Source organism: Rhinoderma darwinii, chromosome 5 (assembly GCF_050947455.1).
Source record: "Rhinoderma darwinii isolate aRhiDar2 chromosome 5, aRhiDar2.hap1, whole genome shotgun sequence".
Lineage (NCBI taxonomy): Eukaryota > Metazoa > Chordata > Amphibia > Anura > Rhinodermatidae > Rhinoderma > Rhinoderma darwinii.
In genome coordinates, this window is record NC_134691.1 from 317,662,266 (window position 1) to 317,775,785 (window position 113,520).

The 113,520-nt window shown below is 39.8% G+C and overlaps 1 protein-coding gene across 1 annotated transcript; it reads right to left on the bottom strand.

Annotated features, from left to right (window-relative positions):
- Positions 1 to 35,452: 35,452 nt before the first annotated feature.
- Positions 35,453 to 113,239, bottom strand: GAD2 (glutamate decarboxylase 2). Its single transcript, XM_075827527.1, has 17 exons — positions 112,877 to 113,239; positions 112,685 to 112,767; positions 112,260 to 112,319; positions 111,997 to 112,146; positions 111,081 to 111,314; positions 101,807 to 101,897; positions 78,799 to 78,911; positions 71,867 to 71,982; positions 66,558 to 66,637; positions 64,051 to 64,105; positions 63,181 to 63,297; positions 58,837 to 58,901; positions 54,058 to 54,136; positions 51,127 to 51,276; positions 43,229 to 43,336; positions 41,445 to 41,534; positions 35,453 to 40,179 (listed from the first exon to the last, which is right to left on the bottom strand). Exons 2-17 carry the CDS (start codon positions 112,758 to 112,760, stop codon positions 40,006 to 40,008), a joined length of 1,758 nt encoding a protein of 585 aa, XP_075683642.1. The 5' UTR covers positions 112,761 to 112,767; positions 112,877 to 113,239; the 3' UTR covers positions 35,453 to 40,005.
- Positions 113,240 to 113,520: the final 281 nt, after the last annotated feature.

Genomic DNA, 113,520 nt, shown 5'->3' on the forward strand with positions numbered 1-113,520 from the left:
ATTTATTCTATCTACTTAGAAATGGAAAGGGGCTTCCACCCAACATTTTGCACAGTGGCCTCCTCCAATTTTGCTCCAACCCTGAACTACCCAACATTAGTACAAGGTTTTGCAGAATTTGAGCAAAAACAGGCAATTCTTCCAAAATCAGAACTTGAAAATGTACAATGAGGGTAATGGTGTGGGATTGAAAAAGTGACATCACAGTGATCACCATTGTGGTGTTCAGATTGGTTGTCACTTACTTTTCTTGTCGATTTTTTTTTGGGGGACTAATTAGCCAAAAACTACAGACAACCAAAATTTCTATAATTAAACTGGAAAACCAAAAATTAATGCGAAAAATTATAAAAACCATATGTCTATAGGTGAAATACTAATCTGAAACACATTAGCTACATTTACCGTGAACTGTACAATGATGGCAATTACAACCACAATACCCTACACAAGCTCCTCCGGCTTCAAAAAACCACAGATGCATCTAATTTTTTATTACAAACACTTGAAAAAAGTTCCCTATTTTTATGGATTGTCCATGAAGTTATAGAAAGTTGGCAATCGTGAGTAATAAAGAGAACAGACTATTACAGTAGAATGATAAAAGAAGACGTAATTGTCTGCTCTGCTAAAAAGCATCATGGTCTCAATAAGGTCCATTAAAAAAACATTAAAGGGGTTTCCCATCGGAGACATTTATGACATATCCATAGGATATGTCATAAATGTCAGATAGATGCGGGTCCCACCCCCTAAGCCCCGTCCTACTGCTCTGTGTTGTGACTGAAGGGTGTGATTTCCGACCATGAATTACGAAAACATCGTAGAACTGAATGGTAGTTACGGAAACAGCATAGATCACATGCTATACTGCTTTTGTAACTGCCATTCTCTACTATGGAAACAGCGTAGCACAGCGAGCTACACTGTTTCTGTAATTCATTGTCGGAAATCACACGCTTCAGCCACAACACAGAACAGTAAAACAGGGGTTAGGGGCCCCATTCTAGAGATAGGTGCGGGTCCCAGGGGTGGGACCCGCATCTATCTAACATTTATGACATATCCTGAGGATATCAAAAAAATAAAGTATTTGAAGCAGCACAGGCTTGAGAAAGACCCTCCACTTGTCACGGGTCGAAACTTTGCCATTTTTTACTGGATGTTTGACCAATAAAAGAACATATTGATTGAAATTTGGGAGACGTGTGCTGCTGTTCAACCATGCTTTTTCTGAGGATATCCTGTGGATATGTCATAAATGGCCCTGATGGGAAAACCCCTTTATGTGGTATTTTTTCCTCTAAAATACTACTAATTCCATTGTGGTACATAGATAATGATTACAAAATCTCCAAATAGTAGTGCAGAGGCAAAGCCTACTGGGTGTCACAAACTGTAGTGGTAGTTAAATGTGCTTATATAGTAGAATATATCCCCCTGGCACCCAGATTTCCAAGCCATGCCCTTGGACAGACTTCTGATCGACAAATTTAGCAGACTGCAGTGTTATCAGGTACAGATGTAGCCGTTTTTATCTTGAATTTTAACTCATTAAATACACAGTGGCAAGAAACTTTAACTTTTTTCAATGACTTTTCAATAGCCTTTGGTGTGTGATATCACGCTGCAGCAAGTTGCTACATCTGTACTCCTTGTTGAACTATCTCAGGCCCATGCACACGACCGTATTTTCATCCATCCGTAAATACTGTCCATAAATACGGATCCGTAGTCATCCGTAACTCATCCGTTTATACGAATCCATAAAAAAAAGAGGGAGGCTGCAAATGATATCACCAACATTTTGCATAGCAACATTTCCGGAAATATGGACGGTTTACGGATGCACATCCGTAGCCGTCCGTATTTACGGAAGTCCCCTTAGGCTTCTATGGGAGAGTCTGTGCCATAATGACATAATTACAGACAAGAATAGGACAGGTTCTATAATTTTTCAGCACGGACACCCATCAGTAAAAATACTGAAAGCTGTCCGTGGCCAATAGAAATGAATGGGTCCGTAAGTATGGTCCGTAATTACGGTCCATAATTACAGATGAAATATACGGTCGTGTGCATGGGGCCTCAATGTGTGATGTCACAGATGTTACATCAAATAACTAAAACAAATTAGGCTGGGTTTACACACAAAAATAGGCAAGTGTTAATGAAGACAAAGGCCAATGATAAACAATAAAGTTACACAGACACATTGCGTTCTGCCATAGTGGGCCACCATGAGGCTTCATATTCTCCTCTAGAAGCAATATGTATTTCGGCATGCAATGCTTAATACCTTTGTGTGCCTCTGTGTAAAAACGAACTAATTTTTATGGGTGCACTGTATTTGTGATCCAAATGTGATCCAAATGTCAAATACGGTCATCTGAATTGGAAATTAGATATTGATAATGCATATGCACCGACATTTCACCCACAAACAGTAGGACATTTTAAGACCCCAAAGTAGCCAGAAACGCCCCTTTTCATACAAATTAGCATACCTTCCCCAGTTTGAGGTCACATTTGGGACTGTTCACAAATATTGTAATATGTCTTAACTAGAGATGAGCAAATTGATTCTACACTAATCAAATTTTTTTTTACAAATTTCTCAAAATTTCCAGTTTTTTCAAAGCCAAAACTTTTGGGATTGGCCACGCACGAAATGCTCAAAATGACGGCTGCCATTTTAGAGATCAAAAGAACTGAGAAGGATCACATGACCTCGGGCAGCGACCTGGCGGGCTTCCCCATAATGCCTTTCTAGCAGCCCTTTACCACAGTCAATCATGTGGGGTATAGGTGTGAGTCACTGATGACTCAGTGGATGACAGGTATATGAGTCATAGCCACTATAAACAGCCCAACCAGGAAATGCTGCTGCTTTGTGGGTATACAGAAAGGAGAGACAGGACATTAGACAGAGAGTGAGAGACAGTAAAGCATAGAATACAGATAGATAGTGGATTAATGTTAGTTTTCATAGTGAGGAGAAGAGATTAGATAGTTAGATTTATAATAATGTGATAGAGAGATAGATCAGAGAGAGATAGGAGCCGGCAACGCCTTGGCTGGGGATTCCACTCCTCTTCCACTATCTATAGGGGGATGTGTATGGCACTATCTACAAAGGGGTGTGTGTGGCACTATCTACAAAGGGGTGTGTGTGGCACTATCTACAAAGAGGGGTATGGCACTATCTATAAATGGGTGTGTGACATTATCTAGAGAGGGTACTGTGGCATTATCTACAGAGGGCACCATGGCATTATCTGGGGTGGGGGCACTCTCCACAGAGGGCACTGTGGCATTATCTAATGTAGTATTATTATAGTAATGTAGTATTGTTATAGTAATGTTGTATTGTTATGGTAATGTAGTATTATAGTAATGTAGTATTATAGTAATGTAGTAGTGTTATAGTAATGTAGTATTATAGTAATGTAGTATTATAGTAATGTAATATTATAGTCATGTAGTATTATAGTAATGTAATATTATAGTCATGTAGTATTATTATAGTAATGTAGTATTGTTATGGTAATGTAGTATTATAGTAATGTAGTATTGTTAGGGTATGTGCACACACACTAATTACGTCCGTAATATATACGGACGTATTTCGGCCGCAAGTTCCGGACCGAACTCAGTGCAGGGAGCCGGGCTCCTAGCATCATAGTTATGTACGACGCTAGGAGTCCCTGCCTCGCTGCCGAACAACTGTCCCGTACTGTAATCATGTTTTCAGTACAGGACAGTAGTTCCACGGAGAGGCAGGGACTCCTAGCATCGTACATAAGTATGATGCTTGGAGCCCGGCTCCCTGCACTGTGTTCGGTCCACTACTTGCGGCTGAAATACGTCCGTAAATTACGGACGTAATTAGTGTGTGTGCACATACCCTTATAGTAATGTAGTATTGTTATAGTAATGTAGTATTATAGTAATGTAGTATTATAGTAATGTAGTAGTGTTATAGTAATGTAGTATTATAGTAATGTAGTATTATAGTCATGTAGTATTATAGTAATGTTATATTATAGTCATGTAGTATTATTATATTAATGTAGTATTGTTATTGTAATGTAGTATTATTATCGTAATGTAGTAGTATTATAGTAATGTAGTATTATAGTAATGTAGTAGTGTTATAGTAATGTAGTAATATAGTAATGTAGTATTGTTATAGTAATGTAGTATTATAGTAATGTAATATTGTTATTATAGTAATGTAGTATTATAGTAATGTAGTATTATAGTAATGTAGTATTGTTATTATAGTAATGTAGTATTATAGTAATGTAGTATTATAGTAATGTAGTATTGTTATTATAGTAATGTAGTATTATTATTGTAATGTAGTATTATAGTAATGTAGTATTGTTATTATAGTAATGTAGTATTGTTATAGTAATGTAGTATTATAGTCATGTAGTATTATAGTAATGTTATATTATAGTCATGTAGTATTATTATAGTAATGTAGTATTGTTATTGTAATGTAGTATTATTATCGTAATGTAGTAGTATTATAGTAATGTAGTATTATTATAGTAATGTAGTAGTGTTATAGTAATGTAGTAATATAGTAATGTAGTATTGTTATAGTAATGTAGTATTGTTATTCTAGTAATGTAGTATTATTATAGTAATGTAGTATTATAGTAATGTAGTATTGTTATTATAGTAATGTAGTATTGTTATAGTAATGTAGTATTATAGTAATGTAGTATTGTTATTATAGTAATGTAGTATTATTATAGTAATGTAGTATTGTTATTGTAATGTAGTATTATTATCGTAATGTAGTAGTATTATAGTAATGTAGTAATATAGTAATGTAGTATTGTTATAGTAATGTAGTATTATAGTAATGTAGTAATATAGTAATGTAGTATTGTTATAGTAATGTAGTATTATAGTCATGTAGTATTATAGTAATGTTATATTATAGTCATGTAGTATTATTATATTAATGTAGTATTGTTATTGTAATGTAGTATTATTATCGTAATGTAGTAGTATTATAGTAATGTAGTAATATAGTAATGTAGTATTATAGTAATGTAGTATTATAGTAATGTAGTATTGTTATTATAGTAATGTAGTATTATTATAGTAATGTAGTATTATAGTAATGTAGTATTGTTATTATAGTAATGTAGTATTATTATAGTAATGTAGTATTGTTATAGTAATGTAGTATTATAGTAATGTTATTATAGTAATGTAGTATTGTTATAGTAATGTAGTATTGTTATTATAGTAATGTCGTATTATAGTAATGTAGTATTGTTATTATAGTAATGTAGTATTGTTATAGTAATGTAGTATTATAGTAATGTTATTATAGTAATGTAGTATTGTTATTATAGTAATGTAGTATTATAGTAATGTAGTATTGTTATTATAGTAATGTCGTATTATAGTAATGTAGTATTGTTATTATAGTAATGTAGTATTGTTATAGTAATGTAGTATTATAGTAATGTTATTATAGTAATGTAGTATTGTTATTATAGTAATGTAGTATTGTTATTATAGTAATGTAGTGTTGTGATTATAGTAATGTAGTATTGTTATAGTAATGTAGTATTATAGTAATGTTATTATAGTAATGTAGTATTGTTATTATAGTAATGTAGTATTATAGTAATGTAGTATTGTTATTATAGTAATGTAGTATTGTTATAGTAATGTAGTATTATAGTAATGTTATTATAGTAATGTAGTATTGTTATAGTAATGTAGTATTGTTATTATAGTAATGTAGTATTGTTATTATAGTAATGTCGTATTATTATAGTAATATAGTGTTATAGTAGTTCAAATAATGAATTGATTAAGAATAATTTTGTATTGTCTCAAATTTGAAAGGAATGCGGCCCGTCAACTTCACATTTTTCTATGTGCGACCCAGTAACCTGGCCGAGTTTGATACCCCTGGTATAGATGGAGGGTGGACCCTCAGAATCACTTTCTCTGGTGTACCCAAGGAACCTTAGTCCGATGCTAGGATAGACCAATAAAATATAATAATTCTGTTGCATGATATTAGTTACATCTATAATGAATGAAAACATTGAAATCATAAAATTATAGTTCCGAAATGACCTGTAAGGTGCAGGTCTTCCTGAATCCACCGTGAGATCAGAACTGTAAGGGTATATTCAAATGTGGCAGTTTTGTTGCAGAAATTTCTACAGCAGAAATCTGTTCCATGAAGCCTAATGGATTTTTTTTTCTGCAGCATGTGTTTAGGATTTTTTTGAAAAACCATTCAGATAATTTAGACGGTTTTTGCAGTTGCAACAAATCGGCCACATGTGGTCTCCTTATCTTTCCTCAAATCTCAACATATCCTGAGATGCGTGGCGTTAAATGACCAGCTTTGAAAAAAAGACATGATTTCCCGATTCTTTATTACGAGATGTCTATGATATATGTGTCTATGTGTGGCCACCCAGTGGTTGTGATGTGAGTTGCAGCCTGTCAAGGGTTTTGCTAGCATGTCGTGACATCGTATTGAATTGGTTTCACAAGATATTGGAGTCCTTAACCAAAATCAAGCACAGGTAAGGATGGAAACATCTGTACCCTAAGGGCTCATGCACACAGATGTATTATTATTGCTCCATGCAACTTCCGTGTTTTACGCACCTGTAATACAGCACCCATAGTGTGCCTCCGATTTCATATGGAGGCATATGGAATTTTTTCAGTTTTTTTCCTGCTGTACACTGCTCACACTACCATGCCACTATCCACCTGGGAGAGGACGACTTGGTACTTGTTTAAAGTAGAGAAATATCACAGCACAGAACCGCCAAAGCGGTGCACGCCTCTTCAGAACCCGGTCCAAGGTCCACAATATCGGACAGAAAAACGGACAAGGAGGCAGCACTTCCAAAACGAAGAAAAACCTTTAATCACCCATGCAAAGTTTCAATCCCTCAGGACCTTTCTCAAGCAAGTTTCTCATGCTTGAGAAAGGTCCTGAGGGATTGAAACGTTGCATGGGTGATTAAAGGTTTTTCTTCGTTTTGGAAGTGCTGCCTCCTTGTCCGTTTTTCTATTTGGTACTTGTTTGACACACTCCATCTAATATCTACCCCCCCCTCTTATTTCCATAATCCTTGGGTTAATTCCTCACACTCTTGTTTGTAGTATCTTTGGAGAGGAGATCCCTGCACAGGATCTCACAACCCTAAAAAATAAGAGATGCAGTCGACTCAGTCCTGACCCCCTCTCTCCAAGTGTCCCAAAGAAATCACATAGTCTCTCTATGGTAGATGCAGCCTTAAAGAGAGTGGGCAGCAATCCAGGAGCAGGACAAGGTGATGACTGGGCCGATGAACTGCAAATCTGACTGGGCCGATGAACTGCATATAAGGATATGTATGTATCACTTTATGGAGAAGTGGAACAAACAGAGTGTTTGCCCATGGTCAAGGAAAGCCTAGCTTTGTCCTTGCCTCATGGTTACAAATCAAAATCCATCTTTTATTTTTCTAGGGCATGTAACAAAATGAAAAAAGTGATCTGATTGGTAGTTATGAGGCCTTGTGTCACTATGATATCAATGAGCTACAGGATCAGGGAGTGTTGTCATCGGGAAACAGACAGAGAATTTGTTTCCATTGGCAGTCTGTAACCTCAAGGGTTGATGCCCCCCTCAGAGGTCGCCTTGACGTGGCAGGTGAGTTCACACAATTTGATCAAAATGTGCGCTAAAAACCTCACTATTGTAAGTAGATTTAGCAGTAATGCATATTTATTTATATTTAGTGGCTTAGGTGGCATTAGTGTTTGCAGTGTGCTGTCACCAATGTTTGTGTGCAGTAGAAATTTGCAGTCACAGGCGTTCTTGCACCTGTATACATGTTCTGTTTCTGTTTGCTGGAATGTGCTGTTCAAACTTTTGTGTTGTTTATGTGATTCATATATGTGGGGTTAGTGACTGCCTCCATTTTTTGATCTTGCACTCCTCCCATTCTTCCCTGGGTAATTTTAATTAGTTGAATGCTGGTTCCTACCATCCCCAGATATATGTAGGCTTAGTCCCAGTTCTGGGTGAATTGCGTGCAGCGTAGGTTCCCACCTCAGAGGTTGACTTGTTGTGGCAAGTGGGCTCACACAATTTGATCAAAATGTGCGCTAAGAACCTCCCTATTGTAAGTAGACTTAGCAGTGATGCCTATTTATTTATATTTAGCGGCTTAGGTGGCATTAGTGTTCACAGCGTGCTGTCCCCATTTTTTGTGTGCTGCTTAAGGGTTGATAGCTAGGCTCAAAAATATGTCTCCTTTCAATTCCTGGAAATATGTGCAGTTTGGATGTATACTAATAGCACATAATGAGGGCTCAGCATATACAAATCATTAAAGGTTATTTTCTGAATAATGTCATTTCCTTCAAGTTTTTAAACAATTATAACATAATTTAGGGGGATTTTGTTTTTTTAATCATTAATATGAAAACATTAAGTTGATAATTGATACTGGAAGTTACCATCTGGCTGCTGTTCCTGCGCTTCAGGCTGTCCTATCATAAATGACTTGGTCATATTGCTTATTTTCTTTAATAAATAGCAATTAAAACAAGATGCAGGCTCCCCGTGATTTATTAAAATGGGAAAATCACATTGCATGAAAGCAAACGCAACCTGTTGAGTGAAAGGAACGGATAATCACATCTGATTTTCATTGTTTCCGCACGTACTTATCCAGAATGCCAGACTCTCCAGAGAGAATTTACAGATTTAAAGCAGGTATTTTCTGTGAGGCGTAACAAATGTTTTGAGTCAAACATCACAAAAGCAGCCATTTAAACCATATGTAAAGTCAAGTAATGAAAAGTAACATAAGAGGCAGCAATCACACGATAAAGATGTGTATTTTATAATTTCTTTCGTATTTTCTTTCGGAAACCTCAAGTCACGTATTTGCAGCAGTAAACTATGAGCGATACTGACTTATTGACTAATGGTGGGCTGACCCTGGCCATAATAAACATTGAGATCTTATTGACATCTAGCGGTTCATGGGCGGTTTTGCCACTGCAGTTATTTACAGCCAAATGTTTCCTGTATGTGAATGGAAACTTACTAATTCCTCATGTACAGCTATGGAATAGTGACCACTGTGAGTTTGAGGGTCTGTTGCTGCAGTATACAATCATAACCTGGAACTAAAAGGGGCTATACATGTCAAATAACTGTGGTCCAAACACTCGTTCAGCCTATAGCTATTTCAACGGAATCCACCATAAACATTCACATTTGGCTTGGAATAGATCATTGGCTGATCCCACCGAAATTGCCAAGTTCGACTAAGTTTGTTAAATGTGTATGGACACCTCAAGGTCTCATATACACTATTGTATTACTATCTATACAACCTCCATGATGTAAGGAGCTGTAATAAGATACCCATAGACTTCTACGTGGAGCTATTCTCTTCTACAATAATTACTTTTAGGGATGAATATGTCTGTAATATGGCGCTATATGAAGGCACCATACAGTGGAAACATGGAGTTCTTATGGCTCTGTAGTAAGGAACCGCAAAGCTTCCGTATACAGGCTCCGTACATACAGCTCTCACATGTGCATGAGACCTTGAAGTAGTGGAGGTGTCAATTTGAGATGTAAGCCTCTCCTATAGTCGTGCTGCCATGAGTAAAAGTGGGTGAATTAAGAAAAAGTTGGCAAGTCTTATCTATTTCTCTCTTGGTGGCCGCAATAAGTCCTATATTATTATTAAAATTATGAGAAAACATCTTGATATCTTCCAGTGAAGCTCAATGTAATAGCTCAGACATAGAATTATTGCCCCCAAATACACCATTCATACATCAGACAATACTTCTGTCCCTCTATAAAGAGGTTAAAGGTGTTTCTAAGTTTTGAAGACAGAGTTATATGAGGAGATTTCCAAGTACGTTGAGGCAGACAGAAAAATGTCCCCGATTATACGGACTGTGCCAACTTCCTGCATGAAAGACATGATACACTTTTACAAGAGGTGTTTTTTAGGATAGTGATAGTATTCCTTAGAAGAACAAAAATCTGCAAGTAGATGTTCACTTATCGATTATTATGTACTGTCTGAACGATAGTAATTATCCCTAAATCAGGGACTGGATAGTAAGGACAATAGTGAAGGACAAAGGACAGTAGTAAAAGTCATCAGACCAGGAACTGGTAGAATCTTTACTGCTGTAAGGCTTCGTTCACATTTGCGCCAGGATTCCGCTCTGGTGTTCCGTCGGAGCTTCCCGTCAGGACGTAACCCTGACTGAAACAAACGGAAGCCATAGGTTTCCGTTTGTCTCAGTTGAGCAAGGTTTCCGTCGTTTTGACGTAATGAATACTGTAGACGACTATCTGTGTCCCCACACAAGGCCCCCCTGCCACACCAGGCACTGGTTCCGAAACCACTGGGGCTGCGATCGTTACGCCACTGCTTGCTGCACTACAACTCCTTGAAGTACAACTCCTGGAAATACTACTCATAAAAATGCTATGAACTTTGCATTACTACTGACTACTACTGACTATTTGGGGACTGACTACTACTGACTATAATTTACCCACAGCTTTCTACGTCTTTGTGCTTCTTGTTGCCTCGGCCATTGGATTCTAGACTCGAGAACCAGCGTTGTTACATTGGTAAATCAAAGTTGTAGCTAGCCTTTGCTTATCTCAGGGAAAATATCCAGATAGCTGCCCTGTGTCTAAGTACTATGGCTGAGGCTGAGTGACTTGTTGGTGCCCCCAGCACCAAGCATTTAGGGCACCTGCCCCACTAGCCACTTCCTATCCATGGTAAAATTCCTTCAATCCTTCATTAAATATTTGAGAATATTTCATAAATCCGGCACCTATCAGGTCTTATAGATGTCGGGTTAAACTAATTTCAATTGTAATAATTAACCCCTAATGAAAGCAGGCAGACCACATAATATATTAGATACAACACATATGCCTGCAACATGCGGCAACGTTTAGCGTCTGCTATGAGTTTCATTTAATGAAATACAAATAGACAATAAAAAGGAGAAGTTACGGGAATCGCGGACACATTCGTACTGATTGTCTGTAATGAATATTTATAACCATTGAGCTCATCGACATGTCAAAATAATTTTCTCATTGCATCTTTGTCTGTGCGAAACATCCAACAACTTTTAGTACATAATTGAAGACATGGCTCAGAGTGTAGGCATGTGCTTCACAGACTGTTTATTTCATCCAAATCTGTTAAGTATCTGCGGCCAAGTGCAACAAACTCGTCTGTTTTACACCAAATATTTGCTGCCAGGAGTTTATTTTTCTAAACATGGCCCAGATAAAACCTAATAGAAAGATTGAAATGCGTAGGGTTGTATTAAAAAAGATGGCTATCAATATGTCTACACATGTTTATTATTACTACTATGGTTACATGATTTCTTTATGTCAGCGAAACAATAATGCAATATTAAGTGACACAGGCAAAGGAGAAAATTCAGAACGAGGGTCCTTCAAGTTAATGTTCTTTAATATGAATGTGTTCTGGGACTACACAGGTTGATAAGGGAGCAACATGAAATTAACATTTTTGGATGGAGGTACGAATTAAGCATTGTGAATGGTGTACATGTGCAAGAGGCATTGTTCAGGGGCATAGCTATAGGGTTTGCAGAGGTAGCAGTTAGCTGCACCCAGGGCCGGCCTTAGGTTGGATGGCGCCCTGTGCGGGATTCTCTAGTGCTGCCCTCCACAAACCAAAAATTAACCACACATATAGACATGTACATACTGGAACATAAATACTGTACATTCATAGAGGGGTATGTTTAGATAAACAGGCACACACACACACACACATATATATATATATATATATATATATATATATACATACATATACACACATTCTGGAATATATACTGTACATACATACATAGACAGGCATACACATGCTCTATACACACGCACACACACACACACACACACACACACGCACATAAATACACTGACAGAAACATATGCAAATACATAAAAGTCACATATTTACAAGCACAAAGACACATTCACATACATACCCACATATACACAGTGCAGATAATGTAGTAGACGTTACCTACAGTCTTATGTAATACCAAGGATAACACAGTGATAACTCTCTGAGTACAGATAATATAGTAGATGTTACCTGCAGTCCTATGTAACACCACAGATAACACAGTGATAACTCTCTGAGTACAGATAATGTCATAGATGTTACCTGCAGTCCTATGTAACACTGCCGATAACACACAGTGATAACTCTCTGAGAACAGATAATGTAGTAGATGTTATCTGCAGTCCTATGTAACATCATAGATAACACACAGTGATAACTCTCTAAATACAGATAATGTAGTAGATGTTACCTGCAGTCCTATGTAACACCACAGATAACACAGTGATAACTTGGAGTACAGATAATGTAGTAGACGTTACCTGCAGTCCTATGTAACATCATAGATAACACAGTGATAACTCTCTGAGAACAGATAATGTGGTAGATCTTACCTGAAGTCCTATGTAACACCACAGATAACACAGTGATAACTCTCTGACTACAGATAATGTAGTAGATGTTACCTGCAGTCTTATGTAACACCACAGATATCACAGTGATAACTCTCTGACTACAGATAATGTAGTAGATGTTACCTGCAGTCTTATGTAACACCACAGATAACAGTGATAACTCTGAGTACAGATAATGTAACATAGAGACATATTTATACATACACACACAAATACTGGAACATATACACACAAAAACACAGAGACATATAGAAACACATAGACACTTACCATCTCTCCTTGCTGACAGTATCACAGGTTTCTTGCAGGATGGGCTGTGGGCGGAGCTTCCTCCTCTGCTCTTGCTCCTCGGCTCTTGTTTCCTCCATATGTTTAAAGAGGAGCAGAGGACAGAGCAGAGGCAGAGCCTAATGGTGCCCCCTACATGCTGGGAGGGTGAAGTGCCCTGTGCACTCGCACAGGTCGCACACCCCTAAGGCCGGGCATAGTCGCACCCATGCCCTGGTGCCTGGGCATAAAGTCCCATCTGACACATAAGAAGACACCAATATTATGGCAAATTGTAGGTGAGGACCCTGTTGAGGTCCCAGGAGCTTTAAATTATGCCTCTGGGATTATTTGAAAGAAGGGCCCCTGCTCACAGTACACAACATGGCAATGGCTAATAAGCCTGCAACTCTCACTACAACCACTGGGTGGCCACACATAGACACATAAGACATCTCGTGACAGTGTATCGGAAAATTATGTTTGTTTTTACAGCTGGCCATCTCGCGCCACACATCTCAGGATATGTTGAGATAGGAGGAAAGGTAAGGAGGACACATCTGTAGGTGTAGCGGAAATTATAATTCCATGAGCAAATTAAATGGAGAAATATAACAAATATTTTCTGAAGCCACACTAAAATGACATTCAGGTGAGTCACCATAAGGAATAAGAAACTGTAGGTTAGACAGCTGCCAAGTCTGATAGTATGGGCAATTACAGAGATTCTCTGTAGTAGGCCACAATTAGAAGAAACAAACATGCAATCGGAAATCTTTTAGATAAGGATGAGAAGCAGCTTTGAGTTGGTGATAATAGTAGCTTTATTCTTAAATTGCAATAGAGGAAAACCGATTATTACTTCCCAGCACTAGATAAAGTTTCACAGCAGGAAATAATCTCCAGCCCTTCTTTAGACTCCATGCTTAAAAACGTTGCATATTTTATATCCATAAACAAGAAAAGCTCCACAAACTGATAGTAGAGATTAATCAAAAAGGAATTAGTAAAGTTGTTCTGCAATTTTCTAAACTCAGAGTTGAAATTTTAAGAAAAAGCATTAAACTCTTTTTGAATACAAAAAAGTTTAAGGCGTTTTCTTTAAAGGGGCCACAATCATTTATATCTTTTATAGGAAGCCAATTAAGGCCTCATGCACACGACCGTATTTTTTCCCTCCCGTAAATACTGGCGTAAATACGGGTCCGGTGTCACACGTATTCGACTCGTTTCGCACCAGTATTTACGGACCCGTGCCCGTAAATACGGTTCCGGTGTCACCAGTATTCCACCCGTATTTACGGGCACGTTTTCGATGCAAAATTGCACTGCACTAATCGGCAGCCCCTTCTCTCTATCAGTGCAGGATAGAGAGAAGGGGCAGCCCTTTCCGCGGTAAAAGTAAAAGAAATTCATACTTACCCAATGGTCCCCAGTTATAAGTGGTGTACCCCAGGGTTCAGTGCTGGGACCACTATTATTCAACTTATTTATTAATGATATAGAGGATGGGATTAATAGCACTATTTCTATTTTTGCAGATGACACCAAGCTATGTAATATAGTTCAGACTATGGAAGATGTTCATGAATTGCAGGCAGATTTAAACAAACTAAGTGTTTGGGCGTCCACTTGGCAAATGAAGTTTAATGTAGATAAATGTAAAGTTATGCATCTGGGTACGAAAAACCTGCAAGCATCATATGTCCTAGGGGGAGCTACACTGGGGGAGTCAATTGTTGAGAAGGATCTGGGTGTACTTGTAAATCATAAACTAAATTTCAGCATGCAGTGTCAATCAGCTGCTTCAAAAGCCAGCAAGATATTGTCGTGTATCAAAAGAGGCATGGACTCGCGGGACAGGGATGTAATATTACCACTTTACAAAGCATTAGTGAGGCCTCATCTAGAATATGCAGTTCAGTTCTGGGCTCCAGTTCATAGAAAGGATGCCCTGGAGTTGGAAAAAATAAAAAGAAGAGCAACGAAGCTAATAAGGGGCATGGAGAATCTAAGTTATGAGGAAAGATTAAAAGAACTAAACCTATTTAGCCTTGAGAAAAGACGACTAAGGGGGGACATGATTAACTTATATAAATATATGAATGGCGCATACAAAAAATATGGTGAAATCCTGTTCCATGTAAAACCCCCTCAAAAAACAAGGGGGCACTCCCTCCGTCTGGAGAAAAAAAGGTTCAACCTGCAGAGGCGACAAGCCTTCTTTACAGTGAGAACTGTGAATCTATGGAATAGCCTACCGCAGGAGCTGGTCGCAGCAGGGACAGTAGATGGCTTTAAAAAAGGCTTAGATAATTTCCTAGAACAAAAAAATATTAACTGCTATGTGTAGATATTTTTACTTCCCCTTTCCCATCCCACTTCCCCCTTCCCAACCCTTGGTTGAACTTGATGGACATGTGTCTTTTTTCAACCGTACAAACTATGTAACTATGTAACTATGTAACCCGGCCGTTGCCTTGGTGACGCGTCCCTCTTGACATCCAGCCCGACATCCCTGGATGACGCGGCAGTCCATGTGACCGCTGCAGCATGTGATTGGCCTGTGATTGGCTGCAGCGGTCACATGGGCTGAAACGTCATCCAGGGATGTCGGGACGGATGTCGAGAGGGACGCGTCACCAAGGCAACGGCCGGGAGACAGGACTGGAGGAAGAAGCAGGAAGTTCTCGGTAAGTATGAACGTCTTTTTTTTTTTTACAGGTTGCTCTATATTCTGATCGGAATTCACTGTCCAGGGTGCTGAAAGAGTACTGCAGATCAGTTAACTCTTTCAGCACCCTGGACAGTGACTATTTACTGACGTCGCCTAGCAACGGTGCCGTAATGACGGGTGCACACATGTAGCCAACCGTCATTACGGGAGCTCCATAGACTTCTATGGGCTGTCCGTGCCGTTATTACGGCCTGAAATAGGACATGTTCTATCTTTTTCAACGGCACGGGCACCTTCCCGTAAGAAAACGGGAAGGTACCCGTGGCCAATAGAAGTCTATGAGCCCGTTATTACGGGTCGTAATTACGACCCGTAATAACGGGTGTTTTTACGGTCGTGTGCATGAGGCCTAAGGTTGTGTTTACATCAGCGTTGGTTTCGATTGAGGGATTCCGTCGGACCTTTCCGTCGGAGGAACTCCTCAACGGAAATCAAACAGAAACCATAGGTTCAGTTTGATTGATTTCAATAGTAATGCTTCCGTTGCTTATGGTTTCCGTTTGTCACCGTTGTGTAACAATGTTTCCGTTTCTTTTTTACGGAATCAGTAGCGCAGTCGACTGTGGCATTGTGAAACCAAACTTTAAGACACATGGCGCAGAGAGGAGACTGAGATAATCATATTCTTTCATGTGCGGAACTCACTTGAATGTGGCCATGACGGAATGGGTTCCTATTTCAAATTTTGCTATGGGACTCCATAGTTATTTGTTACACCCCTGGCTATTTGACATTGGGAACAATTATAAAATCCATAATTCAAAAATGCAGGTATACCTAGACGTCCATTGCATATCTTACATTTTTACCACCCATAATTGCATGTTTGCATTTTGTTTCTTTTAGAACATTATTACGTCTTATTAACTGATGTATATTAAGATATAACTAGACTTTTCTTTTCCTGAGATCAGAGATTGTTTGCTGTAGGTTATCAGAATACCCTGGCAGTGACTTGTTCGCGCCGCCCTGGCACCCAGAACTTATGCCCCACCACCCTACAACTGCTTCCTCTGTGTTTGGGCACATTTAGTATTAGTATGTAATTCAATATGCTATAATTTGATACTGAAAAATTCCACTCAAACACTCTTCCCATCCCAAGTATAGAGCAGAACACATTCCCATTGACAAACTTAAAAAAGAGTCAATTTGGTGTAACAGATCCGATATATGAATTCTAACTTTTAGTGCTTTACTAGTAATGGGGAGCTTGTTACCTCCCCCTTGTAGACAGTGCCCCCAAACAAAAACAAAAATTGTACTCACCTAGGCCCCGTTCCCATGAAGAACTGAGCTGCTCCATGACGGGGTCCTGTAGCCTAGTACAGGGTTTCCCAACCTTTTCAGACTCGCGGCAGCACTGGAAAAATAAAATTTGCTCAGGGCCCCCCCTACCAAAATTTTTCGAGAAAGACAGAAAACGGCTAAGAACAAGCACTACACTCGTAGGGTCTGTTCAAACACGTTTTTTGTAAGGCAAAAAAAATCCTTCAGCAACTGTCAGCGTTGTGTGACCTTTTTTTTGTGTTTTTTCTTAAGCTGTTGAAGCGAATGCAAAAGACGCAGGAAAAAAAGCTCCAAACGAGCGCCGCAGGTATTTTCTGCCTCCTATTAATTTCAATTGGAGGTCAGAGGCGGAAACCACTTGAAGACCATTAGCCCCCCACCCACAGTAAAATGACCATCAGCCCGCCACTCACAGTAAAATGACCATCAGCCCCCCACTCACAGTAAAATGACCATCAGCCCACCACTCACAGATTTCCCCTGTAGGTAGCGCCACACAGCCCCTTGTACGTAGCGCCTCACAGCCCATTGTGGGTAGCGCCACACAGCCCCCTTATGGGTACCACCACACAGCCCCTTGTAGGTAGCACCACACAGCCCCCTAGTAGGTAGCGCCAGAAAGCCCCCTTGTAGGTAGCGCCAGACAGCCCCCTTGTAGGTAGCACCACACAGCCCCCTTGTATATAGCGCCACACAGCTCCCTTGTAGATAGCGCTACACAGCCCCCTGTAAAGAGCGCCACACAACCCACTGTAGAGTGCGCCACACAGCCCCCTGTAGGGAGTGCCACACAGCACCCTGTAGGGAGTGCCACACAGCCCCCTGTAGGGAGTGCCACACAGCCCCCTGTAGGGAGTGCCACACAGCCCCCTGGTAGGGAGTGCCACACAGCCCACAGCCCCCTGGTTGGTAGTGCCCCACAGCCCCCTCATTGGTAGTGCCCCACAGCCCCTGGTTGGTAGTACCCCACAGCCCCCTGGTTGGTAATGCCCCACAGCCCACAGCCCCCTGGTTGGTAGTGCCACACATCCCCCTGTTTGGAAGTGCCACACAGCCCCCTGGTTGGTAGTGCCACACAGCCCCCTGGTAGGTAGTGCCACACTGCCCCCTGGTAGGTAGTACTACACTGCCCACAGCCCCCTGGTTGGTAGTGCCCCACAGCCCACAGTCCCCTGGTTGGTAGTGCCACACAGCCAACAGCCCCCTGGTTGGTAGTGCCACACAGCCCACAGCCCCCTGGTTGGTAGTGCCACACAGCCCACAGCCCCCTGTTTGGTAGTGCCACACAGCCTACAGCCCCCTGGTTGGTAGTGCCACACAGCCCACAGCCCCCTGGTTGGTAGTGCCACACAGCCCCCTTGTTGGTAGTGCCACACAGCCTACAGCCCCCTGGTTGGTAGTGCCACACAGCCCACAGCCCCCTGGTTGGTAGTGCCACACTGCCAACAGCCCCCTTGTAGTGCAAGGACTACGAAATGACCCTGATAGCTGGCGGGTAATAGACATTCAAAAAAGGACAACTGTGCAGGAGCTCACAAAATACCCAGCTTTCCCAGCTATCAACTAAATGTGTGGAAATAAGCTAAGATATACATTTTATTTAGTCTAGCTAAAGGATTAATCCTTTTAGCTAGATTCAATAAAAGTTATATCTTACTTTATTTCCACACATTTATTTGATAGCCGGGAAAGCTGGGTATTTTGTGTGCTCCTGCACAGTTGTCCTTTCTTGTAGGTAGTGCCACGCAGCCCACAGCCCACTTGTAGATAGAACCCCCCCCAAGCCCTTCCAGTATAGATAGCGCCACTGAAGCTCCCTGAAGGAGCGGAATCCACATGTGGCCGGGGATTCCGCTCCTGGAGCGTTGCTTGATGTCTGTCCATATATGGACAGTGACATCAGGGGAAACTCCTGAAGCGGAATCCCCGTCCACAGTGTTGCTGACGCTATGACCGTCGATTCCACTCCAGGAGAAGCTCCTGTCGTCTGTGTCCATGACGTCATTGGCTTCTCCTGGAGTGGAATCCCCGGTCATAGCGTCTGCAACGCTGTGACCGTGGATTCCGCTTCAGGAGTTTCCCCTGATGTCACTGTCCATATATGGACAGAGACATCAAGCAGCGCTCCAGGAGTGGAATCCCCGGCCAAAGGGGATTCCGCTCCTTCAGGGAGCTACAGTGGCGCTAGTAGATAGCAGAGCAGGGAGATACCTCCCTGCTCTGCTATAGTGCCGTTGCTACCGCTATAGCAGCCGCAGCGGCTGCTAGCGGCAACACCGCCCTCATGCCCGGTGTCACCGCTAGCAGCCGCTATGGCTGCTACAGCGGTAGCGTCGGCCACTAAGTTAAGAAGCGCTCGGGTGGAAAGGCGACTGCAGTTAGTGTGTGTATCCCCGCTGGTAGTTGCAACGGCGCAGGGATACACACACCCGCTGGCGCCCCTCTTGCTGTGTGGTGGCTGGCACCCAGTGCAACCGCACCAGTCGAACGTATCCAAGGCCGGCCATGGCTGAGAGTCAAGGAGGGAAGGGAACTAACAGATAAGGAAAGCAGAAGGAAAAGGAACAAATGCATACTAGACATAAAGCTACTGTCTATTAGCTGTGACAGAGAAGGGGCTGGCTTATTTAATGAAATGAGCCAGACAGCCAGCCCCTTCATCACGTCACCGACACACAGAGAGGAGGGGGAGCTCCCTGCATCCTGAGGCTGTGTTGGCACATCACAGCTAAGGAGAGAAGCTCCACTTTCAGGATCACATGACAGGGCAGGGAAATCTGGTCATTCTTGCAGTTTCGAAAGTGAAAGTATATCATTAATTGTTTCCATTTTACATTTATTAACCAATTAGGAACATTTTCTGTCGTCGGAAAACCCCCTTAATGGCTTCTGCATCCATTGCAGTGGCGCTAGGTTATATCTTCCATTTTTATACTTCGTTTTTGTGGATTGTTTAACTAGGATAGTTAATTTTTTTTATAAGCCCCTTAAAGTATATGGAGGTAAAATGTAAGACAACTATCCTCTAAAAGACAATAGCATTTAAATAGCATTTAAGTATTAATAGAACATCTTCCTAGGTTAGTAATCCTTTCCCTTAGTTTTATCTAGGGCAAGGATGAGTCAGTGTAGCTACATCTTAAAATAAGTAGGAGAAAATCTGTCATGTACAATGTTCATAATAAGAATTAAGACTGGGAAAAACTTCAGCAAATCTCCACAAAGTTACACAGCTTCATCAACAACTACGAACAAAGTGCAGACAGAACCGAATCTGACAGACATCTGGCTAGCAAAGACTAAGTTAGTTACAAAAAATTGCATACACAGTGCTGCAAAAGTATTAACAATATGCCGTTAGCTCCCTCTAGTGGTGGCTGCAGGCAGCCACGATGTAATCTTTTAAATCCTGGTGCTCAGAAAATTTTAGCAATACATATATATTAAGAATTAATCAGCACAGAATTTTGAATGTATTTAGATAAAGAAAAATGGTGTTCATGTATGGAAATTCCCCAAATGCTAGTTGGCAGAATAATAATTCAGCTTATATCTATTTCTAGAACTCCAATTAAAATGCCCCTCTGGCTCGGCACAATGACATGTTGAGTCAGTTGAAAGAGGCATTCGATTTTTAATGGATGTACAAATGTCATATCTACTGTATCACCAGCTTGAGCCAACATCCAGATATAGAGGATATGTTACGTTGCACACTTTTAGTGGGAAATCTGCACCAAAAATATGCAACAAAGTGCAATACAATGTATGTATATGGGGTTGTACAAAATTATTTTAGAGCATGAAGTGGATTTTCACACCCGTTGCATGTAATATGTTACATGATTTCTTTAGTATACAAAGGGTGGAATCCACAGCAAATCTGCATGAAAATCTGAATATACATACTGAACAAAAAGCCTGTAACCTAGCAACTGCGGCTGTTCACACTAACATTTTGATACATACAATATGCCTGATTTATATCTTAAAGGTGCAGAAATCTAAGCTTGAAATGTCATGCAAATTAAAACTACAGAGAGAAAAAAAATATATAAATTCCTATTAATTTACTGTCAGGTTTTCTGACATCATCAAGGGCACACTTAGGTTGGAATTTCCTAGTACACGAGCCATTCAGAAGAAAACATTGAACTAAATGATACATTTTCTGCTGCCACCACTAGGGGGATCTCACTGCATACTGATTTATTATTGAGTTTTTATGGTTGCTGTATAAATCCGTAGGCAGTGAGCTCCCTCTAGTGGTAGCTCAAGGCAGAAATAATTTTATCATTTAACTGGAACTAGATAGCTGTGTGAAGGTAAGCATAGGATTTGAAGTTCTGTATCTGAAAAACTGAGGAGAATTACTGGACCTATTTTGATTCATTTAACAAAGGGTAAACTTTACAGTCCTAGACTGCCATAATTAATCCCTTAACCCCTTCAAGACACAGCCTGTTTTGGCCTTCAGGACACAGCCAATTTTTTCAAATCTGACATGTTTCACTTTATGTGGTAATAACTTCGGAATGCTTTTACCTATCCAAGCGATTCTGAGATTGTTTTCTCGTGACACATTGGACTTTATGTTACTGGCAAAATTTGCTCGATACATTAAGTATTTAATTGTGAAAAACACCAAAATGTAGTGAAAAATTGCAAAAATTAGCATTTTTCTAAATTTATATTTATCTGCTTGTAAGACAGATAGTAATACCGCACAAAATTGTTGCTAATTAACATTTCCCATATGTCTACTTTAGATTGGCATCGTTTTTTGAACATCCTTTTATTTTTCTATGACATCACAAGGCTTAGAACTTTAGCAGCAATTTCTCACATTTTCAAGAAAGTTTCAAAAGGCTATTTTTACAGGGGCCAGTTCAGTTGTGAAGTGGATTTTAGGGCGTTATATATTAGAAACCCTCGATAACTCACCCCATTTGAAAAACTTCACCCCTCAAAGTATTCAAAACAGCATTTAGAAAGTTTCTTAACCCTTTAGATGTTTCACAGGAATTAAGGCAAAGTAGATGTGAAATGTTCACATTTCTTTTTTTTTTTTGCAGAAATTCATTTTTCATCTATTTTTTTTTGTAACACAGAAAGTTTTACCAGAGAAATGCAGCTCAATATCTATTGCCCAGATTCTGCCGTTTTTAGAAATACCCCACATGTGGCCCTAGTGCACTTATTGACTGCAGCACAGGCCTCAGAAGCAAAGGAGCACCTAGAGGATTTTGGGGCCTCCTTTTTATTAGAAAATATTTTAGGCTCCATGTCGGGTTTGAAAGGCTCTTGCGGCACCAAAACAGTGGAAATCCCCCAAAAGTGACCCCATTTTGGAAACTATACCCCTTGAGGAAATTATCTAGGGTTATAGTGAGCATTTTGACCCCGCAGGTTTTTTGCAGAAATTATTGGAAGTAGGCCGTGAAAATGAAAATCTACATTCTTTCAAAGAAAATGTAGGTTTAGCTTATTTTTTCTAATTTCCACAAGGACTAAAAGGAGAAAATGCACACTACATTTGTAAAGCAATTTCTCCCGAGTAAAACAATACCCCACATGTGGTCATAAATGGCTGTTTGGACACACGGCGGAGCTTAGAAGGGAAAGAGCGCCATTTGGCTTTTGGAGCTCAAATTTAGCAGGAATGGTTTGCGGAGACCACGTCGCATTTGCAAAGCCCCTGAGGGGACAAAACAATGAAAACACCAAAAAAGTGACTCCATTTAGGAGACTACACCCCTTGAAGAATCCATCTAGGGGTGTAGTGAGCATTTTGAACCCACAGGGGGTTCATAGATTTTATTAGAATTGGGCAGTGAAGATAAAAAAAAACCTTTTTTTCCAATAAGACGTAGCTTTAGCTCAACATTTTTCATTTTCTCAACAAATAAAGGAATAAAAGAACCCCAACATTTGTAAAGCAACTTCTCTGGAGTACGCCAATACCCCATTAGTGGTCATAAACTGCTGTTTGGGCACACGGCAAGGATCAGAAGAGAAGGAGTGCCGTTTGGCTTTTGGAGCACAGATTTTGCTGGATTGGTTTCTTGACACCATGTCACTTTTGCAAAGCTCCTAAGGTGTCAGTACAGTGGAAACTCCCCAAAAGTGATTCCATTCACAAAACTACACCCCTTGAGGAATTAATCTAGGGGTGTAGTGAGCATTTTGACCCCACAGGTGTTTCATAGATTTTATTAGAATTGGGCAGTGAAAATAAAAAAAATCCGTTTTCTTCAATAAGACGTAGTTTTAGCTGAAAATGTTTCATATTCTCAACAAATAAATGAAAAAAAGCACCACAACACTTGTAAAGCAACTTCTCCTGTGTACGGCAATACCACGTATGTGGTAATAAACTGCTGTTTAGGCACAGAGTAGGGCTCAGAAGGGAAGGAGCACCATTTGGCTTTTGGAGTACAGATTTTGCTGGATTGGTTTCTGGTCGCTATGTCGCATTTGCAAAGTCCCTGTGGCACCAAAACAGTGGAAACCCCCCAGAAGTGACCGCATTTTGGAAACTACACCCCTCAAGGTATTCACCTAGGGGTGTAGTGAGCATATTAACCCCACAGGTGATTGGCAGAAATTGGTTTGCACACGATGTTGCAGAGTGAAAATGGTTTTTCAATAGATATGCCAATATGTGGCGCCCAGCTTGCGCCACTGGAGACACACACCCCAAAAATTGTTAAAAGGGTTCTCCCGGGTATGGCGATGCCATATATGTGGAAGTAAACTGCTGTTTGGGCACACTGTAGGGTTCAGAAGGGAGGTAGCGCCATTTGGCTTTTGGAGCGTAGATTTTGCTTGTAGTAGTTTTGTTTTGAGTCTTACTGGTGTTTCCGTTTATAATGTGGGGGTACATGTAAGCCGGGCGGAGTATATAAGGGGCATAGTCAGGTGGTATAGTGGGGTAAAAAAAAACAATAAAATAATCCATAGATGTGTGTTACGCTGTGACACAATCCTTCCTGCACAGGCCGGTGTCGCACTGATAAATGGTGTCATTTCTTATCCCCCTTTTGGTCCACACTCCGCACCTTTGCAGTTTGGGGGATTTTGCAGGAAAGTGTTGTCCTGGTATAATACGGGCACCCTCGCTTCCAGCAGATATGTTTGGGCCCTCCCCTTCCTGGTTCCCTAATTTTAGGGGCCTTGATAATTCGCCACTTGAAACAGAGGAAACGTTCCCCTCGGGCCGGCACAACTGCATATTTTTATTTCCTGGCTTATTGGTGCCTTGACTAATTTTATTTTTTCATAGACGTAGTGGTATGACGGCTGGTTTGTTGTGGGACGAGCTGTAGTTTTTATTGGTACCATTTTGGGGCACATGCGACTTTTTGATCACTTGTTATCGTTTTTTTTTTTGGGAGGCAAGGTGACCAAAAAACAACAATTCTGGCATATTTTTTTAGTTATTTTTATACAGCGTTCACCATGCATTATAAATTACATGTTACCTTTATTCTGCAGGTCAATCCGATTCCGGTAATACCTCATTTATAGCACTTTTTTATGTTTTACAACTTTTTGCACAATAAAATTACTTTTGTAAAGAGAATGGATTTTTTCTGTCGCCATGTTGTGAGAGCCATAACGGTTTTACATTTTTCATCGATGGAGCTGTATGAGGGCTTGTTTTTAGCGAGACGAGTTATAGTTTTTATAGGTACCATTTTTAGGTACATGCGACTTTTTGATCACTTTTTATTTCAATTCTTGGAAGACAAAGTGACCAAAAAATAGCAATTATGTCAGTATTTTTTAGTTTTTTTTTTACGGCGTTCACTGTGCGGCATAAATAACATAATATTTTTATAGTTCAGGTCGTTACGGTCGCAGCGATACCAAATATGTATGGCTTTATTATTTTTTTCAATAATAAATGACTTGATAAGGGAAAAAGGGCGATTGTGTTTTGTGTTATTATTTGAAACTTTTATTGTATTTTTTACAACTTTTATTTTTACTTTTTTTACACTTTTTTTTACACTTTTCTTTAGTCCCACTAGGGGACTTGAAGGTCCAACTGTTTTTTGATGTTCTAATACATTGCACTACCTATGTAGTGCAGTGTATTAGAACTGTCAGTTGTTCACTGACAGCAAGCCGATCAGGCTCCGCCTCCGGGCGGGGCCTAATCGGCTAACGTAATGGCAGATAGGAAGCCATTGTTAGGCATCCTGTTGCCATAGTAGCAGTCGCCAGCCTTGCCATCGCATGGCAGGGCTGCCGATTGCATACAAACCACTTTGATGCAGCGATTGCATTGAATCGCTGCATTGAAGGGGTTAATGCCAGGAATCGGAGCCGGCTACGGTTCCTGGCGTTAGATCGGGGTGTCCGCTGTAACATACAGTGGACACCCACTGCTGATGACGCCGGCTCAGCTTCTGAGCCGGCGCCATCTTGCCGATGGTACCGGAAGCCTCCTGGGGCGGGCCCCGCCGACGACGGGACATAGGAGGATTCCGTTACAGGCTGATCGGGAGGTAAGCATTAGCCCTCCGATCGCATTTGCAGCCACCTGCAACCCAGCGATCACGTTGCTGGGGCGCCGGTGGCTATAAACTCCTCACATGCTGCGATCTCTATTGAACGCAGCATGTGAGGGGTTAATCGGTCGGATCGGAGGCTAGCTCCGGTCCTGGCCGATACCTCAGGGTGCCAGCTGTAACATACAGCTGTCACCCGGCGGTGATGTCGCTGGCTCAGCTCCTGAGCCAGCTTCATCTCCATGACGTACAGTTACGTGGAGATGCGGGAAAAGGCCATCTCCCGTCACGTAACTGTACGTGAAATGGCGGGAAGGGGTTAACCATCTTAACTCACCAGGAAAAACCCACAACCATCCTAGATCACCAGGTATAATGGATATCAATATTAACCTTTCCCTCACTCTGTCAAGGGCACCAATGCGCTTGGAAACGCATGGATGAATATGCTTCTTCAATACAGGACAAATCATTTCCAGTCTTGGTCCATTACAATTACACGAATGATACTCCAAAAATCTCTACATCTAGAACAAAATAGAATGAATGCACAAGTCTGTCCCATAATCTCACCAGCACACCAGTGTTACGCGCCAAAGGATGGTGCAGGTCCGTTGAAAAATTTGGTGCAACCATTGTGAGTCGTACAGCTACACCCCTTTGATTCATCGTATTTCATTTAATTGAAGGTGTATATTTTGCAATATATGACGCACCACATTTGTAGTGCTGATTACACCAATTCCTTTTCTGCCGCATTTCATTGAATAAATGTCCACCAGGGTATATGACGCACTTGATTCTCTTCTCCTTGTAAGGTTGTTTATTAATTTTATTAGTAGTAATTTTCTATAAGTGCATTTATATAGTTTACTGATCCTTAATTTTTGTATATATTACTTTAGAATGCAGAATTCATTACACACACACACACACACACACACACACACACACACACACACACACACACACACACACACACACACACACACACACACACACTTAGATTTGAGAGATAAGCTAAATTCCAGAAAGTTTAACTATACCTAAAATCAGCATTTATCTGTGAGATTGTAAGGATTATTTTTATCTTACCGCCATCTTGTGGCTAAAAGAGAATCTTTCCTGTAGCCTATTAGAAAATGTATAACAATGTGAAGGTCATAAACAAAAGTGGATTATTATTTATCCCTTAAAAAGTTTTAATCAAACTTTTAATATGAGACATATCAAAAGTGTGGATCGGTGGGGGTCCGGGTGCTGTGACCCCCACCACTGCTGAAACGAAGGTGAGCAGCTGGGCACTTTGCACCTTCAGCTGCTATCGGTGCTCCTCGTCAGCCTGAAGACGGCTCTCAAAGACGTTCTAGGTGAGCCGTCTTTTGCCTGACACCTTTGTTTTAGTGAACTTGGAGGTCTCAGCACCCGGACCCCCACCAATCCAAACATAGATATGTCTCTATGAGATATCAAAAGTTTGATGAAATTATAGTTACTCTGGACGTGGCCTAGTTTGGGCCTTAAGGACGAAACAATTTTTGTTGTATTTTCATCTCCACATTTTGGGGCATATACATACCTCTCAAACGTCCCGGATTCAGCAGGACAGTCCCGGATTCCGGACGGTGTCCCGCTGCCGTAGGCAGCCGGTGGTATGTCCCGGTTTCAACTGTATCTGCGTCCTCATGACGCAGAGACAGTTGAATCCAATGCTGACAAGGAACAAGGAACCGCCAGCTCTCTGCTTTTCAACTATGGAGTCCCGGGCCCGAGCAGCGCAAGCTCTCTAGCCGGGGACTCCTGTCTTGGAAAAGCCCTGGATGTCACTGTCCATATATGGATAGTGACGTCAGGGGCTCTTCCTGAAGCAGAATCCCCGGCCAGAGCATTGCCGATGCTCTGGCCAGGGATTCCCCTCCTGGAGAAGCCCCTCGCGTCACTATCCATATATGGACAGTGATGTCAGGGGCTCTTCCTGAAGCAGAATCCCTGGCTAGAGCGTTGCCGACGCTCTGGCTAGGGATTCCGCTCCTGGAGAAGCCCCTGGCGTCACTATCCATTCTATGGGAGTATGATACTGTGTGGGCTGAAGCGGGTGTGTATGGACAGGGATTAAAAAGGGTTAAAAGCATCGGTTGTCCCTTTTTGCGATACTTGAAAGGTGGGAGGTATGCATTTATACTGTAATGTACTAAATAAACTTTTCTAAAAAAAAATGTTGTAGGAGGATGGAAAACAAAGACAGCAATTTTGCCTTTTTTTATGGCTTAATTTTATGGCATTTACCGTGCGATATGGGTATACAAAACATGATAACTCTGTTCTGTAAGTCATTATGATTACGACGATACCAAATTTATACTGTTTTTCTATTTTTGTTACTTTTGTACAATAAAAAGTCTTTTGTTTTACAATATAATTTGTTTTGTCCTACCACCGTAGGCCTTTTTTTTTTGTTGTGAGATGACTTGTAGTTTTCATTGGTAGCTTTTTAGGGTACATATGACTTTGAACACTTATTATTCCTGTTTTTGGGAGACGGGATGAACAATACACAGATATTCTGGAATTGTTTTTTCGTTTTATTTTTTTACGGTGTTCACATTGTGGGACAAATAACATGTTAATTTTTTCGTTAGGGCTGTTAATGCTGTTTATGCGTTGCGTAGAAAAATATTTTCTTATTTTTTTTTACTTACGATTTTCTATTTGTTTTTCTGTAAACTTTATTTGACTTTCTTTAACATCTGTGACTCAGATAATACAATGGAAATTACTTTGTATTCCAAAGGAATACACTGGATGTCGTTTCACTGGATGCGGCATGGTCAGAAGAGACCAGGCCTGCATCGTTGGCGGAGAGGATGGCACAGGAACGGGGACAGGTAAGTGTGGCACTAACTACATTTCTACAGGGGGGCTGTGTGGCGCATTGCACAAGAGGGTCGGTGCTATCTACAGGGGGGGGCTGTTTGCCGCTATTTACAAGGATGGGGTGTGTGGCACTAATTACAGGGGGGGCTGTATGGCACTATCTATAGGGGGAGTGGCGCTATCTATAGGGTTGTGTGTGGCACTATTTACAGAGGGGCTGTATGGCACTATCTATAGGGTTTTTGCTGCTATTTATAGGGGTTGTGTGTGGCACTATTTACAGGGGTGCTGTATGGCACTATCTTCAGGGGGTATGTGTGGCACTATCTACAGGGGGGCTGTGTATGTTGCTATCTACAGGGGGTGTGTGGGGCTCTATCTACAGTCTACAGGGGGCTGTGTGCCACTATCTACAGGGAGTCTGTGTGGGGCTATCTACAGGGCGGCTGCGTGGCGCTTTTTATACGGGGGCTGTGTGTGATGCCATCTACAGGGGTGCGTGGTACTTTCTACAGGGGGGCGTATGGCGCTATCTACAGGGGTGTGTGATGCTTTCTACAGTGGCTGTGTGTGGCGCTATCTACAGGGGGGCTGTGTGGCACTATCTATAGTGGGACTGTGTGTGATGCTATTGACAGGGATTCGTGTGTGGCGCTATCTACAGGGGGTGTGGCGCTATCTACAGGAGGCTATGTGTGGCGCTATCTAGAGGGGCTGTGTGTGGAGCTATCTACAGGGGTTCTGTGTGGTGCTTTACTTTACAGTGTTTGACACAATTATATTCAGGGGCACAGTGTTTGGTACTATTTTATTCACGGACGCAGTGTATGGTGCTGTTATATTTAGGGGCACAGTGTGTAGCACCATGAGAATTTTATCTTCGTTTATAGGTGTGGAAATGTTGTAAAAGTGAGGAGCCAAAGATATCTGAGTGGCAAATTCAGTAGAAATAGGTCATGGCCGGGAGAATTTGTTGTGAAGTCTAGACCGGATGGAGTACAAAAGAGGAAAAAAAACTTCTAGAATCTGAGAAGATGTCGCCTGTCACTGGATTTATAAGAATCTATCACCTCCCCTGACATGTTTATTATAGGAAATCCTTGTATTTCAAAAAAGTCCCGTGCAGTCCAGGACTGATAGACAAATGAGTGTTACAATTGCCCTTGTCAGGAGGATGTGTTCCTGCACAGTGTAATACTGTCAGCCAGTGGTGTAACTACCGCTATAGCAGCCGTAGCGGCTGCTACGGGGCCCGCGGCATGAGGGGGCTCGTGTCGCCCGCCGGCACGGGCCCCCACCATGGCCGGAGGCTCCGCTAGCAGCCGCTATGGCTGCTACAGCGGGACGCCACTGAACACTACGGCAGAGCGGGGAGGTATCTCCCCGCTCTGCCATTAAACAAAAGACATGTATCCCCTATCCACAGGATCTCAACAGGATAGGGGATACATGTGTGATCGCTGGCATTGATAGGGAGAACGGGGGACTGAAAGTCCCCTGAAGTTCTCCATCACAAACCTCGGACTTTCGGGGTCTGTGTCGGCAGCTCTGTAGAAAAGAATGGAGCGCCGGTCGCGCTTGTGCGCATGCGTGACCAGCGCTCCTTTCATTTTTATTGAGCTGCGCAGACGCCGGAAGTCAGAGGTTAGTCATGGAGAACTTCAGGGGACTTTAGGTCCCCCGTTCTCCCTATCGCTGCCAGCGATCACACATGTATCCCCTATCCTGTGGATAGGGGATACATGTCTTTTCACACTGTAGGTCGCATTTGTATGGCGTTCCCTACAGGGGGGAGCTGTATAGCGTTCCCTACAGGGGGGCTGTATAGCGTTCCCTACAGGGGGGCTGTATGGCGTTCCCTACAGGGGGGAGCTGTATGGCGTTCCCTACAGGGGGGGCTGTATGGCATTCCCTACAGGGGGGGCTGTATGGCATTCTCTACAGGGGGGGCTGTAAGGCGTTCCCTACAGGGGGGGGCTGTATGGCGTTCCCTACAGGGGGGGCTGTATGGCGTTCCCTACAGGGGGGAGCTGTATGGCGTTCCCTACAGGGGGGGCTGCATGGCGTTCCCTACAGACCCCCCTGTAGGGAACGCCATACAGACCCCCTGTAGATAACGCCACACAGTCCCCCCTGTAGATAACGCCATACAGTCCCCCCTGTAGATAATGCCATACAGTCCCCCCTGTAAAGAACGCCATACAGCCCCCCTGTAGATAGCACCATACAGCCCCCCTGTGGATAGCGCCATACAGCCCCCCTGTAGATAGCGCCATAGAGCCCCCTGTAGATAACGCCATACAGCCCCCCTGTAGATAGCGCCATAGAGCCCCCTGTAGATAACGCCATACAGTCCCCCCTGTAGATAACGCCATACAGCCCCCTCTGTAGAGAATGCAATACAGCCCCCCTGTAGATAGCGCCATACAGCCCCCCTGTAGATAGCGCCATACAGCCCCCTCTGTAGAGAATGCAATACAGCCCCCCTGTAGATAGCGCCATACAGCCCCCCTGTAGATAGCGCCATACAGCCCCCCTGTAGATAGCGCCATACAGCCCCCCCTGTAGATAGCATCATACAGCCCCCTCTGTAGATAACGCCATACAGTCCCCCTGTGGATAGCGCCATACAGCCCCCCTGTAGATAACGCCATACAGCCCCCCTGTAGATAACGCCATACAGCCCCCCTGTGGATAGCGCCATACAGACCCCCTGTAGATAGCGCCATACAGCCCCCCTGTGGATAGCGCCATACAGCCCCCTGTAGATTACGCCATACAGCCCCCCTGTAGATAACGCCACACAGCCCCCCTGTAGATAACGCCATACAGCCCCCTCTGTAGAGAATGCAATACAGCCCCCCTGTAGATAGCACCATACAGCCCCCTGTAGATAGCGCCATACAGCCCCCCTGTGGATAATGCCATACAGCCCCCCTGTAGATTACGCCATACAGCCCCCCTGTAGATAACGCCACACAGCCCCCTGTATATAGCGCCATACAGCCCCCCTGTAGATAGCGCCATACAGCCCCCTCTGTAGATAACGCCATACAGCCCCCTCTGTAGATAACGCCATACAGTCCCCCTGTCGATAGCGCCATACAGCCCCCCTGTAGATAACGCCATACAGCCCTCCTGTAGATAACGCCATACAGCCCCCCTGTGGATAGCGCCATACAGCCCCCCTGTAGAGTACGCCATACAGCCCCCCTGTAGATAGCGCCATACAGCCCCCCTGTGGATAGCGCCATACAGCCCCCCTGTAGATAACGCCATACAGTCCCCCCTGTAGATAACGCCATACAGCCCCCTCTGTAGAGAATGCAATACAGCCCCCCTGTAGATAGCGCCATACAGCCCCCCTGTAGATAGCGCCATACAGCCCCCCTGTGGATAGCGCCATACAGCCCCCCTGTAGATTATGCCATACAGCCCCCTGTAGATAACGCCACACAGCCCCCCTGTAGATATCGCCATACAGCCCCCCTGTAGATAGCGCCATACAGCCCCCCCTGTAGATAGCGTCATACAGCCCCCTCTGTAGATAACGCCATACAGTCCCCCTGTGGATAGCGCCATACAGCCCCCCTGTAGATAACGCCATACAGCCCCCCTGTAGATAACGCCATACAGCCCCCCTGTGGATAGCGCCATACAGACCCCCTGTAGATAACGCCATACAGCCCCCCTGTAGATAACGCCATACAGCCCCCCTGTAGATAGCGCCATACAGCCCCCTCTGTAGAGAATGCCATACAGCCCCAGGTAACATCCATTTGTTAAAGCTTGCACAAAAAGGTAGTGTCAACAATAGTTACGGCGCGGCAGGGAGGCGATGGAGAAGGAGGCCCAAGTTTGGGTAACAGCCCAGGGCCTATTGTCTACTTAATCCGCCACTGCCTATTAGGCTCTGGGACATAGCAGACCTGGGGACCATTGTTAGGCATCCTGCTGCTATGGCAACCCATCACCCCACAAAGTCACGTTGCGTAATGCATAGATGGGCCACTTAGGTGCTGCGGTTAGTATTGACTGCAGCATTTGAGGGGTTATATGGCCAGGATCAGAGTCAACTCTGATCCGGGCCATTGCAGTAGGGTGTTAGAGGTATGTTACAAAGCTCCCGAGTCCGTGCCATCCCCATGATGTAATAAACCACTAAATATTATCACAACTGGTGATACTAATTTCTGGTCCTATTTAAATCGCCACCTGCACAGGGCCCCATGATGTTAAATGGTCAGTGCCCAATGTATGTCTTGGCTGAGTTTTTTGCCCAATTTTGATTACTGTTAACTTTTCACAACTCTTCTCCGAAGACAGTAGATAGACCGTCCATCAGGGCTTCTTCAGTTTCTGTGACTTTCCCATGAAGATGGTGAGCTGGGAAGTGGAACCCCTGTTTGGTCGGGCCCCTAATAGTAACACCACCTGTACTGACCTGATGGTGGCCCAACATATACCTCCAATGGTTAATAAAGTTGATTGTTTGGTGCAATGTATTTAAGCCCCAGAAAATGGCAGCATTCAGCAAGACAGATATAATAATAATAATAACAATAATAATAAAAATAATAATAATAATAATATAAATAGCAATAATAATAATAATAATAATAATAATAACAAATTGTATTAATAATAATAGTAATAATAATATTCACATCTACATTCTCCATTCTTATTCCCAAATTCCCTATTACTGTTCTATATGTTGTTCGACACTGATAGTTTAATTTGAACTTTGTACAAAAAAATAATTATATTATATATATATATATATATATATATATATATATATATAAAAGAAAAAAAAAGAATAATCACATCTGTACATCTTTATTAGATTTAAAATAGACAACATTGATAAAATACAATACTTTAATAAAACACATATATTTATTTGGTAGACAGAAGAAGCTGTCCTCCCCTCATAGAGACAACAGCATCTTCTTTTATACACAACAACTTCAAAATTAACAAAGACCCGTAAGAACACTCTTAAGACATTGAGAAAGAACATAGGGAAGAGCATGTATGACAATTACAATCACCATTGGCCTGACTCCCATACATCATTTAAGTGCGGTTTTCCTAACCATAAAATAAGAGGGGATATTTGGTCTACTTTGGTCATTGAATGGCAGTGATTCGATCACGGATACATATTAAAAATCATTAGCTAATATTAAGGGTAAAGGGCGTGTTTCTATTGATTGTGCTATTGTCAGTGATTTCTCATAAGAAAAGTATATTGGTCCAAAAATCTGTAATAAGCCGTTTTCACAAATAACTACACTGAATAATACAAGAGTACTAAAAATAAAACTCATCTCAATAATATATTGTACAAAGCTTATACAGCAACACAGATTGAACTGCAACACTATACACAACCTCAATCTGAGGTGACGAGACAGTAATATTAAATATAGGAAAGGCAACACAGTTACAGACAAATTTGTTTCTTTTTCTTAATTCACATCTGCGTGATATAAGACCAACGCCACATATGTGTGCAGAAGCAGAACCGCACATTGCACTCTATTTTTAAGGTATTGTATAATAATTGAACATTTATGGGATATGTTTTCTGGAGTTAAAATTCATAAAGAATGTGAAAGTGTCTTCAGAAATGAATGGTGGGAAATAGTGATGACGATGATGATTAGGATTAGTGATATAGTTTTAAATATAAAAACTCAAATTTGACTCATAGGTAGTTAGAGTTATATGTTATATACACTATATGGACACTATATGGACAAAGTATTGGGACATTACACATTACACCTACAGGAGCTTTCATGACATCCCATTCTAAATCCATAGGCATTAATATGGAGTTGGTCCTCCCTTTATAGATAAAACAGCTTCCACTCTTCTGGGAAGGTTTTCTACAAGATTTTGGATTGTGTCTGTGGGAATTTTTGCCCATTCATCCAGAAAATAATTTGTGAGGTCAGACAACTGATGTTGGAGGAGAGGGCTCGTAATCTCCATTCTAGTTCATCACAAATTTGTTTGATGGGGTTGAGGTCAGGACTGTGTGCGGCCAGTGAAGTTCTTCCACACCAAACTCACCTAACCAACCAACCAACCATGTCTTTATGGACCTAGTGTACTGAGGCACAGTCATGCTGGAACAGAAAATGCCGAACCCCAAACTGTTCCGACAAAGTTGTAAGCAAAGAATTGTCAAAAATGTCTTGGTATGCTGAAGTATTAAGATTTTCCTTCACTGGGACTAAGGGGTCTAGCCCGACCCCTGAAAAACAACCCGAAAGCTTTATCCCTCCACCACCAAACTTTACAGCTGGCACAATGCAGTCAGGCAGGTAACGTACTCCTGGCATTCACCAAACCCAGACTTATCCATCAGACTGCCAGATAGAGAAGCGTCACTCCACAGAACACACTTCCACTGCTCCAGAGTCCTGTGGCGGTGGCTTTATACCACTCCACCCGACGCTTGGCATTGTGCTTGGTGATGTAAGGCTGGCATGCAGCTGCTGTTAATGATAGAGGAGGTTTATACTCTGCAGTTATTGAGTCAGCAGAGTGTTATTGACTTTTATGCACTATGCGCCTCAGCACTCGGTGAACCCGCTCTGTAACTTTACATGGTCTGCCAATTTGTGGCTGAGTTGCTGTGGTTACTAAACGCTTCCACTTTGCAATAATATCACTCACAGTTCATGGTGGAATATCTAGGAGGGAAGAACTTTCACTAACTGACTTATTGCAATGGTGGCGTCCTATTACAGGACCACGCTGGAATTCAGTGACCACTTAAGGCCAGGACTACACCTAGACTTTTTGTAGCACTACTGATTGATTTTAACTTTTGAGCTACAGCTGCAGTTGCATGCAATCTTTTGGACTGCAGCTGTCACTCAAGAGTTCAAATCCATCAGTAGTGCTACAAAAAGTCTCAGCAGAGTCCTGGACTTACAACGACCCATTCTCTCACAAATGTTTGTAAAGGTGCCTACATGGCCAGTACTGGATTTTATACACCTGTGGTAATGGGACTGAATTCAATGATTAAGAGTTGTGTCCGAATACTTTTGTCCATATAGTGTGTGTGTATATATATATATATATATATATATATATATATATATATATATAAATACTCACACAATAAAAGGAGGTATGATATTAATAATATTAATAATATACATTAATACTAATAGTAGTATGTAATTATATAAAACAATGATATATTTTACTAGAAGTATTATTATTATTATTATTATCATAGAATTATTAGGTTGTCCTACTTTTCAGTTAACTTTTTTTATGGGGATGAGTAAGTGCTCTAAATAGTATATATGTCTATATATACCTATATCTCTCTCTCTCTCTCTCTCTATATATATATAGAGAGAGAGATATATAGATATATATATATAGATATAGATATATATGTAAAAATATATGTAAAAAAATCTTCTTTTATGTTATTTGTATTATTATTATTATTATTATTATGCATTAATTATAATAATAATTCTGGAACTTCACTAAAGCTCCGTAATATGACGTTCGGCAGAAGAAGAACCACTGTATGGCTCCATATGAAATTAAAGCCATATAGAGTTACAGTATGACCACAGGGAAGTCTAGGGATCCGGTATTACTGCTAGGTACAGCTCGGAGGTTTATGGAGTCATAGTACGGTCATGTGCATAAAGCCTAATACTGTTTAAATTACTGTTACTTTTAAATAATAATTACTCCTAATAGCCTTTTTCGATATTGTAGGAATATGGTCCAAGTATTCATCAATAAATGTGATTAACATAAGCTTATCTTAGTATTTTTATATGTAATCAATCCCTCTTTGCTGCAGCGCATAGAGACTACATTCAACAAAGAGAAGTTACCATCATCACCCAACAGTGGTTCTATACCAAGAGAAAAGAAAGAGGAAAATGAATAGCAATCAGCTGAAATTAGTTGAATTCACAAGATTAGTCTGTCTTTTGTTGATCATGAAAAGGAGATTGATGTGGGGGGAGGGGAGAGGTGCTTTGAAACTAGAATGGATTATACCACCTAGAGATTGTATTCATTTGAACATAAATAATATGTTGGAAAACATAGGTGTTTATGCATGCTAGTGGATAAAAAAATAAAAAATAAATAAATAAATAAATATATATATATATATATATATATATATATATATATAAAATAACTTATCACTACAGATTGCATATCTTTCAAACATATTTTTCCTTATTGTGCAACATTTATAGAGAACAATGTGAGATGATACAAAGAAAGCAACGTACCTGCTTCCTATCGGAGCAATGATTTCAATATTTTCTTTCCTATTAATATTATAATTCTACTTATTTCACTATTTCACTATATCACTATAAAACATATAGAAGGAATTAAATAATTTCATATAAGACATTTATAAGACATAGTTATCAGAAAAAAGTCATAGGTCAAGTATTGGAAACAGTGCATAATGATTGTGCGTCTTATGAGGCTACAAGGATAATTTATACAGAAAGTGCATGTTACTACATGGGCTCACCCAGGACTGCTTACAACAGACATCACTGGACCGAAAGCCATGCATCAATTTAATAATCCTATTAATACAGCTGACATCATCACAAAAACGTAAAAGGATAAAGCTGCTTAGTAACTTGGTTTTCCTGGCTCTCCAGGCAATAAGCCACAGTAAACTATTACTTACTTCCACAAGCTTGGTCATCCCAAAGTGTCTACAAAGATTTTCACTTAAAGTGAATGTCCACTACTTAACCCCATGTAATTATTAGGTCCAACATTCTGTTCTGATCAATTTCATAATATATCTTTATTGTGGTCGGAGTTGTGTTTTTCTGATACAGAGCGCTAAATCTCCTGCATGGACATAGAGTTAACTGAACAAATACTGGATGTCTGTAGTCACCACTAGTTGGAGCTTCGGAGCCTACCACATACTGTTTTATTATTGAGTGAAATGTATTAAGAGTATGCAGTATGCAATTCAGCTCCATCTAGTGGTGGCTGCAGGCAGACAGAATTTTATCATTTGACTCTATGTCTATCCAAGGGATTTGGAGCTCTGTATAAGAAAGATTGAGCTCCGGATGCTGTAAAGATATATTAAGAAATAAATACGTACGTTTTTTTAAATCTAGTTAGATTTTCAAAAACAAATAGAGTTTAAGGGGGATATAGAGAGCAAAGGACTTATGCTATGCTATGTAATTTTAATTTAGCTTAGCCTATCGTGAATCTTATGGACTTAGATGTTTTTCTCATCTACAATTATGGATCTGTAGGAAATGCTCATATTGACCCTATGGACAGGCATATTGGTTTCAACAATTGAATATTGGAACATGTATATGGGGAACTAAGGAATGTACTGATCTTTCTTTTAATGCCTATAGAAAATCTTAGATATTTTTTATAAACTTTTTGTATATTTATTTTCTTTTTTACTGTTCCTGCCTCTTGGAAAAAATTAACATATCTGATTATGGAGGAACTCTTCCACATATTTCTTAAGGGGCTTAAAATAATTCTCCAGGATTGCATAAATATAGCTAAAATAACTAAGCATTAAAAATTGTCTAATTTCATAATATAGTTTCATATATGATTTGGTTCCTCAGCACTGATCTTGGTTATTGTGGCTGTGGGGAAACAGGAAAATGTCTACATAAAAATATAGATCCCTATGTACATGATGTAATGCTAAGTCAACGGGCGGAGGGAGTTCCTACACCTTGACCTACTATTACATTGTAGTTATGCCCATGTGATCACTGATAGAAGTGTGGCTGTAACACAGAGCTGCACTCCCACTGCAACGGCCAAGTTTGGAGAAAACTCTGATCCCAGTAGTTACCCCTTCTTATCGGAGGAGGAGGGGGATGTCCTTTTAAACGGTGATCACTAACTTAGGCGATGGCATTCCAATGGTGATAGACTGGGATCTGACAAAGGCTTCGAGGGCTGTCTCTTATAAAAACCTGTTAGTTCTTAAAAATAGTATATCTTAGCAGGTGCCTGTGCTATATTGCTATGAATAAATAAAATAACCGTGACATATCTCCATAAATGTAACATAAATTTGGGAATCCTCAGATGGAAAAAAAAAAATGTGCGTAGTCCTAAAGACTAAAATTGGGTAGGTCCTTAAGGGGTTAATGGGTGAGATATAAATAAGCAAACAAATTATAACCTCGGCAGCCGCTGTCCCTGTAATCACCACTCGGGAAGCAACTGAGTCAGATACTATATTAGCAAATAGGAACAGGACTATTTGTATTTACTGCGGAGAACCCCTTTAAAGGGGTTGTCTGGGATAAGATATAAGAGTTGGTACAGCTCAACTCTATTCAAGTGAAAGAAACCAAGCAGCAATACCCAACACAGCCCATGGACAAGAGTGGTGCTGTTTCTGGAAAAAATGCAGACTCTTTTTTTCTAATACCAGATAACTACTATACGAACAGGACCAGTCACCTCTCCTGACATGTTTATTTTAGTGAATATTTGTATTCCCCATGAAATAATAATTCTGGAACATGTTTTCTCATAACTCTGTTGTACCAGTCCTCTGTTATTCCTCCTGGAAATGTATAAATAAATTGATAACTAGATGTTACAATTCCCCTTGTCAAACGGGCGTATCCCTACACAGTGTCACTCTGTCAGTACTAATTGGATGTTAACAGTTACCACCCCCAACTGGTACCACCCAGTTGTCAATTTATTAAAAATTCTATAGAAGGAATAACAGAGGAATGGCACAACGTAGAGTTCTAAGAATGGATGCGCCACAATAGTTATTTCATGGGGAGTACAATTATTCACTAAACAGACATGTCAGGAGAGGTGACGTGTCCTCTTTCAGAGTGCAATTAGTTTTAACTATTATGGGCAAGTCCTACCGATCATATTTTTAGTCCATGCTTTCTCTGATTACTGGTATGATTTGTTCATGAATTTAGACAATATGTGGATTTTTACTACACAGGACTCCTTACCACAAACTATCAGTTAACACTTTACACCAACTCTTCCTTTAAAATCTGATTATTTCCTCTTTTAAGTTTTGTATAGCATGTAAACTAACTCAGCACTTTGTTGATCTCCAACATTATATTTCTATGGGTCAAGCATATCAAACTTTTTCTTAAAGAATCTAGTCAATGAACAATACCATATATAAGATTTCGGTCACTGACGATTTGTCTAGTTTTGTAACCCATACAAAATAAAATCTATATTTTATAAAATAGGATATTTGTAGTATTCATATGAATTCTCTTTTGGAAAATTATATGTCTTTAAATATATCAAATGTAATTTCCATCTTAATACTAGGAAAGACAATGCATATACTATACTGTATATAATGTATCATTGCCTTAGGACGTATAGTATGACATGAGCTGTATTTTTTACAGTTGGCACATTCACATAAAGAAGCAATCATTTTGCTTAGTTCATGAAAAGGTGGACATGAACCAATTTTTTTAGACGTATGAATTGTAAGTAAAATGACTATCTAAAAGCAAGACCGGAAATGGAGTCATTTTTTTTTTTTTTCAAATACAACTATTCTTGAGTTTTACGGCACAATATTGAATTACATTGTAACGCACCACAAATACATTCACACAGCTCTGACATCTCTACAGAGTACCTAAGAGTTTCCACCAGCCCTAAGGATCACTTTATAAATCTTGTCCAAGACGCTCGATTTCATCAATCAGAAAATCAATGTCTTGATGAGTTGCAGCTGGGTTAGAGATGACCATGCGGAAGAAGTTTACTTTGTCTCCATGAGGTTGGTAACTGACCATGGTGGTTCCATGTTCCATCATCCTGGCTTTAATCACTGGTGCTACCTGAAGACATGCAGAAAAAAAGGATAGTAGAAGGAATGGTATTCTTATGTGGAGAAAACCAAGTGTCAGACTAAAGTTTCTTGCGCCCACCAGATGAGATGATCTTGAGGGCCCACCCTTCAACTATACAGAATATATGCATGTATGAACATGTTGCATCAGAAACTTTGTTGTTATGGTTGCTCATACAAGACATATGATCAATAAGAAAAAATATAATATTTGAGAATCCACTAATAAAAAATAGAGCCTAGTGGCAAGTGGTTAGTTTCAGAATTTTTAGCTGGACTTTTGGTGTCCATTATTGTGTCAGAGCCTGTGCCCACCAAAGGATCCTCTGGTGGGGCCAGTATAACCCTGACTCTTTATGTGAGCATGTTTGTATCTTGGGCTGTTCAACTATCTTCCCATTGAATTTTCCTCCATATGAAAGTTAATCGCATAGTACATATTCATCAGATTATTGCAAAACACATTAAAATGCTAAAGTAACAATGTAAAACATGTTAATACTTTGCTTAAGTTATGATACTGACTAAGTCAGTAGTATCAACAATTGGCCTTATTTCTTGATGTATGAGCTCTACACAACCCAAAAAATTACAGTATCAATTTTGGATGTGTTGTATAATGGGATCGGTAAATTAATGTTGGTTGGTAGCCCTGTATTCTGCAATGAGGTGTGATCCAACTGATTTGTCAGGTTCACGTTTCGCAGAAAATTGCAGCAATTCGCACAGTTCAGCAAATTGTAAAAATATGTAAAATATGCTACTAACTCTCAATGAATATTTGAAGGTTAATATTATATATATATATATATATATATATATATATATATATATGTATATATGTATATATATATATATATGTATATATATATATATATATATATATATATATACATATTTCTTATTTTTAACCGCACTGAATGGTAAAACAACAGGTGACCCACAATTTGAGGTCATACTAAAAATATAATGAAAAAATAAGGCCAAAAACAAGCTGTAAATAGAACTTAATAAGAAGCTTCAATACAGAGAGCAATATTATAATAGGTCACAAGAAAACTTAACTACATACTATCTAATAAAGAGGCCATATTGATAAAGCTATTTGTATCTATGAAGAGGAACCCCAAATCTGGTTGTCCACATATGATTTCTGGGGAGTTAACCTCCTCAAGGGGGTCTTACAAGGATGGAAGAGGGGCTGGTGGCTTTCCCTGCCTTAAGAGGGGGCAGCTTGAATTAATTCTGCATTACCTTTATCAGTCTTGCCATTCTTTCCTCATTGTCTTCCATGTGTCTTAAACTTGGCGGAATATACCAAAAGCAAACATTGGTATGCTGCGGCTATTGAATGATATAGAAAAAAAATCTATATTAAACATTGTCATTTGGCGTTAGACATAAACATATAGAAGTCAGCTAGTAGTCAAAAGTAATGACATTTTCATCGGTTCTTCCACATTTTTTGGGCTACTGAACGGCTTAAGACCACCACAATCAGACAATACATGCAGCCAGTGGTGAACCAAGCATGACACTGCCGGATCTGCCCAGATATAATGGTATATTAATCTTTTATATTGTGTACAATTCTATTAATATTATGGCTCTCCAATAGGATGTTTGAATAGCACTCGTAACTGTATTGTGCCCACAGATTAGTGCATGTTCAATACTGGTACTGTAGTGTTTTTATAGTCACTGGTTATTGCTGTAAAATTTGCTGAAACTAAAGGCTATGTTCACCTTCACAAATAAATTGCATGTGAAAATGGAAAAATGGTGCAACTTTGCAATAGGTCTATAGAAATTTCCTCTTGCTTTGAGTATACAGCTCCTATGCAGAACTATGCATTTCCATGGAAACAGACTACAGAAAACCCTGTGTACTCTGATCCTGCAGTCATACTCCCTTCTATCTATTCCCATCTGTTGACCTTAAAACAAGACCAATTGCAAAGTTGCGTCATATTTCACTTTAATTCATTGGGACAATAAAAACGGTTTTGTAACTGGACATAGCCATTAAAATATTTTGCTCCAGAATTTTGTGCCAGTTCTTTGGCGCATTTTTGAACCATGCTCTTTTCTGTAAAAGCCACACAACCTTTTTCAAACGCTTTAAAAAAGTTTATAGTAAGGAGCAAATATCAAAATTGCACCAATTTGCACCAAAATTTGACACATTTTTTGACCAATTTTACACACAGTAGTACACCTACCGCATTGTCTCGATTAAAACTATTTTACAGTTTTGCATCTACAGCTCTTATGTAGACCTATGTTACTTCATGGTTACAAACTACAAACAAACCCTGTGTAGTCTGATCCTGCAGTCACACCCCCTTTCATCTTTCCCGAACTTCTTATTAACATACATTTGGTAGCTTAATAAGAAGTAGGGGACAGATGGAAGAGAGTATGACTATGGGGGGGGGGGGTGTTTGTAGTCTGTAACCATGGAGACACATAAGCCTGCATAGGAGCTATAGGTAATTTTTAGGCGCATTAACGTCGTTAGAAAAGAAAATTGGTTGCCCGGGTGAACAAATACTTTAAATGTTGAATACATCCCTACCATTTGTAAGAAGTATTAGTTAAAGTAAATGACTAACTCTGGGAAAATATTTGGTAACCTTTTTTCAAACAAAAGCCTACTCACTACTGGTATATTCATGTGAACTACAGGTCACAATGTGCTCAAAACCTCTTGCAATACGTGTTTACCAAAAAAATAGGAAAAAGAACGTACTTCCAAAGATAGTGCCTTCCTTCTGTACTTTCCTCTAATTGACTCTATTTCCATCATTTTTGGCTCAAAAATATGCATGTGGGACACTGGAGATATGATCGTATATTGTGCCATTATCTAATACTGTTAATGTATGGATAATAGGGGTTTAATGTGTATCACTGTGGTGCTTAGGAGTAAGGTAAGAAGATCCAGTTGTAGGGGACCCCATTATTTCACTTATGTGATAGTACATAACTGTCTGTTTGGCTTCTTATAGTGACAAAATGAGATACAAAAAACATACCTTTCCTTCAATCACCATTTCATAGCCTTCTCGGTTCTTTATTTTATTATATAGATATTCTGCAAGATCTAAGCATTTATCAATCTGAACTTCAAATCCTGTGGTTCCCTAGAAGAGAAATGAAATAGAAAATTAAGTAGAAGTTTAAAAATATATAATAAAATAAAGGGATAGTAAAGTTGCTGCTTGTAGAAAGTTTAAAATGAAGATAAAAAAAAACAATGAAAGTAAAAAAAAAAAAAACTTTTCTTCCAGATTATTGACCTTGTGTAGATTTACTTTATACTACTCTCACATATTTTTAAAGGAATACACAGTGGCCTTGCAGTGCAGGGGTTGTGGGTTCGAATCCAACCAAGGATAACATCTGCAGTTTGTAGTCTGTATGTTCTCCCCATGTTTGTGTGGGTCTCCCCTAGTTTCTTAACACACTGAAAGGCTAATGGCTTCCTACGAAATTGGTCCTAGTGTGTGTAGTGTGTTTTTATTATAAAAATAAAATGATTTTCCAACCTCTTAATACTTTCTTTCATGCTCAAAACATTAAGAAATATCACTTTACAGTATACATACAAACTTAAAGGTGTAGTTCCATTTCAGACATATAAGGCATATCCACAGGATATGACTTAAATGTCCGATAGATGCGGGTCTTACCTCTGGGACCTAACCTTATATGTAGAACAGGGTCCCCTGACCCCCATCCTACCTTCTGCCACCGTCGCTGAGCTCCAGCCACTGAGTTACGAGGTGGCTGGGTTTTCTGGAACCAGCCAAGCACATTTTGCTACGCTGTTTCCGGTAGTCCCATAGAAGTAAATAGAAGTTACAGAAACAGCCTAGCACAGCGAGCTGCGCTATTTCCAGAGCTTGGGAGCTACGGAAACAGCGTAGCTCATGTTCTGTTTAAGTGATCAAGTTAATGATAAGTTCAAGCTAAGGCTGCATTTATGATCTACAACGTTAAGCCATGACTTTAGAACCACCTGCCTAATATTATGTATATTCCCCTCATGCCTCCAAAACAGCTCTGACCCGTCAAGTTCAAGTCATGGACTCCACAAAACATCTGAAGGTGTTCTGTGGTATCTGGCCCCAAGATGTTAGCAGCAGATCCTTTAAGTCCTCTAAGTTGTGGGGTGGGCCCTCCATGGATCAGACTTGTTTTTTCAGTATATTCCACAGATGCTCAATCGAATTGAGATGTGGAGAATTTGGAGGACAAGTCAACACCTTAAACTCTTTGTCATGTTCCTCAAACCATTCCTGATCGATTTTTGCAGTGTGGCAGGGGCATTATCCTGCTGAAAGAGGCAACTGCCATTAGGGAAATACCAATGCCATGAAGAGGTGTATGTCAGGATTCTGTTGTTGTACTGCAAAATTACCACTAGTGGCCGCTGTTTTACACTTTGAAGAATTGTGCTGCACTTTTACTCCTTACCACTGGAGGCTGCTGTTTTGCCCTTAAACTTGCCCTTAACCAAGATGGCAAATGTTGCATCGTGTGAACCATCTTGTTTCCTGTTTGGGCCTACTTCAGACCACATGGAATACCAAACAGTGCTTGAGTATTGTGACTTGTTCCAGTCTCCTGCTCCTTAGAACTGTCTTTACCAGACTGTTCCTACTTCCTTGCTATTTACTACTACTCGTGTTCCACCATCCAAGCACTGTTCCTGGGGACGTCTCACCGGGTTCTGCACTGTGCTCCGCTCGCTACTTCTGACCATAGGATTCCAGCAGTGTTCGCCAGTATCGTAACAGGATACTCAAGCCATTTCCATGGAATCCGCCAGAGAAGCAAGCTTGGAGGTTCGTGTGAACAATATGAACTGTTTGCTTACTAACATCTTTGCTGACATGCAAACTTTAAAGACTAAATATTTGGCGTTTGAAAATCAAACAACCCATGATTTTCAAGTTTATGGACAAGCTACACAGGGTTTACAAGGCATGGTGGCTCAGCAAGCAGAGCTGATCCGGGAACTTCAGAATCGAGTTGTGACCACAGCCTCTTCATCTACCCTGCCGCTTCCACCATTCAGGTTTGGTGGGGATCGTGACAAATACCGTGGATTTATAAACCAATGCAAGTTATATTTTGGTGCACATCCTGCTCACTTCCCTACTGATAATTCAAAGGTGCTGTGTATTATTATGCTTCTGACACATAAGGCTGTAGCCTGGGCAAGCCCTCTTATTGAAACCAACGATGCTCGGCTTGATGACTTGGATGCCTTCCTAGCAGCCATGAGCCAAGTATTTGATGATCCTAACCGGTGTACTACAGCAGAAGCAGCGTTGATGGCTCTACGTCAGGGCAGACGCTCTGTTGCCGAATATGCCACAGATTTCAGACAGTGGGTGATGGATACTGAGTGGAATAATGCTGCAAAATTAACATTCTTTAAAAAAGGACTATCTAGTGCACTTAAGGACGAGTTAGCACGGGCTGAAGCTCCCACAGAGTTTGATGATTTTGTACACCATTGTATTCGAATAGACACTCGGCTGTCAGAGCGTCGACAAGAAAAATCGGGTTCTACCTGGTCCCGTAATAATAACTATTACTCGTCTGCTCCAGCTCCCACTCCTAGAGACTCTGAAACAAAGAATTACCAAGAACACCAAGCTGAACCTATGCAAATTGACAGTATACAAAAGCGTGAAAGTGCCGACAGAAGAGAACGAAGGTTTTGAGAAAATCAATGCTTCTATTGTGGTAAAACTGATCACTTCCTTATCAATTGTCCATGTCGTCAACGCAAGATGGTGGCGGTAGTAGCAGATCATGACTTCTCTGATGTAGAATCTGTTTCTTCTGAACAAGTGCCACCAGTGCATGCACTCATTCATTCAGTCTCCTGCACAGCACCCAATATTAAAAAAGAACACAAAGACACTCATTGCTTTATTCCCATCAAGTTTAGAATTGATTCTCAATGGATATCCGCCTCTGCCATGGTGGACTCTGGAGCAAATGGGAACTTTATGGACATTTCTTTTGCTAATAAACATGGTGTAAAATTTCAAGAGAGACTGTCACCCATTCTTATGGAAACTGTAGATGGATCCCCTCTGAACTCAGGTCCAGTTGATCAAGAGAGTGAACCATTGGAGATAATTATGAGACCTAATCACCATGAGGTTCTATCTTTCCTATTAATTTCATCCCCACATTTTCCAATTATTTTTGGACTACCATGGCTGCAGGCTCAGAACCCTACAATTGACTGGGAAACCAAAGAAGTGTCTTTTCCATCGGAGGTCCCCTCCTCAGAGTCTTTACCAGAACAATCTCACGAAAAGATTGAAGGGGAGCTTGAAGTATCTCCTAAATTACCTCCTCTATATGACAAATTTAATGATATATGTGACAAAGAGAATGCTAATAAACTTCCTCCACATCGACCTTACGATTGTCCGATTGAACTGTTGCCTGGAGCAGCTATACCTTTTGGATGCATCTACCCATTAGCAGAGCCGGAACTGAAGGCTCTTAAAGAATACATAGATGAAAATTTAGCTAAAGGTTTTATTCGTCCATCTTCATCGCCAGCAGGTGCACCTATATTTTTTGTTAAAAAGAAAGACGGCTCTTTGAGACCTTGCGTTGACTATAGAGAATTAAACAAAGTCACAATTAAAAACCGTTACCCTCTGCCATTGATTCCGGAGTTGCTGGATAGAGTTCGTCAAGCTAAAATATTCACTAAATTGGATCTTCGAGGTGCATATAATTTGGTTCGCATTAGACCAGGTGATGAATGGAAAACAGCGTTTAGATCACGTTATGGACATTATGAATATTTAGTCATGTCTTTTGGACTTTGCAATGCCCCTGCAACCTTTCAGCATTTTATTAACGATATCTTCAAGGACTTGTTAGATCAGTTCGTAGTCATCTATCTGGATGACATATTAATCTTTTCTAATTCTGCAGAAGAACATCAGAATCATGTGAGAATGGTGTTGGAACGTCTGAAAGCATGTCAACTCTATATCAAGTTGGAGAAATGTGAATTCCATCAAACGGAAATACAGTTCTTGGGTTATATCATTTCTCCCCTAGGGTTACACATGGATTCTAGCAAGATTCAAGCAATTAGAGACTGGCCAACTCCAAAAAATGTGAAAGAGGTCCAACGATTTGTAGGATTTGCTAATTTCTACAGACGTTTTATCAAGAATTTTTCGGGCATTATTACACCAATTACCCAATTAACAAAGAAAGGGATACCTTTTGTGTGGTCTCCTCAGACACAAGATGCTTTTTTTCAATTTGAAAACAAAATTCACAACAGCCCCTATACTGGTTCATCCTAACCCTGAAAAAGCGTTTATTGTTGAAGTGGATGCTTCAGACTGTGCAATAGGGGCTATTCTATCACAGAGAACTGGAGAGAAAGATTTGCTGCACCCTTGTGCTTACTTTTCTCGAAGTTTGACTTCTGCTGAAAAGAATTATGACGTGGGGAACAAGGAACTCCTAGCCATCATTGCTGCGTTCAAAGAATGGAGACATCATTTAGAAGGCACAGCTCAACAAATAGTGGTTCTAACTGATCATCGTAACCTTGAATTTGTTAGATCTGCCAAATGTTTGTCTCCCCGCCAAGCCCGGTGGAGTCTGTTTCTAAATCGTTTCAACTTTGTGATCTCTTACAGGCCTGGTTCCCGAAATGGTAAGGCCGATGCCTTATCTAGGTTGATCTCCAATGACTCCTCCTCGACAGTACCACCAACAACTATTCTTTCCGAGTCCAATTTCCTGGGGGTGATCCATAGCAAGGACTTGCTTGATGAGATAAAGGAAGCCTATGAGACCGACCCAATTCTTTTGCACCCACCAGATGAAGTGTCCCTAACTTTCAAAAATCAAGTATGGACTAATAAGCACTGCATTTACGTTCCAGAAACTGTAAGATTAAACGTGCTAAAATGAATGCATGACTCTAAACTAGCAGGTCACAAGGGGATTCAGAAAACACAAGAATTTCTTTCCCGCTTCTTTTGGTGGCCCAATTATCAAAAAGATGTGAAGAAATATGTTTCTTCTTGCAACACCTGTGCCATGTACAAAACTCCTCGTACCTCACCCATGGGCTTATTGCAGCCTCTGTCAATTCCATCTCGTCCTTGGGGATCTATCTCTATGGACTTTATTGTCGACTTACCAGTCTCCAAAGGGAAGAATTCCATCTTAGTAGTGGTTGATCGGCTCACTAAAGCAGCCCATTTTATTCCTTGCCCTGGACTACCTTCTGCTAAAGAGACTGCTGATCTTATAATTCAGAATGTGTTTCGTCTTCATGGAATACCAGATGAAGTGGTTTCGGATTGCGGAGTACAATTCACATCAAGATTCTGGCGGAGTTTTTGCACAGCACTCGACATAAATGTCAGTTTGTCTTCTGCTTTTCATCCCCAGTCTAATGGTCAGACTGAGCGCACAAATCAAACGTTAGAACAGTATCTCCGATGCTACATCTGCCATTTACAGGATGACTGGGTCGATTTGCTTCCAATGGCGGAGTTCTCCTACAATAATTCTCAGAATGCCTCCACTAAACAAACACCGTTTTTTGCAAATTTGGGTTACCATCCCAGTATTCTTCCCAATCTTCCCAGAGAAACTTTTATTCCTGCAGTGACTGACAGAATACAATCACTTCAACAGAATCTGGAAATGCTAAAAATTACATTATCAATTGCCCAGGAGAAATATAAAGAAACAGCAGATAAATCTCGTAGACCTTCTCCAACCTTCAAAATGGGAGATGAAGTATGGCTTTCCACCAAGAATCTGAAACTTCACTTACCTTCAGCAAAATTGGGCCAAAAATGTATTGGTCCTTTCAAGATTATTGGACAAGTAAACTCAGTGGCTTTTCGTCTCAAACTTCCCAGACCAATGAGAATACATCCAGTGTTCCATGTATCCCTACTGAAACCTGTTGTTTCAAATCCATTTCCAGGACGCCACCTGCCTCCCCCTGATCCTATTGAAGTTGATGGACAAGAACAGTATACTGTTGAAAACATCCTGGACTCCAGGATATTCAGAAATCGGTTGCAATATCTAATAAAATGGCAAGGATATGGCCCTGAGGATAATTCATGGGAACCCGTAGGCAATCTCAATGCTCCTCGACTGGTTAGGGAATTTCACCAAAGATATCCAGATAAACCAATTCAAACATCGTCCTGAGGCCGCTGTCGAAAGGAGGGAGTAATGTCAGGATTCTGTTGTTGTACTGCAAAATTACCACTAGTGGCCGCTGTTTTACACTTTGAAGAATTGTGCTGCACTTTTACTCCTTACCACTGGAGGCTGCTGTTTTGCCCTTAAACTTGCCCTTAACCAAGATGGCAAATGTTGCATCGTGTGAACCATCTTGTTTCCTGTTTGGGCCTACTTCAGACCACATGGAATACCAAACAGTGCTTGAGTATTGTGACTTGTTCCAGTCTCCTGCTCCTTAGAACTGTCTTTACCAGACTGTTCCTACTTCCTTGCTATTTACTACTACTCGTGTTCCACCATCCAAGCACTGTTCCTGGGGACGTCTCACCGGGTTCTGCACTGTGCTCCGCTCGCTACTTCTGACCATAGGATTCCAGCAGTGTTCGCCAGTATCGTAACAGTGTACTTGGTCTGCCACATTGTTTAGGTCGCTAATACATGTCAAAATAACATCCACATAAATGCCAGGACCCAAGGTTTCCCAGCAGAACATTACTCAGAACATCACTCTGCCTCCGCCGGATTGTGTTCTTCCCATAGTGCATCCTGGTGCCATTTCTACTCCAGGTAAGCGACCCACATACACCTGGTCATCCAAATGATATAATAGAAAATGTGATTCATCAGACCAGGCCACCTTCGTCCATTGCTCCATGGTCAAGTTCTGATACTCAAGGGCTCATTGTAGGCACTTTCAGCAATGGACAGTGGTCAACATGAGCTATGCAGCCCCAAACGCAGTGAGCTGTGTTGCACTGTGTGTTCTCACACCATTCTATCATATCCAGCATTAACTTTTTCAGCAATGTGTGCTTCAGTAGCTCTTCCTTGGGATCAGACCAGAGAGCTATCCTTCGCTCCCCATGTGCAGTAATGAGTCTTGGGCATCTATGACCCTGTCGCCTGTTGTACTCCATTGGACCACTTTTGGTAGGTACTAACCACTGCATACTGGGAGCACCCCACAGGACATGCAATGTCGAGATACTATGACCCAATCATCTAGCCATCACAATTTGATCCATTTTGAAGTTGCTCAGATCTTTACACCTGACCATTTTTTCTGCTACCAACACATCAACTTCAAGAACTGTGATCACGTGCTTCCTAATATATGCAATACCTTTACAGGTGCCATTGTAACGAGATAATCAATGTTATTTACTTCACCTGTCAGCGGATTTAGGGTACAGTTCCGCGTAATACCCGGCAATATCATGTTGCCATTTGCCACCGCAGGTGAGCAGAGTTTCGGCAGCATGTGGATGCCACTATGTTGGACCGTACCCTTAGTTTTATGGCTGAACGGAGTATATGCTATTTCCTTAGTTATCCTACAAGGAGCAGCTAACTCCCAGCTAAAGCAGCTAAACACATGGCTAACTAAAATTCCACACACTCACTCTCAGTAGATAGCTGGATAGAACGTGGTTATCGGACAGTTGGTTAGTATGCATTGCCCAATTTTCTCAGTAATACAAACAGATGTAACCATAGCAGAAATTGAAATACATTTAATTTTTTTTGTACATTTTTAACTCACTTATGGAATGAATTATGAAAACATTATGTTAAAAAACTGAAGTAACATAAAGTATCTTGTAATAAAAAAAATCAGTAATTGTTTAGATATTTGATTAAGCTTTACCTTAGCTCTCCACATCAACCATAGTTTAAAAATGTCTACATGACGTCCACATTGCAAAGCCTTGTCCCCAGTATCATAGGACAGGTCATAATGTTTGTCTTGCTGGAAGAGGTAGGATGCGTGCATCTGGTTGCAATTTTGCATTAACCCCTGCAGAGTACAGAAATTAATAAAATCAGGTGAAAATACTACAACCAATAAAGGATATTCAGAAGTATACAGAGCACGGCTAGACTGACCGTTTGGGCACCAGGGCAGTGTTCAAGTGCCCATAGGCAGAAGGGGTATATAGCTTCTTAGTAAGGTGCAATACTCCTTAAAGTTAAAGTGCAAAAAAAAAAATGGAAGCGATAGGTGTTCCTCAAAGGCAATTTATTAATCCAAACTAAATAAATAATTGCCAACAGTGGTTAATAAGAGGCCCATGACCTTATTATTATTATTATTATTATTATTATTATTATTGCTTTCAGGTTGATTTGACACCCACTGACAATATTTCTCCAAAATGTTCTGTCTACAAGGACATAAGAATATCTATAAGAATAACAGATATATACACCTTTGCAACCATTTTGTTATGGTTTCTATGCACCTAAAATAACAAAATAAAGCAATTTTGCAAATAGCCTTGATTTTAAAATATTCTACTGTTTCGTGTCTACAGCTCCGATGCAGACCTATATGTCTCCATGCAATGTCACTTTCTCTATCGGTACTCTACTTCTTGGTAGACTCCTAAATGTACATTAGCACAAAGTAGGGATCAGATGACTGCAGGATCAGACTACACAGGGTTAGTTTGTAGTCTGTAACCATGGAGACACGTAGGTGTTGTAGACACAAAATGTTAGGTAACTTTTAATGAAGACCATTGGCAAAGTTGCTTCATTTTTTGTTTTTTTTATTTGAGATGCAATGGAGAAATAAACAAAAATTAATGCAGAGGTGCTCATACCCCATAAGATTTTTCATTGGCAAGGTGAAAAGTGAAACTACATTTATAATGATGAACTTATGATAAATTTATTGTATAAGCTCCTTGATAATTTAATTGGGCAAGGATTTTACATTTTATGTAAAGTAAAACAAAAATTATATTATTTTTTTTTTATTGTCATGTTGATGGTTTATTTGATTGTATCCATCCGTCTTTTTCCTATTTATCCTGTTCCTCTTTTCTCTTTAACTCGCTAATTCATACTGGCCTTTTAAAAAACAAAACAAAAACTGGGACCTCTCATAATATGTCCAAAATAAGAGAAATCTTCAGACTAGTTATTTGTTCTTCAAATGGGTATTCCTTTCTTATAATGTTATGGCATGCCGCTAAGATGTATCATAGCATTATAATTGGTGAAAGTCCGACCTCTGGGACTCCCCACTGAACCTAACAATGTAGGGATGGTGATGGTATCACATCGAATGATGGAAAAACCTCTTTAATTGAAAAGTTGTATATTTGTACTAGGATTTTTATGTATAGAAACTTTACACAACATTTTTTAGAGATTAATGTGATTATTCCAATGTTATATGGGCAATATTTTTCAAAAAATATGTCAAGTTAACATATTTAAAATAATATAAGTGGCTAGTGCAGAAGATTATTGTTGACACATTTTCAACACCAGAAATTCAAAGAACATATGATAACTACTAAATTGTAGACTCCATGATGCAAGAGCTGACAATTAGTTTTAAATTTGTACCATTAACAATGTCCTGTAAGGCTTACTCTAGTGCTTATATAATGACTGCAATTGTGGACAAACCATTTCACTCAATTATAGTTTAGTATAGTCTTATTTTTTCCACCTTTACTGAAGAGACACATAAAATAACATCTATCATACTAAAATATGAATGTTACTAGAAAATGAATATTCAATGCCGAAGAAGTGTGTATTGTAAGGCTCTGTTCACACTAGTGTCATGGTCTTTTTTTATAATGGAGCCAAGACAGTGCTGCTGGGTTCATTTTCAAACAGATCCTTATGGATCCCATTGATGTATAATAGGGTCTGTCAGGTTTCCATCAAGGTTCTGGTATTTTTTATAAAAAGTGCTACAAACGTCGTTATTCTTGCCATCAAAAATACCAGAAACCTGGTTGGAACCAATAATTCAAGCTTGAACAGAGTCTTGTGAAAATCAGTAGACCAGTATTGGGTACTAGCTATGCCTCAGAGCTTTTTGTGCCAAGTGCCATCGTAACAATTTACTGTTGTTTGTCCGAAGGAGAGTCTCTAAGTTATTTGTGGAGGTTTCAGAGGAGTATTAGAGTCTCCCAAAATTTGTTTCGGGCCCAATTCTTTCAGATTAAATTTGCGGTGATTGCCCTGAAAACTCGTTTATAACTCTCTGATATCTTTTAGAACTGTATACAACCCCTTTCACGTTTTTAATACCAAGATAACATTAGTAAAGTCAAAGTGACAACAACATATATTGATAGAGGGAGGGATAACCGCAGTTTATTTTGGGAAGGCTGCCTACGAGGCATTATGGGGAATCACTCCTAAAGTCCACTGATTCTTTTCCTATACTGTAGAATAGAGGCCAGCGCTTGCCAACAGCCGCCATTTTCCGTAATTCGTGCGCCACAAATTTCTAACACTTCTGGGAAATTCGGCCTAAATTGCAATTCTTCCATCTCTAATTGTGTATATTAAATGATAGGTCAAATATCTTTCAAACTTCTGGTGGGAGACATGGCCACAATCCTAACTGGAGGTACACTTTTAATCACACGTTTTAATATTTGGTTATTAATTTTTTATTTTTTTTGCGACAGATTATCATTATCTTCACAATACAAATTAAGGAATTTAACTAAAAATATGTAAATCGCATAATATATGCTTAAAGAACTATGATGAGAACTATAAAACACCTATGATATATTATGTAGACGTTATGAAGTCTTACCTCTTCTCTAACCAAAAGTGCTGAGCATTGGAGAGGAACCCCCATCATTTTGTGTGGGTTCCATGTGACAGAATTGGCTCTACAAGTAAAACCAAAAGTTAATATTAAGCAGTATATAATTACACTGTTATAATTGCCAGCTCTGTCTATGAAAGTAGATATAATAAACAGTCTTGCTTTACAGCAGTGCTGTATTGTTATATTGGGGTCAGGAAAAAAATGAGATACAATTGAGCATTATTTTTATTTTGGCATAGACTATGACCCCTGGTGAGACCCAAAAATACCCTTGTTCTAGTTGATGGGACCATAATACGAGAACATGCAACTGCATTCCCCTCCTCCCTACTTCTATTTACTGTATCACTTCAAAGAGTTGGCCACTTTATGTTTTTTTTAACCATTGTTTTGTAAACAGCCGATTTCTTACATTGTTAAGTCGCGCCCTATAATATCCACAGCCGCGGACCGTCATGCTTACCTGTCCCCGACGGCCGTGGCCATGAACAAGTGAGTGTCGGGGCGGCATCTCCCTCCTGAGAGACGCCAGCACTCACTTCTGTATCGCTGCACTGGTTCGCTCGTGCCCGGCCTTAAAGGGCCAGTGCACACACATGAGTAAAATCTGTAATTAGCCCAAGATCCCCCTGGACTATAAAAAAAGGGCTCTGCCCTTTCATTTATTCATTGCCTGAGCGTTGTTGTGTTTACCCATGTTAGTCTTGCAAATGGTCCCTTAGTGTTACGCTGTTCCCAGTGTTCCCCTGTCCTGCTACATGTATCCTATATCCCGTACTACCTTTGTTCCTGTGCCTTAGAAAGTTGGAGTCCTGTTGTGCCCCAGGTCATGTCTGCTGTGTTACACCACGCCTGGTGTATGCTCACAAGAACCCATCTGTGCTGAGCCTCCATTACTGTCTGAACCACTAAAGGTACCCTTGTGCTTGGACTATATCTATACATTGACTTGGTACACTATTTGGCCAGCTGCTATACCGCTATGGTGCTACGGCCCAGTGGGTCCACATACCCACAGATCGTGACACGCGCCCTTGTCAGTAAAGCCTCCTCCAAAGACTGCACAACACTGCTGTTCTGAAAATGGCCGCTGATGAAAGGACATGTGACCAGACACGTCTATCAGCCTCCGCCATTAAAAAAACACAGCACATGTGTGAGGTCCCCATGTGCAGTGTTGGAGGTTGATGGATGTTTTAGGACGGCAGTGCCGTGCAGTGCGTGGAGAAGGCTTTACTGACAAGGGAGCGTGGCCTTACAATGTAAGAGATCGATTGCTGAACTTGTAATCAGTTTATATTACTAAGTTGCATATATTGCTGTTTCTAACACATTGTTTAAAATAAACAAAAAGTGGCCAACCCCTTCAAGGCAGTTTTTTGGGAGGCTGAGGGGGTTGGTGAGCATTTACAGATATCCTGCAGATAGAGAAAGGGGAACTATGGGCTGTTGGAAAGGTGAGGAAGATGCCAAATTTCACCTAATAAGATATCTTCTACATTTTCCTTGACAACAGTAAGTAATATAGTTTACCGTTTTACAACAAGTATTAATGAAAGAATTATGAAAATATAGTTTACAGAATAATTTCCACTTAATAAAAAAAATCAATGGAGGGGACTTTGTATTTTTTTAATGAAGTTACACATTTGGGCAACATTAGTCTATTGTGAAGACCAATAAAATCAAATGTATCCAATATTCATGTTATAAAAAAAATATATATATATATATATATATATATCTTTTTTTTTTTCTTTTTTTTTTCTTGGTTGACTGAAAATGGTAAAAATCATGCATTTTCTTTGATAATAACCTAATATTCTTGATAATGGATGAGTCTGATGGCAGGAAGTGATGATAGATAAGAGTTAAAGGAAGGTGATGCCCTGTACGTGCTCAATATACTGTGCAACATAGGCAGGTACATTAAATATTAAGTAGGCATTTGTTGATAGCTCTCTGTTAACCATTTTGCATTTTTATAACAACCTTGCAGGATAATGGTAGTAGCAGTGGTGTCAGTATGAAAGTTCGAGTTACTAAAATAAATGAAGTGCTTCATCCTGTTCGGTAGCTTAGTTCACTTGCAGGATGAAAACTCCATTCATTTCAATATGGGACAGAGTAGCAGGAGATTTATATTACTGCAGCCCTTTACTTCCTCCCTGCTGATCTCATCTGCAATGGTAGATAATAGATAGATAGATAGATAGATAGATAGATAGATAGATAGATAGATAGATAGATAGATAGATAGATAGATAGATAGATAGATAGATAGATAGATAGCTGTTTATGTGTCTGTACAGAAAGCTTTCTAGCTAACAAAAGATCTTGTGATTACAGCAGCCTCAGCACTTATTCAAGCAGTCAATCTTTGGGATATGACCATAGGAGTGTATTTACAGTGGACAGGAGATGAAAGAGGAGTGGAAAATGTAATTGAGCTAACAGACCTGTATAAACAGTGACCATGACCAGGCTGCTGCTCCACTGTAGCTGTAACATGGCAGACTAGGTAACAGCTTCCTGTTAGTAAATTAGGGAGAAGTAGTTGGATCTTTTTTGGATGGCAGTTTTTTGTGTTTTGTGCTATGTAATGTATCAGACCATAATATTCACTCTCATTTGTAGCACCATCTGTAGAAACCGGTACAGTATTTTCATAACCATGCTCCATTTAAGATTTAATAGCCCAATTATCAGGCAGCACACTTTTCTGGGAAGCCAACACCCAGCCAAAGAGTACTTTATTTTCTGTGAAATTGCTGTAATTACAGTGCATAATACCCTAAAATTATATCCATTTTAAATACAAATATACCAGTCAATCTCTACCACATGCGATAGGCTGCATCTTAATATCACAACAAAGCTTCCCTGCCATAGGAAAAGAAATGTCACCCCAATTTTCCATGCTTGGAAATTGACTAAAGCTTCTTTCACTGCACTGATGTGTGTCAGAGATCAGAGCATACAACTGCGGTACTTCTGAAGCTTTAATCCCTGGGTGGTAGAGCAATTATCATTTGTAAATGGGTCATATTAACAATAATGATGTATAATTTGTGTCGTCAGTATGGATATGAGCTCGGATTAATTCCTCATAAAGGTTTCTGCTTCATTTCATTTATTTTTTTTAAAGTTTAAAAATGGTCACAGTTTTTTTCAATACCATTAGCCAGTCATAATATCTGAACAGTGGAAAATGTTAAATAGTTATTGTTATTTTAATTCTACGATAGCTACTAATAATGCTAACTAAAATGATTTTGCTTGCTTCGTCAACCTTCAGTAAGTTATTGTGTGAACAAACATCTAAAAATAGTAATAAGTATAATAGGTTTTAAAGTAATTTGGAGAAGAAACCTCTGTAACACTAATTTAGTAGATATAAGTCAATATCCATCATCTGTTTTGATAAAAAAAATATAAATTATTCTATCTATCTATCTCCTATCTATCTATCTATCTATCTATCTATCTATCTATCTATCTATCTATCTATCTATCTATCTATCTATCTGTCTGTCTGTCTGTCTGTCTGTCTGTCTGTCTGTCTGTCTGTCTGTCTGTCTGTCTGTCTGTCTGTCTGTCTATCTATCTATCTATCTATCTATCTATCTATCTATCTATCTATCTATCATGAAATTCCTTTAATCTGGCATCCAGTGAGCCAGAAAATCTGATAATCCATCTTTTATTTTTGCCGCAGAATTGGAATAAGGAATAAGGAAACACGGCCGACCAGGGATAATCAATTCCATAATCCACTGAATAAAAAAAACCTTAAAGGTTGTGCCATCATTCTGTTTTGGAATTTCCTTTGAAGGTTGTCTTGTATCAAGTTCCATGTACACAGCAGAGCCATGTGCCCAGATAACGTACAGCAGCAAATGGAGTACCTACAGCTATGTAGTACAGCAATGCTTCTCGGGGGAAATACCTTTCATTTGATGGAGCTTGCCATTGTTTTTTGCCAGATTCATAGAGATTCCAGCAAAAAAAATTTGTACACCTCTGTATGAGATCGAAGACAAATGGAGGTACAGAGGTACTCCATAGAGTACTATGAGTGGCACATTATGCAACTCGGAGGTTGTACAGAGCTGTCATACGAGAGTTTTATATACTGTACCTTTTAGTGAACTTCTGATAATCCAAAATAACAGATAGTTTAGGTAGATGTCAGGTCTGATTGTCATCTGATTAAATAAAAATGTACTCTAAAGATGGATGGATAGATGGATGGATGGATGGATGGATGGATGGATAGATAGATAGATAGATAGATAGATAGATAGATAGATAGATAGATATTGTTATATATCTTGCTCATGCTATGTTTTCCATGGAGCAACTTTCTGCAGATTTTAGCAAGATCCCTCCTTTGGCATTTGGATATTCTCTTAGTTTAACAACCTCCTCTTTTTACTAACTTACAGAATATGCCTACACGTTTTATACAATTTACTCCATCTACTACTCTTTAATATTCCAATTAATTCTTTCTGTTCCCAAAATCAGTGCTGGGGAAGAGAGAGAAAGAGAATCTATGGAGTCAGAGCGGTGGTGGCTAGAGGAAATGTCACCATGTAGCCTTTCCAAAAGCCCAGTGACATGAATGAGTTGGAAGTTGCCAAAGGAAATAAGACGGTCCTTGCTGTATGCGAGTAAATGGTTTCATACTGCACTTTTGTTGCTGCCGTCAGCAGTGTATGAAAATGTGCCTGACATGGACAAACAAATGGTTCATACCTGTCAACACCATTTAACTTGCATCTGTGTTTTCTCGACATCAGCAGTCCTCCACCCCATGCTGCCTGCGAGACGGGAAACAAATTTACACTTTTACCAGCACTTTAAACAAATATAATAGAAGAAGAAGCACATTGTGATATACACCAGGTTGGGCCTCATACACAAGACAGTGTGAAAAATACGGCACCAGATGGTCCCCTGTACAGATGTGCAAACTGCACTACTTACAATTTCATATGATTCGGTTTTATTGTCTGTATTTTTCCATACGGTGTTCAGTATAGATTTTATATTTAAAAATACTAAAGTATAGAAACCTATGTAGGATAACATTAGCGCATAATAACGGATCCGTACTACACCTAACTGGTAAGGGTCCATAATTGATGTTCATGAGACTCGGATAATCCAGCAGATAACACGATGGATTTAGCTCTGCTACATTTATATGGCATATAAACATTAATCACTAACACATTTCTTTGTTAATGAAATACTTTTTACTCAATAAATTAACATTGTCACAACAAATTCTATTTATTTTATTTAACAGTTAAATTGGAAGAATCCTAAATTTGCTGTCGACATTTGACATTCTAGCCGTCATTGAGGGAATTCCAGGAATATTTTAATCCACAACCTTTGCAGCTCTTCCAGTGGTATGACTGTCTAGTAGGGGATTGTTCCTTAGACTGATAGTAAAGCTCATCTTAAAACACCACCAAAGGGCTGAAATCTGGTGATTGTGTCGGCCTGCCCATCAAAGAAAGTACTTCAGCAGACATGACTATTTCTTTATATAATAGTTTTTGCATAGTTTAGAAAGTTGCTCCAGTGTTTGGGTGTTGCCAGGCAATGCCTTTGGTCTGAGTCTGGATTTGGTCATCTTTTAGCTGGCTTGATTTATGATAACATTTGTACCAATCCATCACTTTGCAAGGATGACATGATAAATGTAACCTGCATTATTCCTTGTATTTGTGTATACTTCCCACCTTACAAGCAGCTCCATACTGTTACTTTACCTCCACTAGAAGGCATAAAGCTGTCCATAAATATGTTCTCCTCTTTAATCCAAATGTCTCAATCAGGGCTTAATTAAAGTTGGTTGGAGCTCACATACCACTTCTAAGACCTGAACCCTACCTGACCCCTTATCACAGCCACAAATGGTGGCCCAATATGCATTTGACCCTCTCCACGGAAGACCATTGGTGTTATGGAGACAGCGACTCCCCTAAACTTCTAAGAGAGAGCCTCACAAGTGCATCGCCACCTCTCTACCGCTCCTCGACTAGATAGGATCACCAAACTGCCATCAATAAGGGTGGTGGATACCCCCTAGGACCCCAAAGTGGTGGGGGCTCCAGGGCACGTGCCCATGTGCCCTATAATTTGGCACTAGCCCCAAGCCTAAATGAGTCTGTCCATAGAACATTCTTATGGTGATTTTTTTTTTAATGCTGCCACTAAAGACCAACATCCCATAATTGCATTTTTACTGTTGCATTTGACTGCGTTGTTTGCTGAATAATATTTAATGTACATGTCCCCCTTTAAATACCATTTCACAGTTTACATACTTTATAGAATTGTTCTACATTATAATTGTAGTAACTTTGCAACATTATAAAACATTACATGACTTATTTTGTACTGATCCTGAGACAGCTTTTATCAGAGTGCAGAGTTGCATTAATCATTCCTCAGGCTTCAGAGCTGAAATCTCTCAGCATTTCTTGCTGACTGCACAGAACTCGCTCTGGTAATTTTCATTCTGGGCAGTATAGTCTTTACACCAGGAACTGTACAGTGATCTGATATAGGAAAATCTAGCTGTGCTACTGCAGTATAGGAGTCCAGCTTAGCTTAGTCTATCAACAAATGCTGATTGTTTCCAATGATGAACATTAAAATTGTGAATACAGTTTTGGAATATAATGCAGGCTATAACTCAGGATCAGTGAAAAATAAGTAATGCAATAATTACTCAGTAAGCATTATCTATTTGTAAACTATAAAATGGTGTGCAAGGGAGAAGTCGTCAACCCAGGACTTGTAAGGATATATTCACACACGACAGACTTTAAATGGGGCTTACAGAAATCTATGCACATGCTGCAGAAACAACCCCATTAGGATATATGGAATTCATTTTTCAGACACAGAAATTTCTGGGATTGAAAAATGAAATCTCCAGCATGGGAACATACCCTTAGGCATCTTATTTCAGATGTACTTGACCAATTGTGCTCCTAGGTCTTTGAAAAACAAAAATGCATTCACCTAACTATATTAGCCCTTTAATGTGAGAGAGTTTGGTATTAGGACCATAGACTAATGTCTATTGAAAAGACATTAAAAAAATTCAAAAAGTTAAAAAAAAAATGTAAAAAAATTGTTCGTGGTTTTAAGGTTTTGTACCTGTTAGGGTATGTGCACACGCTAGCTTCCTTTTACGTCTGAAAAGACAGACTGTTTTCAGGAGAAAACAGCTGCGTCGTTTCAGACGTAAAAGCTCCTCCTCGTATTATGCGAGGCGTCTTTGACGCTCATAATCTTGAGCTGCTCTTCATTGACTTCAATGAAGAACGGCTCAAATTACGTTGCAAAGAAGTGTCCTGCACTTCTTTGCCGAGGCAGTCAAATTACAGGTCGTCGGCACAGTACGTCGGCAAACCCATTCAAATGAATGGGCAGATGTTTGCTGACGTATTGTAGCCGTATTTTCAGACATAAAACGAGGCATAATACGCCTCGTTTACGCCTGAAAATAGGTCGTGTGAACCCAGCCTAATTCTTCACTTGTCATGTTTAGTTGTTTTTCTAGGAGCTGTATAAACATTCTGAATGACAGTACCACTATATGACATCTAATTTAGAAAAATAATTTGAAATATGGAAACTTTATGACAGAAATATTTACTATTGGTCAGGGCTTGATGTAAAAACTAGAACAGGTATGAAAACACAAAAACATAGACCTAGTCAGGAACATTGTTTTTAGCCTGAACATTTCAGCAAGGGCTCTGTCATTCATTCATAATCTCAATTTTATGTTCCGAAAGGTCTCACCGACATTCCAGATGTTCAATGTCGTATTACATACTGGGTCTTAGGTTATGATTGAGGCTGAGAAGCCATTTATAAAAATGATGAAAAATTCCTGAAGTGGAAGATAGCACTGGCTTACTGCTGTTCCTGCATTAGAGCACTGGCTTAGCCGTTTCTTTTATTTCTATAGACGTCAATGAAAAGACCCGTACACAAGGCAGACGCCCCTTCCCTTTGTCTCCTCTTAAATGCCGTTGCCAGTGGGCCACCTTAAAATGCCAAACTCCTGATCACTTAATAGATGGAAACCCTACTTCTCAGACATAAATGTCTGAAGTGGGGACACCCCTTTTAAAAGAAATGGCCAGCAATATGTCTAAATACATTTTTTTACTTGTTTAAGGCCCGTAATCTCTGCCCGTAATTGCGGGCACGGCCGGTTGCCACCGGACGTGGACTGCCACCAGCATTTTCGGCCTGTGCTCCCATACAATGTATGGCCCGGACACCTTCTCGTATATTTACGTGAATGGGTCTGTAATTGAAGACCGTAATTACGGTCCGCAATTACAGATGATTTTTTACAGCCGTGTGCCTGGGGCCTAAGTTTTTAATAATTTATTACTGTACAGAGAAATCAATGTAAAAGACGTTCTTCATATTTTTAAGAAACAGTATCTCTATGAAATAAGAAAAATATTCTATTTATTAAGTATATTCTTGACCAGGGCTTCTAAACCTTTTTCTACTGGCCCCCATTACCACCTAGAATATAGTGATGCCTGGGCACTATCATTAGTCAAAGTCCATGCCAAAATGTAAAAAATTCACCAATATATCTTTCATTTGGCTCCTGAACTTAGAATAATATTATAATAAGCACAAAATGGGTCTGTTATATTGCCAAATCAGAGATTGTTGCAGAGAGAAAAAGGCCTGAGCAATAAATTATCACTCCTGTCAAAATTGCCTCCCCAACTGGGACCTGGGGGGCGCCTCACCGGTGCGGCTCGCTTTTACAGTTTGAGAAGCACTGGTCTAGACCATACAGTTAAACATAAAAAAGTGCAAATGTTACTATAAAGTAACAGGTACAGAGAACTCACAATGTATAATGCTTTAATTTTTAAACTGTAATAACATAAAAAAGCATAAAATAAAAAGACAAAGTAGATCCAATAATAATGATAAAAAAATTAGAAAATAGTAGACAGGATTTCAATAAAGGGAGTGAGAATATGTTATATGTCGTAACTGATTGATTAAAATAAATGTAGAATTACTTACATCAACATGCATCCAGACTTTATACTTTTTGCAGACATCAGATATAGCAACAAGAGGGTCAAATGCACCATAAACAGTAGTCCCCGCTGTGGCACTAACAAAAAATGGCACATATCCCTGGAAAAGTGAGAAAGATTTATAAAGATACATACAGTATGTGGGTGTAAAACAGACCGGTGTTTTTTTTTGGCTCTCCTGCTGCTGGAAAACTACAGCCTACGACTGTCAAGGCATGTTGGGTGCTGTAGTTTCTCAAAGGTTGGTGATTACTAACATAAAATATATTGATGTCTATCAAAAAATCCTAGTAATTTTGAAATAGGTGTAGTACTGCTAGTATTGATATGCTTGGTAGTGATCAATGCTTTAGGCCATAGTGTGTGGAGGCAATTACTTTTTCGGGACCCTGTGGTGCTGGTCTATAGTGGTTGCCTACGCATTTATAGATACACTTATGTCTTTATATCAAGAGATTAATGGCTAAGGGGGTACGACATAATAAGTAGTTTACATAACTAGAAGTATTCTGCAAGATGGTGCAAGCATATGGCCTCTACCTCTAGCTACGTCCAGATTGCTTCCCATTATTGTTTTGATTTCTAAATTTTCGGCTAGGTTCATTTAGTATCCTGGCTACTTTCGTCAGCTAACCCTCCTGGCCTTTTTTTTCCCCACTGTTTTATCAGCCATTGATATCAAGGTACTAAAGTAATATATAGCTTGAAAACCTCATGTCATAAAAAATCTACACTTCAGCCTTACAGAACACATACACACATCCAACTCCTCCTAATAGCAGCTGCCCCCACATTTCCCTATAAATAATACTGCCATGGAAAGTGTATTTGAAATGAATGGAATGGTGCATACTTTCTGTTTGGCTTCCATGATTCTGCTTTCAAGATCTGATGGGATCATTTTCCCCCTGTAATTAAAAGCATGAAACATTTAAGATGTTGGACTGAGCCGAATCATAATAAAATGTAATAGGAGCGGATAACATAGCTCGGAATAATTTCTATCACATTGATTTAAATGTGTGTATTCAACTTCAAAGCATTCTAAACTCATATTAAGGTTTAATCTAATACTGGGGCCCAGTCAGAGCAGAACAGATGCCATACTTCATAACTTGAATTAAGTCGGCAATTATTATCTCTTTTCCACATGCAAAACAGAATTTATTTTCCTTGTTGCCTAGAAAAATATGAGTGAGTTTAAAAGTTGATATATTCCCCACCCACATCCTTGGCAACTTGTGGCTTTGAGTTGTATTGACAGACAATGATCGACTCATATCGAAGACCTATGAACCTTCCGATTGATACTATGTAATTTTCTATAGGCAATGGAAATCCTTTTACAGAAAAAAAATCCAAAAATCCAGAAGGGTTATCCAGCGCCATAAAATGATATGCCAATCATCCAATAATTCTATATTAAGTGACTTACTAATATAATTCTTCTTATTGAAGTGTGCCCATACACCAATTGACAACACAGTCAGGTGTTCCTTAAAGTCCTGTAGTTCATTCAGCAGTAATGATGCTGAGACACATTGCAACATGACCAAGAGGGGTCTCTGTGTCGGCGCGTCATCAAATCACATAATCGCTATGGGCTGGCACAAAGATGATGTTAAGGAAGTAAGCCAGCCCCCTTTTTCCACTCCGCTCTGTCGGCAGTACACTACCATGCACAATGTGGGTGGGGATAGAGGAACACAGGTCAAAGAAGGGGATGCCGGCATTTGTAATTTTACAGTGCACACCGAAACTGCAAGTCGGACCTCATTACCGGAAGATAACAAGTGGTTCTGGTGTTACATCTGGGTGCTATAAGTAAATTATGTTTTTGGCCACTCAAGTTTCAAGTAGCCATGCCTGGAGGTGTTTGCAGGTGGTTTTGTGGATTTTTTTTTGTGTGAGTTCCTCGGATCACCCCTTTAAAGAGAGAAACCGGTAGAAACTCCCCGTCCCTGATCTACAGCCGGCCTTATGTTGGCCATACACATAAGAAATTTGTCATGAACGCTCATTTGCAAACCTCGGCCTCTTTATTCTGTTACAGAGAGGGAGATAAGTTGCTGGCCGACACCTCTTCTAGGAGAACAAAGAATCGAACATGCTCAATCCTCGTTTCCTTCAACATCTGATGCCGGGGGATTGTTGGGATGCCCACATACACATTAGAATTGTTGGTAGATCAACCTAACGTGTGGGCAGCTTTATACTAGGACATTGCCTATGAATTATTTTAGCATGTTTGTGGAATTTTCAGACTGTTTGAAAAGATTTTCATGTGATGGAAACACTTTCTTAACTCCCATTTTCAGTGATTTGTTTTGATGTTAGTGTCGGAAACAAGAAGATACCTCATGTTTACTGTTTTTCCACATGCAGCCTGGCCCCTTGTGATGTTGGGGGAAAATGGGGTGTCAGTACTTTCTGTTGTACACTTAGGCCACATTCACACGAACGTGTTTTTGCGGCCGCAATTCCCCCGAAAATCCACGGGAGAATTGCGGCCCCATTCTATGGGGCCATGCACACGACCGTAGTTTTTGCGGTCTTTGCACGGCCCGGGAACCCGCACCGCAGAAAGAACGGGCATGTCCTATTACGGCCGTCTTCTGCGGTCCGGGCTCATTGAAAACAATGACGGCGGCCATGTGCATGTCCTACGATTTGCGGGCGGCCCGCGGCTCACAGTCCGCAGCCGGCCAACCTGAAAATCACGGCCGTGCACACGGCTACGGTTGTGTGCATGAGACCTTAGAAGGCGTTGGGCAGCCTACCTGATCTAATAGTATGGGTGTAACTAATACGCTGCTAGCCAGGATGGTGCACTACTTGTAATCGTGTGACTGCCACCTTTCTGGAAACCTTATCAGTGTGCAATGATATTACTAAGCACCCCCGCCATCATGGATGATCGGTGTGTGAGTGGATGTTCTTTAGAATTTTGCATCTATATGACAGCCCTCATATAACGTTGTGCCTTGTCTGCATCTTGCTGGGAACTTATATATTACCTGCCCTTGTATCAGTAAGTATGGACTCTTTTCAGTGATAGGAAGTAATGAAAGTGATCGCACTTCTTCTATCTGGACTAAATGGATTTTTAAAGGACTGAATGTAATGGACTTTTGTTTTTCAACCGCAATTGGCTGTGAAACTGAATTTCCTTTTCGGTCACATAGTCCAGTACACTTATTGAAGGTGAATTGACCTCATCCCTTTGTATTGTGGGAAAACTTCAATACAGCAAATACATTCAGTGACTGCTCACTTCGCTCGATGTCCCATGACCTTAATCGGTAATCGACTTTAGTTCTAATCTTCCATGTTCAATTACATTTGGAGGTTCATACCTACCTTTCATCACACTTGATAAGGATCACGCTGTCAGTGCCAATTCCCAAGGCTGCAGCTCCCTTCTTTACTGAAAAGTGACTCTGGAAAAGAATGTAATTATGATCAAATCTGTGTATTTATAGCAGTCAATAGCTTTCTTATATCAGATGTTTTCACAGTGAGCCGATCCAACATATCTTACAGCAACTGTTATTTCTATATACCTGCTATACCGTGGTGACATGTTATACGTGACGACAATTGGAATACAATTTTACATAAAAGAAAAATTGTTGAATACCAATAAAAAAAAACAAAAAAACTGCAAATACAAATCATATCCTTCATTTTTATCACAATAATAAAAACATAATTTGCTGAATAATAATCACTGGTTATTTCCATACTATTTTACATTGACTTAACTAAATGTATTGTATTCATCATTGTAGGACTAGAATATCCATAAAAATAAGTGCCTTAGGCTCTGTTCACATTTTGTTTTTGGCAATGTTAGAGTTATACGTTGTGAATCTACCCTGACAAATACCTCAGACGAAAACCTCTGATGTATGCCACTGTATAGGCATACAGTGATATAAGTTGGCCATTGACTCCCAATGTACAAAAAATTTATGTACCCAGTACCCAGGACCCCTGCACCAATCAGCTGTTCTGAATGTCTCCGGGCACCGGAAGCTGGGTAGTTGCCGATGCCGGAAGCAGATGGCTCCAGTCACTGTATAGCGGTCGTGCTACAGTACTGCAGCTCTGCTCTTATTCAAGTGAATAGGAGTAGAGCTGCAGTACTGCTGCTTGGCCACTATACTGTGCCAGGAGCCACCTGCTTTTGGCACCGACCACACCATTTCTGGCACCTGTAGGAAAAGCTGATAGGTGTGGGGTCCTGGTGTCGGACCCCCATCAATCATATACTGATGACCTATTCTTTGGATAGGTAATCAGTATCAAAAGCAGCCCACAACCTAGACAACCGATTTAAGGCAAAAAAAAAAAAAAGGATTGTTCTACCTCCTAGCAAATAAAGACTTGTTGTTTTTCTTCACCTTGCATCTAGAAGCCTTATTTAAACCTAAATGGTTAATTTACTGATGTACAAAGCCTAAAATTAATAAAACTTGTAGGCCTTTTGTCATTTTTATTGACGCATCACTGACGTAAATAATTATACATAGTAATAATTATATGTAGATAAGACAGAGGATAATTGCTTGCATGTAGACACTGATTACTCTCAACCCCGCAGAACCTCACGTGTGACTATAGACAAGGCTTAATGGCTTATGTAAATGGAGTACAGCGGTAGCAATTGAGGTCAGAAAAGTACTAAAATGCTTCAGTTCTGCAATTTTACATAAGAAGAACTCGTGATTACAAGTACTATTCACAGAGCTTGTTGAGTCACTCTCTTCTCCTAATGTTCTTTTCTAAGTGTCAACCTGTCTCTGTTTGATTACTGCGGGATAGCAGGGGAAAGTCTAATAAGTACTGTTTCCTTTGGTGTCCCGGTAAATGGTGAAGCCATAATAGAGAAAATTACGTCTATCAGACACATTAATATTCCAAATACAAGCTGAGATAAGACATAATGGCACGGTCTAGCCCACCCTCTACTTTTCTATGTCAATTCATTTTATCCGTGCCTTCCCTTATCACAAAATTCTTCTAAATTATATTTTCAATAACAGAATATTGAATTTACCAAAATAAAGCAAAATTACATTCTTAATCTTCAATTTAGAGACTTTATTTATTTTCGTGTTTTTAAAAAAAAATATTGGGGTATTTTGTTTCATGATAATGTGACATTCAGCAACACAATGTCTCATACTTGAGCTTGTTACAGGAGATTTTAAGACATGCCATTCTAAATCCATGGGCATTAATATGGAGTTTGTCCCCCTTTGCAGCTAAAACAGCATACACTTTTTTGGGAAGCCTTTCTACGAGATTTTGGAGTGTGTCTCTGGGAGTTTTTGCCCATTCGTCCAGAAGAGCATTTGTGAGGTTAGACATTGATTGTCGAGGGCCTGTCTCGCAAACTCAGTTGTAGTTCATCACAAAGGTGTTCGTTAAAGTTGATGTCAGGACTCTGCGCGGGCCAGTCAAGTTCTTCTGCACCAAACTCACCCAACCATGACTTCATGGACCTTGCTTTGGGCACTGGGGAAAAGAGCCGAACCCCAAACTGTTGAAGCTACAATGAAAAGGCTACTTTCTATTTGAATCACTTGGGTTAGCTGCTTGTTTTGAAAGGTTTATGTGAAAAATGATATTTTACTCCAAGAATACCGGTAGTTTACTCTCCTGACGTTTGTTTTAGTAAAACTACTTGCGTCCCCCATGAAATAAAAATAGTGGAGCATCTTTTTATAGAACTCTGCGTTATGCCATTCCTTTGTTATTCCTTCTGGAAATGTATGAATAAATTGTCAACGTGGTATTTCCATGCCCTTTGTCAATAGGTTGTGTCCCTAGACAGTATAGCACTGTCAGCACTTATTGGACAGTGTCACAGTGTGTTGGGACGCACTCAATTAACAAGGGGAATGGTAACGTCTAGTTGTCAACTTAGGACTCATACCCACTTCAGTTATTTTCTTCAGGGTGCTATCAGTTTTTTTTAGCAGATAGCACACTGACACATTCATTTCTATGGGGCCATGCACACTTACGTTGTTTTAATGGTTCCTTGCGTCCATTCCGTCAAAAGTAGTGCATGTCCTACTTTTGTTCCGTATCCGTCCTGCGCATTGCAGCCAATGGGTATGTCAAAACAATGGGCGGCACACGGAAGGTATCCGTGTGCCATCCGTTTTTCACACATCCAGGCGTACCAAAGTGCCCTGCATTCAACACACAAGATGGATTTTAATGGACCATTTAACCCGTTAGTGACCGGCCCATAGTGTTTTTACGTCGGTCACTAACGGGCCTTATTCCGATGCCATAGACTTTTTACGTCGCGGCATCGGAATAAGTAAACAGAGCAGGGAACTGTCAAATCTCCCTGCTCTCAGCTGCCAGAGGTAGCTGAGGGCTGAGAGTGTCCCTGCTCTGCCGGGTGAGATCGATATTAGCATCGATCTCACCCGTTTAAGCCCTCAGATGCGGTGCTCAATAGCGAGCACCGCATCTGAGTGGTTTTGGAAAGAGGGAGGGAGCTCCCTTTCATCTCACCGACACTCGGCGATCGTATCGCTCCCATGGCATCCGGGGGCCTAATAAAGGCCCCCAGGTCTGCCTGGAGCGAATGCCTGCTAGGTCATGCCGCAGGCATGACCTAGCAGATGCCGGTCCGTTTTACACGGACAGGCATAATACACTGCAATACAAAAGTATTGCAGTGTATTATAAATGCGATCGGACCATCGCATAGTGAAGTCCCCTAGTGGGACTAGTAAAAAAGTGAAAAAAAAAGTTTAATAAAGTTAATTTAAAAAAAATGTGAAAAAAAAATGAAAAACCCACATTTTCCCCTTACAAACTGCTTTACTATTAAAAAAACAAAATAAAGTAAAAAAGTTACACGTATTTGGTATCGCCGCGTCCGTTACGACCCCAACTATAAAGCTATTACATTACTTAACCCGCATGGTGAACGCCGTAAAAAAATTAAATAAAAAACGACTGAAAAATTGCTGTTTTCTGTGAAATTTCTTGTTAAAAAAACGTGATTAAAAAGTGATCAAAAAGTCGCATCTACTCCAAAATGGTATCAATAAAAACTACAAGTCTTCCCGCAAAAAAAAAGCCCTCATACAACCGCATCGGCGAAAAAATAAAAACGTTACGGCTCTTCAAATATGGAGACACAAAAACAAATAATTTTGAAAATTATACAAATTTGGTATCGTTGCAATCATAACAACCCACTGAATAAACTTATTGTGTTATTTATACCACACGGTAAACGGCGTAGATTTAGGACGCAAAAAAGTGTGGCGAAATTTCAGATTTTTTTCTATTCCCCTCCCCCAAAAAGTTAATAAAAGTTAATCAATAAATAATATGTCCCCCAAAATGGTGCTATTAAAAAATACAACTTGTCCCGCAAAAAACAAGACCTTATACAGCTATGTCGACGCAAAAATAAAAACGTTATAGCTCTTGGAATGCGACGATGGAAAAACGTAAAAAATAGCTTGGTCATTAACGTCTAAAATAGGCTGGTCATTAAGGGGTTAAAACAGTAGACAAACGGAAGCACAGCGTCCGTTTTAAACGGAACAACGGAACGGGTGCGGAGTGAGAATGGAAACCACACGGATGTCACAACGGACACACGGATCCGTATTAAACGGACGTGAAAATGGTGAAGGATGTGTGCATGAGGCCTAACTCATACATTATTAGTATAAATAGCTATGCAGAGTTCTAAGAAAAGCTCCAGAATTTTTATTTTATGACAAATGCATTTTTTAAAACAAAAACAGATAAGTGCAGAGAGCTGACATGTCCTTTTTAAGACTGAGGATTTCATCTTTCCCTCAATTTTTTTATTTCAATTTACAAATTAGTTTATGGTTGACAATTTATGTTTTTTATTTTTTTTTTAAAAAGCAAGAATATCTACTTAAAACTTTTATTATTAGGGTATGTTCACACGTAGTCAACAAAAACGTCTGAAAATCCAGAGCTGTTTTCAAGGGAAAACAGACCCTGCTTTTCTGACGTTTTTTTTACCAACTCGCATTTTTCGCGGCGATTTTCGTGCCGTTTTCGCGGCGTTTTTTACGTCCGTTTTTGGAGCTGTTTTCATTGGAGTCTATGAGAAAACAGCTCCAAAAACGTCCAAAGAAGTGTCCTGCACTTCTTTTGACGAGGCTGTATTTTTACGCGTCGTCGTTTGACAGCTGTCAAACGACGACGCGTAAATAACAGGTCGTCTGCACAGTACGTCGGCAAACCCATTCAAATGAATGGGCAGATGTTTGCCGACGTATTGTAGCCGTATTTTCAGATGTAAAACGAGGCATAATACGCCTCGTATACGTCTGAAATTTGGCCGTGTGAACATACCCTCACGCTGTTTTGGTCGGGTGGAAGGTACACACAATACCCAATTCAAAGCCATATAAGCAAATATGAAAGCCTTTCCGAGTCCAAATCTAATAATCAGAATATATCCCTCAATCAATAACATGTTTTAAAGAGATAAATGTTGCATAATGTATCTATAGCTCAAATGGACTGAAGGTTTTACATGTAAATTAACAAGTCTACATATTTTGTGTCGAATAAACGTAACCATTTTAGATTTAGATAAGAAAAGATTTAACAAAGATAATACCAATAAAGTGACATACGTGCTCTGATGTGAAGGCAACCAGTCTTGGGATTGCTGACATTCCTTTCTCTTTAACTTCTGGGAACATCTTGAAACGTGCAATCAACATAGCATACAAGTTAGATATGGCACCACCTGGAGTCCACAGTAATACAATGTTATGTTATTTTTCCATTGAATGATTAATACATTGTTCATCAAAGAGATGTTCAGGTACATACATAGTATTTGTCTCAAGAGAAAGCCTTGCACAGGGATATATAATAATGCCTGAAAAACATATCTCCCAAATATTCACTTCAACAATTAAGAATGTAAAGTTTAACAAAAAGCAAAATTAAAGGGATTCTCCAAGACTCAGACATTGATAACTATTCCTTAGTTTCGGCCATTTAGGTTTAATCAGTAGGGGTCCAACAAACAGGGCCCCCGCAGATCAGCATTATAAAGGGGCCACATATCCGCTTCATTGTTTACACAGGCACAAGGACTCATCCGTTAAGGCAGCTGAGTCTGGTACTGCACATCGTCCCATTTACTTTGTGTGCTCTAAGTCAAGGCTTCTCAATCGTTTTTTCTCCTGGGGCCTCACCATTGGTCCATGCCAAAATGTAAAAAAATGACCTCAATTATTCTAAAAATTCTCTCCTTAACCCAGTAAGACATTAAATTAAAAAAGCACAAAAGGAGTCAGCTATGTTACTAAAGCAGAGCAACCATAGAAAAGCCTGTGCAGCTTATAATCACTTCTGTCAAAACTGACACTCCTGGTGCACCTCACCAATAACTGGGAGGCGCATCAACATTGAGGTTCATCTCAGAGTTTGAGAAGCACAGCTCTAAGCCAATAAAGATGTCTGCATCTGCTTCTTCTTCCCCCATCACTTCCTCATACTCTTTCAGCAAAACACTGAGTGAGAAACTGAAGCTGCATCTTCCTCCTCTCCCTCTTTCTGAACTTTTAAAGAGATGTTAGAGGCACGAAAAAGGATACTAAAGGCTGCTTGAAGGTGAGAAAGAAGCCCCTTCCCCCTAAGGCTTCGTTCACATCTGCGTCGATGGCTCCATTGGGGGCCTCCGTCGCAGATCTGGCAGGGATTACCAGAGATTACCGGAGACAATAGCACAGCATGCTGCGTTACTGTGTCCGGTAAAATCAAGGGACACCTCGAACGGAAAGCCAACGGAACCTATTAAAGTCAATGGGTTCTGTTGGCAACCGGTGGTGTCTGTTGTGCAACGGAACCATTGGTTCCGTTATTCCCTTGTTCTGCTCCTCTGACAGAGCAGAATAACGGAATAGCACAACACAGGTGTAATCCCAGCCTGAGATATATTACAAGATTTCATATCTTCACATGTACTACTGATTTATGCAAACAAATATAACAAAAGATAATCATGTCTACCACAGAAAATGTATACAATAAACAGTTTACATGTATCAGATGGGGATTTGACATTTACCTTTTCCCTTTGTTAGGAGTAATAACTAAACAAAATAGTTTTAACCGTATGGATAACCACAGAAAACACATTGTTTTATCTGCTACATTGAGAAACACACCTCCGCTATAGTATATTACTCCTCTGTACATTCTCAGGGATTTTTTGTGCCTCCAAATTCTCTGCTTTTAGACATATTAATGATCACTGACAAATCTGTCCATAATATCCATAACAGCATGGTAGCAAGTTTATCTACTTACACTAGACCCCACCTACATTATTCTGTTGTAATAAATTTATGAAAAGCAAAAACATTTTGATGGAGGAATAATGGGTTGTCGGGAGTTCCCTAGAATTTTCAGGAGAGCCCTAGTAGCTCAATGGGGAGCTTTATCACTGGTCATATTGTAAATGTCCTTCATGTTTTCCAATACTAATTGTGGCCCAAATATATTGGGTTGCACAAATGGCACATCCTTGAGTCAAGAGATAGTGAAGAATCAGGTGTCAGTAAATCACAAGCACCATTTGGCTGGGTTCACACGACCATGTTACGTCCGTAATGTACGGAACGTATTTCGGCCGGAAGACCCGGACCGAACACAGTGCAGTGGGCCGGGCTCCTAGCATCATAGTTATGTACGATGCTAGGAGACCCTGCTTCTCTGCAGGACAACTGTCTCGTACTGTAATCATGATTACAGTACGGGACAGTAGTTCCACGCAGAGGCAGGGACTCCTAGCAGCGTACATCACTATGATGCTAGGAGCCCGGCTCCCTGCAGTGTGTTCGGTCTGGGTCTTCCGGCCGAAATACGTTCCGTACATTACGGACGTAACATGGTCGTGTGAACCCAGCCTCAGAGTGATGCAGATTCACCATCAATTCAGTGCAGTTGTATTGTGTAGATATTAAAGGGGTTTTTCAGTAACACAAAATTGATGACCTGTCCTTAGGATAGGCTATCAATATCTGATCGGTGGCGGTCCGCATCTTGGCACCCCCGCCGATCAGCTCTTTTGATGCGGCCACAGCGCTCTTGCAAGTGATGCATCCCCTTCATTCCTGTCACTGCTGCGTACTGTGAATCGCTGACACACTTGTAGCGGCGGTTCACAGTATTACGGACTTCCCTTATTCTCTAAAATGGGAGAAGGCTGTAATATTGTGAACGGTTGCTACAAGTGTATCGGAAATTTACAGTATAGAACAGTTAAGGCATGAAGGGGAAGCAGCACTGCTGCCCCTCCAAAACAGTTGATCGGAGGGAGTGCTGTGAGTTCGACTCCCACAGATCAGATTCATCAATTTTTTCTCACAGCAAAACCCCTTTCAGTTGCCAACATTAATGCCGCCGCCACCACATCAACTAATTTGTAGGAGCTACAAGACGCCAATTTTTATACGAGACATATAGTAGACAAAGTTTTATCTATTGTTAACCCTTTGTCTGCATGTTAGGCACATTTAAAAGGAAAAATACACTGTATAGAGATGAGATGTGTTGTAGTAACCAATTGTGTGTGAAATATATGCAATAACCCAATAGAATTTATGTCATATGGCTTTCATGTTTTGCCTCATTTATTTCCAAATGATGTGTACATGTCATTAATTCTCCTGCCTTTTTTTCATGCTGCTCTCATGTCTGCACATTATGTGTTTTTTATAGTATTATTAATAACGTGCAAAACATAAATTTACAGCAACCTACGACCACCGTTCACATATACATGTGGCTTTCAGATTGTTTCAATAAGGGGCCCACCAAGTCTGGAGCTCTGCTACTTGGAGCATGCAAACAATGGAAGCCCTACAAATAAATAGTTAAACCCAGTATAAAGCCGCAGTCAAACATAATAAATGATTATGCATATATACAGGGCTGGATTCACCTATAGGCAAAATATACCAGTGCCTACCAGCAGCTCTGGGACAAAGGTGTCTCCTGAACCATGTAAACAATGAAGAGGCAGCGGCGCTGACATGAGTGCCGAAGCCCCTTCAAACATCTGGGTGCAGACAGTCAAACCCCCACCGATCTAATATTGATGGCATATGCTAAGGACAGGTCATCAATTCTAATACGTCCCTGGGGGCGGCCATATTGGAGACACACGCTTCCTTCCTGTTTTGTCTGTAGAGATAGCGCAGCAGGGTGTGTGTGCTTTATGGCAACTGCAATGAGTGAGGGTCAATTGAGAGAGAAATGTCATAGATTATTGCAGGAAAGTTGCATACAGAGTCTTTTCTGTGTATAGTGTTACTACCTTATCTAGATCTTCAGAAGTACAATCGAGCTGTCAATAAATCACACGCCTGATAATGAGATGACTGCTCTTATTTATATACTGTAGCAAAGATGTCAGGTGAGCTACAGAAAGCAGGAAGTGTCAGCCTATTGTGTCTACTCTAGGGGCCAAAACTGTAATATTTCAAGTTAAAAAAAAATTATGTGGACAGTAATAAAACAAAACATAAAAAAAAACCACCGCCAACATTTAAAAAAATAAAAACTATTTTAGAATAAAAATCTGATCAAATAATATGTTCTTTCCTGACGCTACATTCCCTTTTAAGTTTTGCAATTTATATACCATTCAATCCCTGGAAATATTTTTTTTTTGTACACTTTTCACTAATGATTCCATAGCATCTCTGGGAAAATCAGGTTGATACTGACTTTTTATCCAGGCTGGAGAGGCTAACAGGATAAACTCAGCTCTTTTTAATACTCAGCCACACGTTGCTGGTGGGGATATGGAAGTGCCTACCCCTGACAAATAGAGCTTGATTGTATGGCCATATTGAGTATCCTAAAGGCAGACATATTTAAATTGTTGTAATTGCCGCACAGTTGATATTCTGAGGAACTCTCTGGGATACAGATGAGTGAGCAGTGAAGTTGACAGGGGGTATCCTCAGGATATCATCTGCCTACGTCGGAGAGCAACATTTTACAGCGTCATGTATGGAAACTGCTCACAGGGAAATAATTAGTGATGGGAAAAAGTATTTCAGAAAATTAGTTCATGCAAAGCACTCAGTAAGGATATGTTAAGCTAGCCCGAAAGGCAAAATATAATGTACAGAAGAAAGCTGTACTTCTAATTGTAGAATACATATAAAAATAAAATGGCTACACTAAGAGGGACTGGTTTGAACAGGAATTACAGATAAGTATTTAACTGGGTTGTCCACTTTTTACAATTCCTTTTAGTTATAAGGGTTCCCTAAGAATGCTACTGGCACCCCCAACGATCTGTAATAATCTGCCGGGGAGCATGTCAGTAAGCGTTCAATTCTCCTGCAGCACCGCCACAGGACAAATTAAGCATTACATGGTGACTATTAAAATTAGTGAGCTGTCTTTGGAATGTATGAACATGCTGTGTCTTCCAGAGATAGAGAGTGTGAAAGAGTGAGAGAGAGAGAGAGAGAGAGAGAGAGTGAGAGAGAGAGAGAGAGAGAGAGAGGGAGAGAGAGAGAGAGAATGAGAGAGAAAAAGAGAGAGAGAGATAGAGAGAGGGAGTGAAAGAGAGAGAGTGTGAGAGAGAGAGAGAGAGAGAGAGAGAAAGAGAGAGATAGAGAGAGGGAGTGAAAGAGAGAGAGTGAGAGTGAGAGAGAGAGAGAGAGTGAAACAGAGAGAGAGAGAGAGAGTGAGAGAGAGAGAGAAAAAGAGAGAGAGATAGAGAGAGGGAGTGAAAGAGAGAGAGTGTGAGAGAGAGAGTGAAACAGAGAGAGAGAGAGAGAGAGAGAGTGAGCGACGCTCTTTGAAACTACTCTATGTACCACCTAATTGATGAGAAAAAAAGACAACATGGTCCATCTAACCTGCCCTTATATTAATGCCTTCAAAAGAAAATAATATAAGGGCAGACCAGATGGACCAAGTAGTCTTTTTCTGTTGTCAATCTTCTATGTTTCTATGGAGGTTTCAAAAGTGTGACCCTCCTTCTATGACCTCAGAATGCTATAATAGTGTATTTGAAAATGGGTTTTAGAAACCAGAAACACCTTTTAAATGTCTCTTATAAGTAATATGAGTAGTCATTGATATCAAATTGTTCATAATACAGACTATGGGTGTTCACTTTGTGCAAAAAGGTAGTCCCAAATATTTACTTATAGATATGCTGCATATTCATATTTGAACTTTGCGTTAAATTCACGAAAATATAGTGGGATCACTTCCATTTGCTGCATGAGCGACCATTACCTACTACATGGGGAATTAAAATTGTTTGAAAATTTCCCCCTTATCAGTCAACATACAAATTTTTCGATTACAGACTGTTGGAAACTGCAATTTGTAATTTACTGACTAATAGGGAAAGTAAGTAGATCTAAAATGCTTCCTCAGGAGTGATTCTGGTAATATAATTTTATTAGTAAATTGCCAGAGGCGCCACTTGAAGCCCCAATGCAAAATCTGTAACACCCTCCAATGCAAAAAAGTAAAAAAATGGATTAGATGTGTATAGTAAAAATGTATCACATGTTCATTATGTTAGATTTAATAAAGTTTTTTTGTGGAAAGAATATGTGAACTATTATAGATATATTGCATATGGCATGACATGTATTTATAATACTAACATACTAATAGTGGTCTATGATAAGAAAAAAGCATCTGATTTTCTTCTTCAGAACCAGCACCTCTTGTATTCATGGGTTGACATTACAACTCAACTCAGCCATTAGAATAGGGCTGAGCAGCAATACCAAGCACAACCAATTGGACAAGGGTGGCGCTCTTTTTTTTTTTTTTTAAACTACACTTTTTTCTCATTTTAGACAAACCCTTAAATAGCATTGACTTTGAATGGTTTTTCAATGGCTTAAGTGATGTTATTACACTGCATCAAGTTATCAGAGTCAAGATAAGGATTACTACATCTATATATCAAGGTCATATTTCTAGCAATGTCTATGGCTCAGATCTTAGGTTAGATAACCATCATTTTTTTTTATAGATTGAATTTACAGGTAAAGCTTCTGTAATTTATTGATTTGGTATTGAGTCTCGAGAGCCTGAGAACAAAAAGGCAATAAAAGATAAATTATTTCTAAAAAACACAAATAAAAATATTGAACCGGTCCTGTCCCCCCAAAAAATGACTAGTGCTTCTAATCTCTCCACTACAACTGATTAGCATGTCCTATGAGTTTTCCTTTAATACTATATAACTATTGTATTTTGTACTGAAATTTTTACAAATTCTATTTGTGTGTTAGAAGTAGGAGCATTTAGAACTGCAAGGCAAATGTCTCATCTGATTATCCTTCCTACAGAGCACAATTTATGCTCATGGTAATGTGGAGTTTGCTTTGAGGGCTTTATACATCTTTCTAAATTAAATTCATAGACTGTCAGGAGTTATGTTTAAAATAGAACTCCATTACGTTGATGCTCTAGATAAAAGCACCGGAAATATAGTTGCAGATTAAAATAAATTACTAGAGATATTATTTTAGGCTTTTAGATGATGATAATGTACCTGGAGAAAATATTCCATCACCACTTCCTCCAGGCCACCCAATCATTTCTCTCATCTTCTTTAAGGTGACATATTCTAACAATACAAATACGGGTGCAATTTCATACGTGAACCTAGAAAAAAAAGAAAAATAATATTACAAATTGATATCCAAATATAAATGCAATGAATAAAATAAAGAATCACATTTACGTTCATATTAGAACAAAAATAGTTAGGACAATGATAAAAAAAAAATATTGAACTTTTTTAATGTATTTTTTAATTTTTTTTTGTAAGGCTGGGTTCACACACCCTATTTACGGACGTAATTCGGGCATTTTAACCTCGAATTACGTCCAAAAATATGGCTCCAATGCGCCCGCAAACATCTGCCCATTCATTTGAATGGGCTTTACGATGTTCTGTGCCGACGGTCATTTTATTTACGCGCCGCTGTCAAAAGACGGCGCATAAAAAAGACGCCCGCGTCAAAGAAGTGCCTGTCACTTCTTGGGCCGTAATTGGAGCCGTTTTCCATTGACTCCATAGAAAAACAGCTCCAATTACGTCCGTAATGGACGCTGCAAAAAACGCCTGCACTTGCCTTTACGTCTGAAATTCCGGAGCTGTTTTCTCCTGAAAATAGATCCATAATTTCAGGCGTATCGGACGTGTATGTGTGAACATACCCTTACAATTAAACCACAGTAACATCTACACATTTTATATTAGATATCATTTCAAAAGAATATTATAGTAAAGTACATGATTATCCTATTACGCCCCTGAGTATAGTTTACCAATAACCCTTCTCCTATTAATAAAACCATATAATTAGAATGGGACAGCAACATGATGCTCCGAATCCAAGCATTGTGAAGTGGTGGTAATGATCTTTGTCTGACCTATTGGAAAGGTTGTCCTAACGTATTAGGAATAGGATGTTTGACAAGGAAGAGTAGTCCAGATTGATCAGAAAAATTCTCATTTGTATCGCCACCACCATCATAGAGGATAACCGTAGTAAATAAGTCGGATGGGCTCTTTGTGGAACTTGACAATTTAGCAAATACTAATGTTAAATATTATACAGCTCTATCCCCATGATAGGACACGTGAAGCTGTTAGCTGTTTTCTTTTTAATCGCTTTTTTTCTTAGGGCTCATTCAGATGAGCGCGTTCCTTGCCCGTGTGCTGTGCGTTGAAATAACTGACAACACACAGACCCATTCATTTCAATGGGGCTATTCAGACATGTGTGAGTTTTTACGTAGTGATTGTCCGTTGCGTGAAACTCACTGCATGTCCTATATTGGTGCCTTTTTGTGCGCCTAGATCCCCATTGAAGTCTATGGGTGCGTAAAAACCACGGACGGCACACAAACTCACATCCGCGTCTGTCCGTGTTTTACGCATCAGTTACTAAGAGAAGCAGAGCAATTAATTAAAAAAAAAAGGGCTTGCATGGATGTGAAAAACGCATGTCACACACAAAACACACTGATGTCACACGGACATAAATATGTAGAAAAATGCTGCGTTTTTCTACGCGCACAAATCAGAAACGCTTGTCTGAATGTAGCCTTACGGCTCGTCCACACGCTGAGGGATTGCCGCGTTTTTACCGGACTGAATTGTCAGACAGAAAAAATGCAACAGAATACAGTAGCAGCATAGTGGATGAGATTTAACAAATCTCATCCACACGCTGCGTAAAAATTCAGAGCAGAAATTGACCTGCGGTGCATATTTTTCAGACCGCAGCCTGTCAATTCCTGCTGCGGAAAGTGGCCAGAATTGCTGTGTTTTTCAGAGGAGATGTCACCATCTCCTCACATTGTAAAAAACACAGCAAAATACGCACCATTTTCTTCCGTAAAAACCGCAGGAAATGGTGCGTTTTTGCCGAAGCGGAATGTCTACGTTTTTCAATGGAATTGCTGCAGTTCCGTTGTGTGTGGACAAGCCCTTATTCTCTCAACACAATGATGTTTTTTTTCATACTTCCGTTTCAAACATTATTTATTTTCTAACATACAGTATATAAATCCTTTTTTGGGCTGATGGAAAATAATTTTTGTCTTCCCTAAAGATATTTGCAACAAACACATTAAGGCATCATTTACACGAGCGTAATATACGCACGTGCGACGCGCGTGCTTTTCACGCGTGTCGTACGCACCTATATTAGTCTATGGGGCAGTGCAGACAGTGCGTGAATTTTGCGCAGCGCGAGTGCGTTGCGTAAAACTCACGACATGTCCTTTCTTTGTGCGCTGTTCGTGCATCACGCACCCATTGAAGTCAATGGGTGCGTGAAAACCACGCATGCAGCACGGAAGCACTTCCGTGCGAATTGCGTGATTCGCGCAACAGCTGTCAAACTCTGAATGTAAACAGAAAAGCACCACGTGCTTTTCTGTTTACAAACATCCAAACGGAGTGTCATAATGATGGCGGCTGCGAGAAAATCACGCAGCTGCGCATCATACGCTGCTGACACACGGAGCTGTTAAGTACCTTTTGCGCATGCAAAACGCCGCTTTTTTTGCGTGCGCAAAACGCACACGCTCGTGTAAATCAGGCCTTAGACCGATCTATAGTTAAGATAAAGAGATAATATACTTGTCTATTGCAATGGTTCCCAGCAAGATTTGAATTTTAATGAAATCGAACTTCTGTTTTCACATCTGAGCAAAAAATTGTTTTTTTTAGACTTCATTGTTGTCAAAAGTGAAGATGGTTCAGTAACTACTACAGTATTTATAGTAAACTAATGTCCACAAAGAACTTGTTGTCTTGGATGATCTATCATCCCATAGAAGAGAATAACCAATGACCAGTATGTCAGTCTACAATGAATTTGGGCATGCAAGTGAAAGTTTTTTTAAAATAGGTACGTGAAATGCAACTATTTACATAGCATTAGCATAACCCTACAACAAAGACTTAGGGCACATTCAGACATGGTGGAATTTTCTCCGATGCAAATGTTGCTGCAGATTCGTTGCGAATTTGCAGCAACATTTTCATATTTGACAGGTAATTCAGACGTTGCAGAAAAGACAGCGAACTTGCCGCAGATTTCAGCCTTTGCATTGCAAAGGCTGAAATCCGCCGTGAAATTCCGCTGCTTCTCCACAACAGACAGTGCACGCTGCGGAGTGAAAATTCTGCACCGCAGCCTAAATACTGCACAGTTATTTTCCACAACATCTGAACAAAGTTACCTAAAAAGGTATAGCAAACAATGGAAAAACCGGCTGCTGCTTGTTTCCACTGCGGACTGTCCGCAGCGGAATTCAACAGCAATTCTGCCACGTCTGAAAGTGCCCTTAGAACCACAATACCAAAGCTTATCGACACCATAACCATGTACGCTACAAGAACAACCGATGAGGGAAGTAGTGAACTGTGATTGTAAGTCAGAAGAGGAATATTCAGAAAACATTGGGGGTTCCTCAGATTGGATCTAGATAATCAGGAAACTATACAGGGGTGTAACTAAAATCTGTGCAGTGGTTGAAGTTGCCCTCCTCGTCCCAGGGCCTGAGGGGCCCAACAGCAACTTTGCCACACAAGGGAATACCGGTGTTTATTTACCGTACCGTGACATCCCTTTTGATCATGACATGATGACATCACTGTGTGCATTTTCTTATATTATAATGATGTATTTATTATCCTTGTGCTTTGACATCACTGTAGCCCTTAACCATTAGCTGGGACATCACTATGTTTGTTATTCCTGTTCTGTGACATCATTGTGTTAATTATGTATGCTCTGTTACATCATTGTGACTATTATTCTTGTGCTGTTACTTCCATTTGACCATTGCACCTGTACTGTGACATAACTTTGCAGAGATATTGTGAATTATTACTATATTTATAATACCTTAACTATAACATCACTGTTTAATATACTTGTATTGTGACATCTCTGTTCTTGTTTATTTCTTGTACTGTGACATAACCAGGACCGGCCTTAGGATAGATGGCTCCCCGTGCGCCCCACCCCATCATAAAAAAATGGCCCATAAAAAAAGTATAATGCCCCCCACAGTATAATGCCCTTTATAGTGCCCTAACACAGTATAATGCCCCTTTAGTGCCCCCATACAGTATAATAATAATAATAATATTTAATAATATAATATATTATAACCCCTTAAAGCACACGGAATTTTGTCCTCTAATTGTGCCTACACAGTATTATGCCCCCTAAGTGCCACACACAATATATTTCCCCCTGTAGTACCCCTACACAGTATAATGTCCGTTTAGTGGCCCCCACACTGTATAATGCCCCCCTCGCCTGGCTGCCACACACTGCCCCCCCTTGTAGATAGTGCCTCTGTATATTGTGCCATACAGCCTTCCTCTAGACAGTGCCATAATCCCCCACCTTCTCCTTGTACATCGTGCCATACAGCCCCCCACCTCCCCCTTGTAGGCAGTGCCCCCGAACAAAAAAAATTGTACTCACCTAGGCCCCGTTCCCACGTTGAACTGAGCTGCTCCACGACGGGATCTTTGCATAGGCCGGCGTGATCTTGTAGCCTAGTACAGTTTCCCAACCTTTTTGGACTCGAGACACCACTGGAAAAATAAAATTTCCTCAGGGCCCCTACCAAAAATTGTGTGGCGAAAGTTAGAAAATAAAAACAAGCACTACACTCGTAGGGTATGTTCACACAGTGTTTTTTTTAAGGCATAAAAATCTGCCTCAAAATTCCTTCTTTTGAAGCAGATTTTGAGTTGACAGCATTGTTTGACCTTTTTATTTTTTTGCTTTTTTTTGATGCAGTTGAAGCTAATGCAAAAGACGCCGGCAAAACAGCACCAAACGAGCGCCGCAGGTATTTTCTGCCTCCTATTAATTTCAATTGGCGGTCAGCGGTGGAAACCCCTTGAAGACTATCAACCCCCCACTCACAGTAAAATGACCATCAGCCCCCCCACTCACAGTAAAATGACCATCAGCTCAGCACTCACAGTATAATGACCATCAGCCCCCCACTCACAGTATAATGACCATCAGCCCCCCACTCACAGTATAATGACCATCAGCCCCCGACTCACAGTATAATGACCATCAGCCCCCCACTCACAGTATAATGACCATCAGCCCCCCACTCACAGTATAATGACCATCAGCCCAGCACTCACAGTATAATGACCATCAGCCCCCCAGTCACAGTAAAATGACCATCAGTCCAACACTCACAGATTCCCCCTGTAGATAGTGCCACACAGGCACCTTGTAGGTAGTGCCACACAGCTCCCTGTAGATAGTGCCACACAGCCCCTTGTAGGTAGTGCCACACAGTCCCCAGTAGGTAGTGCCACACAGCCCACTGTAGGTAGTGCCACACAACCCCCTTGTAGGTAGTGCCACACAACCCCCTTGTAGGTAGTGCCACGCAGCCCCCTTGTAGGTAGTGCCACACAGCCCACTGTAGGCAATGCCACACAGCCCACTTGTAGGTAGTGCCACACAGCATCCTAAAGGTAGTGCCACACATTCCCCTGGTAGGTAGTGCCACACAGCCCCCTTGTAGGTAGTGCCACACAGCCTCATTGTAGGTAGTGCCACACAGTCCCCTTGTAGGTAGTACCACACAGCCCACAGCCCTCTTGTAAATAGCACAACCCTTGCTGTAGGTAGCACCACTGTAGCTCCCTGAAGGAGCGGAATCCCCCTGTGGCCGGGAATACTGCTCCTCGAGCGCTCCGCTCGATGTCTCTGTCCTTATATGGTCAGTGACATCAGGGGCAACTCCTGAAGCGGAATCCCTGTCCACAGCATTGCCATCGCTGTGACCGGGGATTCCACTCCAGGAGAAGCCCCTGTCGTTTGTGTCCATTTATGGACAGTGATGTCAAGGGCTTCTCCTGGAGTGGAATCCCCGGTTACAGAGTTTACGGGGACTCCGCTTCAGGAGCTGCCCCTGATGTCACTGTCCATATATGGACAGAGACATCAAGCGCTCCGTCCCGTGTGGCCTGGGATTCCGCTCCTTCAGGGAGCTACAGTGGCGCTAGTAGATAGCAGAGCAGGGAGATACCTCCCTGCTCTGCTATAGTGGCATCGCTACCGGTGCCGCTGGCCATGGGGGGGCGTTCCGATGGGCAGCACGGGCGCCTTCATGCCCGGTGTCACCACTAGCTATGGTTGCTACAGTGGTAGCGACGCCACTGAGTGAAGAAGCACCCGGGCGGAAAGGCGGCTGCCGAGTCGCCGGGCCCTTCTGAAACAAACAGGGGAAGGGAGCCAGCGCAGCGCCCTCTTCCAGCTGCTAGAGTGATAAGCCCTGTGCAATATTGATGTGTATTACCACTATGATTATTATACCCGTATTGTGACATCACTGTGTTTATTATCCCTGTAGTGGGATTTCAATGTGAACATTATCCAGGTTCTGTGTAGTGACATCACTGTCTGTTTTTCCTGGGGCATACATATATGAGGTATAGAGGTTACAGTTGCATCTGTGAACAATTGCCTGAGGTGGCCCAATGGTCCCGATACCAAATAAGAGAATAGGAGTATTGTAAATTGCAATTATAATGTTGGGGGCCCTGTTACAGATTTTGCATTATGGTACAGTAATGTGAGGTAATGTGAAGATACACCTCTGCTTTGGAAAATGTCAATTGTTTTATTGGTGAGGCAAAAAACTCAAAAACTGTATAGTACTGTACCTGTTCCGATAGCAACATCACTTTGCTAAAATCCTGAAAGTAAGAATAGTTTTTTATGGCAATATGTAAAAAGTAATTTTTCAGAATATATCTCAGCACACCTTATATACATAGAGAATACTATATTAAAACAAGGTATCTCTGTGCATTGAGCTGCACAGCAAGAAAGCTGTATAGTAATGTTTTCCTATGAGACAGCTCAGTCATGCATGTTAATATTAATCTCCATAACATTCACCCTAATTACAGAAATCTCCTTTGTTGGTGCCATGATACACTAACGCAAACATGTGTTGTGAAGATCAGACTTTGATAGATTTCTGTTCTTTATATAGAACAGGTCACCCACTCACACCTGATTGTCATCCTATTAATTGAAGACACCTGACTCTAATTTCACCTTCGAATTATCGGCTAATCCTAAAGGTTCACATACTTTTGACAATCACAGATATGTTATATTGGATCATTTTACTCAATAAATAAGTGACCATTTGTTTGATTTGGTTCTCCTTATCTCCTTTTAGGACTTTATGCATAAATATAGAATATTCTGACAGGTTCACAAACTTTCAAGAAACACTGTATATTTTATTAGATTATTTTTTCAAAAATCAGAAGTCTCTACTCATGACACACAATACCGAATACTGCAAGAATCATCAATGTTGAGTCTTAAGAAGAATCATCAATATTGACTCATTTACCATTGAAGTCAATGGTAAATGGAAGAAGAACTGAACAACAGTAGCAGATTACCATAAGGGGTTTATGGGAGGCCAACCAGGTCCTAGGCTTCCGAGGCTGATGGCTGCCCAAAGAGTATGTAGGACCCGCAAAAGGACCTGGAGACATAAGGTCTCATGATTATGTGTTCAGGGCTTGTTACTGTTGAAAGCGCTGAAAACATAAGGTTATATGACCACGTGAGCTGGTTCTGAAGCCAGAGAGTAGAGCAGTAAGGCTCCACAGATAAGAGCATAAGCTGCTATGTAAGTGTATTGGGTCTGTACTGGTTTAGGGAGTCTTTATTTAGGGGGTCTGGTCTGGAGTATTTTTTTAGTTTAGGGTGCCTGTTCTAAGGTCTGTATTTGGTTTTAAGGGGTTCTGCTCTGGGGACTGTAATAGTTTAAGAAGTCAGGGCTCCATATTTATTCTAGGGTCTGGTGTGTGGTCTCAATTTATTTAGGGGTCTGGTCTGTGGTCTGCACTAATTGAGGTGGTCTGGTCTGAGGTCTGTATTTGATTATGTGGTCTAATTTGGGGGTCTGAATTAATGTAGGGTTCTGGGTTCAGAATTTATATATTGGTCAGGTCTGGGGTCTGAATTTATTTGTATTGCTACAGAGGCTGGGGATGGCAACAGAAGCAAGGTAACAAAGATATCTGGGCAGTAGCCCCTTCAGATGTCAGGAGATGTCGCCATGGCGGTCTTGGCCAGATGGAGAAGAAAAGGAAAGAGAACATCTACAATCAGAGAAGATGTCACCTGTGAGTCATAGAATTTATAAAAGAGCGGTCACCTCTCCTGACATGTCTGTTATAGTAAATCTTTATATTCCACCAAAAGTCTATGCATAGCCCAAAAATAATAGACAACTTGGTGTTACTATTCCTCTTGTCAGAACGATGCGTCCCTTGACAAGGGGAATGATAACACCTAGTTGTCAATGTTTGCACAGAATTGTGGTGTTGGCTATAGACACAGCATGTCAGGGTGGTGTTGGAGAAGGTAAGCCCAAATTTGGGGTAAAGCCCAGAGATTATGGTCTACTTAATCCGTCATTGACAGTGACTATGTGTGGTGGCTGATGGGGTAGCATGCAAAGAATTGAAGGACACAGGCTTCTCAAGCACAGTATAAGGGGTCACTGACAATACAGCAAGCACAGAATTGTAACAGCAGATACAGTATTAGGGAGCAGTATTGTGGGTAACAGCGAGCTAGCACTGTCAAAGGGGCAGCAGACATATATCACAAACTCCACATGCTCCAATGTTTAAAAAGGTAAATATAATTTGAGCTTTGCTATCTCATGAGTGATATTAGTGGGGCATCTCATTAACTGGCAACGAGAGCAATCTGACTGCTCAGTGTTGGGAAATGTGACAATGGGCTGCACAAGCCCAATATTGTCTGACAGAGATAGGAGAGGGGGAGAAAAAAAGGGGCAGAGCTGAGAAGTGCACACCGAGGTACACACTTTTGGGCACCCTGCATCACCTGAATCAAGCCCCTTGGGGTCTGTTATGATCATTTATGCAGTGGCATACGTAGAAGAGAGAGGGCCCATAGCAAAATATACCCTGCATTATGGTGAAGGGTTTTACCACCAAGGACAGAACGGCCTAGTGCTTGTTTCCCTCCATGCACTTTTCAGGGCCAATTCCCCAACCCCTTGCTTACAGACAACGCAGTTCATCTGGAGATGGGAGTCCTGCACAGGTCTTTGCTACCCTGCAGTAAAGGGAAGAAGCCAACAAGGACTAGGCCTCTTCTCTCTAAGGGCCCCATAGCAGCCGCATAGTCTGCCTCTAAAACACTAAAACGATTAGTTAAGACTAATGCAACTCTAAGGTTGCACTAAGCTGTAATACAGCTGTCTGCATGAGGCCTTAACCTTGTAAAGACCAATGTGCCGCTGCACTAAGTGAAAACACTAAATACCCAAATATAGCAGTAATGATAAGAACACAACTTTCTAAAATGCTTCTGTTTCTTTTTTAAATTCGCTTTCCAGCTCTTATATTACTTCCTGACTGTAATTGGTTTGTAATTACTCCCCCATTGCTCCCCTTTTTTTTAAGGAGGGTACAAGCTAGGGTTTTATCTTGTTCAGTATAGCATTTATCATTAAGGATGTTCTCTTGAATACACCGGTGCCAATTGTAAACTTTATATGACTCCTCTGATAGTCCCATAAAACAGCTTTCAACTTCTCTATGAATTATGACTTTGGATTTATCCACGTACCTAAAAATGTCTCAATTTCGACTATTACATGTATTGATAAAAATATTATAGAGTAAAGTAAAAGCCTGACATGCTGTTTGTTTTTTAAGTCTAGGTTCGCACTATGTTTGGGCACTGTTGTATATATGTAAAAAATGCTCCTGACATACCTGTACAGCTTACATTTAAAGCACCCATATAGTTCTACTAGCCAGACTATTCCTAAAGAGTGTCTTTTTGGCATGAATGGTTGGCATCTGCCTGTATACATTTCTTCAAATGTATTAAAAGGCATAGTCGAATACCAATATTCAATAAAATGCGAAAACACAAAAAAAATTCAACTGTGCAGTATATATATATATATATATATATATATATATATATAATCCAAAAATCAGGCAGCACTCCAAGGTATAAGCAAGGTAGAAAAAGGTGCTTTATTGGTCCATATACACACGACGTTTCAGTTCAACACAGGAGCCTTTCTCACTTGAGAAAGGCTCCTGTGTTGAGCTGAAACGTCGTGTGTATATGGACCAATAAAGCACCTTTTTCTACCTTGCTTATACCTTGGAGTGCTGCCTGATTTTTGGATTCTACTACAGCAGGTCTGTTAGCCCTGACCTGGGCAGGTCGGCACCCACCTACGATTTACAAGGCTGTGCGGCAGACATTGTATTTGGACTTTTATATATATTTATTTTTTATTTTTTTACAATGGATGTCAATGGCAGACATATAGCGTTACAAACACTGGCTGCATAGGTTCAATGGCACTTTGCAACTAACATAGAGCCCAAATGGGGGCAAAATTACAAAATTATTCTCAATGTCAACTCTTTAGTTAAACAAACAAATCTCCATAAAAATACATATAATCTTTAAAGTATCAATAGACTTCTACGGGACAGACATATGCCAAAGGTGTGTCCTCACGGCTGGAAGATTTCCATCTGGATGCCTTTTACTGTATTCAAAACAACAGGAAACTACAAAAAGAAATATACACTAAGGTATGGTTTTTTTTTGTTTTTTTTATTTTTATTATGGAATTAGTAGCAGATGTATGTTCACTTAATTTACTTTTAATTTTAAAATAAAAATGTGTTGATTGGTACAACTTTCAAAATACTTTTTATTAAAAATTATTTTTACTTTTTGCGATACATCTGCTTTGTACGCTGTATACAGAGCAGCTGTATCTTGTGCTGGTACCTGTATCTGTCAGGTCTGTGGGACTGACGGGTTCAGTGCCAGCGGGTCCTGTGTGTCTCTGACACGCAGGATCGAGCTGCTATCGATCACATCTAAGTTTACCCGCTTTCAGTAAACCCGTCAGTCCTGCGGACCTGACAGATTCAGGTCTTAGTGCACGATATAGAGCTTCTCTTTAGACAGGATACAAAGCAGCTGTATCTGAAAAAGTTAAAATAATTATTAATAAAAAGTATTTTGAAAGTTGCACCAATCACACTGAGGAAAGAAATATGCACAAATTAATACCTACTGTATGCATCTGTATACCTTTTTGTTGGATCCCTTTGATCTCACTATGTTCTTATGTTTACAGCAATGACTTGGTGTCATTATCTTGCTGTAGAATAGTTTTTTCCCCAATCAAACACATTCTATTACATGATCTAGTGCATTTAGCATTCATGATACTGTACTTCTAATCAACAACTAATCACCAACTACAGATGTTGTTATACATCCCCCAAATGTGCACTGATACCGCTCCATGCTGGACTAATGGTTGTTTATATGGTTTGAAGATTTTATTGCTTTGCTTACGGCTTTCTATTACTTCCTCAGGTCTCACTTCCAGCAGCAGAACATTAGGGGTATGTTCCCACAGAAAGGGTACGCTACAGATTTTCTGCAACAGAAAATCAGCAGAATCTCTAAAAAATACTGGTAAATCAGGCATGAAATCTGCAGCAAATAGTGCGTTTTTACTGCACATATTCTTAAATCATAAATAATTACGGATTTTCTGCAGCGGATTAACCTGCGGATTTAGTGTGAAGCATTGATTGTAGCAAACTTTATGTGCACTTGCAGATTTCCAGTAGACGCTGTACAACCGCAACAAAACTCAACTTGTATATTTTAGTGCAGAATTTATGCTACTCATTCTAGTCTATGGTCCAAACATGCAGCATCTCTGCATGCAACCTGCCGCAAAAATGTACTTGCGGCAGATCTGATAGCCGCATTGCAGAACACTTTCCACACAACTTTTCTGCAATTTTTTTTTCCGCAGCATGTGGCTTAGATTTACAGAAAACTCATCAATCTTTCTGCTACTGTAAATGTTGCGGAATTTCTACACAGAATTCCATTGCAGAAATTCGGCAGAGTATCCTGCCTGTGTGAACATACCCTTACAGATTAATTTTGTCAAATCATGTGATACAGGACATAACCCTTATATATACAGTAAGTAACACCCTTATATAAGTGCAAGGATATCCTGGCACCATTTTCTGTCTGGAGCGGGAATTGAATAGAGCTCAGTCATTTAGTGCCACTGTTCTGTTCTCTCTGCAGAAGACCTAGGAAACACAACAACCTCCAGCAATACCAGATTCTCATCCAACTATATACCATTCCCTGCCTTCCATTCACCCCCAGTATTTTAACTCTCCCTATCAAATTGTTCTTTTAGATGCACAGTTTATGTATCATTCTGTTTTTGTTTTTTTTCATTTTTAACACAGACGTATTGGCAAATACAATAACAAATACAGTGGTCCCTCAAGTTACAATAGTAATTAATTCCAGGATGGACCAATGGGACTTGAAAATATTGTAACTTAAGACCATAGCCCTATGAAAAACCAGCAATTAGCACAGAAGCCCCCCAAATGTACAAAAGACCAGCTAATACAGGTAAAGCAAGTCCTTACATTTAGAGATAAGGAAATTTCCTGAAATTCGTCTTGGGGTCGATTCGGTTGAACCGGGCATCAGATTCGATTTGGTCCGAATCGAAAGTGTCAGATTCCCCTGAAAAGTTTTGTGCGACACTAAACTAATATTACTGAAGAAAATTTGTGAGTGATGTGATGAAAATTGGTAATTCACAAATTAATGTAAGAATTGTATAACTGCAGCAGCACTCACTCACAGCAATAGCTGTCTGACTAACTAACACACAACCTAACACAGGCTATTGCATCTTGTGGGATTACTGTAGTGCAATTAAAAAAATTAAGATGTGTCAGTAATTTTATAGAACTGACCTACAAACTAAGATCAGCAACTTAAATACTTTGCATTACTTATCTCATACTTATCTGGCAATATAGATTTGTTCCAGTCTGTATAATAGCTCAGAGTTGCATTTCCAATTCTGCAGGCTTCAGAACAGAATTCCCTGCTGTCTCAGAAATATCTCTAGTAATTTACTCTGGGACGTGTTCTCTTTACGCCAGGCACTGTACGATAATCTGATGTAGGACAATCTAACTATACCCCTTGCATTGTAGGAGATCAGATTACCTGTTCGGGATCTGTCTGTCAATACGTTTGTCACCTGTTTCCAATACCAACTAACAGAATTGTGAATGCAAATCTGAACTATTATATCGACTATAACAAAGGGACAGGGCAGCTATGTTCCCTCAAAGTTGAGTTACATATAATAACAGTTTAAGAAACCATATGTTCCAACGCACACGACCATGGTTTTCACGGTCCGTGCATTGTCCAGGAGCCCGGACTGTAAAAAAATAGGACAAGTAATTTTACTGTCCGCAATTGTGGTACGGGCTCCTTGAAGTCAATGCACATCTTGTGTGTGCACGGTCCGTGATTGCGGACGGCCTGCGGATGACACTTCTCTGTCCGTGCCGTAATCACCGAACGTGCACACAGCTACGGTCATGTGCATAAGGCCTTAGTTGGAAGGCAAAGCAGCCAGCTATGTGTGTGTATATATGTATATATATATATATATATATATATATCCAAGAAAAAGAGACTGGAAGCAGCACTCAGCAAAAAAATGTGAATTTATTCACCCAACACAGCAACGTTTCACTTCCTCCATGGAAGCATTTTCAAGCAATGAATGAAAACCACACATTGACATATATAGACAGAGCCACAGCCCAATTAACAGGTGTAATGAATCGTAGTAGTTATACAATGTATCAAAAAATACGATATATTATAAAAGTGTAGCAAAAAGTATAGTGCAGAAACATACGAGTCAATCACTGACATTTAGATGTAGATAATCACAACTGTATTAAGTGACATGTATGTGCATATAATAGTGAAAACATATTAATTACAGATTAATCAACAATCACAGTATGATACACAGAAGCTGGCACTCACCAATCTAGGTAAACAAGGACCATCTGTCCACGAGAAGTCAGTGAAAAAAGAAAAAAGAAAAAAGAAAAAGAATTCCGGCGCCATAATCGCCATATTGCGCATGCCCCAACTCACACCGTCTATTGGCTGCTGCCAACACGTGCAAAACAAAGCACTATGACCCTGTACATCGCAGTCTGATTACAACATCATAGAGGGGCCACAGTCCCGCGCAGGCGCAATGCGATAAAACGCTTTAGCCACGCCATAGTGAAAACTGGAAAACTTGCCAGTAATGCGATACCATTCTCGGGATGTATGCGCAGCAATGGCTGAAAAAGAACCCTGCACGGAGAGATATATATCACATCAGTATTCACAAAATATGTGGTAAGAATGTAGGTAGATAAAGATAGTAAATAACATCACAATGAAGTTTTATTAAAACCCAAAAGACAAGGTATCCCCCAAATGAATCAATCAAGGGAATACCGTCATATGAAGAATCTCGACATGCAAATATGTCAGATCCTCATCCCGGATACATTTTAGGTTACTTCGTGTTTCAAGTTATGAGAAAAAAAGAGCTTATTCCCCTATCAACTACCCCCCTATTAATTCTGGTACACAATATATATCATCCGTGCAGGTCAGCGCTGTAGCATCTTCTACACAGTAGAGACCTTTCTTGAAACTCTTGAACATTCTCGTAGGCAGAATAAAGTACAAAACATATAAAAGTAGCCTTCCTAATACCAGTTGGTAAGTGTCCTTCAGTGTTAATCTCAACATCTCAAAGTCTTCAATCTACAAGACAAAAGAGAATCAAATTAGTAAACACATTAAAATCAATTTATAATATAATTACTCCTATTCCATACATCAAAAATATAAAAATTTTCAGAGTAACAACTAAATAATGAATGGTACCATCAGGCAAGAGAACCCCAGGGTCCACAAAAGTACATCAAACAAATGCCCTAAAAAGAGAAGGACAGACATCCAAAAATGTAACCACATCCAAAAATTCTAACTGTACACATACAATCAGCGTTTGAATACATTCAAAGGATAATCCATGTTAAGACCATTGGGATGAAGGGAGTTAAGTTTATGAATCCATTGAACCTCCCGTTGTTTGAGGACCAGTTCCCTATTGCCCCCACGTTTAAGGGGGGGAACCCTATCAATAATACAGAATGTAAGCTGTTGCACGCTATGTCCCAACTCTACGAAGTGTCTAGGTACAGGAAGTTCAACTTTCTTCGTCCGAATGCTAGATTTATGGTTATTCAGTCGCAACCTGCATTCAGTTGTAGTTTCACCCACATAAATCAGATTACACGGGCATTGTAAAATGTAAATGACAAAATCACTTCGACATGTGTAATGTGAAGTGATTCTGTACGCTCTACCAGTGGTGGGATGTATGAAAGAACTACCCTTTAACATGATAGCGCAACTGTCACACGACAGACAAGGGAAACACCCATGGCGTGTCACATCATGTAGTCCACCTCTAGCCCGACTGTTAACTGCACAGACATCTGTCTTCACAAGTTTATCCCTCAAGTTCCGAGGTCTTCTATATGAGAAGAGGGGGGGTGACTGAAATTCTACCACTCCATCATAGTAATTGGACAAAATCCTCCAATGTCTCCTAATGATGCCTGCAACATTAGAACTATAGATACTGAATGTAGAGGTCATAGGGAATCTGACAGCAGTCTGTCGATCCCTCCTACTATCCTGTCTCAATTGGATCCTATCAGTTTGTTGTACTCTCTGGATATGTTTTTTTAAAAGTCTATCCGGGTAACCTCTGTCCAGAAATTTACCCACCATCATGTCCAGTTTGTGGTCCAGGCATGTAGGGTCATCAACTATCCGTTTAACCCTCAATAGTTGGCTATATGGTAGAGACCTGATCATCCCCCTCGGGTGGTGACTGTTAAAACTCAATAGGTTATTACAATCTGTTTCCTTGACATACAGATCCGTCATAAGTTTGGAGTCCTGAATATAAACCCTAGTGTCTAAAAATTGGATACTAGTGTCAGACATTACCATGGTAAATTTAATATCAGAATCAATATCATTGAGATATTCAAAAAACCCATTGAGACCAAGCAGGTCACCCGTCCAAATAAGGAAGACGTCATCTATGTAACGCCACCACCCAAGTACCGAGGTAAAGTGGTGGGATACATAGACCGACGTCTCCTCTAGGTCAGCCATCACAATGTTGGCGTACGTAGGGGCCACATTTGACCCCATAGCCGTACCACGGAGTTGCATAAAAAACTCGTTGTTGAAGAGAAAATAGTTACAGGTTAGAACTATATCAAGGAGACCCATCAGGAATTCCCTGCATTCACCGGAGAACTCAGTGTTTCTCAGTGCTTTGTCCACACTGTTCATACCCCTCACATGAGTGATAGAGGTGTATAAACTAGTCACATCAAATGAGACCAACCGGGCCCCATTAGGAACATTGATGTCACTGATTTTATTCAGGAAGTCCGACGTGTCCCTAATGTAAGATCTAGCAGACACGGCGAACTTCCTCAAAATCTTGTCAAGAAAGACTGCAAGAGGGCAGAGCAACGAATCCCTGCCCGAAACAATGGGTCTCCCAGGGGGATTAGTAATACTCTTGTGTATTTTAGGTAGACAGTATAGTATGGGTGTTATTGGATAAAGTGGTGTTAAGTAAGTATACAGATCTCTGTCAATCATATCATTAGCAAAAGCATTGTCAACCAGTACTCTAATACGTTTCTGAATGTCCCTCACAGGGTCAATCGAGATTCTCCTATAGACCTCTATATCATTGAGTTGTCTATAGACTTCATTTAGGTACAGGGTTCGGTCCATAATGACAACCGCACCCCCTTTATCCGCGGGTTTAATAATGAGGTCATCATTACGGACCAATTTATCCAAAGCTACTTTCTCTTTAATGGACAAATTGTGTCGGGTATGCATAGATATACCAGAGCAACATTCCTGTTTAAATTCTGAAACATCTTTAAGCACTGATGCAATAAACGTTTCAACCACCTGCAAACATGCAGGGGGCTGGAAGTTGCTCCTATTGGACAAACCCCAATGTTTGAGGCATAGTTCTATATCTGGCCCTGGATTACTATTCATCACCGGAATAGGCTGTTGGGAAAACCAAGTCTTCATCCTGACTGACCTGAAAAAATTATTCAGGTCAATATCAAGTTGCAGCCAATCCATGTTTTGAATAGGGCAGAACGATAACCCCTTATGCAAAACCGACAATTCATCAACAGATAAAGTATAATCAGAAACATTTACCACTAATTGGTGGTCACAGGAGACCTCTTTTTCACTTGTGCCGTCGATCTTAGCTGTTTGATATTCTTGCTTCTTACATCCCCGCCTGTATTTTCTGCCACCTCTCCTTGTACAAGCTGACTTTGCTCTGGTACGCTGGTTGCTTCCCCTAAAAAATCAACCGTAGGGGAGTCCCTATTTCTTTGAAATCTTCCTTTTGTGTCCTTCCAAATGGGCCTCTTCTGTTGTATTGGTTGTTCCTTCTTCCAGTTGTAGATCTTGCCTGAAGCATAGTCGTCTCTGTCACGAAACCACTTATGTCGTTTTATCTCCTCCTGTTCACGTTGAAACTTTAGTAGAATACCTTGGAATTTCTCCTGATAACCAGAAAGTTCATCACCTTCCATGACCGTCCGTAATTTTTCCTCTAATTCAGCCTATTAACCTGCGGCTACATCTGTCTATTTTGGGCGAATACTACAGGCACCAAATCATCCCACGTGGATTAAGATCTCATTTGAAGCCCAACCTGTTCCCAAATAACGTGGATTTCTGCATGAGCCTGGAGGGCTTATCCAACAAATATGCCTTGGATGTAATTCTACTCAACATTGAATTTCTTCAGAAGGAGATTGAGAAGTGTGGATTCAAGAAGGCTGAATTAGAGGAAAAATTACGGACGGTCATGGAAGGTGATGAACTTTCTGGTTATCAGGAGAAATTCCAAGGTATTCTACTAAAGTTTCAACGTGAACAGGAGGAGATAAAACGACATAAGTGGTTTCGTGACAGAGACGACTATGCTTCAGGCAAGATCTACAACTGGAAGAAGGAACAACCAATACAACAGAAGAGGCCCATTTGGAAGGACACAAAAGGAAGATTTCAAAGAAATAGGGACTCCCCTACGGTTGATTTTTTAGGGGAAGCAACCAGCGTACCAGAGCAAAGTCAGCTTGTACAAGGAGAGGTGGCAGAAAATACAGGCGGGGATGTAAGAAGCAAGAATATCAAACAGCTAAGATCGACGGCACAAGTGAAAAAGAGGTCTCCTGTGACCACCAATTAGTGGTAAATGTTTCTGATTATACTTTATCTGTTGATGAATTGTCGGTTTTGCATAAGGGGTTATCGTTCTGCCCTATTCAAAACATGGATTGGCTGCAACTTGATATTGACCTGAATAATTTTTTCAGGTCAGTCAGGATGAAGACTTGGTTTTCCCAACAGCCTATTCCGGTGATGAATAGTAATCCAGGGCCAGATATAGAACTATGCCTCAAACATTGGGGTTTGTCCAATAGGAGCAACTTCCAGCCCCCTGCATGTTTGCAGGTGGTTGAAACGTTTATTGCATCAGTGCTTAAAGATGTTTCAGAATTTAAACAGGAATGTTGCTCTGGTATATCTATGCATACCCGACACAATTTGTCCATTAAAGAGAAAGTAGCTTTGGATAAATTGGTCCGTAATGATGACCTCATTATTAAACCCGCGGATAAAGGGGGTGCGGTTGTCATTATGGACCGAACCCTGTACCTAAATGAAGTCTATAGACAACTCAATGATATAGAGGTCTATAGGAGAATCTCGATTGACCCTGTGAGGGACATTCAGAAACGTATTAGAGTACTGGTTGACAATGCTTTTGCTAATGATATGATTGACAGAGATCTGTATACTTACTTAACACCACTTTATCCAATAACACCCATACTATACTGTCTACCTAAAATACACAAGAGTATTACTAATCCCCCTGGGAGACCCATTGTTTCGGGCAGGGATTCGTTGCTCTGCCCTCTTGCAGTCTTTCTTGACAAGATTTTGAGGAAGTTCGCCGTGTCTGCTAGATCTTACATTAGGGACACGTCGGACTTCCTGAATAAAATCAGTGACATCAATGTTCCTAATGGGGCCCGGTTGGTCTCATTTGATGTGACTAGTTTATACACCTCTATCACTCATGTGAGGGGTATGAACAGTGTGGACAAAGCACTGAGAAACACTGAGTTCTCCGGTGAATGCAGGGAATTCCTGATGGGTCTCCTTGATATAGTTCTAACCTGTAACTATTTTCTCTTCAACAACGAGTTTTTTATGCAACTCCGTGGTACGGCTATGGGGTCAAATGTGGCCCCTACGTACGCCAACATTGTGATGGCTGACCTAGAGGAGACGTCGGTCTATGTATCCCACCACTTTACCTCGGTACTTGGGTGGTGGCGTTACATAGATGACGTCTTCCTTATTTGGACGGGTGACCTGCTTGGTCTCAATGGGTTTTTTTGAATATCTCAATGATATTGATTCTGATATTAAATTTACCATGGTAATGTCTGACACTAGTATCCAATTTTTAGACACTAGGGTTTATATTCAGGACTCCAAACTTATGACGGATCTGTATGTCAAGGAAACAGATTGTAATAACCTATTGAGTTTTAACAGTCACCACCCGAGGGGGATGATCAGGTCTCTACCATATAGCCAACTATTGAGGGTTAAACGGATAGTTGATGACCCTACATGCCTGGACCACAAACTGGACAAGATGGTGGGTAAATTTCTGGACAGAGGTTACCCGGATAGACTTTTAAAAAAACATATCCAGAGAGTACAACAAACTGATAGGATCCAATTGAGACAGGATAGTAGGAGGGATCGACAGACTGCTGTCAGATTCCCTATGACCTCTACATTCAGTATCTATAGTTCTAATGTTGCAGGCATCATTAGGAGACATTGGAGGATTTTGTCCAATTACTATGATGGAGTGGTAGAATTTCAGTCACCCCCCCTCTTCTCATATAGAAGACCCCGGAACTTGAGGGATAAACTTGTGAAGACAGATGTCTGTGCAGTTAACAGTCGGGCTAGAGGTGGACTACATGATGTGACACGCCATGGGTGTTTCCCTTGTCTGTCGTGTGACAGTTGCGCTATCATGTTAAAGGGTAGTTCTTTCATACATCCCACCACTGGTAGAGCGTACAGAATCACTTCACATTACACATGTCGAAGTGATTTTGTCATTTACATTTTACAATGCCCGTGTAATCTGATTTATGTGGGTGAAACTACAACTGAATGCAGGTTGCGACTGAATAACCATAAATCTAGCATTCGGACGAAGAAAGTTGAACTTCCTGTACCTAGACACTTCGTAGAGTTGGGACATAGCGTGCAACAGCTTACATTCTGTATTATTGATAGGGTTCCCCCCCTTAAACGTGGGGGCAATAGGGAACTGGTCCTCAAACAACGGGAGGTTCAATGGATTCATAAACTTAACTCCCTTCATCCCAATGGTCTTAACATGGATTATCCTTTGAATGTATTCAAACGCTGATTGTATGTGTACAGTTAGAATTTTTGGATGTGGTTAAATTTTTGGATGTCTGTCCTTCTCTTTTTAGGGCATTTGTTTGATGTACTTTTGTGGACCCTGGGGTTCTCTTGCCTGATGGTACCATTCATTATTTAGTTGTTACTCTGAAAATTTTTATATTTTTGATGTATGGAATAGGAGTAATTATATTATAAATTGATTTTAATGTGTTTACTAATTTGATTCTCTTTTGTCTTGTAGATTGAAGACTTTGAGATGTTGAGATTAACACTGAAGGACACTTACCAACTGGTATTAGGAAGGCTACTTTTATATGTTTTGTACTTTATTCTGCCTACGAGAATGTTCAAGAGTTTCAAGAAAGGTCTCTACTGTGTAGAAGATGCTACAGCGCTGACCTGCACGGATGATATATATTGTGTACCAGAATTAATAGGGGGGTAGTTGATAGGGGAATAAGCTCTTTTTTTCTCATAACTTGAAACACGAAGTAACCTAAAATGTATCCGGGATGAGGATCTGACATATTTGCATGTCGAGATTCTTCATATGACGGTATTCCCTTGATTGATTCATTTGGGGGATACCTTGTCTTTTGGGTTTTAATAAAACTTCATTGTGATGTTATTTACTATCTTTATCTACCTACATTCTTACCACATATTTTGTGAATACTGATGTGATATATATCTCTCCGTGCAGGGTTCTTTTTCAGCCATTGCTGCGCATACATCCCGAGAATGGTATCGCATTACTGGCAAGTTTTCCAGTTTTCACTATGGCGTGGCTAAAGCGTTTTATCGCATTGCGCCTGCGCGGGACTGTGGCCCCTCTATGATGTTGTAATCAGACTGCGATGTACAGGGTCATAGTGCTTTGTTTTGCACGTGTTGGCAGCAGCCAATAGACGGTGTGAGTTGGGGCATGCGCAATATGGCGATTATGGCGCCGGAATTCTTTTTCTTTTTTCTTTTTTCTTTTTTCACTGACTTCTCGTGGACAGATGGTCCTTGTTTACCTAGATTGGTGAGTGCCAGCTTCTGTGTATCATACTGTGATTGTTGATTAATCTGTAATTAATATGTTTTCACTATTATATGCACATACATGTCACTTAATACAGTTGTGATTATCTACATCTAAATGTCAGTGATTGACTCGTATGTTTCTGCACTATACTTTTTGCTACACTTTTATAATATATCGTATTTTTTGATACATTGTATAACTACTACGATTCATTACACCTGTTAATTGGGCTGTGGCTCTGTCTATATATGTCAATGTGTGGTTTTCATTCATTGCTTGAAAATGCTTCCATGGAGGAAGTGAAACGTTGCTGTGTTGGGTGAATAAATTCACATTTTTTTGCTGAGTGCTGCTTCCAGTCTCTTTTTCTTGGATATATGCATGAGGAGCTCGTCACTCCTTGATATTTTGAAGCTAGCACCAACCGTTTCTGGCTATTGACACAGTGCTGCTCCTATGTTTGGATCTTCTATATATATATATATATATATATATATTATATATAGTACAACGCACTGTAGAAATGAGTACTCACATTTGTCCCTGTTATATTCCCGTCTAAGGCTAGCTTCATATGTCTGAATTGTAGCAAAGCTTTCCTCCACCTGAGGAAAGGATATATTTCATTGCCCTGTCTGTGCATGCAAATACCCTGACTATAGCGGACTGGCTTGTTGGCACCTCAGCTGGCACTCAGCACCTTGGGCACATACCCCCTCAGCGATCCCGCAACTATACCCCTACTTAGGAGGCCGATTAATGCAAAGTATTTTTTTGTACAGTGGCTAGAAACTATGATACCCACTGTCTGATCTCTCAGTAATCCCCTGCTTATTCAGTGCCTGTACAAAGCCTTGTACTGGCATGAGGAAAGTGTATAAGGGAAAAGTGGGCTGCAGACTCCTCCAGCATCTGGTGTTCCAAATGTTATTCAAGGTACATATTACTGTCAACTAAAAATCCCTGGAGCGTCCCTCGTTCTCTTCTGGATTTGTCCATGTCAATGGGTTGGAAAACAAACCGATTGAATATACTAAAAGAACAAAAATTGTCATGTCTGCCCACTAATTGTATTACCCCAGGCCAATTTTTATGTACTTTAGGGGAATTTTTTAGGTTATTTTTCATCCTGGCAAAGAGCAAAGTAAAAGGGCAGCAATGTGTTATCGAAACATAAAAAATTTATGTAGCTGACCCAAAAACTCAGTGTAAACAGGTATCAAATGCACACGTGGATACATATAATGCAGTTCCAGTTTAGATCTTGGCTTATTGATTGCACAGACATAAAGGGTGCATGCAAAGTTAAGGTAATCTAATTTCAGTAGCAAGTCGGCCATACTTACATATTAGTGTTTGCTGTTGAAGTTAACCAATCTGCTGCTAATCCAACCATGTCAAGACCAGTAGAGAGTTGATTAAAATATCGTGGATGTCCTAAGAAGTAATTGAAAATAATAATAATATTTCAGTAATCCAATAAACTAAGTTAAAAACAGCTAAAGTAAACCGGGTCTGTTTTCCACAAGTTAACCTGATAGGCTGGGATGACACAATACAATTTCACTAGTGCATCTCATAAGGCCTTTCTCATAGATTGTCATGTGTTATATATCCAGAACTGAAGACTTTAGGATAAGTCATCTATGTTTAAACAGTAGGATTTAAACCTAAGCGACCCCACAAATCAGCACAATGATGGGGCCGCTATGGTCCCTTGTGATATGCTCCTATTGGTACATCCTCTAGTTTTCAAAGTAAGCCTAATAACATTTTATTACTGTATTCCCCTGCTGTAATAGTGCATGGTCTTAACCAGCATTAAATTCTAACTGTATGAAATAGATAATGAAAATGGATCACCCTATTCAACCTACAGTATGATACTTATAATATGGAAGTAATTATAAAGATAAAAATAATATAAGAAAAATTAATGAAGCACAAATAATAAAATTAAGGTTGTAATATGCTTTTAAAATGGATGTAGCTAGAGGAGATGCAGAGGTAGGAGTCACACAAGGACCCCATTTGCCACATAAAAAGACACCAGTATTATATATGGCACATAGTGGGCCTTGGTACAAATGTTGCATTAGTGCCCAGGGGCTTTAAGTTACACCTCTGCTTTGAAATTGTGGAGCATTTGTATTTTTGACAAATTTAGGGGTTCATTTACTTCCTTTTCCCACTGAGAACATTAGAATAATTTCAGGTTATTTTGCATTTTTCCATTGCAGTTTTCCCAGCTGCAAAACTGCGGCAAAAAACACATTTGAACCAATGTGGTATTACAAAGAGTAGTTCATAGATTCCGGTTATGATGCTTACAGTGTAAGGGTTCTCCCTGTTTGATTGTTTTCTTTGTGCTTCCGTGGGTTTCCTCCAGGTACTCCAGTTTCCAAAAACTGACTGATAGGTTAATTGATTTCCTATGAAATTGTCCCTGGAGATGATGGGTAATGATAGCAGTCGGATTAGGGTAACAAGTGAATTTGATGTTAACAAGCTGGCCCTAACTTTAGCTAACCCTATATCTATTCCTGGACCTATACCTAAACAATGACCCTAACACTAGACACCACTGTCCCAAGCACTGTCCCTAATCGGCAGCCATTGCCCCAAACACAACACAAGGAAAAAACTAATCAGATCCAACAACCAGTGAAACCGGGCAAATAAGAGCAGTGAACAATAGAGACAGGATAAAACTAACAACTAAACAGGACCAAACAAAAAAGCAAACAAGGACCAAGGTAATACAAGATAGAGCTAGAAAAACTCAAGACTAGGCTGGTAACACGCTAACTGTACATAGAAGCACAAAGCAAATGCATATAGCATATGCTATCATCAGAAGGCCAATCAAGTCGCTTTCTCCAAACAAGCCTTAGTGGCTCACATCAATGTGGTCATCTAACTGCACTGATGAATCAGCTGGGCAGCACTTGTGTTTAACATCTGTCCCAGCTGCTGATTAATAGCTAAGAGATGACGAGCATGCAGGAACAGACCTGCTGCTCGTATCAGTGTCTGAGATAGGAAAATTAGATTATAAGCCCCATTGGGGACAGGGACTGATATAAATGGTAGAAACCTCTATATAGCATTGCAAAATATGTTGGAGCTATATAACTGATAGGAAGTAAAATAAAAACAATAGTATTGTGTTATCTTTATTTAAACCACAGCATGTTCTATCCAGCATGGTAATGGGAAGGTTATAAAGCATTCTTCTCTCATAGACTTCTATAGGGAAATATGCAAGCATAAAAAAATGCAAGCATTAAAATCTAATACAGTTTCTGTGTAGCAATTATGCAACTATTTAAAATAGTACAAGGTGAGAAAGTGAAGAGGAAAGAAAGCACAGAAACCGCATGGAAAACACATTGGGGCAGATAAAGTATTTAAAATGCTCGAGAATTCTGGCTTAAATTGAGACAAGGCTCTGGCTGTATTCTGTGCGCCACATTAATATCTGCTTTAGACACTTTATGAGCTGCACTCGAAAAGATAGCGTGGCTCAGCGGGAAATGGGCCATAGTCTAACAGGAAGGAGGTGAAGTTACAATGCCATGCTGTGTGCCATAATTTTTCAAAATTTTGTCGCAGAGCACTGGCGTAAACTAAGCCAACAAAAAGAAGGTATGGTTACATGTCTGGTTAGATGTGCCAAATTTATCAAACAGCATGCCCCACTTTGATAAATTTGGTGCATCTTCTGAATTCTTTGCCTTTCCACAGTGTAAAACTTACACAGTAATATTAAATCTGCCACATTATATTTTTAACAACTTTATTAATTTTTACACATTTCTAATTTGCACCGTCCAACTGGTTCCTCTACAGGAAAAAAAACCTCAGAAATATCATTAGTTGGAAAAAGACATTTCATTTACCAATGCCATTACCCCCATTTTCACAGGTCAGAGCAGGGATGTAGTATATCAGTGTCAGGCACTCTGGGGGCCAGCTGTGGCAATCATTTTGTGGGGCATCTGGGGCGGAGACACTGCATAAGGACATTTGGGGCAAAAGTACTCTGAGGGGCATTTGTGGCAGGCAATCTGGGGCGCATCAAATGTAGACATCTGGGGCTGAGGCACTGCATGGTATATCAGGAGCTGAGGCACTGTGTGGGTATCTACGGACGAGGCACTGCATGGGGGCATCAAAGGCCGAGGATCGATCTCTATTGCGGAATCTGAGCGACTTATGGGGTATCTGTACCTGAAGAAAAATGTGTAGTGCCTTGGGGGTTACTTTGCACACCACAATAATAATGGGCTACTTTACAATTAGCGGTTGCCCGAGTTAGTTTCTCATTATTACGATGTGTGGGGTGCTCCTGAAAATATTCTATGGGGGGGGGGGTTTATGAAATCATAGCCACCAATTTGTTAAAATTTCTCTGGATAAATGTTTGAAGAGAAATACGTTTAAAATAGATATTACACCTGAACAAAAGTATCCGGCTACTGGTGTCAACATATTCTTGGCAGGAGAACTAGAGGTTCCAATTGTCTTATAGAATAGATATTGCTTTTCTTTTTTATTTCTATAGATGTGTTGTATACTTTCTGTTAACAATGGTCTTAATGACTGACAGCCATAATAACAAGTGGACATTATCTATATATAATAAAAATTCGGAAAAATTTGACTGCGATTGCGAATGACTTGTGTCACTTGGAGGGTAATAACTCCCCACTTCTTTCACAAAAGACTTTTATAAGAGCTGATTATTATTCTAAATAAACACACTTAATAATCAGCATTAATGTCATGCAAATGATGGATGATGGAGAATTTCCAGCCCTATTTAATCCGGAAAGACTTTCTTTTTTGAGACTTGACTTCCAGTTAGCGAACTAACTGAAGGCAATTAAAGCTATGAATATAAATGGCTCATTATGAATGAGTCCCAAAGTGATATCTGATCAGGCGCTCGGGCTTCAATACGAGAACAGGCTGGGGCCGCTGTGTTGTTACACACAGAAATCTGTTTATTTCCTAAAAACCTATTTTAAGCTTTAACAGCGGTCTGTAGCTGGAGCTGCGTTATCCAAGGCAGATGAGACTCGGAAGCGAGATGAAATCTGAATGAACATCAATGCAGTCTATCAATTGCCGAGCTGACACTGCTCTGTTATCATGTCCTTGCACATGTGGTTAGAACTAAGCCTACACTGGAGAGCCAATTTTCCCTATCATTGAACAGAATTAGCCAGGGAGGGTTATGTCTCCTTTCACAAGAGAAGGAAAATGATGTTTTTCCCTAGAATGTTTGCTTTACCAATCCTATCTACTACAAAGAGAAGTTGGACACCATTTATATGATAAATTATTGACATGACATGCAGCATCTACAACCATTTCTGCAATTGTTAGTTGAAAAATTAGGTAGAAATCCGTTTCGTTAGTAGTAAGGTATATATGTATAGCTCCGACTCAGTATTTGCACCCAGTGTGAAAGAACAAAGGATTGAAGCTGACTAAAGGGAGAATTTAAGGGACTTAGAACCAGGGCTCAAAATGCTGAAACTGTCAAAATTTTACCTTATTGATTCTGTGCCTTTATCAACTGGTCATAGTCCTTGTTTACAAACTGAATGTAATGATGTGACATCATCATGAATAAAATATAACTATGGGGGGTTTCTATTGGCTGGCGTCTTACCATAACATCACATGGATGCCAAATCATTATGTTCGATTTGAAAATAAGGGATCAGAGTGGCCCAGAATCAGTAAGGTATGTTAAAATTTATTTTTATTTTGATGTGTCAGCATTTAAAGCCATGTTTAAACATCCTGGGAAAACCTTTAAAATGGTTGTCTAACCAGGACAACCCCTTTTCATAGACCTTAGTAGGACATATGTATAAAAAAGAGTTGAGCTTCCTACTTTAAACTCCATCTATATGCAAGAGACGTTAACATAGAGTGATGGTCGCTCTGGAGGCCCCAACATATCATGTATTACAGGGATAGTCATTCATTTTATTGACAAGCATGTAATACTACAAGTAAAATGTAGAAAGAAAAATGTAGGGCCAGATGGATTTCTCTCCGGGCTTAATAGCAGACCGCGAGGGGAAGACGATAACGGCTGATCATGTGGCAAACCCTTTAAGGAAGTGTGGGTACTGAGGACCATACAAAATCCTCTTTACGCTCACATTTGTCAATGAAATTACTATGCTATGCAGAACCTTTACATACTATAACACTCTGGGGCTCATGTATCAATAGAACGAAAAATGGGACAAGTACATAAAAAAAATTATAGAATTTGAGCCAAATTTTACAATGTATTGCGCAATTTTCAATCCCACATATTATTATCTCTAAAAGTTTTTTGGTTTTTTTGGCAGAATAAAGACGGTATGATATGCAATTACCATATTGCAACATATTTATCACGTGAATCTAAGTTGTTTACTCAAAAAGACTTGTCATATAGACTTTTTATCACGAAAATGCCTTTCAATATGCCCTCTTAGGGCATATGGACATCATATGTGCCAGAGCGGCGAGCAGCTAACAAGCAATGGTTCTCTACTGTCAGAACCCGGTCCGACCTTGTACTACGAGGATAGTAATTTAATTTAAATTAAAGCAAGCTGGTAATACTACAAGTAAGGAGTCGATGGCAACTTCATCAACAAAATCAGATATTTTCCGGAGGCTCGAGATTGCCATGGCTGCTCTGATATTAAAGGGGTTTCAAGTGAATAGGGCCAAGGAAAAACTATTAAGGGGATGCAGAACTAAACTAACAATGCGACCCCTTCAATCTAAGGAATGGTGAGGTTCCAATAGCTCAGACCCCCACTAATGGGAAATGTATGTTATATCTATTCAATTTACTGATGTGTCCACCCTACCTTCAGAGCTTCAATTTCTCCTGAAACCAATTCAATACAAAACCACAACATGCTAACAAAACTCTTGACAGGCTACAATTCTCATCACAACCACTCGGTGGCCACAAAAATCAGAGTATCACAAAATCGTATTATTTTTTTTTTCGTCAAAGCTGGTCATCTCGCGCCACACATCTCAGGATATGTTAAGATAAGACGAAAGGTAATGATGGGCACATCTCTACAGTACCATAACTTTATGAGGTTTAAGCTACACTTTAAGATACACATACTGTATATAAACAACACAAACAATACTATTGTTAAATGGTCCCCTCAATGGCCACATTTTGTGCTGTTTTATACAATTTATAGACTTAGCATCTGCTGTTTTTGATGAATATCTGACCATGCTTAGTTTTACCACTGATTATGTTAAAATTCATTGTCATACAAGACGTTTACTAGAATATAACCATTTTAGATCAGATGATGTAATAATTTATTTTTTACTTTCTTAAAATTTGATATGGACACATTGTAACTTTATTTTCAGGCTCCAACTAATTCTAATGACCAGACTCCAGGGAGGCTTCAAACATAAATTTCATAATGGTACTGCCTTCTGTATTTGAATGATGTCTTAAAGAGGTTGTCCCTATCGGATAACCCCTTTCGTAATGCAAGCACCCGTTGAGGACAGCTGATCACTGAGGGTCAGTTGTTTCCTCCTGGGGGAAGCCGCAGTTAATGCATGGTTTCCTAGAGTGTTTTGCAGAGGCTCTCTGCTATGGCTATTAAGAGGGTCCTGCGCGAGGAACTCTCCTCTATGATATCTATATACTTTAATAGAGCACATGTCCAGTTGGAAAGCTCTTTTATTGTACCAGATTTGGACAAGTAAAGATATCAGAAACGTGCCTATATAACGACTTTATTATTTTAATGCATTCCAGTTCTTTTTTCTCTCTTCCTCTTTCCAGTAATGGAAATCCCCCTTGCCATACATCAAAAGTCACCTATTTATTTTAATGGTCTCTGTGTAATACCACATTTCTCCTGCAGAGGTGGAAATGTGTGGCTATCTGAGGCGGCACAAGCCATATTTTCTGACCATTAGGCCCAATGCATTATGTTGAAGGGTTATTCAATTAAGACAACCCCTTCAAGCTTAAAAAACAAAAAAATTAGCTTATTACAGCTCTGGGTCAATACTCCTATTATCCAGAAGGTAGAAAAAAAATTTGTGCTATTAGTGAAATAGGAGCGATGATCCACCATTCAACTTCACAGAACAGGGACATCCCATGTCCCACTTAAATGCATTGTAAGCTCTGCTGGAACTTAAAGAAGCACCATGAACTAATATATACATTTAGAGTTTAGGGGGAGTGGCATTTATTCAACAAAAAGAGTCCACAGCACCACCCTTCACGTAACCCCTATTACCTGATCATTATAAAAATGTTTAGGTTTTCTGTTAGTACCTTATGATCACAAAGCTTGAAAATGACGTTTCATTGGAATCTCAGTCACATAGGAAGTGGTAACAGATCATTTGTCTAAAGGGAAGTCCTTCCTGATACATTTTGGCCGCACACACACGCACGCACGCACGCACACACACACACACACACACACACACACGACACACATAATATATAATCCATGCTTGTAAGAAATTATTTTCTCATAAGTGAATGAGGTTCAGAGAGGATATTTTGATTTTAAGTATACAATACTATTCAATAGATTGGTTTTCTTCTATAGCAAAAATATTATTTAGAATCTCGTGATTTATTTTATATATATATATATATATATATATATATATATATATATTTATTTTTTCATTAATTTTTTTATTTACTGGAATAATGTTGCTGGGATTGTATTCAGGACACAAAACCATGGTTGTGCTGCAGAAATGAAATCCTGCAGTACCAGTCCTGGCCAAAAGTGGCAGAGTAGAGATCTACACTCCTCTCTCTCAACTGCCCACACGGGTGAGCGTTATAGTGTGTAACACTAGATTTTTTTCCAATATGTATGACAAAGATATAATTACCATATATATTTTACAATCAGTTGTGAAGATTAATGTATATAAATATCATAATATAGCAAAAATAAAAATAAAATCCAGAAATATTCAAAATCTAGCCATCATATGTTATACAGCACATAATCAGATCTATGAAATATGTGGGAGTTGTAGTAATATATTTGCTCTAGATATCTGCCTGCATATAAATCAATACTAAACCAGACATATACCTATAACAACTGCATCAATAGCCATTTCACATAACACCTGCAAGAAAAAAAATCTTTTTTTTTTTTGTTCAGAAGCCATTTTGTCTTTACTGCCATATCCATATTTATAGAGCTGTTATATTTTACTACATAACAGCAGATCAGAATTAGAAAATGGACACATTTCCGAAGGTGCATGAGCAAAATCACCACTATGTCAAAGATAATGAGATAACCTCCCTCAGCAATGCAGTTGCTTATTAAAATAATGACAGATATTATATTTTTGGCCGAAATGGAAGAATGTACCATAGTAAAAGCTGGTACAAAGCACTGGCAGTTACACACGGGTGAATAAATAGGTCACAGATGACAGTTCCAATCCCAGAAAAAAAATTAACAATGGATACCATATCTATAGTCTACCATGGAAGACACAATTATTGCAACTAAATCTATTTCTAGTTTATAGAGCTAATAAAAAAATAAAATAAACAGTTCAAAAAATGCAATACCTAAAAGGTAGATTTAGTTTGATAAATTAAAACAGGAACATTATAAATTAAGATAAAAACAGGTTTTACAATATAATATGATAAAAAAAAATATTTTAAGAAAAAAATCATATTTAATTTTAGTTTATATTATAAATTGTATTACAATGAAAACATTATAGCATTATAAAGGCATAGCAAAAAAACATAAACATCCGTATTACGGGATAAGAAAATAAAATGTAAGCAAATATATAACCACATGCATAATATATATCTATAATTTTTGGGGGGAATACAGGGATCGAAAAAATAAAACCCAGAAAGAAATATACATTGATATTCAGAGATTAGTAGAAAAAAAAATGCAAAACAAAGCATAGCAAATAAACATATATTTGTCAGAAAATACATATCGCAAATAAATATAAAAAAATATAAACAAGCATATTTGTCAAAAATAATGTAAAAATATTTTAAAAAACAAAATAATATATATGTAGTGTATGCATATAAAATAAAAAGCATACCAGTACATGAAACAATATAAGTAACATCAAGGTCTATTCATCAGATTATTAGTATATATGGATTTGTAATTTTTGTAAAATTTTCACTTTATTTCTCTTTGTGATGAGCAATGGTTATTTGCCAGTACACAGTAAACCTAAATGACTGCAGATAATGAGTTCACCAGACTGAAACATTGCTGTCTTTTTGATCTGTGCAATGCTGTGTACTTGAGGAGAAGAGCCCTTTGGTGAAAATATTCTGCAATCTCAGAATGCATATAGTGTAATTTAAAATTTCACTTCACAGACAATAATGCCATTATCATAAATGCAACTCTTTCAGTAACCGTAGTCCATCTGATAAATTCCTAAAAAAAATCTGTGTTCCCTTAACATTTTAATTTGTTTTAGGCAAAAAATGAAAATGTTGTTTTCTGTAATAAATCAGTGAAGTAAATTGTTGATACAAGGAAACAGACACGTTACCTGTCTTAATAGCATATTTTAAGGTGGTCTTGCAGTTAAGTAGGATCCCCTCCAAATTCTGCGGTTGGTCTGACAGTTCCCAGTTATATTCCTGAAGAAGCTCATTTGGATAGTGAAAATCAATCACCTTGGTAGATCTGTCAAAGGTTTTAACTATATATTGTAATAAAACATCTATAACTTCTTGCAAGAAGCGCAGTGTTTCTGGCTCTCCATTTTTTGCAGGTAAAAGATCTGAAAATTTTAGGGAAAAAATTGTTTTTAGTCATTTCTCCTACAATTATATTTGATAGCTAAAATAAATATGTAGATAAAATGAAATAGCAATATAACTATATCTGCTTGGTTTAAAATGTTATATAGAATATTTTTTTAGACACACACACACACACACACACACACACACACACACACACACACACACACACACACACACACACACACATATAGATAGATAGATAAATAGATAGATAGATAGATATGTATAGAGATATATAGATAGAATTGTGAATGTGTGGCTTTTTAAATGGCTTAAGATAAAATAAACTATAACATTAAATATTGATTGTAAGAAAAACATGTTCAATAACCATTAAAATTTAAACAAATGGATAAAAATTGAAGCACAATGTTACACAGAATAATTAATCTGTGTTAATTTGGAAAAAAATACAATTGTGTCAATGTATACATATATATCATATATGTACAGTTTATGTATGTTTCTATCTATCTATCTATCTATCTATCTATCTATCTATCTATCTATCTATCTATCTATCTATCTATCTATCTATCTATCTTCTATACAATCAACTACTATTTATATGGAATATACTTAAGTGTAAAACAAATTAAAACATATTTTCTTTTGTACGGTAATAGTATGTTTATAAAAAAAAAGCAAAATCCATACCTGTTGAGTACAAAAAGGAGAAGTTGATTTCGCCCTTCTCACAGCTGCATGAATTCTTGTCATAGTTGGAAGCAATTCCTTTGTCACCAGGACACATTTCATCCTTGTTGGCAAGATCTGCAGATTTTTCTCCCTCTCCATAAAGTAAAGCTGGACAGGAATATGTAAACTTAAGTCAAATAGAAAAAATTCCACCTGATAGTGGTAACATTTCTCTGGACATAAACTAATGTACAAATAGAAGGACAATTGTTTTTACTCACCACAGAATTTTGAGCTGATTCCTCCAGTAAATTTTTGAGCAACTTGGCACCAGGCTTTTGCTAGAATGGAAAAATAAAAAAAATAAAAAATATTATATTTTTGTTATTTAAAAGTAATTTCTTTCTTTCTTTCTTTCTTTCTTTCTTTCTTTCTTTCTTTCTTTCTTTCTTTCTTTCTTTCTTTCTTTCTTTCCTTCTTTCTTTCTTTCTTCCTTTCTTCTCTACTTCGTTTACTTCTTTCCCTTCTTTTTCTCATTTCCTCCCCCTTTCCTTTTTTCTTAATACATTTATTATCAACATATTTCCAATAAATATTTTCCATGTTTATCTTTACAATAATTAAAGTATTCTAACAATGCTGATCATTGAATCATGGTTGAGAAGGGTTTAATGTGTCTGCATTAGATATGATATTTAGCCCTTACCTGTCCCTGGGTTGTCAGATTCACTATTCCCTTCTTCTGCTCCAAAAGACCAAAATCCAGAGCCAGGAGACGCCATCCTGATCCTTAAAATCGCCAGAAAATGTGGTTATCCAGCTGATGGGAATGTGGATGCTGAGCATAGAAAGTAACAGACAAAGTAGAGCCCAGGGTCTAGTGGGAGATTATAAATACCGGGTGTGCGATAATATAGGAGCCCAGAAGAAAGCTGCAAATTCAATGGAAACACGGGGGAGATGTAAAGTGCAGGGAAGTGCACTGCAGGTCTGTATAGAGCCGTCTATGGGGAGCCGTCCGCGGTGCTGAACCTGCAGAGTGCACGTCGGCTGCTGTCTATGTGGAGCTGTCCATGGTGCTGACTGCACTGAGCGCTCTACAGGAGACTGCCTGCTGCTGTGTATGAGCTCTGCGCGGTCCTGAACATGAGTGAGATCGCTGCACTTCACCAAGTGACTACAATGTCAGAACTGGAAGCATTGTCAGACCCTAGTGAGCAGCAGACCACCTCTCCCCCAGCACTGGCATCTGCCTATTGGAGAACAGCTCTGTCTTTTTTATGGGACAAACGACGTGGAACAGCTATAAAATGACACTGCATGACGTCACACTGACATCATTCAGGAGAAAAAAAGATCGTGCTTTGTGTTCAGATCATGTGTGTTAGAATATTACACACACACATACACACACTATCTATCTATCTATCTATCTATCTATCTATCTATCTAGCTATCTAGCTATCTAGCTATCTAATATTTATAACTATCCACCTATCTTTCTTTCTTTCTTTCCTTCCTTCCTTCCTTCCTTCTTTCTTT

What these genes read in the sequence shown, in the direction of transcription:
- GAD2 (XM_075827527.1), bottom strand. Translation starts at nt 112,760, where the DNA reads ATGGCGTCTCCTGGCTCTGGATTTTGGTCTTTTGGAGCAGAAGAAGGG. An exon ending in TCAACAGCAAACACTAATAT is followed by an intron (nt 78,912 to 101,806) that starts GTAAGTATGGCC and finishes TTTTTTTTCTAG; the next exon opens with GTTCACGTATGAAATTGCAC. An exon ending in AAGTTAAATGGTGTTGACAG is followed by an intron (nt 54,137 to 58,836) that starts GTATGAACCATT and finishes TTTTACTTGTAG; the next exon opens with AGCCAATTCTGTCACATGGA.